Source organism: Lontra canadensis, unplaced genomic scaffold (genome assembly GCF_010015895.1).
Source record: "Lontra canadensis isolate GAN:19392208 unplaced genomic scaffold, GSC_riverotter_1.0 scaffold42, whole genome shotgun sequence".
Classification (NCBI taxonomy): domain Eukaryota; kingdom Metazoa; phylum Chordata; class Mammalia; order Carnivora; family Mustelidae; genus Lontra; species Lontra canadensis.
This window is the reverse complement of record NW_022631036.1, coordinates 178329-322507: the sequence shown is the minus strand read 5'-3', so window position 1 is coordinate 322507 and position 144179 is coordinate 178329. Positions and strand designations below refer to the sequence as shown.

Below are 144179 nucleotides of genomic sequence, written 5' to 3'. Positions count from 1 at the left end.
AATACAACTTAACAAATTGTTAGAAGACAAAATATAAAATCTGAATAGCCCTTAATTTTCTTAAGGAAATCTAAGTTGTTATCAGAAATTTCCCTCAAAGAAAACTCTAGGGCTAGATGGTTTCACTGGTTAATTTTATCAAATATTTAAAAAAATAATAATAGCAATATTAAACAAATTCTTTTGAAAATAGAGAAGGAAGGAACATTTTCCAACGTACATAATGAGGACAGCATTACTGATACCAAAACTTGACAAAGATTTACAAAACAAATAAAAATTACAAACTAGTGTCCCTTATACTTAAAGAAGCAGAATCTAAGCAACATATAAAAAGAATAATAAATCATGACCAAGTAGAATTTATCACAGGAATGCAACATTGGTTTAACATTTAAAAACCAATCAGTTTAATTCACTACATTAAGAAAACAAAGAGAAAAAAAATAATAAATTGAATAGATGTAGAAAAAGCATTTGACAAAATTTAGCACCCTCCATGATAAAAAAAAAAAAACAGAATAAAGAATATAAAGAATACTAGGAATACTCCTCAATCTGATAAAATACCTTCTATAAATACCTACAATCAATATCATACTTAAAGTATTATTTTGTCCCTAGAATTGGAAACAAAGCAAGGATGCCCATTCTCACCATTTCTATTCAATATTCCAAGAAAACAAACAAAAATAAAGAAACAAAAGTTATAAAATTGGAAATAAAAAAGTAAAAATGTCTCTAAGTGCAGACAACAGAATTGTTTATATAAAACATCTTTTAAAATTTAATATTTAAATAACTAGATAACTACTAGAACTTTGAATGTATCAAGTTCTCAGGATACAAGGTCAAAATACAAAATTATATTGTATTTATATATATATCAAGAGCAGACAGTTAGAAGATGAAATTCAAAAAACTAACCCCATTTATATTAGCATCAAAAAACCCAAAATACTTAGAACAAATTTTCCAAAAAACAATACCTCTATACTGAAAACTACAAAATACTGCTGACAGAAACTAAAGAAGACTTAAATCAGTGGAGACCATTGTTCGTGGATTGGAAGATGCAGTATGGTTAAGATGGCAATTCCTCCCAAAATGATCTACAGATTCAAACCAATCCTAATCATAATTCTACCATGAGGTTCTTAAAAACAGAAATTGGCAATTTTATTTTTAAATGTATGTGAAAATGAAAAAGACCTAAAAATACTTTTAAGGTAGTGCTTCCTAGTAGAACTTTGTGTGATGATGAAAATATTTTATATCTGCCTTATTCAGTATTGTAACAAGCCATATGTAACTACTGTGCACTTGAAATGTTGCTATTGTGAAAGAGGATTTGATAATTTAATTTTTAAATTTTTTAGTTAAATTCAATTAATTAACATATAATATATTACTAACTTTTAGAGGTAGAGTTCAGTGATTCATCAAATGCATATAACACTCAGTGCTCATTATATCACACGCCTTCCTTGATGTCCATCATGCAGTTACCCCATCTCCCCCACCCACCTCCCCTCCAGTCACTCACAGTATGTTCCCTATAGTTAAGAGTCCCTTACAGGAAGTGCCTGGGTGGCTCAGTCAGTTAAGTATCTGCCTTTGGCTCAGTTCTGATCTCAAGATCCTGATGAGATCAGAACCTGATCAAGCTCCATGTTAGGCTTCCTGCTTGGTGGGCTCTCTGGTTCTCCCACTGCTCCCTCTGCCCCTTCTTGCCCCTCATGTGTGTGTGCGTGTTCTCTCTCTCAAGTAAATAAATAATATAATTTAATTTAAATGTAAATACTCACATGAAGCTAATGGCTATTATATTAAACAATGCAGAAAGAAACCCTGAAAAAGCAGGGACTTACACTACATGGCTTTGAAATTTAGTATAAAGCTACAATAATTAAGACTGTGTGACTAGCATAAAAGAGGCAAACAGAGCAATGGAACAGAATAGAAAGCTAGAAATCAATTCACACTTATAAGGTCTTTTGATTTATGACAAAGGTGCTAAAGCAATCTGAAGGGAAAATGGGAGCTTTTCAACAAATGAGGCTGTAAAAACTGAGTATCTAAATGAAATAAAATGAACCCCTAACTTCATTTCATACTATACTCATACAAGAAAATTTTTAAATGGATCATAGACCTAAATATAAATGAAAAAACTCCAAAGCTTTTAGAAGTAAACACAGAAAAACTTCTTTATAACTTGGGAATAAGCAAAGATCTCTTAGGTCATAGAAAGTATTCAGAAGGAATAAATTGATAAATTAAGCTTAATTAAAAGTTTGAATTTCTCATCCAAAGAAAAGACTAAGAAAATGCAAATGCAAAGCACAGACTTCAAGATAATATTTGCAATACATATTTCTGACAAGGAACTCATTTCCAGCATATATAGAGATCTTCTACAACTCAAAAAAAAAAAAAAAGATAACCCAATTTAGAAGTGGTCAAAGATATGACTAGATTTTTCACAAAGAAGATATACAAATGGCCAATAAGTTGTTGGGGAAATGCAAATTAAAACCAAAATGAGATACAACTATACATCTACCAGCATGGCTAAAATTAGAGAGCTTGAAAACCCCTATTGTTCTCTAGGATGTGGAGCAACTGGAACTCTCGTACTTTGTTGGAAGTGTAAAAGTGTACCTCCATCTTGGAAAAAGATCTGGCAGTTTGTTATACAGCTGAACTTATACCTACCATATGACCCAGTAATTCCATTTTTAGGTATTTACCACAAAGAAGTGAAAGGACATGTCCACAAAACTACTTGTATAAGAATGTTTGTAGAAACTGTGCATCAACAGATGAAACTCTCATATAAACAATTTCATCTAATTAGTAGAATTAGTGTGGTCAACTGTCCTGGTTTCTCTGGGGCTGAGAAGTTTTCTGGGATGTGGAACTTTCAGTGCTAAAACTAGGAAACTCTTGAGCAAACCAGGAGGAGTTGGTCATTCTAATCAACCACCTGAGCAATACAAAGACCAAACTACTGAAACATCCAACAACATGCATGAAGCAGAAAACATTACGCTGACTGAATGAAACCTACAAAAGAGTTCATATTCAATGGTCCCATTTATTTGAAGTTCAGAACTAAGTTATAAAAACAGAAGCAGGAGAGTATATGCCTTTGAGGGTTTGGCTGATGGGGAAGAGGTATGAGGAACTTTCTGGAGTGATGGCAATGTTCTCTATTTTGGTAGAAATTTGGGTTGTATTGGCGTATACACATTTGTCAAACAAAACTCAGTGAATGATAAGTTGAAATTTCTGCATACCTGCATTTAAAAATACCTGTAAACAAAATTGAACTATAGTCAATGATATACATACCAATATATTAATAATAGGCATCCTGGAGTGAGGTGTAACTCTTCTTTCCTTGTCTGGTGTGGAATTTCCGAAAAAGTGCAGGGATACAGGAAGGGAAAATAAGATCTTGAGGACTGCTCCTGAGTGGAATTGTATGTTACGACTCTATCCATTTTAGGAAGATTTTCTTTAGCTTTTGACAACAGCTTCCATGTTGCAGAATCCTTTTTTGCTTTGTTTTGTTTTGTAATTCTGTGTTTTGCAGGAAGAATCTTCTTTTGTTTTCTAAATTAGTGGGCTTCTTTCATTGTTATATGTATGTAATTTGTCTGTAATCTTGTTTTATTAATTACCTCAGTGTTATTGATTCTTTGCTCTTTTCTAGTAATCTTTTTTTTTTTTTTTTTTTTTTTTTTTTTAGTTTTTATAGTACTCATAAGTATGAGCAGAATCTCTCTCTATATTATGTCTGGGATCAAGCCCATTTAGTGGTCATTTTATTCCTCTGTAAAGTTACTTATGATTATTTTAAAGAATGGTAATGCTTACAGCATTTTAAGTTTTTGTTACTCAATGTTTCTTTAATAATACAGTACTTCTAAAATTGGATCTGGATTGATTTTAGATTAGCTTTTTTATTAACAGTTTTTGGGGGGATTCACAAAAATAAAAATGCACACCATAGAAAATTTTAGACTTGACTTTAGAGAATTTTAATCTTGCTAGGGTTTTATTTATTTTCACACACACTTTTTGTTATATTAGTGACTAAGTTTAAAAAGGTACTCTCTCAACATCTTTCAAGGTATCTTTTATCTTTTAGTTCTCCTTCTTCTCATATGCCCCTAAAATGTGTTGTTCTTATATATAAAGAAGTAAGTTACAATAATGGTTCTCAATCCTATCAAACCCAGCACAACCCTCTGATAAGTATTTTTAATAAACTCTTTCTATCCTGCAATTAACAATTTATTAATCTGCCTACACACATAACTTCAAAAATTCAACATAATTGCCCTGGGTATAAATAGGAAATAAAAGGAAAGCAATTGACCAATATTTCAATATGTAAATTTGGGGGCATGATGTACTAGTCAGATGCTTGTTATTTGTACACAGAAACTGAATGGGACAGCTACAAACACAGACTGTTACAGGGTATTGTGTTGGTGCCTTACACACCACACACAGTATTGCTGTCTGTATCACAATTTCCCAAATTTTGGCCATTCTTGATAAAGTTCTGAACAAAACGAATTACAAATTTCCCTCAGTTTACATGTTATATGTATGTCTGGAAATGTTGGCATCTATTCAAACTATACAAACATAAACATTGTTTATATATAAAACAATTGGGTTTTAGCCCAGATCATTACAAACAGGTTTTTCATCTTCATGAATTTCTAAGAGGACCCTGGAAAGTTAGAGAAGTTTAGAGAGGAATTTTCTCATGTGGAGAACTCTCCTGTGAATTGCGGATCATCTAGCCTCCCCTGCCCTTGTGTGCTAAATGCCATCATGTGACAACCAGAACACAAACTTCCAAAACACCACACTGGGTGTTTTTTGCAGTACGTCTCTTTGGCAATTGTGTCACTTCTCAGAATAATGTTTTTAATGCATAAGATAAATAGGATTACAAAGGAAACCAATTATATTGAAATATCGACCCCAGATTAATAATCCTTGTAAAAAGGTGATACTGCACCTTTTTCCAGAATACACAGTCAAGTTGAGTGTGACTATGAAATTGTGACTAAGTAATAAATTATAAGGTTTTCTATTTGGGGAAACAACAGAAGTCTTGCTATTAAAATATTGTGGATTTGAAAGTGCATTTGAGTGCCAACATCATTTTGTTGTCAACATAATGACTTCAATAAGGGACTAACATCAACTCTTTAATAGAATGAAGCAAATAACATAGGAGCTGTATTTCTATTCTAATTTTGTATCTCATTAGAAATTAAGTGTATGAAATGGAATTTCCTCTATTTCTATTTCTTTTTCTTCTATTTCCCATTCTTTTCTCATTACGATTAAACTACTTCTCTTAATTAATATCGATTTCACCAATTTATTTATTCACATATTACTTAAGGGAGTAAGGTAATCATGGCAGGACAAAATCTTCCTCCAGCTACCATTGGCCAAGTTGGCAAATAACTTATTTGAATTAATAGGGTAGTTTAAACACAAGTGGTTCTAAGGATAGGAATTGCAAAGGAGGATAACCAAGAGTTTATTCCACCAAGTGCTCACTCAGCGAGCTCACCACTGCAAGTGGTGACTCTGTTGAATGTGGATGAACAGCTTGTGACAAACGTGTGGAGTGCCATGATGACGAGTTTTATCTCTTCTAGGGTATGTCTCTGTGCCAGACCGTTGTCGTAGGCTCTGTAGTCATTCTTCTCTACTCTTCAAGAGCTTGTTATAATTTGGTGGTGATCACCATATCTCAGGATACATTAGAAAGTCCATTTAATTATGGCTGGGATAATCTTTCAGATAAGGTAAGTAGCTACCATGTATTGCTAATCTAATAATATAATAATGAAATTAGCATTAACTAAGAGAATATTTTAAGTGTTTGACTTCCAAACATTTACCTCTGGCTATAACAATAACCATACTTAAAGTTTATGCTTAATTGGGGCGCCTGGGTGGCTCAGTGGGTTAAAGCCTCTGCCTTTGGCTCAGGTCATGATCCTAGGGTCCTAGGATCAAGCCCCACATCGGGCTCTCTGCTCAGCGGGGAGCCTGCTTCCTCCTCTCTCTGCCTGCCTCTCTGCTGACTTGTGATCTCTCTCTGTCAAATAAATAAATAAAAATCTTAAAAAAAAAAGTTTATGCTTAAAAGTCCTCATTTACATGTGTCACTTAAAATCATTCTTCAGAGAAAACTTCTCCCAAAGGAGTATTTTCTTTTCTTTTTGTGGATAACACTAATAGGGCCATAAACCTATTTATTGGTCATAACCCTATATTTTACTGTTTTTTTTTCAAGGATAGTGTTGAACTATCTCTAGCTAAATTGACTGCCTGTCATTAGCTAGTGAATATGGGTATATTTTTAACCTGTTAGGATGAAATTTATTCTCTCAAACCAAAGACCTACATATAACCTAAATATTTGGTTTGGTTTTAGATACTTAAATAAGGATCTTTTCTGAAAATCTGGTATTATCAGTCACGATCATGGGAGAGCATTCATAGTTTCTGGGTGTCCAGATGCTTGTTCTAGTAATTCCTGGTGCTCTAGCTATCACATTTAATCCCAGCTTTCTCTGTCCCCCTCCTAAAAGTTCAGTTTGACATAGCTTCATGTCATGTCTTTACATTAATATAACTTTGTGCTGAATTTAAGACATTCTGGAATATCATTTTATCAGAATTTCAGTTACCTTTCTAAAGAAAATGAATTCTCTTAGTTTTTTTTTTTTTTCCTTCCTCAGTAAGGGAATTTTCACCTGTAGTTCCAGCTGGCAGATTCTCTTCACTCCTTTTGCCTCTTCTCTCACCCAACATCTAGCAGAATAAAAGCAAATTGAATATGAAGTTTAGGCCCCAAAGCATTCTTTCTTTTTTTGCCCCAAAGCATATTTTTAAATAGTAGTGGGGCTGAGCTACTTAACATGTGACATTTCTCTACAGGTGTAACTCAGTAGGTGCTATTAGGTTTGCTATGTAGTAGCTAGAACCAGTCCTCTCTTTTATAACTCTCTTCAGACTTTGGAGTCTAGAAATGAGATAATTTCAACTTACCCATATATTAAAAATATTTTCACAACCAAAAAGTTAATAGCTTTTTCTTTTACTTAACATCAAAGCATTTTTATGTCCTTTAAAGGACATAAAACCACAAACTATGGAAAATGAATTTAGAAATTTATGTGCCTATAGTTGGTGTGTTTTAACTTACCCTACCTGAAGCAAATTGTGACTGCTTATACAAAAAAACAGGTTTAAAAATGGCCCTGTCATACTCTGTTTACAGGCTCATCTAGAAGACATAAGTGGAGAAGAGTATATAGTATTTGGAATGGTCCTCTTTCTGTGGGAACATGTGCCAGCATGGTCAGTGGTACTCTTTTTCCGGGCGCAGAGATTAAACCAGAATTTGGTATGATATCATAATATTCCCCAATGCCTGTTCCCCTTATTTTTATAAAAATAATGGAAAGTTTATATCAATTTTCTGGGGGTTTGGGGGGCAAAGCTTAAAACTAAAAAGCATTCTAGATCTCAGCCTCCTTTCTTAGTTGAAAAGAAACATTCATTATGCTATTTAATACTTTGTTCACAGGCACCTGCTGGCATGATAAATAGTCACAATTACAGTTCCAGAGCTTACTTTTTCGACAATCCAAGACGATACGATAGTGATGATGACTTGCCAAGACTGGGAAGTTCAAGAGAAGGAAGGTAAATGTACTGAATTAGTACTGAATAGATTGACAAGAACAAACCTAAGCTTTAACCCAAATATGAGAAAGGTAGATTGGGTGCCATATGTCGGTAAATAAGATCATTTAACCTGGATCTTAGAGCATTAGGCATTACACACATAGAGGGACCTATACTATAAAGAACTGTCATCGGACTCTAAGTCCATATATTACCTTTATTTGGGAAATGCCTCTGTGTGTAAAATGGGACCATCTCATTTCAGGTTCCGTGTTGGTTCAAAGCTGGCAGGGGTTGATGAACAGGGAAGGAATACAATTAGAGTGATTATGTTTCCTTATTTATAGTGCTATTCAAAACCCACCAAGAAACCCTGGATGAAACTCTCAGGAAGCTTAGTGGCCATAGAAAATCGTGTGTCCTTCTTATTCTAAAACCATTGCAGCTCTGTACCATTAGCTGTGTATCAGGGCAAAGTGAAAGGCTAAATGCATACCTCCATAATGCTTTGAGCTTGGTAATAGCATTTTCTGCAATTTTCACTTCAGTGGACAAGTTCCTTAACCCTTATTTTTTAGTCTGCTCTTCATCTGTAAAATAGTGGCAATAGAGTTTATCTAATGAGATTGTTGTGAAGATTAAATAGGGTATGTGCATGTATATACATTATTATGTATATACACACACAAACATGTCCTAAAATAGAGCCTCGTCCTTAATAAGCACTATATTATTATCTGATAATCAAGTTCTAATTCTGATGTATTTATTCTTTTGTAATATGTGTTATAAAATCAAGGATATTAGATAAAAGTCATTACATTTTATAGAAAGCTACTATGTTATTTGGCAAAAAACATATTTCAACATATTTGATACTTTTTAGATTATAAGTCATCGAATGCTAAAAATGCCAACGTGCCCTATATTCTGATCACCATCCTATGGCCTTTTTGCCTTTTTTTGTTGTTGCAGTTTATCGAATTCGCAAGGTTTGGGCTGGTATGGCACCATGACTGGGTGTGGCAGCAACAGTTACACAGTTTCTCCCCACCTGAATGGACCTGTGACAGACACTGCTCCATTGCTGTTTACTTGTAGCAACTTAGATATGAGCAATCACCATAGCTTGTATGTAACACCACAAAACTGAGAGCATTTCAGAGATGTGATTCCACCATTGTCTTACATGAACGTGTATATTCGATGTGTTTAAATTCCACCTACATAAACATTCCATTATCTGTCGCAACTGAAAACAAAGCCTGGAAATGTGGCTGTGTTCAGCAGAGGACACACCTGTTACTTTTGACTTCATACAAAGTAAAGTAAAATGGGAAGTGTGGAGTGGGAGAAAAGAGGGATTCGATTTTAAGGCACTTGATGGTTGCAAACACCCTGACTCTGGAACATCACATGCATATTTGCATATTTGCACTTTTATCTTTGTCCTGAAAGAATACACCGCAGTCCCCAAAGTCACACTCCAGTGTTCACACTGGGATATTACACTGTACACCTAATTAGGAGGCAATTTTCCTATGAAAAATCAAAGCCTGTATATTCAGTGGTGTATTCTATGCAGAATTTTTACCCAATAAAAATTTTACAGTGTGAACAGTGCACAGGATTAAGGTGTAACAATGTATCATTCTTTTTTAAAATCTAAAATATATGTAATCATTGAAGATAGTTCTTTTAAGCATGATTGTAAAATACCAACTGAAATTATTCAATCATTTTTTTTTAAACGACCATAGTAATCCTTTTCAGTGATGACTGGCAGTGTTCTTTGGAAGGCCACAGGCATTTCTTCAAGAAGAAAGTATACCGGTGAAAATTATGTGGCTATTTTGAGTAGAATTGGTCAAGTGATTATTTTGTATGATTAAGATATCTGTAGTAGTTTAAGCATGATTCTTCAAGAAAGCAATAGTGATTTTTGCATAGGGATATTTTGGTAGAAACTTCTTGGGACTAAACAAGTTTACAGATGCATTTAAGAATTATTCATAAAATGTACGATTCTAAGTTAAAACATGAGTACATTTTCAAAGCATTGGATTTAGCTGAACAAGATATAGCTGATTGTACCTATTGAATCAGAATTGTCCTCAGGTAAATTAAATCATGATACATTATTGCAGTAAACTCAAGTGCAATACTTCGTAAGACATATAATTCCTCCTTTAGTTTTCCCGTTTTTATATCTTGTAAATGAGCAAAGCCAGATCAAATTTAATTCAAATTAATTCCAGCACTGAATAAGCAAACTGACGCAAAGGTACTAACTAGGTAAGTATAAAACCACTGTTTAACAATATTGAAATACTACTAGAATTATATTAAAACTGTCTTGAATGTCCTATCCCAAATCTAAAAAAATATATATATGGTAGGCTAAGGTAATAAAGGATTTTAAAATGCACTTTCTACCAGTATCTATACGGAAAGAAGTAGATGCTGAATACCTCAAGATGCCAAGGGAACAGGCAACATTGGGAAGTTGTCACAACATGCTTAAAGACGACCAGCTACGTAAAATTGTCTGCTGATCTGTTTCTTCAGAACTGAACTAATACAACTGTCCTTTTCTGTCTTCTACTTTGGTTAGAAAGTTATGTTTTATTTGTACTCTTAAAATACCTTTCGATGGAAAAAAACACCATTCAATGTTTTAATAATTGCTTATTTAGTAACTTCACAAAAGTTTAACAGGAACAAAAGAAATTTTTAATACTTTCGCTCTTTTGAAAGGCTGGTACATAGCCAAAGAAATTCCTTCTTTTTATCATACAAAATGATTTTGAACTCAATCAGAAGCATAAACCTAGCTATGTTACTTTGGCTTTGTTTATAAGTTCTCTTGTTGTGACCAAATTCTTTAAAAATGTATAGTACAGAAGTTAACCTTAGTATTTACATGACAACGTAACATGCACTTAACTGAGTATATTTTGAGGACAACTTCAGTTGCTAAATTTCTTTTCAGAATGCCAACTATTTATTTTCCTAATAATGTTGGGTATCTACCTAGAACTATCTGAAAAGATATCTCTGTGAATCCTTGGGGTTCAAAGTAAATAAGGTACATTTTTTCTAAGGCCTCCCTAGGTAGTTTTCCTATTTGACCAGATAAGCAAAGGTTACTTTAAAAAAAAAAAAAAATTCCAGGTAAAATATCTTGGTTCTTTCAGCTACATTTGTGGATTCTTCCAAATTTCAGATTTGTATATTTCTTCTTATCCCTAACTAGGGTACCTGAATTCTTACATTTGTCTCCTTACACGCATCTCCCATAATACATCACCAAAGACAAAGAAAGATAAGCTTCTGGCCCAATTATTTGCTTAAAAATTCCAAAGCACTAGGAGCACTTTAAGTTTGGTCTCGAAAGAAGGAGTTGATGAAATCAAAGGGCTACCGATTCCCTGCTCATCCTGCACTGAAGCACATGATGACAATTTCAGACCTTCTTTTTCGGTTAATTAGAATGGTGAATTTCATTGCTTAAGTGTGTAATTCTACAGTGATTAGCAGTACTTGTTTTTATTGTTTCATTTGGGTGGTCATTAATTTTGAGACTCTTACCACTCATTATAGCTGGTTGTAGTTTTATGAAAGATGTAATTTATAGTTAAAGTGGCTTTTTTATGCATAGCTGCCTTTTTTATTGTTTAACAGTGTTTCTCAGCTATACAGTCAGTTTCAAACTGGTCATAAAAGTATAGCTGTGGCCAATGAATGTATTTATTTGTTGTTTCACTAAATGGTAACAAAACACTACTGTTAAAAATAAAAGTGTTTGTGCTTTTATTTGGTGCTCTGGTTTGCTTAAAACGTTTCCATTGACAACCCTAAGTTTCTAGCATACCCAGGGAAGAACCCTAGTGCTACCAAAGAAAAGACAAAAATATCAGGAATTACAAATGACAGTTTGTTGTTAGTGAGCTTATATTTACATCTGGACATTATGTCCCTTAATGTTATACAGATTTTATGTGAATTTGCACCTTAGTTTAAAATATCAGTATGATTTCGATAGTACATTTATTCCAACATTAAGCTAAGAAAAAATCTTTGTAATGAAATGACTTAGAACACCGCTCTCCTTCTCCTTCAATTTTAAGCAGGAATAAATTTAGCTAGGCCATAATGTTGGGCAGTTATTCTTTGATGATTCAAGAAATTCTTCAGTGATGTTGTTGCCTTTTCCCCTCAAAGAATAGTTCTTACCATTTTTTCCATAATAGACTCGCTTCATAACTTGCCAAAACCACACCAAATTTTGAGCTTTACTGACCTTCCCCCAATGTCATAAATCCTTGGGAATCTATTGACTCTTGTCGTAAAAAATATTCGGAGTGAAGGTCTGACCTCTAGTACAATAAAATTGTCATCTGAAAAGCAATTTATTCAACAAACATTTATTAAGTGTTCATATGCCAAAAAATATGCTATGGAGATGCAAAAGTGGGTAAAGTTCCTTTTCCTGCCCTTAAGGAGCTCACATTCTAGTAAAGGAGGCTTAAAAGAAAATACAGTACAATAAGTGACACAATAGAGGTAGGTTGTAATTACAGTGGTGATATTAGAGAGGCAATTAGAAGATACTCCTTGAGTGGAGCAAGAGCGATTTCACAGAGGCAGGAGTTACAGTGGTCTGCAATGAGAAATGGGCATTTTCCAGGTAGGGAAGGATGGCTAGAGCACATGATGCAAAGAGAACAGCATGCACCAAGGTGACCCGGCACATTTGAAGCACTATGTGTTTTATCAAAGCATAGTGGCTGGGGACAGGACTGGGAGACATGTCAGAGGACCTTGTTTGAGTGCTTCTAGAAAGCCTACTGTGACAGTATTGTGGGGTGTATGGGAGGAGATAGTCTGGGAACAGGGAAGCAGGCCAGTGTAGTGCTCTAGATAAGAGCAAAGAAAAGGGAAAGTAATGCATCAGACATGTGGAGATCAACTCCACAGTGCTAACACACTGACCAGATAGGGAAAGATGCAGAGGAATGAGCCTGGAGAATTTAGATGATGATGGCTCTGAAATTAACCAGAGTAAGGATCACAGGCATAAGAATAGATTTGGGGGGAAAATGGTTATTTTAAGACCCACAGATATCTGTGGGACAACAGTAAAGACATGTTATAAACAGATGGATTGAGAAGTCTGGACTAATGGTAAGAACTTGGACATCATTGAGTCATAACTACCCAAGAGTGAGAAGTAAGTGGTGGTGAAAGTCTGAGGAATAACATTTAAGGCATAAATGAAAAAAGCCTTAAAAAAGGACACATCCAGAAGCCCACGAATGAAATATAAGGAACCTGAGGGAGGGATATAGGGGCTTATCTTTAAAGAAGGGGCTGCCCAACAGTATCAAATGCAGGAAAAAAAAAAAAAAAAAGTCAAGAAATGGCTTCTGAACTGAGTTATGAATTTAGAACTGAAATTTTTGACTTCAAAAGAAGAAATGGTTAGGGACTACAGAGTCAAAAGCAAGATTTTTGGTTAAGGAGCAAGTGGGAGGTGACAAAGTGATGACAGAAATATTCTTTCAAAAAGACTGACTTAAAAAAGGGTGAGGGCATGACGTAAGAGTCAGAAGAGCATACAGAAAAAATTGCCATTTAAACCCTTCCACCACAGGTTCAGAGTAGTACAAATGTCCTTTAAACTTTTACACATGGTGCTCACGGCATAGTCTGAGTCTCCAAGAATATTGACTTAATAAGTAGGTTAATGTCATTCTTTTCCTGCCTTATTCAATTGGGGGTGGGAGAGAGAAAAATATGACACATATTGTTAAACTCAGCTCTGTGGTTTTTCATTTAAGATGTACCAAATACATATTCATACAGTCATTCAACAAATATTTATTGGATACCCACCATGTGCTTACTATGTACTTGGCAATATACCAGGCTTCAGGGACACAGAAAAGAAGTATACAGCAGTATAAAATGGTATTTCTAAACCATCATATAAATAAACCCTGCTTTATTAATAATGTGACAACTCAACATGGTATAACTTCCTAGTATAAAGAGGGGACACATCATTTTGAGGTACAGTTTCTTTTATAATTTCTTTCACAATTACCATGTGATCAAAATTCTTAAACCCCTTCAAATATTTTTATCATTAAAGAACTGCCACTAATGAAAATCTCCCAAAATTAATTTTTAGGGATAAAAAGGAAATGAACCTCAGGTACAAAGAACAAAAATTATATGCCCTATGACTATATAGATCAAGCATCAAAAGGACAACAAACTCAAAAAGAACTTTATTTACACCGGCACTCAAAATGATTCCTTATTCTAAGGCTTACAGTATTATAGTTCCACTTTTTTTTTCCTCAGAAAAAATCATTTAAAAAAATTATCCAGTATTACACACTGAAGTATTTAAGGTTCAAAGGGCATGATGCCTGGAACTGACTTCCAAATGACTTGGGAAAAAGTAGTATACATGTGTATAGACAGCATGAAAGATACAGCACGAGTGAACAATTACTTAATCTGGGTAAAGAGTTCTTTTGTACTACCTTGGAAACTTTTCTGTAAATTTGAAATTATATAAAAATAAAAAGTTTCTCCCAAATTTTATTCAGCATTAGGTAAAGTATTATGAGAATAAATATATAAATCTATTCAACTTTTCACAATGTGTAGAAATACCCTAAGTCTTTGAGTTGTCATTGTATCTTTCTACACACTAAAAAAAGCCAATCTAAATAGCAATATAATTCTCATACTTTTTTACTTCATACTTCGTATCAATGTACTTCTGGGTTGCCAGATAAAACACAGGGCTCCCAGTTAAATTTGAATTTTAAATAAGAAATAACTTTTGGCATAAGTATGTCTTAAACATTGCATGCAACATACTTATATAAAAAAATTATTGTTTATCTGAAATTCAAATTTAACTGGGCATTCCGTATTTTTATTTACTAAATCTGGTAACCGTAAATGTACTGAAAGCTCTTAAGTTGTTAATTATGGATGATTCATGAGCCTCCTTAGCATTTTCCTATTAAACGCTCATAACACACTGACCCCAGTTTTATTTATATTACATCTTCTCACACAAAATTGAGAGACTTATAACATTTACTTAGTTTTAACATATATGAATTTGAAAATCCTGATTTTATTCAATATTAAACTTTAAAATTTGTACCACATCATCAAAGTGTTACTTTTACTCACAATACTATTATACATAAACTTAACACAATTAAAAAAAAATTGTTTACTCAAAACAATATAATTATCCTTTTACAAAAGCAGCTTTATATAAAATGTTTGGCTTAAGAATGTCATTACTCTTATGCCTTTGAATGAAATTCCACTCTTTGGCCTTCATAGTCCAGAAACAGGCAGGTTTCAACTTGTTTTCTGTTTTCTTTAATGAATATTTTGTAACAAATTCCTGAAGTTTTCTAATTCTTTCACACTTGTGGAAATTCTGTAACCAAAAAAAAATTTCACTCAGAAGGTATTTTAGATACTTCTTCTCTGTTATTCAACACTGCATTTTTAGAGCACAGAAAAATTTTCAAGTAATTTATTTCAATAAATTTAAAGATGCATAAACCATTTAGTCAATTTTGATGTACCTGAGTTCTTTTTTTTTTAAAGATTTTTATTTATTTATTTGACAGATAGAGATCACAAGTAGGCAGAGAGGCAGGCAGAGAGAGAGGAGGAAGCAGGCTCCCTGCTGAGCAGAGAGCCCGACGCGGGGCTCGATCCCAGGACCCTGGGATCATGACCCGAGCCAAAGGCAGACACTTAACGACTGAGCCACCCAGGCACCCCGATGTACCTGAGTTCTTAATCTGACATGGTAAAACCAAGATAATATTGCCTTGAAGTTAGTTATTTTTAAGTGTTCAAAACTTAGTATTAAAAGTTTTAAAATACACAATTAGAAAGTATATAAATATTAAAATACTTGGGCAATTTTTATTCTTTTTTTCTTTTTTTTAGTAGGTTCCACACCCAGTGTGGAGCCCAATATGGGGCTTGAGCTCATGAACCTAGGATCAGGGTCTGAGCTGAAATCAAGAGTCGGACGCTTAACCAACCGAGCCACCCAGGTGCCCCAAAATACTTAGGTATTTAAAGTATTCCTAAGTATATTCACACGTGTAGTATTTAAAGTGCATAAATATAAATTACATAAGCATTAAAATATGTATTTTAAATATGCATAAGTTGGAGTGCATGGGTGGCTCAGTCAGTTAAGCATCTGACTCTTGATTTCAGCTCAGGTCCTGATGTCAGGGACGTGAGACCGAGCCCTGCATAGGGTTCCCGCTCAGCATGGAGTCTTCTTGAGATTCTGTCTCCCTCTTCTTCTGCCTCTCCCCCCTGTACACACATGCTCTCTCACTCTAAAATATACAAATAAATAAAATCTTTAAATATGTGTAAGTATACAAATACTGAAAACTAATCAATGTTCCACAGTTAGTAAATATACAAAGAATCAAAGCTTTTGGACTATAAAAAGTGAAAACAGGGGGCACCTGGGTGGCTCAGTGGGTTAAAGTCTCCGCCTTCAGCTCAGGACATGATCCCAGGGGCCTGAGATCGAGCCCCACATCAGGCTCTCTGCTCGGCGGGGAGCCTGCTTCCTCCTCTCTCTCTCTGCCTGCCTCTCTGCCTACTTGTGATCTCTGTCTGTCAAATAAATAAATAAAATCTTAAACAACAACAAAAAAAAGTGAGAACAGTAAATGTGTAACCAAACTGTTTTCACTACTTACTATAAAAAGTTTGTTCACTATTCTAAGTGTATTTTAGTTCTGAATTCTCAGTGAACCATATCTATTAAGTTTTTGTGTACTAGAGAATAATTCTGAAGGTCAATTGTTTCAAACCCAAAATAGTAAATCATAATTTTTTTAAAGTAAAGAAATGTAGTCTTTAGAAAATATCAGTTGGTATAAATCTCTGCATTCTTTACATATGATGGGCCAAAAAGAAAGGCATCTATACCTACATTTCGTAATGCTAAGTTCCTTATTTCAAGCTTATCTTCCAATCGTTTTCATGAAAATTATTTTTAAAGCATTATTAACCTTTTTACATGATAATGAATTTGCAGATCAATTTTATACGTATGCATATATTAAACAACATGATTTCTCCAGGACCTTCAAAAAATATTTGGGCAGCACAAAAACTACTTTTTAATAATTACAAAAAAATGTACAAATTCAGTAAGATGAATATTGAAGTCCAATCAGTAATTAATCATAATTATAAAAATCAATAGAGGAAAGGAAAGAATATCACCTGATGATTGTGTGTATATACTTAAGGTATTTCATAAGATTACAGAATTCGGTAGTGAAATAATTTCACTAAAAAGGATATTACTTATCCAGTTTTAGACTTACTTGGCTAACAGAAACAATTTCACTACTTTCAAACTCACCTTCCAAATGCATTAAATAATGATACTATTTCTTGTCGGGTTAGATGGAATTCATAGCTGGGCCCACTTTCTGGCATATTTGCTATCAGCTTCTCAGAAAACAAAATCTTCAGAGCAGTACCCAAACCCTGAATCTGTAAAAGAGAAATAGTAAAGAAAGAAAAGTCAGAAACTTCTTTGTGCAGAGAATAAATGAAAAATAAGACTGAACCAGATTTGCTTACCTGAAGCTTTCCCCATAGTCGACATTTAAAACAACCAACACAATCCATGATTCTTGAAATATTTCTAAAATGCAGTCGAAAGTCCTCCTAAAAACAATTTAACAAGATTTTTATTAAGATGTAGCATCTAGTCAAACACTAGGTATTTTCTGAGTGCCTTCTATGTGCCTAGCACTGTGCCAGGGGTCCCCGCGGGCACCAAAGAAAATGAAGAGAATTAAAATCCACGTTCACTGAGCACCTTCTGCATGCCAGAATCTACATATGCAACTTCATCTTCACTGCAAATCCAAAAGTAATTTATTATAATCTATACCTAATGAATTAAAAACACAAGGCTCAGAGAGTTTAGGCTGCCCAAATTCCCACATGGAGTAAACAGCAAACTTAGACCCCAGGCCTGCCTGACTCAGAAACTAAACTATCTGTAAATACACACCATCTGAGCTGAAGTGTTCTGTTTTTTTCTGATTGTTTTTGTTGCCACTGTTGTTGTTTTATGTGATTATTAATTACATGTGAATATCAGAGGAAGGGGGACAGGGGTAGAGTGGCATCATTTACCAAAAAAGGAAAAAAAGAAAAAAGAGAAAGAAGGAAAGAGAGGGTGCAAGAGAGAGAGGGAGGAATTTCAAAATATGGCCTCCTATTACGTCCTGCTTTAATCCCAGTATTAATTAGGTAAAACAATCAGATATTTTACTATTATTAATACTATTTTATTATATCTTTTATTTTAAAATATAATTAATGTTATCATACATAAATATACAGAATATAGTGAACATCCATGTACATTTTACCAATCTTGAGAAAGAAACCGTTACAAGTACCACGAAGCCCTCTATGTACCCCTCGAAAGTCCTATACCCTACCCTCTATAATTATTCTGAATTTGGTGTTTATCGTTCCTTTTTTTTATACTTTTAATACATATGTATATATCTATGTACACTAAGGTACTATGTTGTTTGTAATTGGACAAAATGAATCCAATTCATCCAAAAGTAGTATATGTCCTTAAGGGATAAGTAAAAAAGAAGGGACAACAAGGACACACCCTTCTTTTACCAGTGGAAATTAACTGATCCACCAAGTGACTCCCTCTGTCCTTGACTTGCATTGGCATCTCAGACTTACAGTATTTTAAGCATACATTCATTCACTTGAGAGAGAGCACACTAGCAGGGGTGGGGGAAGGAACGGGGTCGGGGGGAGAAACTTAAGCAGACTGTGCTGAGAGTAGAGCCCCAAACAGGGCTCCAACCCATGACCCTGAGATCATGACCTGAGTCAAAACCAACAGTCAAAAGTCCTACATCTGAATGAATCACCCAGGTGCCCCTTGACATATATTTCTGATTGAAAATCCACTGTATCAATCAGCCTACAATTTGAGGATCATGTAGTGTTTCTCTCTCTCTCTCTTTTTTAGTAATAAACCACATACCAGGCTCAACCAGAACAGAGCAGGACCAAAGATCTAAAAATAGGAATAAATCAGCAAAGATTGGTACCCACTATTCAAAGTAGACCTCAATTCATTTTGGGGACAGTTCTTTCCCAGATGCTTTATTCAGCTTGAGACTCTGAAACAGCCGTATTATATAAAAGATTTTTAATGGATCCCAGATCTTGCATCTTTATTCATACAAATATTGTATTAATTTAATACAATGCTCATATTATTAATATTAATTATTACCACATGTTAACAATATTCTACATCTTGTGTTTCTGTGCTTTTGGACGGAGTTCAGTAGGAGGTCATTTGAATTTTTTTTCAAAGATTTTTTAATTTTTATTTATTTATTTGACAGAGAGAGATCACAAGTACGCAGAGAGGCAGGCAGAGAGAGAGGGGGAAGCAGGCTCCCTGCTGAGCAGACAGCCTGATACAGGGCTCGATCCTAGGAGGCTGGGACCATGACCTGAGCTGAAGGCAGAGGCTTAACCCACTGAGCCATCCAGGTGCCCCGGTAATTTGAACTTTAAACCAACTTTTAAAAAACATTTACCCCGTGATACTACTAAAATTTTGGTAATTTAAGGCTTCCTTTAAACTTGTGTTTCGACTTAAAAAAAAACAAAATACACTTTTAACAATAATAACAGCATAGTAAAATTACTCTAAAGTCAATGTTCCCATCCTATGAGTTGCTGACCTCTGGAGGACTTAATAGTTATTATACAGACCTGAACAATTCATATGTAGACAAGCACTGCATGCAGACAGAATAAATAAGTCACAGGTATGCACTATAAATTTCCAAATGAATATAAATATTATGATCAATAAAACACAGCTTTTATTTAAAAAGTGTTACTAAGGGGCGCCTGGGTGGCTCAGTCAGGTAAGCATCTGCCTTCAGCTGAGGTCATGATCCCAGGGTCCTGGGATCAAGTCTCACAACAGGCTCCCTGTTCACCCCGGGGCCTACTTCCCCCCTCTCTCTGCCTGCTGCTTCCCCAGCTTGTGAGCACTCTCTCTCTCTCAAATAAATAAAATCTTTTGAAAAAAGGTTTCTAAATGTATAGCGGCCTTTTGGCAATTACATCTATTGATTAATAGATACTAAAAATACTGCTACCATGAGGAGAGGCTTTGAAAGTTTTTGACTTTAGAGACTCTCACACTTGTAAAAGTTGAAAGCTTCTGTTCTACAAGACCATGCTTGTTTTTGTAGACATTGTCTAAATTCGGTATGTGGTTATGTTTGTTAATTCAAACACTTGAACACGGCACCTCTTGAGTAAATCTCTGTCCGGCGCACACAGAGAGTAAGCATGGCTGCTTATGATCGCCAAAATAACACTGCAAGATTAAAACCAAGTACAAATGCATAAGTTAACTTAATACGCAACACCCAATTAATAAGCTGGAAGTTTATTATGGCACCCCATACCATCTTCAATTTCTAACCATCCATGGATAGAGTATAATGCAGACAAGATGAGATTTTTAGGGGCGCCTGGGTGGCTCAGTGGGTTAAAGCCTCTGCCTTTGGCTCAGGTCGTGATCCCAGGGTCTTGGGATCAAGCCCTGCATCGAGCTCTCTGCTCAGAGCCTGCTTCCCTTCCTCTCTCTCTGCCTGCCTCTCTGCCTAATTGTGATCTCTGTCTGTCAAATAAATAAATAAAATTTTAAAAAAAAGATGATATTTTTAAATGAACTTATAATATACCTGAAACTAATATAACAATCTATGCTAATTATAAAAAAATAAAACTCGGGGCACCTGGCTGGCTCAGTCAGAAGAGCATGTGACTCTTGATCTCAGGGTAATGAGTTTGAGCCCCACCTTGGGTGCAGTGATTACTTAAAATAAATAAAAATAAAATTTAAAAATATTTAAAAATAAATAAATAAATAAAACTCATGTTACTGTTCAAATCCATGATGTTCACCATAAAACTACTTTTTCTTAGGAAAGTAAATCTCTGATATTAACAAGTTTTACTTCTTTATTATAAAAGAATTCAGAAAAATTATCTGTTAAAATTATATGTTAAACATCAAATCTGAGTGTTTTTGAGTTTTGATAAAATTAAAACATCATGAGCAATATTTCTAATCGGCACAATATAAAAAGAGTTGATGCCAAAACACTTTCCAATAAACCAGCAAGTGTACTAAAAATAAGGAAGAAAGTGAAACTAGTAGACAAAAAAAGTCTTATTACAGTATCTTCCCCCTCACTTCCAAGTTCCTGGAAGCTGCCTGGCAGGTTATATAAGCATGAAGTATGTATTTCTAGCAAGAATGCTTTCTGTAGGAGGTAGATGGGAGATCAAAAATAACTATTATTTAACAGCAAAAGAATCAGTGCAAGAAGTATTGTTTGCAAACTGCATAAAATCAGGTTCTTTCCTTACAGAAGGAAACAAAGAATACAAAACAGAGGCATATTGTCATACTCTGAAGAAATCAGTTCAAGCCCAGTGCTCCTGAGAGCGACCTGCCTTTACTTACTTTAGCTTTGTAACAGAGAATGGTAATACAATTTTACTTGAGTCTCCAAACAGAGTAGAAATCCACTGAGGTTAGGAGCTGTCCCTTCCTTTAATGACAGGAATCATATTTTGCACATAGTGAGTGTTTAATAAGTCTTCCTAGCAATATTTTATATTTGTAGGATTTTGATGCCAATATACACCAAGATGGTCTTGTATGAGCTTATACCTCTAGGTAAGAGATTAATCTCTCTATTTTGTAGGGCATCATGTCTTCTCTTCTTCTGGCCTCCCTAAATACCTTTCATTCCCGATAAATAAGATGAGTAACAAATCCTGGGCCCTTGTCCCCCCCTAAATGGCTTTACTCTATCCAAAGCCATTTTCAGAATTCTCCTCAGCAAAAGACAAATACTGCCATTCAGGCTCTGGATCCCTTTCCTTTAATTTATAACTTTTATTTGTGATGAGACCATTGATATGAAAGCCATCTGTAAAGTGTGCAGTGACACACTTTGTTACTTTGAACACAACACAAACTAGATCTTAAGTTGGCCTGCCTTAGGACTTCCTTTTTTAGAGGAAAAGAATGATTATGACTCTGGCTTTTCTTATCATTTCCTAATACAGAATAAGATTTATTGTTAACTACAAAAACATGGGGTTTATATTCAAATCTGCATACGAGTTTGAATCTAAAACTTAAGTTAAAATATGAAATAATTGGGGTGCCTGGGTGGCTCAGTGGGTTAAAGCCTCTGCCTTCAGCTCAGGTCATGATCTCAGGGTTCTGGGATCGAGCCTCGCATCAGGCTCTCTGCTCAGTAGGGAGCCTGCTTCCTCCTCTCTCTCCCTGGCTCTCTGCCTACTTGTGATCTCTGACTGTCAAATAAATAAATAAAATCTTTTTTAAAAAAAGACAATGTGAAATAATTACCTTCAGTTTGTTTGCTTCTTTTTTATCCCCAGCAAAAAAGGAATTCTCATCAAAATGCAAAGGAAATGACCTACAGGTTAAAACAGAGAAGATTCATTTTCAGGTATTGTAAAATATTAAAAATACCTCTAAGATAACATTTTGCTGGTTGGCGATGAATACTATAATAAAAAAGAGTAGAAAATCAAGTAAAATCAACACTCTGTTGCCCCAAAACAAAGTCTTAAACAACCACATAAAATAGTAGTACGTTCAACCACATATGAAAAGAATGCAGGGGGGCACCTGGGTGGCTCAGTCAGTTAAGTATCTGCCTTTGGCTCAGGTCATGATCCCAAGTTTCTGGGATTGAGTCCGGCATCAGCTCCTAATTCAGCAGAAAGCCTTCTTCTCCCTCTCCCTTTGCCCCTCCCCCTGCTTGCTCTCTCTCACATGCTCTCTCTCTCAATAAATAAACAAAATATTTTTTAAAAAGAAAGAAAGAAAGAAAAGAAAAGAATGCAGGTATCAAATACTACAAAATGATTCTCAAAACTAAAAATTTGTGCCACTTAGTACCTAAGTCAAAACAAAAACAAAACTCAATTCTAAAAGACCTATAGGCAAAATTAGCTTTTAATTATTTTTTTTTAATAATTTTCCTTTCTTGGGATGCCTGTGTGGCTCAGTTGGTTAAGCATCTGACTTCAGCCGAGGCCATGATTTCACGGTCAGGGGATCAAGTCCCATGTAGGGCTTTGTGTTCAGCCAGGAGTCTGCTTCTCCCTCTCCCTCTGCCCCTTCCTCCTGCTCATGCTCTCTCTCTCTCTCATATAAATAAATAAAATCTTTAAAAAAATTTTTTCCTTTCTCTAAACTGAATATTTAAGACCTGAACTTTGATACCACTTGTCACTCTTCTATTAATAAGTTGTACGAATCAAAATATGTAATTTACTTGACTTCATGAAGTATTTCCAGAAGTAGCATTTTGTTTTCTGCATCGTGGATTTTATTTCCAGTGAAGAGCTGAAAATCTGGGCGCTCAAAGAACGGTACCACTTTAGATAAAGCCCTTAATTCTATTAAGTAGAGAAAATACAAGTTCTTAAGCCTTCTTGGACCCTCTCCTTCAGTCAAAATTCCATCAAATCGCTGCTGAAATTCTGTAACGTTGTGTCCCCATTTCTTTTCCAACCAAGTTTCTGAGAAGAAAGAAGAATTAAATATTAAAATCTGAATTTTAAAATTAAGTTTCGGTTTACTTACATTGAGTTATTTTTTCTAGAGAAGTTAGTTTCATTATATATTTGAAAATACAGAACAATGAAAGCTGCTTTTCATAATATAGATTTTTATGGTTCTACATTAATATTTTATCTTCTAGAACCCATCCTTAGAAGGAAAATAAATTCACTGTTTTACTGAGAAGTATGATCTCACAGAAATCAAATTTCTGAATATAAACATATTTATAAAACCAAAATACACAATTTAAAAATGACTGCCTGACATTATTGATAAGTCTGAAGTCCTTTAAAATTCCAGAAGAAACAGGTTACTGATGAAACTCAACCATGGCCTTGTTTTGCCAAAGCATTTTTAAAGCACAAAGAACAGCAGAGAATACTTTTTAACCCGTTAAACTCCAGGCCTTACGTTGGCACACAAATAGAACGGTTTTAATACAATGAAAGTATCTACTGAATAACATACCGTGCCATTAGGAGCTGTTTTAACTCTCACAAACAAAACAAAAGAATATTTCCAAAGCGATGTGCTTTGAGCTGCTTCTTAAAAAAGGTAAACAGGGGTGCCTGGGTGGCTCAGTGGGTTAAAGCCTCTGCCTTTGGCTCAGATCATGATCCAGGGTCCTAGGATCGAGCCCCACGTCAGGCTCTCTGCTCAGCAGGGAGCCTGCTTCCTCCTCTCTCTCTCTGCCTGCCTCTCAGCCTACTTGTGATCTCTGTCTGTCAAATAAATAAAATCTTTAAAAAAAAAAAAAAGAAGGTAAACAGAAGTGAGATCATACTAAATATGTCCTTAAAATATCTATAGTTCCTACATTCCTGATTACTACCACTGAAGAATGATTAGTTACTGCCTAATATTCAATCATGTCAATTTTGTCTTGCTAAGGTAAATACCAAAACATTTTAAGAATATCTAAACATAAGTATGGTAAAATAAATAAACATGAATGTCACATACCTTGTAGAAGATATCGTGCACTCAAATGCACATTAATACTTGCATGCAGGCCAGATATAAGTCTGTAGAATGCTCTTTTTTCTACGCAGAGGCCTAAAAATAGTAATTTGGTAACAGAAATCTTATATGTGGAACTCATACCATTTTAAAACTAATTTCATATGTCTTTAACGATGAAAAAAATGTTTAACATTTAAATTTGTTTAAAAGTTTCCAATTACCTTCTAGCCAACTGTAAAAAGTGTTCTCTGAAATTAAAAGAAAAAGAAGTCACAAAGTTGTAAAAATGCCAAAGTGTACGTTTTTCAATATATAACAGCAATTTGTGCCAAATAGTGATTTAAAAATGAACGAAAGTTCCAAATTTTATTTGCTATTTATCCAAAGGAAGGAGAAAAGTTCTTGGTGTGGATTCAATTTAGTACCATTCTCTTGGTCCGTCTCTAGAAGGCTTCAGCATTGCCTTAGGTAGCCCTAAATCTCGTAATTTTCCAGATAAAATGTTTCATAGGATGTCAGAACACACAATTTAAATAATAAATCAATGCAAGAAAACTACTTAGCCTTGAAAACAGGTGATGCTATGAAAATTAAGAACTCATTGTATGCTTTTCTAAATTTTTTAAAAAATTATTTATTATTTATTTATTCATTTGACAGAGAGAAAGCGTGCACAAGCAGGGGGAGTGGGGAAGTAGCAGGCAGAGGGAGAGGGAGAGGCAGGCTCCCCGTCAAGCAGAGAGCCTGACATGGGGCTCATTCCGAAGACCTTGAGATCACAACCTGAGCCAAAGTCAACTGCTTAACCGACTGAGCCAGCCAGGTGCCCCAAAAGGATAATATTCTACATAAAAAACTCATAAACTGAATAAAAATGCTCAAATGCTCAGTTAAGGTGGGCAAATAATAGAGAATTCACAAAAGCCACAAATGGTAAGAATATAAAAAGTACTCCCCCTCACTAGTAATAAAAAATGCAAATTACAATCTTAGAGATAGCACTTTTAACAGTAAAGATGAAAATATGACAATACTTAATGCTGACAAGGGTCAGGTAAAATGAGCGGCACACTGATTGGAAAGGTTACAAATTCGCACATTCTCTCAATGACAAAATGCAGTCAGGAGCCTAAAATGTCCATAACCTTTGATGCAGTAAACCCATTTCTAGAAATCTAAACTGTTCCAGATAAAATTCACGTGTTGAAGATCTAAGCCCCAAGGGGATGGTATTTGGAGGTGATTAGGTTTAGATGAGGTCAGGAGGGTAGGGTCCCCATGATGGGATTAGTGTCTTCATAGATCTCTGAAAGGACCAGAGCTCCTTCTCCGCCAGTGAGGACACCGTGAAAGGCTGGCTATCTGCAAGCCAGAAAGAGAGGCCTTAGGAAGAATCAAATCCACTGGCTGGTGCTTTGATTTACACTTCCCAGCCTCCAGAACTGTGAGAAAATAAACTCATTTAAGCCACCCAGTCTATGGTATTTTGTTTGAGCAGCCTGACCCAAGACATAGGCTAAGGAAGCAAGCAGGCATGGGGATAACAATATACACAACTACAAATATATCTAGTATAAACATACATGCACGTAAATAATCATAATTATTAAAATGTTGGGATGTCTGAGTGGCTGTTGGTTAAGCATCTGCCTTCGGCTCAGATCACGATCCTAGAGTCCTGGGATTGAGTCCCACATCGCGCCTGCTTCTCCCTCTGCCTGCACACACACTCTCTCTGACAAATAAGATTTTTTTTTTTTAAATTATCACAATGTTAACGGAGAAGCAGTATGAGATAGTGACTGAGAACAGACCTTGGAGCCAAACTGACTAATTTCAATTCCAACTGTGCTACTTACAAGTCATACATGATTTAGCTGAGTTGCTAAACCTCTTTGGCACTTATTTTCCTTGTCTACAAAATGGAAATAAAAGTAATACCTCCTGAGAATGTTGGAAGGATTAAATGAAATCATACTTGTAAACTGCTTGGAAAAGTACTGGCATGTAGTCTTAGCCATTACCATTATCAATTCTCTTGGTGTTATGGGATTCCAAGTGATTTGTCTCCTTATTAAAACCTTCAAAGTTGGGGCACCTGGGTGATGGTTGGTTAAGCCTTTGACTCTTGGTCTTATTGCAGGTCTGATCTCAGAGTCATGAGACTGAACAGTGTCAGGCTCCACACTCAGTGGGAAGTCTCCTCTTTAAGACACTTTCTCCCTATCCCTCTCCCCTTCCCCAGGCACACACAAACTCTCTCTCTCAAATAAATAAATAAATCTTAAAAACAAAAACAAAAACAAAAACAAAAGAACAACCTTTAGAGTTTTTTCTTGTTTTTTTCAAGTTTGGGACCATGAATCAGGGGGAAAAGGAATCTAGTCACCTGATATGAAAACTGTCAGGGATAACTCTTTCAAATTTGACTAAAATGAAAAATTATAAATATACTCATAAACAAGATGATTTCTCTAAAGATAGACTCCACAAGTTAACAATCTTTTCTCTGACAATAAGAGACAGGATGAGATCTTTAAATAATATTGAAAAACTGAAACAATATCCTCTAACATAGCTAGGAATACCCAAGGTATTCTAACCAAGGTAGAATAAAATCTCTCAAAACTAAAAATTATAAGGAAGGAGGGGGGAACCTCTGAAAATTATAGGATCATTACTAACAGTAATAAAATATAAGGCATCTTTGGAAGAATAATCTTATACTAAAGAATTTCTGTTCCAACTAGTATAGTTCTGATCCAGTATTTTACTAAGCTGTTATTGTTTCTATAACATAAAGTATAATTTTAAGAAATCCAATATTATCAGACACTGGTATTCTGTTATTTAGACAGAATACAAAAGCAATTTGTTTTTTTTAAGATTTTATTTATTTATTTGACAGAGATCACAAGTAGGCAGAGGCAGCCAGAGCGAGAGGAGGAAGCAGGCTCCCTGCTGAGCAGAGATGTGGGCTCCATCCCAGGGTCCTGGGATCATGACCTGAGCCGAAGGCAGAGACTTTAACCCACTGAGCCACCCAGGCGTCCCACAAAAGCAATTTGTAAACTAATGTTCAGAAGAAACTAATGTTCCTCTCCAAAGAGGAAAGGGATACTTCACATTTTAGCAATTTCATCTGGCTGGATTAAAGCTAAGTACTGCTTTGTCTTTTCATATGGTTAAACACATGGCCTTAAGAATAAGAAAAATCACTTCAGGGCACCCGGATGGCTCAGTCAGTGGAGCGTCTGCCTTCAGCTCAGGTCATGATCTCAGGGTCCTGGGATCATGTCGGGCTCAGCGGGGAGCTGCTTCTGCTTTCCTTCTGCCTCTCCTCCTGCCTCTCCTCCCCCACTTGTGCACTCTCTCTCTCTCTCTCTCAAATAAATAAAGAAAAATCTTTTTAAAAAATCATTTCAATTTCACTCAGAAAGCAAAAAGATTCTCACAAAGACAAAGTAAACCTAAGATACATTAAAAATTTTAGCATTACAACTCAGAGTTGGTAATAACTACCCCCAAGAGCGAACACAAGCCTTGGAAGCCACAGAGCAACACTGTGACGATCGATGCCTAAAGCTTCCTATAAGGACCCAGCAGATCCTAGAGATCTGCTCCAGAAGTAAAGGCCTGATCCCAGGCGCAGTCATTTTCCCTGTGCTTTCACCTCCTGAATTTTAGATAAACAGGAGTTCTTAGAAGTAGGAAGAACAGTCTCCCAAATAAACATCTGAATGTATCAGCAAATTCATATATATATGATAAAGAAATTATACTTACCTTCACTTTTCCCTGAAAAACAAAACAAAAGGTTGATTATTATAAAGTCCTTCCAGATGTCACTTTAAAATGCTATACTTCCATAAAAAATAAGACTTTAAATAACAGTTAGTTTTAGTCCATCAGTTCACGCACATAAGCAAAATCTGAGGCAGTCACTCGTGACACAACCCTATCTAGTGGCAAATAGGAATTATGCCTGATTCACTTCAAGGGCATCATCTCCAAGAGCCTGGGGAAGGAGTGGCTTCAGCTCACACAAGATTTAATACAGGCTGAAGGGAGAGAAAAATCTAACCTATCATCTGAGAGTACTCTCAAATACCTTAAGGACTTAACAGTTATTTGGTTGGCAGAGCCTTTTTTCACGTTTATTTATTCTAAATCTATAATATGGTTTCTGCTAAAAAATTATTCTTGCTTTGAAACCTCTAGACTGACACTGTAAAATTTTACCTAATTCAGGAATATTTCAAAAGACAATTTGTGAAGATTCAAATTATGCACCATTCAGCAGTTTGTAAGCAGCTGTTCATTTACTCTTAAAAAACTGTCTTCATTTTGCCCATGCTTATTTAATGCCATCATTGTTTGATTATTAAAATACATATGCTAACTGCAAATACATGTTTAAAAAAAAAGAAGACACAGAGGAAATAAAAAATGTCATCTGAACTCCCTCTGCCCTAGATAATACCATTTATGCTTTGGTAAATGTCCTTTTTCTTCGCATATAGACATTTAGATATTATGTTTTTACAAAACATAAGTATGTTTTTACAAAAATATACGTACGATTTGATGCCTGTTTCTTTTCTTCAACGTGCTATTGGTCATTACTGACCTAAATGAACACAAATTTTCAGCAATATTTCTAGTGGTGTATTTTACTCCATGAACATACGGTGAATCATTTAACCAGCTCCTTAATGATAAATATTTAAATTGTTCCCATTTATCTTCATGATAAGTGAGGGTAGTTAATTAATCAGATCATAATGTGAGTTCATACTGAGGATCACCCCTTACCTAGGAATTTGCACTCATCTGATATTAAATCAATAGCTTCCAAAGGGTTACCATATGTGACTCAGATAAACCCAAACTCTTCTTTAAAGATGTTCTTTCATTTCTAATCTAAGAAAGCCTAGGCTGCCAACATTTAGGGAATGATGCAATCTCATTGCTTTCCAGGAGGAAATTTATGTTTATTGACTATATGAGATCAGCAGCTTTTCAAATAAATTTTAAAAATGAAAAACTCACACATTTGCTAAAAGCACACCAAAGATTTCATCAGTAAGCACATATTATGAGAACAGGGATATATATTTCCTAAGCAAAAAGTCTGAAATCATAGCACTGAAATGGTTTATTCAACAAACCATTCTGCCTATTACAGACTGAGCAGGGTTTCTGAGTTGCAATTTCACACCCCCTCTGCCTCTGCACAGTGCCTAGTGCACAGTAAATGGAGGATAATCATTTGCTGAAGGAACAGTGATCTTCCTAACTGCAGACAAGACCATTAAATGAGGAGAGCAGTTTTCATCAATCATTCACTTAACAAACAACTCCATCTGTTAGGTGTCAGGCTCTCTATTAAGAGATGAAACCAATAAATACTCCCCAAATACCCAGAGTGCTAGGGTAGATCAATAGATGCATAATAATAAAATAATGCCAGTGGAAAGGTGGTAAGAGACACAAAACATGACGTAATATCACTTTATGAGGAGAAAGGGGTTACTTCCAGTTAGGAGAGTCAGGGAAGATAGAAAAGGCAGCATTTGGGCAAGACCTTAAATGAAAAATCTTAATGAAATATAAAGACGTGTGAATTTGAAATCAGACTCCCAATATGTATAATCATTTTTTTTGGATATTCATTTAACTAGAAAATGAATAAAAATAGTAAAAACTAAACACACACATTTTGTAAAAATGCACAAAAGAATAAACATTTAACCTACTCTCCACCCTATGATAATCTAATACCATGAACTTCATTACACAAATACTCCTTACTGAGGTATAAATATTTTAAACACCAACTTGTCTGTAAGGGTGAGGTATAACTTCTATGGAAACGGGAATATATGACCTCAAATGCTCTTGCCAAAACCCTTATCTGGCCTTCCTCTTCCTTCTAACCAAAGTTCACTGGCTGATAAATAATATAACAGTGCAAATAAATAACTCACCTTGACCAGAAGCCAAAGGATTTAAAGGTCTTTTAATCGTCTGTGGCCTAGAAACGAAAGAATTAAACTGTAAAATATAATTATGTTACCTATCTTGTTATAATTATCTAGGTAAAAGTGAAATTATCTCAGAGAGATAATTGCTTAATGACTACATCCAAAATCAAACTGTTTTATTGAGCTTATAAAACATTTAGTGTTCTCAAATTGCTTTAAGGGAGGGTAGTTGTTATTTGTCTTAGCAATAGTTTCTGATCTTTTCCCATTGTAGCAGCCAAAAAGCCATTTCTTAATCACTTCCTCAAAGGAAGACTACACCGAGTCAAGCTCTTCTCCCAGAGTCACTAATGTTTTTAAATATGTTACAATACATATATCCGTGTACACATACGTGTGTTTGCATGTGGCACAAAGTGCACTCCTGACTGAAAGACAAACAAGAAATATAAATACCCAAACGAAGCACGAAAATAAAAAGGGAAAAAACACTCTGGGTAGATTATTTTCCACTTTGTAAATCTTAGATATGTCAACTGATCCTGTGGCCACCAACAAGTCTGTTAGGATTTCAGTAAAAGGCATTTTTTTAATATGAAAAAAGGAGTTAAAATGTCACTAAAGTTAAAAAAAAAATTTTTTTAATGTCACTGAAGTGCCTTTAAATCTCAAACTAAGTATTTGTTAGTAACACTACTAAAGTGTAGGGACTGCTTTGTCTGCAGTTTAAATTTTACGAACTTGCACAACTTGAGACACTTTGAGAACAGAACATGTAAGCTGTATTATATCATACTCAGTTTTGTGCCTCATATATTGTTTATATTTTAGAAATATTTATACTGGGAATCATGATATAAATTAGTTAAGAAATAACTATAATACAAATGTAAAATCCAACAAATGCTTCTGTTGAGTCTATTTTAGTTCACATTAAAAAAAAAAACAGACCCTTTAGGGGCACCTAGCAGGCTCAGTCAGTAGAGCATACAACTCTGTATCTTGGGGTTGTAAGTTACAGCCCCAAGTTGGGTCTAGAGATTACTTAAACATAAAATCTAAAGCAAAGCAAAAGAAAAAAAAAACCTTAAAGTAAGTCAATTAAGGGGTGCCTGGGTGGCTCAGTTGTTAAGTGCCTGCTCTCGGCTCAGGTCATGATCCCAGGGTCCTGGGGTTGAGCCCCGTGTCTGGCTTCCTGCTCAGCAGGGAGACTGCTTCTCCCTCTCTCCCACTCCCTGTTTGTGTTCTCTCTCTAGCTGTCTCTCTCTCTCTCTCTGTGTCAAATAAGTAAATAAAATCTTAAAAAAAAAAAAGCCAATTAAGTCAAACATTCTTAATAATAAACCAGGGAATTTAAATGAAACACATGGCAGAAATGAGTAAATAATGAAAATTATCCACTTTAAAACTGGAGAAGTTCTTCAAGTCAAAAAAAAGAAACACATTTTTCTGGTATAAGCATAACTGCTTATCCCTTATATTTGACTTAACGCAAAGTGAAATGTATTACTACCTTATCTATGAACTCCATTTTCCCAGAACTCGCCCCATCTCTGAGACAGTATAATGCAAATGCACACACAAATTCCTTCCAAAAACCAATAAGCACATTGGTTAGAGGCCAGAGGCTTCCAAGAGGCATGTAAACTTGAAGCATGTCCCAGTCACACAGTGATCAAATTGACTATTTCCATGGTAGCAGTAAAGAATACAAAATGGGTTCTTCCACTTACTAGACTGACACAGGAAAAATCATTTAACCCTTCCAAGTCTCATGTTTCTCCATCTGTAAACAGTGACAACTACAACAGTGGCAAGGGCTATTGCAGGGACTAAAAGAGAAAATGTAGGTCTGGCACACCGTGAGTGTTCAAGTGTTACCTATTATAATTATTCTCTGAAATTAATCTAACTTAAACTTGAAAGCAGGTAAAATAACCAGAACCTCAAAAAGATGAATACAGAGCACCAAAAAAAGATTTAGGAGTCACTTATTCTCTACTACTAAGTTTAGGATCCTGGAAAATGAAGTAAACCTGGCTGGCTCCTGGTTATTTCATCTGTAAAATGAGATTATATAATCCACTGAAGGAACATCTGTGAAATGTCTACAAGACTCCCATAAAAGTCCTATACTAGTCACTGTCTTTTATTTTTTTCTATGTCTTTTACTTTATTTTTTTAAAGAGTTTTTTATTTATTTTTCTACGTCTGTGTCTTTTGAAGAAGAAAAAAATATTTGTTGAAACTCATGTCCACATGTTTTCCCAGAGGAGAACTGGATTAATGAGTAAGAATGTTTCTATGTCCAAATACATCCTTTAACAAAGTCAATGTGATTTGCAATTTAGAGTCATTATGATTTGTTGATTTGTTGATATATAAATAAAAATCACTCTGTCAGGATTTTCTAAATGAAAGTGACACATACTTAAAACAGTTTTCTTCATAGATGACATTCCAAATCTTCCAAGCATCTGGTCCCTTGTAACCCGTGTAGCGCTCGGGATTAAGGAGCAAATCTACATATTCAGCATCAGGAGACTGTATGTCTGTAAAATGAAATGTTTCATTCAACCTTTTTCTTCACTTACTTAAAAAAATTGTATAACAGACTATATCCCACTGATTCTAAGGCACCACAAATTTAACAAGTGCATCCAGACTTTAAATACAACCTTTTACAAGAAAGATGAGAGAAGGGGCGCCTGGGTGGCTCAGTGGGTTAAAGCCTCTGCCTTCGGCTCAGGTCATGATCCCAGAGTCCTGGGATCCAGCCCCGCTTCAGGCTCTCTGCTCAACAGAGAGCCTGCTTCCACCCCCACCCTCCCCGCCTGCCTCTCTGCGTACTTGTGATCTGTCAAATAAATAAATAAAATCTTTAAAAAAAAAAAAAGAAAGAAAGATGAGAGAAGAAGAAGGCACAGCCACATTAAAATGTACTCACTGGTTGCAAACTTTTAAAAATGGTAAATAGGAATGCGTGAATTTTAGAATCAAAGAAACACGGTAATTTGATTCTCATAAGCTGTCCAGATGAAAAATATACTACTCATTTCCCTTTCCCTCCACCTTAACCGCAAGCAGTTCATCAGCAACCGGGGTAGATGAAGATGTATTACTACCACACACCATTACCAAAAACTTCCTTCTTACAAGACCACCGTCAAGATCCACCACAAAGCTGTCCCAAAGGTACAATCCTAAACATGCAAAAAGTTATAAGCAGGAATATACTTGCATCAGCATTATTTATAAAAGGGAAAATAAGAAGCAACCTCTATGTCCAACAGACCAGCACATGGGGCTCTGTAGCCAGACTGCCTGGGTGAGAATCCAGGCCCTACTTCTTATTTCATGTGGAACATGGGGCAACTTACGTATGTTCTCAATGCACTGGTGCCATCATTTATAAAGTGGAGCTAATACTCAGCATTACCATGAGACTTAGGTAAGTTTATATGTGTAGAGTCCTTGGAACCACGGTAAGAGTTCAATACATATTAGCTAGTGGTATTATGATATATCTTACATTTTATAATCAACAAAACTCTTAAGTACAAAGGCTGTCTAATAAAATGAAAAGGTAAGTATTCTAGAAAAGTCCACTACAAATACCAATGAAAACCATACAAAAATTGGTGAGATGCTGGTTACTCATATGTCCTATAAATTTTGTATAACGTATTTTATCTTTGAAACAAAAAAATGGCCCCTTGTTTTCCAGTAGCTTCGGGAAATTATTTAATATACAGTAATATCTTACTCATTTGTAAAGCTTAACAACATGAACCAACAAAAAATGAAGTGCGTGGGGCACCTGGATGGCTCAGTGGGTTAAGCCTCTGCCTTCGGCTCAGGTCATGATCTCAGGGTTCTGGGATCGAGCCCCGCATCAGGCTCTCTACTCGGCGGGGAGCCTGCTTCCCCACTCTCTCTCTGCTTGCCTCTCTGCACGCTTGTGATCACTCTCTCTGTGTCAAATAAATAAATAAAATCTTTATTAAAAAAATGAAGTAGGCAAAAATGGCCTCAAAGCAACTAAAGCAGATGACAAAAATCTGAGCACACAGGTGCTTTTAAGAAAGTCCATTAGGCTCTCAAAAGTACCTATTTCTTATTAAAAACACAATGACAAAAACAAAAATAAAACTAAGCATGGTTATTTTTATCCCAATTGACAATACACTAGAGACATAAATTAGGGGAAATTTGGCTTCTAGAAGTAGCACAGTGATAGCATCTAGAAATAACTGAGAGTCCATGCGGAAGTGACAAAGTAACTAGAGAAAGCAGAAACAAAACTTCAAAACAGGGGCACCTGGCTAGTTCAGTCAGTAAAGCATGTGACTCTTGATCTTCAGGTTGTTAATTTAAGCCCCAAGTTGGGTATAGAGATTACTTAAAAAAAAAAAAAAATAGTAGAACAAATTTGTATGGGATCCTCTGGTTCAGGAACAGATATTTCTGTTCAACTCAAGTATCGCCACAGTATAGCAAATTATAATAAATTCATAAAAAATAGCCCTCACTTTTAAAACATATAAATAATGCTAGCATCTAGTACTTTAAGACAGAAAAATTACAAAGAAATAATTAAATTTTTAATATTCTGCCTAATTAGATATAAGTATTAGTTGACTCATAATTTTACTTATAACAAATACTTCATCTTGCCTCAACTTTTTAATAAAAAATAATTGTTACTGGGGCAACTGGCTGGCTCAGTTAGTTAAGCAACTGCCTTTGGCTCTGGTCATGATTCCAGACTGGGATGAAGCCTCACATCAGGCTCCCTGCTCAGTGAGGAGTCTGCTTCTCCCTTTCCCTCTGCCCCTTCTCACCATTCGTGCTCTCTCACTTGCTCTAAGTAAATAAATAAAAAGTTTTAAAAATTGTTACTATATGGGACGTCTGGGTGGCTCAGTTGGTTAAGCAGCTGCCTTCGGCTCAGGTCATGATCCCAGCGTCCTGGGATCGAGTCCCACATCGGGCTCCTTGCTCGTCAGGGAACCTGCTTCTCCCTCTGCCTCTGCCTGCCATTCTGTCTGCCTGTGCTCGCTCTCTCTCCCTTTCTCTCTCTGACAAATAAATAAATAAAATATTAAAAAAAAAATCGTTACTATAGGGGCGCCTGGGTGGCTCAGTGGGTTAAGCCTCTGCCTTCGGCTCAGGTCATGATCCCAGGGTCCTGGGATCAAGCCCTGCATAGGGCTCTCTGCTTGGCAGGGAGCCTGCTTCCCTCTCTCTCTCTGCCTGCCTCTCTGCCTACTTGTGATCTCTGTCTGTCAAAAATAAACAAAATCTTTAAAAAAAAAAAATTGTTACTATAGCCATATTTCGCCAGATGACAAAAGCTCAAATTTCTAATTAAAACTCACAACATATCTTCTGTCTTCTACCTACCATTTACATACATAATTTCTTCCTTATAAAGCTATCCTTTTTAAAAATATTCACCGTAACAGAAGAAACAAGTATGAATGGACAAGTGATTCATGGAACAGATTCTCAGTCCTTGCTACACAAATCTAAGCAGGTAGTCTCAAAAGTACACTTTGGTAAATGAAATTAAAGTATTACTGTTCTTTCTCTAACACTGCAGGTCTGAAAAAAATGTGCTGCATGTTAAGAGTTTAATTTTATCTCATAGTAATATTCAGGCCAAAGAATCCTTGTGGAAAAGAGACTGTAAAGTTAAAGGCTGGGAGAGCATTTCTTTTTTAAAGATTTTATTTATTTAACAGACACAGAGAGAGAGAGTGAGAGAGGGGACACAAGCAAGGGGAGTGGGAGAGGGAGAAGCAGGCTTCCTGCTACGCAGGGAGCCGAATGCGGGGCTCAATCCTAGGACCCTGGGATCATGACCTCAGCCAAAGGCAGACAACTAAGGACTGAGCCACCCAGGCACCTCTTGGCGCATTTTATCCCCCTTCTTTTCTAGTCTAAAACTTGGTGTAAGTCCAAAACTCCCTATCCAACATTGCTGGGGCCTATGTTTCGGGAATTCAGAACTTTTCAGATTTTAGAAAAGTATTATAGTGTATGCAACATATACTGAATAATTATTGTGAATATTCACACTAAATGAGTCTGTGCTAAACTCAGGGGGGAATATTCATTTTTCAGAGTTTTCAGATTTTGGAATTAGGAATAGAGGATTATAAATATTATTTGCCAAGGCATAATCCTGTTACGTTAAGGAAAACATGTGTTTCTCTTTTTTTTTTCCCAAAATGAAACCACAAAGTTAAAAATAAGTACTTTCTCTCTGTCTTCCTCTTTTTGGAGAATTGCAGGATCTGTCTCTCACTTGCAATTAAAATTATCTGTATCATTCTTTTTGCTAATTTTATTTTTTAAAGATCATTAATCTGCTTCAAAAGAGCCATGAAGGATACCAAAACTCAGGTGGATTTGATTTGTTTAGCCAACTAAAAGGCTAACAATTCAACTTGGAAAAAGGAAGAATAGGAGAATCCATAAATCTGATTAAAGGGTTCTAATGCATCCTAGGGATCCTAGATTTGAACAGTCCCAGAACTCTGGCCCAGCATCCCATTGTCTCAGATTTAACTCATGGTTCTTTCTTCTCTTTTCCAAAAGTAACGCACACCATCATCAAGGAAAATATGCAATAACCCAAGGCCAGTACAACAGAAGCAAGGTTTTGCAATCTCAATCTCTACATTTGAGCTATTTATGCAAAATGCCTATATATATTACAAAATCATATATATATATATAATAAGTAAGTAACACACACACACATATATCTGAGATACACAAAACAGTAATACTCAAACTCAGGAGGTAAATTTTTTCCAGAAACTGGCAGTTTGTTTTTCTTTAACTGCAGTAAAATGTATGTAATGTAAAACTTACCATATTAACCATGTTTACAAGTAGAATCCAGTGACATTAATTATATTCACAACATTGTGCAACCGTCACCACTAACTGTTTCCAAACTTTTCTATGACCTCAAACAGAAACTCTAACCATTAAATATTAACGCCCCATTCTCCCCTTCTCCTAACCTCTGGTTACTCTGTCTCTATCACCTTACCTATTCTAGATATTTTATGTAAATGGAATCACACAATAGTTGCCTTTTTGTGTCTGGCTTATTTCATTTAGCATAGTATTTTCAAGGTTTATCCATGTTGCAGCACATACCAAAACTTTGTTTATGGCTAAATAATATTCCATTGTATGTATTTATTATACTCTGCTTTTCTATTCATTTGTTGATGGATATTTGGGTCATTTCTACCTTTTGGCCATTGTGAAAAATGCTGCCACAAATACGGGCATACAAGTATGTGTTACCCTGTCTTCAGGTTTTTTTGGTACATATTTAGGAGCTGAATTGTTAGGTCATACTGTAATTGTCTTTAGCTTTTTGACGAACTGCCTAACCTTAGAAACTGAGTTCTAAAAGCCATTTTAAACAACAAATTTAAAATTAAACCCAATTTTAAACAAAATGCACACTATGAAAACTGTTATACCATCAGCTTCGCAGAAGTTGTCTGAGGAATCATCATGCTTGGTCCACTGAAGAACAGCCTTCTGTGTTTCCTCACTTCAAATAAAGAAAACAGGTACTGTTACCCTTTTCTTAAAGTTACCATTTCACAAGGAAAAAAAAAAAAATACTACTGCAACAAAAGAAAAAAAATCAAACCTCAGAGATTCATCCACCGCTCCAAGTCGTTCAGCTTGTTCACATTCTTCAATGAAGTTATTGGCTACCTCAGAATACTAAAAGGAAAAGGAGAATAAACAGATGACCACTTACTGCATTTTAAGAACTTTTTAAAAGAATATCAAAATTATCTGAAGTTCTTTCATACCTAGCACAATTTCCTTGGCTTCAAAACTTAAAAAAAAAAAAAAAAATTAAGCCCTCACATCTCCCCTTAAGGTTAAAAAACAAACAAACAAACAAACAAAAAACAAAAAGGCTTTGCCCCTTGTTTTTGTTGGTGAACACATTTACTATATGGTCACAAAATAGAGAATGTAGTTCTGATAACTCATTACCAAGCTGCTCGCTAAGAAAATCTCTGAGGTTTTAGGAACATTAGGCAAGGGATCATGAGGTAATGCCCCACTTTTTTTTTTTTTTCTTTTTTCCTTTAAGTAGGCTCCATGCCCAGTGTGGAGCCCAACACAGGCTCTGAACTCATGATCCTGAGATCAAGGCCTGAGCTGAGATCAAGAGTCTGACACTAAACCGACTGAGCCATCCAGGCACCCTGGTGTCCCACTTTTTTAATGGCCTAATTGTAAGCATCAGTTTTCTCTTCCATAGATAAGTGGCTGGACCAGATGCTGTGTGTCTAGGTCAATCTCATCTCCAAATGCCATGATTCTAAATATGCCCTGGGGCACACCAAGTCTTACAAAAAGTATTCTGACATCTTTAGGTGTTTAAAATATATTCTTTAGGGGCACCTGGGTGGCTCAGTGGGTTAAGCCTCTGCTTTGGGCTCAGGTTGTGATCTCAGGGTCCTGGGATTGAGCCCCGCAGCTGGCTCTCTGCTTGGCGGGGAGCCTGCTGCTCCTTCTTCCTCTGCCTGCCTCTTTGCCTACTTGTGATGTCTCTCTCTCTCTCTCTCTGTCAAATAAATAAATAAAATCTTTTAAAAAATAAAATAAAAAAATAAAATATATTCTTTAACAACCACATTTCTTCTCAACATCTAAGCCACACACACACACACACACACACACACACACACACACACACACATTATTCTGATAGGCATGTATTTGGCACAGAGGAAGTGAATGTAGATCATACGATTTCACAACACACTGGTCATCACCACCACAGAGCTGAAAGAGAACAATGGAAACAGAAGGCACCGACTCAATCACTCAACAAATATTTACTGAGTGTCCTTATTGTTAGAGTGACCATACTAATAATGACTGCCTAGCCTATGACACTTCTGAGGATAAAAGGGAACACTAAGATAACCGAAATGATACAATTTTTTGAAATATTTATTTACTGAATAACAGCTTTGTTTCATTACAATGGTTAACCTATAAGACAGCTCAATTCCAACACTATTTTTAAAACTAAAATTCTCGGGGTGCCTGGGTGGCTCAGTGGGTTAAAGCCTCTGCCTTCGGCTCAGGTCCCAGGGCCCTGGGATAGAGCCCCACGACATTGGGCTCTCTGCTCAGCAGGGGGCCTGCTTCCCTTTCTCTCTCTCTGCCTGCCTCTCTGCCTACTTGTGATTTCTGTCTGTCAAATAAATAAATAAAATCTTAAAAAAAAAAAAGCAACTAAAATTCTTTCTACATAATTAAGTATTAAAGGGATATGGTACACTCAACCTACTCTCAAATGGTCTGAAAATAAGAATATGTATATACAAAATAAGAATATGTATACATACATATAGAATATGTACATAGAAAAATGAGGCAAAATATTAAAAATTAGTGAATCTGTAGAGTACACACAATGTCTTTATACTAACTTTGCAACTTTTCTATAAACAATTAGCTTAAACGAAAAAGTCAAAAATACATATCAAAAAATGAACAGAATTTGTTCAAAAAATGACATACCTACGTACATTAAAACAAAAAAATTTAAAAACCTTATCATTATGATTATCTGGATATTAAAACATACGTTAAACAAAACATTCTTCAGGTTCTTTTTCTATTCTTTGTTTCTATTTAAAAATTTAATTGACTTTGTTAAGTCACATATTGGTCTTAATTTTTTATCATTGGCATTTTTTTGAAGAAAAATTTTTTTCAATTTGTCATTTTTAATTTTTCATAAAACTGCCCATAATCTCCTTCAAAGTTAATTTTTATGCCTAGTCAATTTGAAATCATCACTACCTTCAATTACCTCTTCCCTGCATTTATACTTTTTTGTTTGTTTGTTTGTTTGTTTTTTTAAGATTTTTATTTATTTATTTATTAGACACACAGAGAGAGAAATCACAAGTAGGCAGAGAGGCAGGCAGAGAGAAAGGGGGAAGCAGGCTCTCCGCCGAGCAGAAAGCCCGATGCGGGACTCGATCCCAGGACCCTGAGATCATGACCTGAGCCGAAGGCAGAGGCTTAACCCACTGAGCCACCCAGGCGCCCGCATTTATACTTTTTAATTGAGAAAAATATCCTCTCTACAGGTAAATATGTGAAAATATTTTAAACCAAATTATTTCTACAAGGTCTATTCTTTCGCCTTCAAAGTATGTTTCTTCACTAAATATTTTAAGACAAAACTCATCAAATAATTTTTTTATTATTTTAAATATTTTGCCAAATATAGATGCTACAAAATTGTAATCCTTCTTATTTCATTTCATTTTAGATGAGAATACAAACTTATCCAATTAAAAACAAGAGTTTCATCAAGAAGAGACTCTTCCCACAAGAGGAGATACTCCAAAACACAATTATAAAATTTCAGAATTAAACCCTAGAGCACCAACTTTCCCCACGTTATTATGTTTAATCCCTCCTAGCTTTTGTAGAAATAAATTTCGACAAGCTTTGTTATAATAACTGCAATTTGCTAAACCTTCAAAACCTAAGAATTTTTCCTTTAAGCATTCCATTCATTGATACTTTGAACAATAATTGTCCACTGATTTTAAACATATAGCTATCGACATTTAGTGATCTCATTTATTAAAAACTGGTTAATACCACTGAAGGACTCTTGGGTTGTTTTACAAAATAGTCTTCAAAGGCTCAAACATTTATTTTTTATTGTTTATTGTTTTTTAAAGATTCTATTTATTTATTTATTTGAAAGACAGAGATCACAAGTAGGCAGAGAGGTAGGCAGAGAGGCAGGCAGAGAGAGAGTCAGGGAAACAGGCTCCCCACCGAGCAGAGAGCCCAATGTGGGGCTCGATCCCAGGACCCTGAGATCATGACCCAAGCTGAAGGCAGAGGCTCAACCCACTGAGCCACCCAGGCTCCGCAAAGGCTCAAACATTGATAAAATCTGATTGATGATGGACAGCAAAGAAAGTACCCCTGTCCATGCCAAAGTCATATTTTCTTCTGTATTAGCTTTACCTCAAAAATTTTATGGTCATTAAGTATATATATAAATACAAAAACCTATACATTTTGACAATTACCACTTCAATCTTAATTGGTAAAATATCACAGCATATTTGGACACAATTATGAATTATGCGTGTATCCTTTTTTTTAAGGTTTTATTTTAGGTCATCTCTACACCCAATGTGGGGCTTGAACTCACAACCCTGAGATCAAGAGTCATATGTTCTAGGGGCACCTGGGTAACAGTGGGTTAAGCCTCTACCTTCGGCTCAGGTCATGATCACAGGGTCCTGGGATCGAGCCCCACACTGGGCTCTCTACTTGGCAGGGAGCCTACTTCCCCGCTCTCTCTCTGCCTGCCTCTCTGCCTACTTGTGATCTGTCTGTTAAATAAATAAATAAAATCCTAAAAAAAAAAAAAAGTCATATGCTCTATTGACTGAGCCAGTCAGGCACCCCTGAATTATGTGTATATCTTAATCAACTACAAATTCATTTCTGCTCCACAGATTTCTTGATTTAGTCAGAATTGTTTTTATCAGAATTTGTATATTACCACCACAAAACAAATATTTTGTCTTCAGTTTTTAGCTTAAAATGAATTTATACTGGCATTCACAATAGGAACAAATGTTTTCCCTCAACAGCATAAACTTTCAAAAGTTTTGATGATGCTGGCATCATTTAACTATGCTCAAAGTTCTGCTACTAGAGCCAACACATTTATAGCTATGACTTTACTCTTTGTACGTGAACAACAAAACATGGAACCAAAAAGGAGCAAAATTACTTTAGAATCTATGGTGGAAAAAGTGAACAGTGGTTGCCCCTGGGAGAAAAAGTAAAAATTGGGACAGGGTATCAAGCGACTTTCTAGGGTAATAGTAATGTTCCCTATTGTAATCGAAGCATAGATTACACAGGTACCTGCGTTTAGCACAGGCACACCTAAGATTTGTGCATCTCACTGTGTGTTAACTTTATAAAAAATACGTAGAAGCAAATATTGGACTCTGGTTAATGATATACTTCTAGTTGTGTATATATATATGTATATACATATATATATATAGTTGATGACACATTTAGGGCAATGCGTACTGATGCTTGCAATCTACTTTGAACTATATCCAGAAAATAACATTTTTTAATGGATAACTAGAAAGATGGACAAATACATATGAGATAATGTAAGTTTACAAAATGTTAATGGTAGAATCCATTACTGGGATCATCTTAAAAGGCCATAGTCACTAACTTGAAGGAGCTCCCAGTAGCTAAAGACAGAACAACTCAAACATCAAAAGGAATCATAAGAAATGAGTACAATAGAATCCAACACATAAATTATGTCAAAAATCTTAAGTTCAAAATAACACCTAAAAATAAAAACTTTATTGGGCATCTTCAGAGGTGTTAGGGGACCAGACTCATAATTATTCTGAAAACTGGTAAAGAGAGGAAAAGAATGAAGCACTGATCCTGTCTGTCCTGTATAAACTGTATTTCAGGGCATCCAAATAGTTGACAAGAAAAGATCTTTATAGAATGATAACAGATAATAAGTATAGAAAGAACGATATAATTAGGGTATCAGCATTTTCAAAACCCTAATGAAAGAATGCAACTAGGTAATAATCATCAAAGCTACCAAAACTTTCACAGAAAAAGCTACTAGGGAACTTTATATCAGATGTATAATGAACCTAATGATCAATCTTATCATAGAAAAAAAGAAAACCAGACATGATGTGTCTTCTGATATGATGTAATAAGAAGTATACAGCAACACTTAGAATACATATCAGGAAATGAATCTGAAAAGCCATAAAACATAACTGCCAGTTTATAGAAAATAATGTGTTGAATGATGTAATAGGGATACAATCAACTAAAACACAATATGAAAAATTCTTTTTTTTTTTTTTTAAAGATTTTATTTATTTATTTGACAGAGCGAGAGAACACAAGCAGGGGGAGCAGCAGAGGGAGAGGGAGGCACAGGCTCCCCACTGAGCAGGAGCTCGATGTGGGGCTCGATCCCAGAACCCTGGGATCATGACCTGAGCTGAAGGCAGACATTTAATAACTGAGCCACCCAGGCACCCAGAATGTGGAAAATTCTATAGGATAAGGATTCATTTCCTCAACATATAAGTTTGCAAAGAAGAAAAAAGAAAAGGGAATGGACATGGGTTAAAAGAGACTGAAGAGACAGAAATATACCAGTAGTGCCAGAAACTAAGAAAGTGTTGAAGAAAGAGAAAAACCACAATGATGAGAGTAGATCAAAGGGACACAGGAACAACTGAAACAGCTCCCAGTGGCCAAATTAGAATGATCTGAACAGTAAAATGAAGTCACACTAAATTATAATTCTAAGTAGAAAATAAATATCCATAAAGACTTGAGAATGGCTTTAAAATAATTGGGAAAGTGGAGCACAAGGTACAGACGAAACAAAATTGACCACAGACTAATAATTGCTGAAGCTGGGTGATGGGTTTTTTTCTTATATTAGTAAGTACTTATACATACCTTATAGCTTGCAGATTTAATTCCATCAGGAACTTCATCCTGGAAAAAAAAAAATGCTTTTATCAGAAATTTATTCTACCTTCTGAAAAAAAATTTAAGTTTCTATAATTTATGAGATTATTTTTATTTTTTTAAAGTTTATTTTATTAAGTAATCTCTACCCCCGTCATGGTGCTCGAACTCATGATCCCAAGATCAAGAGTCACATGCTCTTCCAAATGAGTCAATCAGGCAACCTTATGAGATTATTTTTATTTTTTATTTTTTGAGATTATCTTTAAACTGAGAATAGTTAAGCAGTTTTTATATCACTCTCCTTTTTTTAAGATTTTATTTATTTATTTGACAGAGAGATAGCACAAGTAGGCAGAGCAGCAGGCCGAGGAAGAGGGAGAAGCAGGCTTCCTGCCAAGCAAGGAGCCCAATGTGGGGCTCAAACCCAGGACTCTGGGATCATGACCCAAGCTGAAAGCAGTCGCTTAACAACTCAGCCACCCCGGTGTCCCTTTATATCACCTCTTTTTTTTTGGCAGACAGATCACAAGTAGGCAGAGAGGCAGGTGGGTTGGGGGATAAGAAGGGTCCCTGCTGAGCAGAGAGCTGGATATGGGGGTCAATCCCAGGTCCCTGGAGATCATGCCTGAGCCGAAGGCAGAGGCTTAATGCACTGAGCCACCCAGGCGCCCCCCCTTTATATCACTTCTTAAAAGTACACAAAAACCCAACAAATTATTGTACAGGCTGCTGATCATGTATTTTACTACTTACATAACAGCATGGAAATGTAAAAATAGCCACTCCTTTTGACACCCAAATTGTCCCACACTGGCAACCAGGGGACCCACAAAGTGCTGACTTGATATCTGTATCCCTATTGATATGACCCTACTAATCTTTTAGCACCACCCTTTGTTTTCTGTTATGACAAGATACTCCAGGCTCACCTTGTATATTTCTTTTTTTTTTTTTTAAGATTTTATTTATTTATTTATTTGAGAGACAGCATGAGTTGCAGGGAGGGGCAAAGGGAGAAGCAGACTCCCCACTGAGCAGGGCAGGGAGCCAGAAGTGGGGCTCAATCCCAGGCCTGGGATCATGATCTGACCTGAATGAAGATGCTTAACCGACTGAGCCACCCAGGTGGCCCACCATGTATATTTCTTGCTCCAATCTTGGAATCAAGAATTTTTTAAGAAGCCCTAGTTCTTTTCAAAGGAGATTGACACTGGTCTTTAGTCAAGTGTTGGCCACTTACCAACTATAGGACATGTCTGTCTATCCTCAAAGTGATGCTGTGAATAGACATAATGATGCATGTACTCTGAAACCGCAGGGCCCTATTCCAGTGCTAAGTATATTTATGAAATAGAATATACCTGCCAAAAGGGAAGGACCCACACAGAGACAATCACTTTATTATGTAACTTTCCAGATTTTGAACTAGCTCAATGTACAATTCTTTTTCTTAAGACCAGATATTTAGATGGTCTCTAATTTTTTCATATCTTGCCAAATTCATAAACTAATTGTAGCAGAATTAACACCTTTACAGTATTTATTACTGCTTTATGGTCATCTTTGAACATCTGTCCAATTATTTTAGTAAGTCAAAATCTTGGTGGAATTGTTATACCAAAAGACATGTACCTTTTTTATTTTGTTGATACATTTGCTGAACTGATCTCCAAAAAGATTTAACCAGCAGAGTGCTCATTTCTTATTCACAGACTAACACTAGATTTTGTTATTCATTTTCACATTGGTCATTTAAGAATGGAGGGGAAAGAATGTTGCTTTGACCCATTGTAAAGATAATAAATAATTGGACTGTCAGTTTATAGAGAGATTCCAGGTTGCAAGTTCAAGCCCCACATTGGGTGTAGAGATTACTTAAAAGAAAACGTTTAGGGATGCCTGAATTTCTCAGTCAGTTAAGCACATGACTCATCTCAGCTCAGGTCTTGATCTCAGGGTCATGAATTCAAGCCCCCGAAAAAAAAAAATTTTTTTTAAATTGCTTAAAAAAAAAAAAAAAGATGAGGGGTGCCTGGGTGGCTCACTCAGTTAAGCATCTGCCTCCGGCTCAGGTCATGATCTCAGGGTTCTGGGATCAAGCCCTGCATCATGCTCCCTGCTCAGCTCAGCAGAGAGTCTGCTTCTCCTTCTCCCTCTTCCCCTACACCCTGCTTGTGCACACTCTCTCTCTCTCTTGCTTGCTCTCTCTCTCTCAAATAAATAAAATCTTAAAAGAAAAGAAACATTTTTTTAAAAAAAGATGAGATCCAAATTTTCAATACCTGTAAAACCACTTGCCTGTTTTTTTTTTTTAAGATTTTATTTATTTATTTGACAGACAGAGATCACAAGTAGGCAGAGAAGCAGGCAGAGAGAAAGGAGGAAGCAGGCTCCTTGCCAAGCAGAGCCCGACATGGGGCTCAATCCCAGGACCCTGAGATCATGACCCTAGCCGAAGGCAGAGGCTTCAACCCACTGAGCCACCCAGGACGCCCCCACCTGCCTGTTTTGACCAATGTCAATAATGGCCCATTTAATGCATAAGTGCAATTAAATGCCTTTATTAAGTATGTACCATATTTTCAGCATTTTTTTTTTAAGATTTTATTCATTCACTTGACAGAGAGAGACACAGTAAGAGAGAAAACACAAATCAGGAGAGTTAGAGAGGGAGAAGCAGGCTCCCTGCTAAGCAGGGAACCTGATGCAGGGCTTGATCCCCAGACTCTGGGATCATGACCTGAACCAAAGACAGATGCTCAACGTCTGAGCTACCCAGCCACTCCTATTTTCATCATATTTAATAAGTCATACATAAGTTATTGGTAAACTTGAATTTCCCCAACTAATGTTTCTGATTACTAAATATAAATGCCAGAACTTAGGAAATAAAATGAAACATTTAAACTGATGACATCACTTTAATGATATTTTCATAATAGAGGTTGTTTCACAAGCTAATTCTTGAATTTTCAAAAAGTTTGTCTGTGAAGATGAGTATAACTAAAGACCTGATTCTCAGGTATCTAATGACAATATGCCCATAAATAAAATTTTTATATTTTCTTTAATTCCATATGCTAGATAGGTCTATATAGCAATATTTACACATATAAAAATAAACCACTCAATGGTGAGTGCTGTGAAGTGTGTAAGCCTGACAATTCACAGACCTGTACCCCTGGGGCAAATAATACATTTTATGTTAATACATAATACATTTTATGTTAATAAAAAAAATTAAATAAAAAAAAGAAATACAGCAACAAAACATTAAAAAATAAAATAAACCACTCAAAATTATAGCATACCCTTTAGGATGGCTATTATCCAGAAAACAGAAAAGAGTGAGTGTTGGTGAGGATACAGAGAATTTGGAAACATTGTACACTGCTGGTGGGAATGTAAAATGGTGCAGCTACTGTGAAGACAGTATGATGTTCCCCCCAAAAATTAAAGCGAGAACTACCGTATGATCCAGTAATTCTAATTCTAGGTGTATACCCCAAAGAATGGAAATTAGGGACGCAAGCATATACTTCTGCACCCATATCCAGGGCAGCATTATGCACAATGGCCAAAAGATGGGAATAACCCAAAAGCCAAGCAATGGGAGAATGGATAAATGAAAAGCAGATACACATACAATGCAGTATTCCTCAGCCTTAAAGAGGAATAAAATTCAAATACATGTTACTATGGATAAACCTTGAAATCACGTTAAGTGAAACAAGCCAGACACAAAAGGACAAATTTTGTAATAATCCCCCTTATATGAGGTACCTAGAATAATCAAATTCATAGAGACAGAAAGCAGAATAGTGGTTGCCAAGGGTGAGAGGGAGGGTGGAATAGGGAGTTACTGTTTAATCAATGTGCAGTTTCAGTTTGTGATCAGGAAGAAGTTCTCTAACTGGATGGTGGTAATCATTGCACAACAACATGACTGTACTTAATGCCAATAAACTGTACACTTAAAAATGGTTAAAATGGTAAATTTTCTGTTATGCATATTTTATCACAATAAAGAAGAAAAATAGAAATATATGCTTTTAAAGGGAAAAAAGGTTTTGTTGAAAGTGTAAAATTGTTTTCAGAGTAAAATGCTTTAAATTTTAATGTTCTGAGAATTTTTTTTTTTTTTTTTTGTCAGAGAGAGAGAGAGAGAGCACAATCAGGAGGAGCAGTGGACAGGAGAAGTGATAGGTAGAAGGAGAAGCAGGCTCCCTGCTGAGCAAGGAGCCCAATATGGGACTCGATCCCAGGACCCCAGATCATGATCCAAGCCAAAGGCAGACACCTAATCAACTGAGCCACTCAGGCCTCCCTGCTCTGAGAATTCTTAAGCAAAACCAGGTGTTCTGTCCAACCCCTCCTCACCCAAAGAAAACAATACACCCATGAAAAAAGGGATTTTGTTTATACTTCAATTAATTTCATTTCATTATACTATAAACACAACTTTGGGTAAGACATAAGAAAAACAAACATTAAGCCAAAAGAACTACTAATCTCACTAGTAAATCAAAGGATTATATTTATCACAAAATTTAGTTCTATTATTATGAAAGCAAAATAATTCAAAATAGGATATATCATTAGTAAGTTTAGGTTTTGCTTTTGTGTTTTTCTGTTTTTTAAGATTTTATTTATTAGAGAGAGAGCAAAGCAAATGCATGGGGAGCAGCAGACAGAGGGAGAGAGAGAAGCAGGCTCCCTGCTGAGCAAGGAGGCCCAATATGAGACTCGATCCTAGGACCCCGGGATCATGACCTGAGCCAAAGGCAGATGTTTAACCCACTGAGCCACCCAGGTGCCCTTTGGTTTTTGTTTTTTCTTTTTTAAGATTGATGTATTTATTTGATGGGGGAGGGAGTTAAGGTAGAAGTAGAGAGAAAATCTCCAGTAGACCCCCTGCTGAGCATGAACCCTGACATAGGGCTGATCCCAGGATCCTGAGATCATGACTGAGCAAAAAACCAAGAGTTTTGATGCTTAACCGACTGAGCCACTCAGGCACCCAAGTTTAGGTTTTTAATCCATAAATATTAAACAACATTATATTTAACCTAAGGACTGAAATGTTATTTTAGTCGCATTGTGCCCTTTTTCAAAATTGCAATTATTTGAAAAATGATGTAACAGGTTTTAAATGTATGTGTGGTTCTTACTGATTGACAAGGCTTGACAGCACAGTCTCTTCGCCCACACTGGTTGATATCATTCCAGAAAGGACATGGCCTCTTCAGGTTTACCTAAGGATAAGAAAAAAGGTTATAAAAGTAAGAACCATGAGATTATTATTGACAAGCGTTGAATTAAGATGCTAGAACCTGGTCATGCTATTAGCTTCCGTTTTTCTTTTTCTTCTAGGTCCCTGTTGCCAAGTTCAGCAATTATATCAATGTGTAACTTGCGTAAGCAAATTGGTAGATTTGATTAGAAAGATAGACCACTACTACACAAACCCTGAACAGACGGTGACTAGGAGCCGAAGTAGCTCATACCATCACCATTCAAGTGATACTCTTTTTTAAGCAAGTACCAGGCCTTTGTGAACTCAGATGAGGACTACATACTCCAATGATCAGATTTTCTAAACTCTTTCTGTAGATATCTCAAGTGACTAGTTAAAATAATACAGGTCAGAATAAAATCATGCTTCTCAAAAAAATCTAATGATTTTAATTAAGTGGAGTCAATACAGTATTTTAGAAAAGTACGCATTAGCAATTTTGGTAACAGTGTAATAGTTTCTGTTCTGACTTCAATTTAACCAATAAGTTTCTAACTCCAGAGCGCAAAATTGAGTTGTTGAAATTAAAAGCATCCAATGGACAGTTTCAGAACCACATTGTTCACTCTTGTGAACTGAATTTTAAATAATGGCCACAATTTTGAAGTTCAGAAATTCCTAAGAAAATATAGCTGTATATTTAAACTCTAAGTATTCTTTTACAAAAAAAATTAAAAATAAAAATACCTTGTAATATCTAAAGTAGTCACTTTCAAGAAGTTTTTGTAGTCTCGGGAAAAGCCTGTAGTTATTAAATCTATCGATGGTTTCAACATCACAGGTACAATCATCCAAGTAACCACTAACCTGTTACAAAGAAAATGAAATAATACATAAAAATACTTTATGTATAACAGGGCTCTTTTTCCTCACAGGCTATGATTCAGACAACTCTTCTCATCCCTCCTCCTCCTAATTTTCAGAGATGGGGTATGACAGTAATTTAATGATGCTATTGCTCTTACAAAACAATAATGCAAATTTTTACCTGAGTGAATACATTTGGGTGATGACAGATAATACGTCGGAGGATGACAGCAATATCTGAGAGCTAAGATTTTATACCAATTTACCTAGTCTCATTTGTTTTGGACTTGTTTTAGACTAATTTGGGTACTAGAAATCTCATCTACATATTTTGTTACTGCAATAACTACTTTCATTTCATATGCAAATTTGTCCTTGTTTCCTGCTAAAAATTCTCTGAATATACAATAATCTTCAGTTCCTAATTTGGGGTAGTAATAAAACAAAAGTGCTTCTAACCTAGATGATTTGACTTTTCACACCTCTTTCTTTCAAGCATTAAAAGCAAAACTTCTAAGGACATAAAATAGCTACTGTTTTCCCCTTGGATACAAATTATTACACAAAGAAATAACAGGTAGTAAGACTGCAAAGGCCAAAGTGACACATGCCAAGTAGAGACATTAGGTCACAAAAAGAAACAAGCACAAACACACACACACACACACACACACACACACGAACAAGAGAAAGGGTTTGAAACTTATTTTTCCCTTTAATTCAGTTCTTTTAAATGTGTTCACCTTTTCTTTATTAAAGATTTTATTTATTTATTTATTTATTTATTTATTTATTTGAGAGAGAGAACACAGAGGGCGAGGGAAAAGCAGACTCCCCACTGAGCAGAGAGCCCGATGCAGGACTCCATCCCACTACCCTAAGATCATGACATGAGCCGAAGGCAGACACTTAAACGACAGAGCCACCCAGGTGCCCCTTAAATAATTCATTTTTAAGGTAGAATTCTATCCTTGAAATTCAAGTTCAAGCTATCCCCAGGGTACCACTCAATCCCTATTGGCTTAACTGTCCCTCCTATGTGTATCCAGGACACTTCACATACTCGCTATATACAAATTATCTCGCTATATTGGACTTACCTATTTCACTTCCTCCCTATAGAGTTTAAACTCCTTGAGAGCAAAATCATGTTTTGTATTCCCAGTCCTTAGCACTGTACTTCTAGAAAGCATACAGGGGATGCTCAATATTATTTGTGGAGTGGATGTATGAATGAATGTTTTGGTGAATATTGTCCACTCTCACTCTCATTCACTGGACACCAGCCCCACAATCTAATTAGGACTATGTACTATCATGTCACCTACAGTAGCTCAGTGCTACCTACGGTATTCAGTGCTCCAGACCACACAAGCCCGAGTGGCAGCAATGAGCTCAGAACAAGGAAGGCAAGCAGCAGAGGTAAATAACCTACTGCAAGCAACATTTTATCAATCTATACCTTAACCACAAAGGAAGCTAGCAGAAGCCCCAAACCATAAAGGAATGCAAGATGCACTCAGAGCAGAAATGGCTTATAGCCCAAAGACCTCAAAGAGAGAAGACAGGACAATGGTAGATTTAAAAGTCCTCTGACCTTTACCTTAGAAATTGAGTAGGAGGTATTTCCAACTACTACAAAAGGTAGCAGGGCAGCTAAGGAGGTAGAGCAAAGGTGGGGAAGTTTCCATAGATGGAGAGGCCCCAGCAAGAGAGACAGGAAGATACTCAGAAATCCAAGCCACGTGACTATTCAGATAAGCCTCCCAACAGGCAAAACCCAATCCCTGGAAAGTCTGGCAGGTATGATGCCAGGCCCAGTTCTACAAACCAGAGAACCAGGCATGTTACCAGAATAGAGTCTCTGGGAAAGACAAAGGAAGAAATCCAGTGAACAGAAGCTTGGAAACAAAGCAATGTCCTAGGACCTAAACTAAGACCCAAAGTTGGGTGCTGATTTGGAACAAGGACGACCTGACATTGATGCAGCTCTGGGATGTGCGAAGGCTACTTAAATAATGGCCACACTATCTCCTAAACTCCAAGGGAATTCTGACCTGACCCTACCATAGGAACCTGAATGTGTTTAATGCCCCCTCCCCAACTCCCTGCCTCACACACAGACGAAGTGACTGATGCATGCTAAAATTTGAGATTTGCTGCTCTAGGCCTCAGGTGGCAATCAGCTTTGGGTAGGGAGCCAAATTAACAGGTGGCAAGTAGAAGGCCCTTGCTGAGGTATGGCAGATATAAGGACCAGGGTAGACCTGACATAACAATCACCCAGTTTAAAGTCCAAGCCTCTAAAGAGCTGAAAAGCCTTTGAGGGCCTTTGACGGCAACCTCCCAAGCACACAGCAATGCCCTCCTACACACTCTCAAGGAGGTAGTATGTGACAATGGATAGCACGAAGGCCGAGGGGTCAGGCCTTCTTGGGGTTGAATCCCATCTCTGCTACTTATTAGTTACTGATCTTACCCAAGTTTTTTTTTTAACCTCTCTAAGCCTCAGTTTGCTCTCTCAACACAAAATGGCAATACTAATAGTTCCCATCTATAAGAGTTAATATCAAGATGAAATTACAGAATAAATGGCCAGTAAGTGTTAGTATTATCACCTACTGCTGCCTAAGTGCTTCTAGGGAAAGGGATGTTACTATTCCCCAAAGCAACCCACAATTTTTTTTTTTTTTTTTTGAAAGAGAGAGAGAGAGAGAACACGCATGCATTCTAACACGAGTCCAGGGTGGTGGGCTGGCGGGGGTCAGGGGGGGCGGCATAGAGGGAGAGAGAATCTTAAGCAGGCTCTAAGCCTGGTGCAGAGCCTGATGTGGGGCTTGATCCCATGACCCTGAGATCATGACATAAGCTGAAATCAAGAGTCAGACACCTAACCAACTAAGCCACCCAGGCACCCTTACATTTTTTTTTTTTTAGTAAGAAAAAAAAAAGGCCCAGTTTGTAGCTAAAATTTTCCCAAAATTTTACATCTGTAGACCCAATGGAACATAGAACTGGAGAGCCAACAGTTAGCTGCAGAGGTAGTCTCAAACAGTTTCTTCACAGACTGACTGGTTTGGACCAAATACCAAATACAAAAGGCAAGCGAAAAGAAAACAACATGGGCCTGCTTATTCACTATTTTCTTTGTTCACAATGAATTTACAATGAAAGGCAAAACAAAAAAACACTTTCTAAATAGTTTCCTTATGAGCAAACAACTTCTAGTCCTAACACAGACTATGATTTTTTTCCAAAGCACTGTGAAAATATATTCTTCATACTTGTACAAAATATGAAATACCTTTTAAAAGTGTTCAAAGTGGGGACACCTGGGTGGCTCAGTTGGTTAAGCACCCAACTCTTGATTTCAGTTCAGGTCATGATCTCAGGGTCCTGAGATCGAGCCCTACATCAGGCTCTGCACTCAGCTGGGAGTCTGCTTGAGGATTCTCTCTCTCCCTCTCTCTTCTGCCCCTCCCCTGCCTGCACATGTGCAAGTTCTCTCTCTCTGTCAAATAAATAAATCGTTTTTAAGAAAAAAGTGTTCAAAGTGTTCTTTTTTTTTGCAGAAACTTTTAGTTATATTTAATTTTATAGTGGTTTGTGACCATCAAAAAGAACATGAAAACTATTTATTGAAAGATTTGACTGAGACACCTCTGTTAATGAAAGCATGGAAACACCAAACATTCTATACTCAGTAGTTGGCACCATTCTAAGGACATGGAAAGCTACAAGCTATTTCTGCCTTGAAGCCTTAGTCTTTAGAACTTTAAATTGTTGTGACCCAAAGTGAAGCAACCAATGTGAAACATGCTTTCCTCCACATTCTTTGTTCAAATAGTAAGTACTCACAGTCAGTGGACATCTCTGCAGGATAACCTGTTTCAAAGAGTCCTCTAAGTTTTAATCCAGGTGTATTTCTACCTACCAGGCAACATATTTTGGAGTGTCTCTTCCATGGCCCAGCCACTCTAACAAATAAAAACTGTTTTTTAAATAGACCTAAACAGGGCGGGTGTCTCAGAGCCTGCGTGGCTCTGTTGGTTAAATGCCTGATTCTTGATTTCGGCTCAGGTCATTATCTCACAGTCTCGGGATTGAGCCTTACGTTGGGCTCTGCACTCAGTGAGGAATCTGCTTAAGATTCTCTCTCTTCCTCTTCTTCCCCTCCTGCCCATTCCCTCCTTCTCACTTGTGCTCGCTCTTGCTCTCTCTCTCAAATAAATCAATAAAATATTAAATAAATAAGTAAATAAATAAAATCGATCTAAACAAGCCACTGGACAGGTAAATCTGCCAAAATACATGTATGAAGAGTGCATCTACAATGCACTCCAAACAAAAATGATCGATTTTTAATTATCTGACCTACTTCCCTTTCATTAGCCTGATATTTACTGCACTGAAGTAAGTGGATCTGAGTGTTATCAGCACTAGCCATATTAAGATTAATAAAACATTTTGACTACATGAGAGTTTACAGACTCATTTCTAATTAATTTAAATGAAAAACCTGGCCATACTGCCTGCATATCTAGGCTTCAATATTTCTCCTGGGGTTATTTCTTTAAAATGCATCCTGGGATTCCAAGAACTGGGACTAAAGTTCTGTTACGTTGCTTCTCTCTAATGTTATATAATGGGGAAAAGGAAATTTGAAACCCTGTCAAAAGCAAAACAAAAAACAAAAAAACTAAAAAAGAAAACAAGAAAGTCTGAAGAGTCTCCATTTACTTCAAGCCCATACTATTATAACAAATAATATGATTATTATTGTGGTTGAAAGAAAGGGCGGGTCATGATCATAGGGTTCTTTACACAAACCACATAGACCTGCACACCAAGTGTACATTTTTAAAAATTTTTAAGTAGAATGATTTAAAAAATGGGGCACTATATTTAAGGATGTCTTATAAGTCCCAGGCAATTTATCACTTATTTGCAGCAACTAACACTGAAGCATCGTTACCGAAATAATTGACAACATACAGTGGAAATGGTTTTAGTAGGACTTGATGTCAACAGACATATGCAGTAACTGACTAACTTTAAAGATGCATTTGGAGCCATCCACCCACCTGAAAGATCAATTCCAGAAAAACATGCAAATGGCTCGCTAAGCAGAATAACTGAAAGAATATACTCCTGCTAGCACAGTGCTCACATCCTGTTTTGTAACTTCCCTAATATTCGCTGAGTACCAACTATGTACCAGGCTCAGTACCCTGGAGTATCAAGAAATGGGACTAAATTTTAAAATTTTTTGTTTAGGGGCACCTGGGTGGTTCAGTGGGTTAAAGCCTCTGCCCTTGGCTCAGGTCGTGATCCCAGGGTCCTGAGATCGAGCCCCACATCGGGCTCTCTGCTCAGCAGAGCCTGCTTCCCTTCCTCTCTCTCTGCCTGTCTCTTTGCCTACTTGTGATCTCTGTCTGTCAAATAAATAAATAAAATCTTAAAAAAAAAGTTTTCTTCTTACTGGAAAAAAAAAGATGCCCGCATCGGGCTCCCTGCATGGCGGGGAGCCTGCCTCCCCCCACCTCTCTCTCTCTGCCGGCCTCTCTGCCTACCTGTGATCTCTATCAAATAAATAAATAAAATCTTTAAAAAAAATAAAATTTTTAGTTTATTTCTTGATTTCTCAAAACTTATTCACAATTGGCCTCAATAAAATGCTTACTGAATTTAATGTGTTTATTTGTAGAGCTTTGTACATTTTATTTCAATCACTTTCTAAGGCCAAATAATTACATGCTACTTTGGCTCCATTTAAAGTGGTATTCTGTTAACCGAACCCCTATTACCAGGCACCCATGTGATGAGGGGATGATGATGTGGTAATTCAAGGCAGAAGCCTGTAAGAGAGAGATTGCCAGTAGGAAGGGAGATGACTATTAACAAAGCAGACTCCACAGAACTTTGCTAATTTGGTATTGCAAAGAGAATAAGAGATTTTAACTTTTATTTCTAAACTATAGGTCGAAAGTTAGCCTTTAATTTAGTGGCTAGCATTATTTACTAACTTTTTAAAAAGATCTTCTTTTTTAAGTAATCTCTACACCCAACATAGGGTTCGAACTTACATCCCCAAGATCAAGAGTATCATCCCCTACTGCCTGAGCCAACCAGGTGTCCCTACTCACTTGTTTTTTAAGATGCTTAAGATCTGGGCATCCCGGGGTCCTGGGGTGGACCCCCAAATTGCAGGAAGCCTGCTTCTCCCTTTCCCTCTGGCACTCCCCCTCCTTGTGCTCTTACTCTGTCCAAAAAATAAATAAAATCTTTAAAATAAAGTGCTTAGGATCTCTGCCTCTGCCTCTACCCAAGCTCTAAAGGACTTTATTCACTAAATTCTAAGTTCTTAAGGGCAAGGATCACACCATAGTTATTTCGGTATTCCAAACACTCAGGTCAATGTACACAGTGTTTATAAATGTTTATTGAATGAATAATTTCCACCATTCATCTCCTCTAATCTTTTCTTCCACCATTCTTTTATGTGTGTCTCTCTCGTTTCTGTACATGTCTATATCTATATGCTTATCTCCAATTTTCTCTTCATGTCTATTCATCATTTGTCCCTTCTCCTCCTTACCCTCATCTCTTCTGTTACTGACCATAACAGAACTAAAATGTATTTTTGTTTCAATCTATTGAATCAAAACTGATGGTCTCTGTTCTTAAACTGATTAAATAGACCATTTTAAATTTTTCTTTAAAGTGTTTTTTAGGGGACCTGGGTGGCTCAGTTGGTTAAGCAACTTCCTTTGGCTCAGGTCATGATCCCGGAGTCCAGGGATCAAGTCCCACATCGGGCTCCCAACTCCACGGGGAGTCTGTTTCTCCCTCTGACTTTCTCCCTTCTCATGCTCTCTCTCTCAAATAAATAAAATCTTAAAAAAAAAAAAACAAAACAACTTTTTTACCACGTAACCCTCGATTTATTATTTGTAAAAGTTGATTCTGAAAAGAAAAACAGCCAGCCACTCTTGTTCTAAAACAAAAAGAAAGGGATCTAATGGACGTCTGTGTTGGGGGAATATTCAAATCTTGAAAATAATTGTAAGGGTGGGGGAGCTTAAATACTAATTAGAAGAAAAAATATTAAAAAATTAAAAATTCCCTAATTTTAATCAGGTATCTAAAAAGGTTATGGGGGGGTAGTGAAAGTTGAAAAGCTCAACATGTACTATTATTTCATTATCTAAAAATCTAAAATGTAGTTGAAAATGTTATATTGCACATCTTGTTTCAACACTAACTTATTTTATTTTTTAAAGATTTTATTTATTTATTTGAGAAAGAGAGAGTGAGAGAGATCATGAGAATGGAGAAGGTCAGAGGGAGAAGCAGACTCCCCATGGAGCTGGGATCATGATCTGAGCCAAAGGAAGTTGCTTAACCAACTGAGCCACCCAGGTTCCCTAAAAAACACTTTTAAGAAAAATTCCGGGATCATGACCTGAGCCGAAGGCAGTCGTTTAACCAACTGAGCCACCCAGGTGCCCCAACACTAACTTATTTTAAAATATTTTACCTCAATATTACTTATTTGTAAAAGTTGACACTTTGTGTTATGTTGTATTTGTAATCTGAATAAAAATGACCCTTCTTCCTTTTAAGTACTTGATTGTGTGCAGTTTGCAACCCCTGAAGTAAAGGAGCTTTTCAGTCTTAGTAGTAAAGGAGCAATTTCCTTTCAACTTGTCCTACTCATGCTGGGATAACACCTCAACTCCCAAATCACTCCACAAATTGACAAAATGCAAGAATATAAAGCAGTGAAAAAGACAGTTCTTCTCCCCATAATACTGATTTATTTATTTTTTTCCTTCCATAAGATTTAAGATTGTTTCTTTACTCTGTGAAATAGTAGAATTGTCCTTACACACATAAAATGTCATTTCTGATAATAGTACAATCCACTTAAAAGGAAAAATGTGGATGCCTACCCTCAATTTTCTATAAAATGTAATTTTTATCAACATAAACCAACCAAAACGTGACTTTAAGAGTAATGATATTAAAACACAGAATACTGTAGATCCAAAAACCTCTAAATTTCTTTGAAAATTTTTCTCAAGGAACCCACATCTCTTACTAAAAAGGGAAAATGATCATAATAAGCATGTAATTAAACTTGTGCACTGAGGAGTAAGGCTCATCCTCCCAGTTCAGACCAGCCAAATGGGCGTCACGTTAAGAAAATCTCATCACATTTGGGAAAAAGAAAGGACACACAGTGCGAGGAGCCACAGGGCAAGCCGCAGCCCCAAAGACACAAGGCAGTGAGGCTTAGACACAGAAAAGCCACACCAAGTCCTTCTGCCTGACAACGCGATCTGAGAGTAGCCGCCCTACAAAACCGTGTCCTGCCCAGGAAGCAGACCGAAGGCACCCAGCACAGGCACAACGTACACAGTTCCAGGTCAAGTTAGAAGTTAGGAAGACCCAGGTTTCTGCTAAAATAACAAAGAGTGAGTATGCGTGCACAGTGTCCACGCCCTTCCCGGGAAGGGAAGACCAACAAAGATGCATAAACCAACTCGGTAAAAACACAACAGCGTGCACCCACACCTCTCACCCAACACCGGATCCGAAGGGCGGCTGCGTTGGGACACCGCTCCACACCAAGCCAGACGAGCTGCAGAGGACTCAGCCCCGCAAGAGGGGATTCGTCCGGGAGGGTAGAAACTCAGGGGTCCTCCTAGCCCCTCACCTGCTGGGCTGCGCGGGACGAAGCGCAGGGGAGAGGCGGGAAGCACGGGAGCGGCCGCACGGCCGCGCACAGCCCTCACCTGGCAGAAGCACCTCTGCGCCGCCGTCTCAGGGGCCTGCTGCCCACCGTGACCCGAGCCGAGCAGCCACACGGCCCCCAGGAGGCCGATCAGGAAGGCCCAGCGGCACCCCATAGCCGCTCTGGCCGATTGTCGCCCGGCGCCTCGCGGTCCCAGCACTGGGGCGCAGGCCGCGCGTCCGCAGATGAAGCCCGCGCGGGCCGGCCCCCAGTAGCGCCCCACCTCCGGGCCGCCTCCCAGGCCCGCCCTCGACTCTCCCGCCTCTCAGCGGCAACCACCTCTCCGCAGAGCCTGCGGACGTGCCTAGGCGCCCGCAGCGGGCCGCCCAGGGCCTCAGGTCTGCTTCCTTCCCCGCGCGTGAGGCTGACGCACGAACCCGCTTCCCGGTGCGGCCCCGCCCGGCGCGCCGCGCCCGGCCCCGGCCCCCCTACGCCCTGCGCCTGGTGCCTCGCTCGCCGGCGGCCGCCCCAACCCCCGCACTGGAGTCGGGGGTCTTTCCCGCTGTGAGAGCGAGAGCAAAACCGAAGGGGTCTGGGTCTCCCCGCAGGGCCCCGCCCCACCCCACCCCCCACCCCGCGCACTCCCGGCCAATCCTTTGGTATCTCAAAGCGTGGAAAGCAAACCGTATCAATTACGCGTCCACAGTGTCCCTGGCAGTCTTAAAGCTGAAAGGGACATGAGTGGTCATCAAGACCAGGGCTGCAAAGGTAACTTAGAGTTTCTAGTAGTTAATCGAAAGAGCAAAAAGAAACAGGTGAAATTAATTTTAATAATTTGTTTTATTTAGCCCAATATGTGTGAAACATTTCAAAATATACTCAATAGTAAATGATTCATTAAATATTTTACATGTTGTTTTTAAGTCTAATCTGGTGTGCATTTTATGCAAACTAGCCATATTTCATAGTCAAATGTAGCGAGAGAGTGGCTACGATTGTATCCGGCAGCGCAGGTGGAAACTACCTTCGCATTTCATCTCCCCACTCTAGGAAGATGACGTGAAGAAGAGGCAACTGGTCCTTTGATTCCGAGCCATGGGTCTATTCTAAAAGCTTTTTTTTTCCCCCCCAAGGAGAAATTTTCAAGGTGAAACTGGAAAGCTTCCCAACATCTTACACATTAACATTTCAAGTATTTCAAATTATCTTTTTTTTTTTTTTTTTTGGTATGCCATTTTTTAAAGAACCGTCATTTAATGAAGTAGCTTAGGATATGGTACGCCCCAAATAGGTATTACTTCTGTTTTCCCGCTGAGAAAAATAAGCATAGAAAGTTTATATACCTTATTCAAAGTCACATGATATGCTAGAGGTGAAACTCAAACTCAGATATTACTTCAATGCCCATAAACCATGCTCTCCCCATCACCTGCCAAGTGGACTGACACATAAAATGTCATCAGCCATGATGTCACATGATATGCTAAAGGTGAGACCCAAACTCAGATATTACTCAGATATTACTTCAGATATTACTTCAATGCGCATAACCTATGCTCTCCCCATCACTCGCCAAGTGGACTGTAAAATGTAAATGTAAAATGTCATCAACCATCTGAGATCCTTGTCATCAACCATCTGAGATCCTGGTGGGCCTGAGAAGCTCAGATTCTAATATCTACAACAGGCTACATTTACATATTAATCCAATCTCCCTCTTTGCCTAGGAAGTTCTTTTTCATCATGCCTGTGTACTGATCCTACTTCTCTCTCCAAGGCCAGACTCAGCTCATTCCTTCTCTCTTCTACATGGTCTTTCTGGTTTCCGCTTCACCCATTTCCAGTCTCTAAATGAATTTCAAGTCAATAAACTTACTCTATACCAGACTGAGCTTGATACTAGAGATAAAAAGACATAAAGTCCCTGCATGTAGAGCGACACCTCACAAAACTTCGCATGTGATCCTTTATGACAATTCTACTTCATGTTTCTACCACTGAATTGTAATCTCTTTCAACTGTTTAAGTGGGAATTATGCCTCAAACATACCTGTGACTCGCAGTATCTTAACAAGTCTTCTTTTTGCCTGTGTTTGTAAAATGAGTATTTGTTCGTATACAGTATTAATACCTAAAGAATACACTATCAAAATTGAGAGATACGAAAATGAAGAAACTAAATGAATAAAGCCTAAAGGTGCAGAAGGAAGCAATCTGAATGTGAATCAGCTCTGGATTTCACCCTGATGCAATAAACCTGTAATTTGGGGGAGTTTGAAAGTATGAATGTTCCCAGGACAAAAGCTCCATTCCTCAGATTTGAATTCTTGCCCACAACAAATTTCTAGCAAACCTGTAATCAGAAACCATCACCATATAAGACAATTTAGTTTTTACTTTACTGCTTTATCAGCATTGTCAAAGTTTAATCAACTACTAAAACTGTAAGATATTTAAAGTGTATGTCATGATGATCTGATACACAGATGCATTGTCAAAGGACCCCCCCCCCACCACTGAGTTCATTAACACATCTGTCATCTCACATATTTACCCTTTCTTCCTCTTCGGTGAGAACATTTAAATTCAACTCTCAGCAAATTTCAATTATACAAATAGTTACCAACTACAGTCACCATATTAGACATTAGATCCTAAGAGCTTATTCATCTTATGTTTGAAGGTTTGTACCCTTTTACCAGTTTCTCCCTATTCCTCCCCCAACCCCAGCCCCTGCCAACCACTATTCTACCCTCTTTGTTTCTATAAGTTTGACTTTTTTTTTTAATTTCACATATAAATGATACCATGCAGTATTTGTTTTTCTCTGTCTGGCTTATTTCACTAGGCATGATGCCCTCAAGGCCTATCCATGTTGTAGCAAACAGCAGGATTTCCTTCTTTCTCATAACTGAATAGTAGTCCATTGTATATGTATACCATATCCCCTTTATCCATCTATCCACTGAAGTACACTTAGGTTGTTTCCATACTTTGGCAATTGGGAATATGCTGCAATGAACATGGGAGTGCAGATATCTCTTTGAGACAGTGGTTTCATATGCACCCAGAAGTGGGATTGCTGGATCTTACTTTATTGTCTTGAGAATTATAATTTTTCCTTTCAGCTTTGTAAGGTATTTCAGAATGTGTAAAATACAGTTTTATAACACATGGCGCAATACCACTGACATTTATTTCCCTGAGAATCCTTCAAGTCGGTCCTTTTTGTGGGAGTTTACTTTTCCCACCTGCCTGCTCTGGCAATCATCTCACCTGTGTTAGGGCTTATGAAATACCTGATTAGTCATTCAGTAACTATTAAGGAGCACCCACAGGGCACATAGTTCAATCTTTGCTCTCCAAAAGTCCAGCCTCCCTTCTATTATACCTTAGCTAAACAACATTGAATTTTTTAGAGATGAACAAGGTCACAACCTTGTTATTCTAATACTAGTGATTATAACAATAACATAACTTAGATTTAGTGTACACAGCATTTCTTGATGGAATTCTGATTACCTGTGCAAACAACAGCTATTATTATTTTTTTTAATGACCAAAGCAGGAAATGGCCTGTGCCCAATTTCCCAAAATGAGACATGGAGATTTCTGTAGGAAGCTTCTCAGTACCTAAACACTTTCTGGCACTGAATAGGTTGGAAGGAGATAATTTAAAGGGAAAAATCTGCTCAAGGAAAAGGAATTATTATGACACTCAAGAGGAAGAAAGGCTAAGTAAAAATCTAAAGGTTTGGTAGTTGATTAGATCTATTTATCTAATTAGTATTTATTAAATATAAATATGCATGTAATACATTGCTAGAATTTTCTCTCAAGACACTTGAGGTTATTTGAGAAAGGGAAGAAATGCCACCTAAGTGTTATCTTCACCTCCTTTCCCTCACATTCCTAGAAGAACAAGCTTCTTATAGTAGCAACTGACATATTAACTTCCCCTTAATCCCACTGTGCAGTCGGGGATACAACTCTACCGTCCTACTCCTCTATACCTGGCCATCTTTTGGTCAAATCTAATTACCACTTTCATGAGATTATGAAATCTCTTCTGCATTTTGAAAATGCTTATTCCATCCTCCTTTAATTCAGTTTCCTGTGCACCAAACACTCCAGATTCTCCTTACACTTCTCTAATATTATTTAACTGTCTCCTTCATGGCCTTTCCCCCAGCCTACCTCTATGATGTGGCTGTTCCCCAGGATTCTATCCTCTGTCCAGTGCTCTTCTTCTATATTTGCCCATGTAGAAAGTTGCCCAGTCTCATGATTTTAAGTACCTCCTCCCTGCCAATGACTCCTAAATCTATTTTTCTAGTTCAAATCTCTCCTTCGACCTTCAAAATCCAACTGCCTATCAGACACATCCATCTGCTTTCTTTAGAACTGTTTGATCACACCACTATCCATATCTAAACACCCAGAAAGCAGGAATCCACCCTCAGTTTCTCCCTCTTTTCCTCCAATCTATAGATTGGTTAATCTATTAGTTAACCAAGTCCCACCAGTTCTTTCTTCAATTTACTCCCTTCTCTCCATCTTTATGACCTAGGACTTAATTTCAGCACTTATTGTCACTCTTCTGATTTATTGTCACATTTTCTTTTTTTTTTAAGATTTTATTTATTTACTTGACAGACAGAGATCACAAGTAGGCAGAGAGGCAGGCAGAGAGAGAGAGAGGAGGAAGCAGGCTCTCCGTGGAGCAGAGAGCCCCATGTGGGGCTCGATTCCAGGACTCTGACATCATGACCTGAGCCGAAGGCAGAGGCTTTAACCCACTGAGCCACCCAGGTGCCCCTTGTCACATTTTCTTAAATGATCACCCAGCGTCTAGGCTTGTACCCATCAAAAAACAGCCTCCATGCTACCCTGATTTCTCAAAAATATAAATCTGACCACATCACACCTCTGTTTAAAATCTCCAATGGTCACCACTATCTGAGGAATCAAATTCAAGATTCTCAGCATGACATTCAAGGTCCGCATGATCTGGCCCCACCTATTTTTCCAGTTATGTCTCTAATACCTCTCTGCCTTATAGTCACTGAACTATTAACAATTCCCCATATTGACCTTGTTTCCTCCCTCCATGTCTTTACAAAGTTTTCACTCCTGAAATGTTTTCTGCCCTGTGCCACATGGGCCGTCCTCGATTCATCTGGCTAACTCCTTTGAGATTAAGCTCAAGCAACTGCTACCTCCATGAAGTCTTCCCTAACTCCTATGTGGTTGGATTAGGTTTCTCCTTTTTCATTCCATAAGCTCATATAATTGTGCTTAGTACATGGAATCAAATATGAATTTATGTATTCTCTTCATTCAACAGAGGGGTAGGGAACTCACGTTAGTAGTCTCAGCTTCCTCAGCACTTAGTATGTGAGTTTCACAAGATGACTTTTAAGTGAATTAATGAACGTACACATAAATTAAATAATGAACTTGAAATGATAACAGCCTGAGATGTCACGGGGCAACATGTGATTATGTTTCAAACAAAAATTATAAGCTTAAAGGCAAAGCAACCATTTTAGGCAGAAGTAAATTTGGATGGGGCAGAGGACAGAAGAGAATTGGAATTGACAAGAGAAAATTCACAAAAGATATGGGTGTGGGAAAACTGATGATAAAGTAAGGGCTCAACTACCAGTTGATGGATTAGAAAAAAATAAAAGAAACTTACCTAAATTCATTTAGAACACATTTCCAGATCAAATTGTCCAGTCAAGAAAGAAAAGTGGCTACAAACTCAGAGACTCTAGACACGGCACATTTGGACAGAGAGGGAAGACATTTCCAAAATGAAAAAAAAAAAAAAAAAGTGGATTACGTGAAGCCCCTCCCCGCCCTGATTGCCGGCAGACCACCTGTAATACTCAGTTCCAAAACTGAAGACTTTATGCATACCTGCTTTCCAGTCACCACCTCATGCCTGATCCCTTCCTCTCCCATTCTATAAGGAGAGTAGAGAATTATTCCAGGAATAAACAAAAGCATCAAAAAATAAAATACCCCCAGGTTAACAAGTTTGTTAAGGAAAGCCTCCAACATGAAACAGACCAAAACAAACAAGAAAATAGAACTTTGAGGAAACAAAGAGGGAAGAAAGGAAGACAAACAAACAGCTATAATCAATATCATCAAACACATAAGAACAGGAATCTATAAAAAGGAAAAACTAGAGAACAAGAAAGAGATCTTGGAAACTAAACATACGATACCCAAAATAAAAAGTTTTAACCGAAATATTAGAGGAAACATTGAGGAAATCTCCTAGATAGTGATATAAAAAAACAAAGAGGTAGAAACAAATGAGAGGAAATGGAAAAAATAGAGGGTTAATTCAAGTACAGAGTCTGGTACCAGGAAGGAGAACATGAAAATAGAGAGGAAATCATCTTAGAGGTTATTCAAGAAAATGGCCAAAACTGAAGGATAGCTACTTAAATTGATAGGGAACATTGAGTGCCCAGTCTACTGGATGAAAAATGTCCCTAACAGAGGTAACTTTTTCAGAAAGAAAAACAAAATACCTGGTACTCTACAAAGAATTAAGAATCAGAAGGGTACTACAGAAGCACTGGAAGCCCTAGGATAATGGAGGAAGGCCCTCAAAATTCCGAGAATTCTTTAGCCAGCCAAGCTATTAATCAAGTCTGAGAATAGAATTAAGGTTTTTTTATATATGAAGAATAATGTACATCTTTAAATTCTTTCTCAGACAATTTATGGGAGGATATGATCCAACAAAAGGAGTAAACCAGAAATGAGGAGCCATGGGTATTCAGAAAGAAAAGATAGCACCAAGAGAGGAGTTAGAGAAGTTCTGAGAAGACAGGCATGCAACATCCCTATGGCCCAGATTACCGACAGCAGGGAGGCCTAAGGAGGAGTATCACTAGATGAACTGGAGGGATATCTGATGCGAATGACTTTATGGAAAACACTATTCAGGGGAACTTAACAATTTTATTGTAAAGTTGGGGGGAAGTCATTTAAAAGAAAACAACACCAAAGAACATTTTAAAAATGAGTCAGCTTTTAATTCTAGGAAGTTCAAACATTTTTACAATCAAATGTACCTGTTGTAGTGTTGCATGGGTGGTTCATTTGGTTAAGCGACTGCCTTCAGCACAGGTCATGATCCTGGGGTCCCGGGATTGAGCCCTGCTCTCCCTCCGCTGCTTCCACTGCTTGTGCTCTCTTGCTTTCTCTCCATAAAAAAAAAAAAAAAAAAAAAAAAAAAAAGAATTGAGGAATGGGGCCCAGGGGCAGAATAGGGTAGAGACTCCTCTTTTTCAATCTAAGTGTTGTGGTACTTTTAAAAAGAAGTCTTTATGTATTACTTTATTAAAGAAGAGTATTTCCCAGAAGCATAGGATTCTTTTTTTTTTTTTGAAGCATAGGATTCTAACTTCTATTCCTATCTCAATATCTTACTGCTTAGCCATGAATACATTCAATTACATGCATTTTGGTAGACATTTGGGGTAGATATTTGGGATGACAAATTTCCAAAATCTTGAGCATTGCGGATGATGCAGGAGCAAAAATAGTTGCTACTTGCCTATCTGGTAGTTTCCCAAATTCTCTCTAGAAAAATATCAGCTCCTGTCCTATTAGCTATCTATCACTGTGTAACAGATTACCATAAAACTTAATGGTTTAAAACAGTGAACCCTGATCCTTTCACAGTTTGTGTGGATCAGCAATTCTGGAGCAGTTGAACTGGGTGTGTGACTCAGTCTCTCACTGTGCTGCAATCAAGACTAGGGCTTCAGTCATCTAAAGGCTTCCCTAGGGCTGGAGGCTCTCCTTCCAAGATGGCTCACTCACACTGGCAGGAAGCCTTTCAGTCTCTGATAGAGAGGAGTGCAGTCTTATGGGTGTGTGTAAAAAGGACACAGGGGGCTCCTGGGTGTGGGTGGCTCAGGAAGTTAAGCGTCCAACTCTTGGTCTTCAGCTCAGGTCATGATCTCATGTGTCATAGGATCCAGCCCAGAGTTGGGCTCTGCACTCAGTGCGGAGTCTGCTTGAAAGTTCTCTAGCTCTGTCCCTTCCCCCACCTGTCTGTGCGGGCTCTCTCTCAAATAAATAAATGAATCTTAAAAAAAAGAAAAAGAAAATGAAAAAGAAACAGCGCTGTTCTGGAGCAGCCATGTGAAAGATAGGAAGGTCATCTGAAGTTGGACTTTTACCAGATGGGTGACAGAAAAATAACAAGGGTCAAGGGAGTTTAAAATTTTGGTGTGTTATGTGGAAACAACACACCAGTATGTGCTCATAAATATTTATTAAAATGAACCAAACCAAGCTGTCCTTTTTCCCTGCCTCATCCTCTCTACTTCTTAATGTCAGAGGTGATATATTTTGGTATCGTTGGACTAGTTTGGCCAGAATAGTTACAGCCAAGGAGAAGGGACTGTCCCTGCTCAGTCCATCTTCCTTGTTTATTAGCTACTACAATTTTCAATTATACTTAGAGAAACATATTTTTTCTTAGAAAAACAGAATATGATAGTCATGCAATACCCATAAGATTTTTTCTGAAGAAATCTGAAGACCTCTCTTTTTTTTTTTTTTAAGATTTTATTTATTTATTTGACAGACAGAGATTACAAGTAGGCAGAGAGGCAGTCAGAGAGAGGAGGAAGCAGGCTCCCTGCTGAGCAGAGAGCCTGATGCGGGGATCAGGACTCTGGGATCATGACCTGAGCCGAAGGCAGAGGCTTTAACCCGCTGAGCCACTCAGGCGCCCCTGAAGACCTCTTTTATGTGACTTTTGGGAACTTAATTCACATAAATTTGCACTTTATCTGTATATGTAGAAATACCTATTTAAACTCAATTATCCAGGGCCACTGTATAAGATCAGATCAAATGGAGTCTGTTTGGGGCCTTTGACTTAGTCTATTGGAACAACAATAAACTATACCCAGGAACAATGCTGGTAAGAGGTACAGCAATGGGAATCTGTTCTGCAAAAATCGAGGTTATTACTACCCTTAAAATAAATAATTTAAAATCAATATTTAAAACACTCTTGAGTGCTTACTATGTGCTAGACATTGTGTTAATAGCTATAGGCACATATCGTATTTAATACTATGATGTCCCTATCAGATAGGTACAATTATTATGCATTTTACAGAGATTTTGAGAGATTAAATAATTTGTCTGAAGCACAGAAATCTAAGTTCTGTCAGACTTCAAGTTCCTGACTCAACCTACCTGATCGCCTTTATCTTGTACCCCATATCTCTAGAACCCACCCTCTTCCAGTCTCATTGGCCTCCTTCTGTTCCTAGAAATGAGCCAAGCTCTTTTTCACCTCAACATCTTCGCACTTGCTGTTTCCTCTGTCTGGAAGGTTTTTCTTCACTTTGTTGCTTGGCTGGCTCCTATGTCAGCTGCCCTTCTAAATTAGTTCTCCTTACCTTACTCTATAACATTACCATGTGTTATTTCCATTACAGTATTACACTCTGAAATTATTTTTTAATCTCCCCACCAGATCATAACCTCAGTACCTCTTTCACTGAATGAGTAAGTGAATAAAATAGCCTACTCCCGTTCCTGAAGGTCCTTGATAACGCTGTTATACCAATAGGCTGTCTTATCCCGATAGTTCACTGGAACTATTTAGAGAGATTGCGCATTGCCTACTTCACTGCCATTTCAGTTTATCACAAAGTCAGCCGAGGTTTCTTGGGAGAGCGGTGATTTAACAATATCGAGACCTCTCTGGGGACGGCCCGGACAACAGCCCTCTGCTCTACCAAGTACGACCTGCAGGGGACGGTGTAGTTGGAGGCCTCCTTCGGTGCACTACTGCGCCGTAGATGAAAGGAGACACAGAGGGGGAGGAGTGCAGTACAGAGGCGGAGCCAACCGGAAGGGGCGGGGCCTTCCACGAATCCGAGCCCCTTGGGAGGCTTTCCTCCCTCGCCCCGCCCCTTCCCCCGCCCGGGCGGCCATGGCCATTCCCGGCATCCCCTATGAGCGACGGCTTCTCATCATGGCGGACCCTAGAGATAAGGCGCTTCAGGACTACCGCAAGAAGCTACTGGAGCACAAGGAGATCGACGGCCGTCTCAAGGAGTGTGAGTGCACCTTTCTTTCCACACAGTCCTATGCCTGGACATGCTTCTGTCTCTAACAAAGCAGAGGCCCTTGGCCGAGCCCGGCAACCGAGCCCCAGGGATAGGGAGGCCTCGGTCCAGGGACAAGGCGCTTTGTCATCCGGCCCTGAGCTTGGGAAACACAGCCTCTTCGGGCGTAGAAATGGCCCAGTCTGGTCCAGGTGACAGAGAGAACATCCCCAGATCCGAGATGGAAGTGGAAGAGGACTGGAGGAGGAGTGAGGAAGAAGTGGGCCAGGGATGTTTGCCAGACTGGGGTGCAAGGAGGGCGGCATAGTGAGTCCCGGGACCCAAAGAGGAGAGGAGACTTGGGTCAAGGAAGCTCCAGCAAGAGATGAGACTCGAGGTGCTGGCTTGTTATTGCGGTGGAGAGCCAGAGCGGAGCTTGAGAGAGGAGTCCCTCGGTGGATCATAATAACCTTCGTGGTCTTCCTATTTTGAGTTGTACTCCACCAGGCATACAAGTTTCTCTCACCTCCTGAACTAAAAAGGCGCTTACATTTTTTCCTAGTGCACCTTCACTGAAAAGCCTGAGTGGTTTGATTAAATGGAGAAAGAACCACCTAATTCTGTAGATCACTGCTCTTGTTGACCTTATTTAGGGTGAAAAGCCATAGAGTAATAATACATGCGGGTAGCTGAAGAGGTGAGGAAGGGTCTCTTTTATCATTCGGATTTGTAGTCTCAAAGAGTGTCACTATCTGTTATGAATGTGCTTGAACAAGTATTGCCAATCAAGAAAATAAGAATTAGGTGCTTTTCCTGTAACATTTCATTTTTAAGCATGTCCCCTACAAGCGGATTATTTCTTCTTTGTGGTTTCATACAGTGGATATAAAATATATGTAAAGTAAAAGAGACTGGAATAAACTTAAGTAAAGTGATACTTAGTGACTTAAACTCACTAAGATTATTGTTTAATTAAAAATGTTCAAATTATATTATTTCAGTAAGGGAACAATTAAAAGAACTTACCAAGCAGTATGAAAAATCTGAAAATGATCTGAAGGCCTTACAAAGTGTTGGGCAGGTAGGTAATGGAGTTTGGGGTATAGGGAGTAATGGCAATTTGGTTTTTACTTATTGGCAAAAAATAATGCTTTTTTTTTTTTCATTTCCCAGATTGTGGGTGAAGTACTTAAGCAACTAACTGAGGAAAAATGTAAGTGGATGGACTGTTAACTAGTAAAGGAAAAAAAGAGTGGATTCCCCTTCCTCCCACCATGAACTTTTGAAATGCTTATTAGTATAATGATAATAATGAAGGTAGATGATATTCTTGCATAGACGGAGTTTTCTTTCAATTATTATCTTCTTGGAGGACAGAAATAAACCATCAATGTGGATATATATATTTTTCACTTTCTATGTTTCAATTTGTCCTTTCATTTTCTTCCTCTAGTCATTGTTAAAGCTACAAATGGACCAAGATATGTTGTGGGTTGTCGTCGACAGGTAACACTCTACCTCTGTACAGTGCTTTATAATTGGTAAAAGTGCTTTCGTATATGTTATTTCATTCTTGAGGTAAGCAGGTCAAGCATTATACTCATAACTCCTAAAGGTGATTTGTTCAGATATAACACAAAACTTGAACTCAGACCATGGGCATTGACCTGGTATTCTCTATTTTCTGTACTCTTATCACATTGCTTCAGTAAGCTCTACATATTTAGAAATCTAAGATTTTAGAACTGGAAAATATCTCAGATCATTTTATTTTATTGTCTTTTTTTAAAGATTTTATTTATTTATTTATTTGACAGATCACAAGTAGACAGAGAGGCAGGCAGAGAGAGAGGAGGAAGCAGGCTCTCTGCTGAGCAGAGAGCCTGATGTGGGGCTCGATCCCAGTACCCTGGGATCATGACCTGAGCCGAAGGCAGAGGCTTTAACCCACTGAGCCACCCAGGCGCCCCTTATTGTCTTTTTTGAAGAGACTTAGACCTTATCAATTACTTATGTTTTATATTTAAACATTCAGAAATGTTACTCAAAGACTTTTCTGTAGCCTAAGTTGATTTTGTATGAGTTCATTTAGATTAGGATAGGCAAATTGAAATAACTGCCGATTTCATTTTGCTGTCATAAAAAATGTCAACAATGGCTTTAAGTAATTTTAGGAGGCTCAGAAGTCAGTTCATGTACTATCCTATTCTTCAGGAAGTATCCTTAGAACTTTCTTATAGATTCATTGGAAGAACTTTTTCTGAGTGTTTGTCATATCACGGGTTCATGTTTGAAAACATTGATACAACATGGCCGTAGAGTGGAATTTAACCCAGGGACTAAATCTTATCCTAGTATTTTGCCTAGCATATAAGTGGAAAGACATTTTCTAAATCAAAATATTAAATGTCTAGCCTGACAAAGGAGTTCTGTGTCCTTTACAGGGCCTTCTGGATTCCAAAAGTTGGTATTTCTAAGATACTTCATAATTGTATGAGGGCAAGAGAGTATTTGAAAAATGGAAAAGATAAGAAAAGCTAGGGTATATATTTTCTATACATAAAAATGTTGAAATAGCTTTACATTGATTTTTGTGTAGCTCTTTTCAAGTACTTCATTTATTAGCAACTTTTTAAAGTTTAATCTGTTATATTAAAGCTAGTATTTTTGCTTATCTCCACTTCATTTTCATTGGCACTAAATCCTAAATTTAGAGTTCTTTATAAAATCCTGTGAAAACTAGTAATTTGTATGATTCTGAAATTGTATTGGCAAGTAGTTTTTTAAACTCTCAAAAATAACTTAATTTTAGAAAAGTAACATCCTGAGTATGAGGTGAATCTGTTGGTTAGATTCTTACTCTATCCAAGTAAGTTACCCTGCCTAAATTTGCCAGTAAGTTGTTCAGTATGATTCAGTCTAATATATAATGTATTTAGCATAATATCTGACACGTAGCAAAAAGCATGAATGATGATTGCTGGTTTTTTTTTTTAGTTTTGGTTTTAGTATTTTATTTTATATTTTATTATTTTAGGATTTTATTTATTTATTTGACAAAGAGAGAGATCACAAGTAGGCAGAGAGGCAGGCAGAGAGAGAGAGGGGGAAGCAGGCTGTCTGCTGAGCAGAGAGCCCGATGCGGGGCTCCATCCCAGGACCCTGAGATGATGACCTGAGCTGAAGGCAGAGGCTTAACCACTGAGCCACCCAGGCGCCCCGGTTTTAGCATTTTAATAAAAACCTCTAAGGGGATACAGAATGAGTGCATTTCTCCCTTATTTCCTGTAGTCAAGTAACATGTTCTTCCCCAAAGCTATAGTTTTTAAAGTAAATCTAAAGGGCATATTACCAAAGTAACACTGTACACCTTAAACTTAACATGATGTTATGTGCCAAATTTATTTAATAAAAAATAAAAAGACTTTAAATGAAAAATAAATGAAAGGCATACCTTTAAAATGCTTCCCTTTCCTTCCCCCAAAATGTTAACTTAGAGATTTCTGTATAAATACTTTGGTACTAATTGCCAGTCATTATATTATAGTGCCTAAATCAAAATAATGAGCAAAACTGTATCAGATAGTGAGACTTTGAAACTAAAATACTAATACTCATTTCTTTCTTTAAAAATAGGGCCTTTTCAGGGCACCTGGGTGGTAAGTGGGTTAACGCCTCTGCCTTCGGCTCAGGTCATGATTCCAGGGTCCTGGGATCGAGCCCCACATCGGGCTCTCTGCTCAGCAGGGAGCCTGTTTCCTCCTCTCTCTCTGCCTGCCTCTCTGCCTACTTGTGATCTCTGTCTGTCAAATAAATAAATAAAATCTTTAAAAAAAAATAAGGCCTTTTCCACCACAAACTTTATATATTGGTGATTTTATATTTCACACTGAGTTGCATAGTGGGCATTCTTTTAAGGGAAATAACTTTGAATTAATTACCTTTATAAGCCCTTCTGTTGGCATGTGTTTATAATCTGATATTAGTGTTCTCTCTGAAGAATGAAAATGATTATTTGGCTTCTAAATATTATGCTCTTGTTAAAGTATTTCCCCTTTTAAGTGTTATGTAACACTTTGTTTTGTAAAATTAGCTTGACAAAAGTAAGCTGAAGCCAGGAACAAGAGTTGCTTTGGATATGACTACACTAACAATCATGAGGTAGGTTTCTTATTCTATTTATTTTACTTTTATTTTCATAGAGGGAAGATTTTAGCCAAAATACATGCTTCTTGGGGGGTTAGGGGGATGGGGTAACTGAGTGATGGGTATTGAGGACATGTGTGGTCATGAGCACTGGGTGGTATATGCAACGAATGATTTGTTGAACACCTCATCAAAAACTAATGATGTACTGTATGCTGGCTAATTAAACATAATAATTTAAAAAAAAAACAAAATATATGCTGCCTTTTAAAAAGATTTTATTTATTTGAGAGAGAGGGAATGGAGGGGATGGTGAGGGCCCAGGGAGAGGGAGAAGCAGACTCCCTGCTGAGCAGGGAGCCCGAAGTAGGGCTTGATCTCAGGACTCTGAGATGTGACCTGAGCCAAATGCAGGTGCTTAACTGACTGAGGCACTCGGGTGCCCCCCACCAAATATATGCTTCTTGAAATCAATGAGTATCTTGCCACTTTTTCCCTTTTACTAATTTCTAATTAATGTAAATACATTTTTATGAGATCATCTACAGATGCTTACATAAGCAAGTCATTTATACTCTGTCTATAGGCTGAGAGAAAATATATCTTATAAAAGAAAAATACATATCTTGTCATTATAGATATTTGCCAAGAGAGGTGGATCCATTGGTCTACAACATGTCCCATGAGGACCCTGGGAATGTTTCTTATTCTGAAATTGGAGGACTATCAGAACAGATTCGGGAATTAAGAGAGGTTGGTAGTATATGCTTTGTTCTCTGAACTTAATAATAAATAGTACTGGTTTTAAGATACCCAAAGGGAGAAAGAGAATGAAAGATTACTTTGTCCAAATAGTGGTTACTAAATATTATACATTTAATATTCTCGCTGAGCGATTAATAGCACTGAATTTTTAGCTATGAAAATTGTAGGTATTGTTAATTTGGAGATAATTTGGTGTTGGAAAAGCCCTGCTCTTTTTGTGACAAAAAAAAGAAAAGAAAAAGCTAATAATTGATAAAAATCTAATGCCCATGCCATTTGTGGTTTTGGTTATCATAGGTTACTGGGGTCAGAGCTCTTTTGGGTCACGTGTAATACAGTTTTTCCCATAACCTTATTAATGTTAGCTTCCCGTCCTTAAAGTAAGTCACCTGTACCTTAAAATTTTTTTTAAGATTTAAAAAAAAATTTTTTTTAAAGTAATCTCCACATTCAGTGTGGGGCTCAAATTCACAACCCCAAGACTAAGAGTCGCATGCTCCATGGACTGAGCCAGCCAGGTGCCCCTGGACCTTAAATATTTTATTTGATAAATAAAATAATATTTGCTGCCATTTAAGAAAAATATTGGCTTTAGGATAGCTTAAACCTTTTAAACTCTTAGGTGAAGAATCAAATGAGGATTTCTTTGCTTTCCTTGGTTCATAACACAGATGGCTTTTTAACAATGTTTTTTTTTTAGGTTTATTTATTTATTTTTAATTCATTTGAGAGAGAGAGAGAGAGCACAAGCAGAGGGGAGAGGCAGAGAGAGAGGGAGAAGCCCCACTGAGGAGGGAACCTGATGGCGGGCTCAATCCCAGGAGCTGGAGATTATAACTTGAGCCAGAGGCAGACAGTTAACCATCTGAGCCACCCAGACGTCCCAACCATTCTCTTTAAAGCAGATTTAAAGCATTTTCCTATTGGTTTCATCCTAATATAGGATGGAAATATTTAGGAATGGATGAGAACAGTTATTATGGCTTATATCATCTGATTTAAGCACCAAGCCAGTAATTTTCAGACCTTAGCATATTAAGTTTTCCAGAACTCTTATTAAAGATACAGATTCCGAGGCCCTCTGCATGATTTTGATGCCGTAGATTGGGGATCACGACATAGAAGTTAGCATTTAAACAAGCATTCCAGGTGATTATGGAGCCAAATTATGTTTTGTTTTGTTTTGTTTTGTTTTGTTTTTTTAAGATTTTATTTATTTATTTAACAGACAGAGACCACAAGTAGGCAGAGGGGCAGGCGGAGAGAGAAGGAGAAGCAGGCTCTCTGCTGAGCAGAGAGCCTGATGTGGGGCTCGATCCCAGGACCCCAAGATGATGACCCAAGCCGAAGGCAGAGGCCCAACCCACTGAGCCATCCAGGCGCCCCCAAATTGTTTTTGACCATAGTTAAGGAAGCACTAGCATCATTACAAATAAAAGTCTATTCTTACTTTGTAGTTAATGAAAGGGCAGCAGAAGAACAACGAGTGCTTCATGAAACTGTGAGATCTTGTCTACAGTGATTTGCTGTATCAGCCATAGAAGCAGAAAGTCTCTGTCTCTCTTATCTTACACACACACACCCCCCTACACAACCCACAAAACATGCACATGCAATACTCCTTTCTATCTGCAGACACTAAGAATATTGATTTCTTATACTTTTTGTTTATTTTAATCACACCTTATATTTTTTTGTTTTATTTTATTTTAATGATACAACTATTCAATAGAAGCTTGTTTTTCAAAGTTACTGGTACTATAAAGAGTTAAATTTGGGTAGTCAAACCCTCAGTTTTTCTATTCTCCAGCTTTCTTTGCTTGAATCAATCTTAGTAGGAGATTGAGAGCAGAATATATGTTTTTTTTTTTTTTTTTAAGTTTATTTTTCTTTCATAATCTACTGTGGACTTGAACTCACAACTCCAAGATTAAGCGTCACCTGCTGTACCAACTGAGCCAGCCAGGTGCCCTGAAATATGATTCTTTTAAGGCTGCTCCAACAAAATGACAATATGAAAATTTTATTTGCCTTTTCTCCTAATGGCAGTTCTAACTTATTCAGTTCTCCCATTTTATAATTATTTTGTGTTGTAGTCCCAAATGCAAAATAATATAGACCATTTTTGTTTTTTCTTTTTTGCTTGTAGTGTGATTTTTCATTGAGGCATAATTTACATTCAGTAAAATGCACAGATAATAAATGTACAATTCACATGTCTTGACAAATTATATGCTTATGTAACCATCACTTCATTCAAGTGTATAGTTAGTTAAAATAGCTACAGACTTTAAATTAGTTTTTACCTAATTAAAAAAAATCTTAAATCTACCTGAAGAATAACCTCTAATATAAATGGCTTTATATTATATACATTATATATATAGCATGGAATTCTAGATCTATTATGAATTATAACGTGTATATCTAACTATACTGATATTACACTTAAAGTATTTTAAAGCTTATCAAAATCTTTACCGACTTTTTAAGAAACAGTCAACTTCTTTTCTAGGTGATAGAATTGCCTCTTACAAATCCAGAATTATTCCAGCGTGTAGGAATAATACCTCCAAAAGGCTGTTTGTTATATGGACCACCAGGTTAGTGTTGAATTATGTCTGACCTACTAATAAATGAATGAAGGAATGAAAAAGTAAGGTGAAAATTTAATGTGGGCTATTCCAGCCTCCACTCTCTTCAGAGTAAGAAAGGAATACATGATGTCTGTCTGCTATTCTCTCAGATATGCTTAGTCCTCTTTGCTTCATAGGATGTGCATCTTAACATGCTGTATGATTCTGGTGCATTGGTCCTGTGTAGTTCACAGACCTCTGGCTGTTCCTGAGACACTTTCAGGGAGTCTGCAAGGTCAGACCTTACTTTGATAATATTTAGGACGTTAGTTACCATGTTCACTCTGTTGACTTTTGTGCTGATGGTGCAAAAGCAGTGTGGGTAAAACTGCTCATGCCATAGCATGGGTCTGTTACGTCAGTGGCATGAAATGGTACAAGTAGTCATCGTGTTATTGACTGTTCATACTTGCAGTATTTAAAAAAAAAATGTGAGTTTCACTTTTAGATATTCTTGTTGAAGCCGTAAAAATTATTTTTATTAAGTCCTGATTTTTGAATAACATTTTATATTCTATGTGATGAGATGGGAAATACATGTAAAGTACTTCTCTTTCATCCTGAATAGGATAGTTATCTCTAGGAGAAGCACTTGTGCCTTGAGTTGTCAGCTGAAATAAGCTGCTTTTCATAGGATATCATTTTTACTTGAAAACATAATTTATAGACATTCTGTCATTGTCAGACTGGTTTTTGATTATTCAGATTGATTATTGCTTATCCGGCAAACATTTTTTCAAAAATGAATGTAGTTAGCCTGTTATGTTAAAAACATCTGACACCATTTGTAGCCAGTGATAAAATTTGAGCTTTCAGGTGAAAATTAGATTTTCAAAACTTATATCTGACAGCTTTTAAAGATTTTTTTAGAGAGAAAGTGCGCATGTATAGTGAGTGGGAGGAAGGGCAGAAGGGAGGGAGAAAGAGAATCTTAAGCAGGCTCCACACTCAGCAAGGAACCTGACACTGGGCTCTAGCTCACAACCCTTAGATCATGACCTGAGCTGAAATCAAGAGTTGGACCTTAACCAACTGAGCCAGGCACCCCCATCTGAGAACTTTCTGATGTTAATACTTTAAAGATGAGATGAGATTGGTAATATTAATAAATGTGGCTCTTAAATATTATATAATGAAAAATGCCAACATTTGGAAGATTTTCATAACTCACTGAACCAGTAGTTTTCCAAATAACCAATAGTTGATGTTATAATATCATGCATAGGTAAAAGATGCATTCATTACACAGGAGAGACCAGTGGATGTAACAGACTAATAATGTAACAGACTTCTGTAGCGTCTGTAAATTGGGTTTGATAATTTTTGAAGGTACGTATTCAGCATGTTTAGAATTACAAGGGATATTTTGAATAAAATTTAAAATTTTAATATTGAAAGTTGAAATGCTTTAGAATTTTAAATGGGAAAAAAAGAATTTTAAATGGAAATTCTCTTTAGGATTTAGCTTTCATTTTATAAAATTTACTGGCTGGAGGATAACATAAAAGGCTTTTGAAAATTTGTTTTGCTTTCCATCTAATTAGGACTTCTTCTGTCATTTTAGGCACAGGAAAAACACTCTTGGCACGAGCTGTTGCTAGCCAGCTGGACTGCAATTTCTTAAAGGTAAAGGAAAGGTTCTTTTTGTAGCTGTTGAAATTAAATTTTATTCGAATTATCTTATGTTTACCTTAATGTTTTTCCTTTAATCAGGTTGTATCTAGTTCTATTGTAGACAAGTACATTGGTGAAAGTGCTCGTTTGATCAGAGAAATGTTTAATTATGCCAGGGATCATCAACCATGCATTATTTTTATGGATGAAATAGATGCCATTGGTAAGAATAACACCTTTTAAAGTTTATTTTGAACTTCTTTTGAAAGTGTTAAGAAATTTCTTAAAGATCTAAAGGAAACCCCCTTCATCTATAACTGCAAATTGTGTGAAATAGCAAAATGAATTAAAGGTTACTTTAAAAAAAATTCTTAAGAAAGTTTAACCAGTTTTAATTTGACATCGACAAAATGAGAAATGTCATATCAAAATCAACTCTAACTTCATCAGTATAATTCTTACTATTTAATTTTTATTTTAATGTTTTTAACTCCAGATACTGTTATTCTGTTATCTTAAAAGATGGTTATAGAGGAAAAGAGTAACGCATTTGAGTTTCCATATCATTATTTTAGGTGGTCGTCGGTTTTCTGAGGGTACTTCAGCTGATAGAGAGATTCAGAGAACTTTGATGGAGGTAATATTTGGTAAAGATGGTTTAAAAAGAAACCACTGTGTATTAAATGAAAACACTGGATATTTGAAGGTCAAAATGTGGACAGTGGTTTACATGAAGAACACTTAAGGGGTGCTGTGTGGCTCAGTTGGGTGAGTATCCCAACTCTTGATTTCAGCTCAGGTCATGATCTCAGGATTATGGGATCAAGGCATAAGTTGGGCTCTGTGCTCAGCAGGGAGTCTGCTTGAGATTCTTTCCCTCTGCCCTTCCCCGTGCTTACATGCTTTCTCTCAAATAAATGAATAAGTCTTAAAAAAAACAAACAAGAACACACTTAAGTATAAAGTTTGAAAATATTGTCAGGAATAAACACATTTCTGTACCACAATCTCTAGTAAGAAAATGTCTGTTGCAAAGTAATAGGAGTAGTTACAAAATTCTATATGATACATAGGTACACTACTCCATGTATTTTGAGCACACAAACCATTCAGATATTTAAATTGTATGTTCTTCTGATGTTCACATTCTGTGAACATGGTCTTGCACTTGTTTCATTAAGACATTTTATAAGTAATCGACATACTAAAACTAGTGGCAATAAGTGAGTTATAATTATGAATGAGGCTGCTCTAAAAATCGCTAACTTTTCCTGAGAATAAGAAGAAACTAAATTAGTTTTGATAATTGAAGAAGATGGATGTTGTAATATTAGAATGTACATAAAGTGTTTCCCCACTCCAAATTCTATGAAAGTGATGGCAAGATCCCAAACGTATTTTTCAGCTTCTACGAAGCTAGGTAGCGTAAGTAATAGTGTCAAATTCCATCTCAGTAGGGGTAGTTGAAAAGGACTTTTCATAAAATATAGTGATCTGCTGAGAGTATATATAGCATTTTCAAATCCTATACTCCTGGAAACCTTTAATTGAGGTATTTTGAAACAACACGGATGCTAGTTTTGTTGTTGTGTTGTTGTTGTTTTTAAAGATTTTATTGTTTATTTGTCAGAAAAAGAGAGTACAAGCAGGGGGAGAAGTAGGCTCCCCACTGAGCAAGGAGTCCAATGTGGGACTTGATCCCAGGACCCTGGGATCATTGACCTGAGCCAAAGGCCCATGCTTAACCGGCTGAGCCACCCAGACAGCCCACGTTGATGATAGTTTTATACAAGTAACTGATATGTTGTCAGCTCTCAGATATTTTGGAAAAGAGATAGACATATTGTTAAGCTAGATATGTTTTAAAGAGTTTGTTGAATGCAATTAGGTTTTTAAATATTCAAGAAAACTTTAGTAATTGAAGGAAATATGCTTAGTGTCTCAGTATTTCTGTATGTAGTGGAATTATTTGAAAAGATATGTAATAGATTTATTACCAGATTTGTGGAAATGTCATTGTATCTGGTTTTCTGAATGTAAATTTTATGTTTGGCATACCATAGTACTGTATATATTAGATTTTATTAGTAATGTTTTTAAAAGTAGCTATGAAAAAAATTTGAACATTGGAAATCAGATCAAAATAGTTTAATTTTATAATACTTGACTAGATGGAAACCTTCCAATTTATTAAAACTTTTTGATAGCTATAACAAGGTACATAGTTCAGTAATGTATCTTGGAACTTCCAAGGCTGGAAAACCTCTACCTTTATATTAGAAAGGAAGAGAGAGTCCATCAAATGGTCATTCTGGAGATGGCATGCTCTCTGTAGACAATGTATTTCATAGTATTAGAAATATAGAAGTTGTGTACTCTCTATTTTTCAATGGGATGTTTTGTAAAAATCTGTCAATGATTTTTATTTATAAATATATTAGTTACTGAATCAAATGGATGGATTTGATACTCTACATAGAGTTAAAATGATCATGGCTACAAACAGACCAGATACACTGGATCCTGCTTTGCTTCGTCCTGGAAGATTAGACAGAAAAATACGTGAGTTAAAGTTCTTCACCTGCTGTGTGTTCTCTTAGTCTGTGTCCACTTCTCTTTCCGTATCTCTTCCTCACCCCCTACTTTGTTTAAACCTGGGCACCTGGGTGGCTCAGTGGGTTAAAGCCTCTGCCTTTGGCTCAGGTCATGATCCCAGGGTCCTGGGATGGAGCCCCGCATCGGGCTCTCTGCTCAGCAGGGAGCCTGCCTCCCCCCCTCTCTCTCTGCCTGCCTCTCTGTCTACTTGTGATCTCTGTCTGTCAAATAAATAAAGTCTTTAAAAACAAAACAAAATAAAACCAAAACCTGACTGCAAAAGAATTTCTTAAAATTTTATTTTCAGATATTGACTTACCAAACGAACAAGCAAGATTAGACATATTGAAAATCCATGCAGGTCCCATTACAAAGCATGGTGAAATAGGTAAGGAAATAACCATTTTATGTATATTTACATTTCGTAAATGAAGCAGAATGCTAATAGATATCACTGATAGCCTACCAAATCTGGTTTCAAATTCAGCAAACATGGAGATCTTAAATTTAGCTAATATTTGTTGAGCATCTTTTGTAGGTTAGGAATTGTTTCAAGTGCTGGGGATATAGCAATGAACAAAACAGACAAATGCCTGCCTTACAGAACTTACATTCTTGTCAGAAAAGACAGACAAGGTCAGTAAAATGTTTAGTATATTAGATGGTGATATGTGCTATGGAAAAAAATGAAGCAAGAAAAGAGAAATAGATAATGCCAGGAGCCAGAATGAATGGATACATTTTTAAATGGAGGTGAGGCGCAGGGAGCAGAAGGAAGACTTACCAAGAAGATGATTTTTAAGCAATGACCTAAAAAGGTGAAGAAACTAGGTGTAGATAATTTGGGGGAAAATGATACAGAGGGTATAGCAAGAGAAAGACTTTGAAGTAGGTGTATGGCTGGAACATTCCAGGAGTAGCAAAGATGCCAAGGTATCTATGGCAGAGTAAATGGGACAGTGGTAGCAAGAGAAATCATAGAAGTGATGGGAATCAGATTGTATATAGCCATATTGAGGTCATTATGTAGGAACTTCTGCTTTTATTTTTTTATTTTTGTCATTGAAGGATTGTGAGCAGAGCAATGATAAAGTCTTACCTTTTGTTATTTTTAACTTTGTAGTGTCGAAAATTAGAAATGCATACAAATTGAGATAACAAACTTCTAACCCTAGGTTACTCATCCCCTACCCAGCTTTAATAATTATTAACTCTTGGCCAGTCTTGTTTCATCTGTAATTTCTTTCACCTCTTATCTTCCTGGATTTCTAAAAAGCAAGTCCCAGGCATTGTATTGTTTCATCTATAAATATTTTGAAACAGATGTTAAATAAGATCATTCTGGTTGCATCTAGAGGGGCGAGGATAGAAACAAGAGGATTAGTTAGGAGGATATTTTAATAATCCAGACAAAAGATGGTGGTGTGGTCCAAGGTAGTACCAGAGTCTTAAAATAATGAGATTCTGGACATATTTTGAAAATAGAGGTGATAGGGCTTGCTAATGAATCAGATGTGGGGTGTGAGCTAAAGTGAAGAACCATGGAAGACTTAGATTTTTGACTCATGCTAATGGAAAGATGGGGTTGTCATCGATTATAATGGGGGAAGACTGGAAAGATTTGGTTTTACAGGGAGAATAAGGAATTTGATTCTGAATATATTGAAGCTAAGATGTCAACTCAATACCAAGTAAAGATGTTGATTAGTAAATCTATATGCATCAATAGTTTATTGGGGGGGTCTATGCTGGTGATGTAATTATGGATAATAATAGCATAAAATTTTTTTTAAAGTCTTAAGATTAGGGTTGCCTGGGTGGCTCAGCTGGTTAAGCGGCTGCCTTCAGCTCAGGTCTTGATTCCATGGTCGTGGGATGGAGTCCCGCATCAGGCTCCCTGCTCATTGGGGAGCCTGCTTCTCCTTTCTCTGCTAGCTGTTCCCCCTGCTTGTGAGCATGCTCTCTCTGTCAAATAAATAAAATCGTTTAAAAAAAAATAAAGTCTTGAGATTAGATGAGATTTCCGAGGAAGTAAATACGGATAGAGAAGAGGTTCAACAAGTGAGCTGGGATAATTCCAATATTAAGAAGTTAGGATGAACCATCAAAGGAGACTGAGAAGGTATAGTCACACAGTGGGGAATTAAACCAGGAGCTGGTGATGTCCTAGAAGGTAAATGAAGGAATTATTACAAAAAGGGGGTAATTCCCTGTTAGATGCTGACAGTGGGTCAGATAAAAAGACTTCTGAGAATGAACCTTTGAATTTGCTGTGTGGAGATTATTGGTAACCTTATCAAAGCATTTACTTCGTAGCAGTAAGAGTAAGAGCCTACTTCAGATGGGTTTCAAGAAGATTGTAGGGAGAGGCTTTGAGTGCAGACATTTTTTTCAAGGAGTTCGCTGCAAAGGGAGAAGAGAAAAAACTAGCTATAGTGGAAATGGAGATAAAGATTTGGAGGAGCTTTCTTTAAGGTGGAAGAATTTACAACATTTTTTTAATGCTAATGTGAGTGATCTAGAAGAGAGAGAGAAATTGGTGATGCACTTTCCTTGAAGAAAGGTTGGCCCTGTATATGAGCATGGACTTTGCACTTATGAGAATAGGAGGAAAGGCAGAGTAAATAGTTGCTAATGATGACAGTATCTCATATATGTCAAAAACTTATAGAATTTTTCTTCTGAATACGTTTATTTTCTCAGTGAAGTAGGAAGCAAGTTCAGAGTGAGGATGGGGAATTATTGTTAGACATTTGAGGACAGGGGAGAAATGATAAAATCGTTATCGCCAGAAGTGAGAGTGCAGTCTAGGATAGAGGTCAGCAAACGATTGCTGTGGGCCAAGTTCTATCTGCTTTCTCTTTTTGTAAGTAATGTTTTATTTTAACAGCTACTGCAATTTGTTTATATATTGTCTGACTGGTTTCCCACTACAATAGCAGAAATTAATAGTTTTGACAGAGACCACATGGCTTGCCTAAAATATTTACTGTTTAGCCCATTACAGAAAATTTGCTGACTCTTTGACTAGGGGTCATTATACTGTTCTAGTATAATTGCCAGGCAGCTTTACCCTTAGAAGCTAATGGTCCAAAAATGATTAAAATTGTTGGTTATTGCCTCTCACTAATTTCCTCATTGCTTATATGAAAATAGTTGTGAGCTGGAAAGAATAGGCTAAGCTAGGGATGCCAATTTGTAGATTTTTTTCCAATACTGAGTTCTTGCTAGATACCAAATACTGTGCTAACCTTGGGAATCCCTGCTGTCAGGATGCTTACATGAACTTGAATGAAAATTAATGAATGAGTATCTAATTTCAAATACAGATTGACATACTGCAGATGGCTTGACAAAGGTGTCTCATCAGAATTGTACTGTAGTAGCCCATGCTGTCTCTTATTTCTCTCCTTATTCTATATCGAGTCCATAACTGCTATTCCAAACCAATAGCTCTTTATTTCAGGTCTGTCATGTGGATAAAAAAGTCATATAACCATTACTGTTAACATAGATCTGGTACCTCACCACTTGGAGCTTGCATAGGAACCAGAAAAGCTAGCCATTTAAAATAGTTGTTTACATAAACAATGAATCTTGAAACACTAAAAAAATAAAATTATATTAAGAAAAATAGTTGCTTAAAATATATGATTAAAATATGATGAGGGGCGCCTGGGTGGCTCAGTGGGTTAAAGCCTTTGCCTTCGGCTTAGGTCATGATCCGAGAGTTCTGGGATTGAGCCCCACATTGGGCTCTTTGCTCGGCGGGGAGCCTGCTTCCCTTTCTCTCTCTCTGCCTGTTTCTCTGCCTATTTGTGATCTCTGTCTGTCAAATAAATAAATAAAAATTAAAAAAATATATGAAAAATATTTCTGATGATCAGTTTTGGTGTATTTTATATTAATGCACTAAATTTCATTTTGGTTAATAGCTGGTTCTGAATATTCTAGGTTTATTCAAATCAAAGATTTGGTTACAGTTTTTATGAGTCATGGCTTCACAGATAACTCAAGTTCACATATCCATAACTGTTTCAATGCATAGAAACAGGTTAAGATACTTTCAGGTATTGATGGTATTTCTTGGTTTTAAAGTTTCAGAAGTTAAATATTTCTGTTTAGTACTGGCTTAACAAAAGCATAGGTTTGGTTGTTAATGTTGTGGAGAACTTGCTAAATATTATGGAGGAATGTTAACAGATAGATGCCTAGCTGATCAAATTCAGAGCAAGCTCTGCAGCTAAGTTTTCCATATGGGCATAAATCAAGAAAATGTCTATTTGTTTATTTATTTATTTGTTTTGTTTATTACTAATTTCCAGTATTTTTTCCTAAACAGATTATGAAGCAATTGTGAAGCTTTCAGATGGCTTTAATGGAGCAGACCTGAGAAATGTTTGTACTGAAGCAGGTATGAGTTTAAAGTTCAGTGATTTTGATTTGTTTAATTGGCTAAAATGTGTTTGGGTTTATTCAATAGCAGAGCCTGGGCTTTGCAAGGGTATGGGTGCTTGGATTTTTGAGAATTGATTCCAAGAAGCAGGAGAGAACAGGCAAGTGAGTAGGAAAGAAGCAAAGCTATAATAAGGGTGCACTACTGAGGTAGATGCTGTAGACGGGGGGATTTGATTTGGTGAGACCTCAGAGAAACATACTGAATGCTTTCCAGGATTACTTGGCTGAAGTATGGAGACTGGAGCATTTATTTACCAGCTCTCATCCCCCATGAGAATTTGCCCTTGGGGATGTTAACTCCTTTATACTTACGGATGCCTTAGGGCAGAATGTGGAAAGACCTGCATGTGATAGCATGCTGGCCCCCTGAAGTAAGTCTGGGACTGTACAGAACACTCTGCCACACCTCTGGCTGAAATCAGACTGGGCCAGCACCAGAAGTAATCTGCAAAATGGATAACATGTTTTCTCATACTAGTCCATTAATAATAAGCTTTGTAAGATTGATTTATGAATTTTCTGACCATGTAACTTGTATAAAATGTAATTTTTTTTTTTTAAGATTTTATTTACTTATTTGAAAAAGAGAGAGAGAGAGAGAGAGAGAACAGGCAGGGGAAGGGCAGAGGGAGAGGCAGTCTGAGAAAGGAGACTGACCTGGGGTTTGATCCCAAGACCCTGGGATCATGACCTGAGCCGAAGACAGACATGTAACCTATTAAGCCACCCAGGCACCTCAGATGTTACTGTTTTTTAATATATTTTCTCTGTGGATTGTGTGATTCTATTTTTATTTTATTTCTGGTACCAGGTGGCTTTAAAACCATAGATTCCTTTAGTCTTTGTCTTCCATACAGAATCTTAAAATTAAAAAAATTAGGGGTGCCTGCATGGTTCATTTGGTTAAGTGACTGACTCTTGAGCTTAGCTCAGGTCCTGATCTCAAGGTTGTGAATTTATTATAGTAATAATTAAAAAATAATTTTTGCAGTATTTATAGTTACTAACTGTCATACGTTGTGGGTGAATAGTTTTTAAGTATACAGATGTGATTTCCTCTTGTTTTTATATCACCTATAGCCTTATTTTAACATTTCTTATTAGTGTTTATTTTATTTTTTTCAGTGTTCCAAGATTCATTGTTTATGCACCACACGCAGTGCTCCATGTAATACATGCCCTCCTTAATACCCACCACCAGGTTTACCCATCCTCCCACCCCCCTCCCCTCTAATAGATTAGTGTTTAAAGGTGTTGCTCAGACATGGCTTCTTCATAAGAGTATCTTCATGGGTATACTGTGACTGAGTATCTGGATCAAAAATCTGCAGGTCTCCATACACATCAGAGTAAATCAGAATCACAAAGACTAGTATAGGGGCACCTGGGTGGCTTAGTGGGTTAAAGCCTCTGCCTTCAGCTCAGGTGATGATCCCAGAGTCCTGGGATCAAGTTCCGCATAGAGCTCTCTGCTCAGCAAGGAGCCTGCTTCCTCCTCTCTCTCTGCCTGCCTCTCTGCCTACTTGTGATCTCTGTCAAATAAATAAATAAATAAAATCTTTGAACAAATGTTCAAATGTTGTGTGGTAAACTTGCATGTGGTTGTAACCATTTGGAATAACTTAGGACATTCTCTTTCCAAAATCTATACTGGACCAAATTATTATTAGAGTACTGTTTTGGTAAAATTGGAATCCAAACAGAAGCAATGTCATAATCCTAAAGGTTGATATCATCAGATTATAATACTTGCTTTTTTCACTTTTTTTTCAGTTTTATTTATTTATTTTTATTATTTTTTAAAGATTTCATTCATTTGAGAGAGCGAGCGAGAGGGAGAGAGACAGAGAGAGCACAAGGAAAGGGAGGGAGCAAAGGCAGATGGAGAAAGAGAAGCCCATTCCCTACTGAGCTGGGAGCCCAACATGGGGCTTGATTCCCAGGACCTGAAGATGTGACCTGATCCTAAGGCAGATGCTTAACCATCTGAACCAGATGCCCTTTTTTCAGTTTTATTGAGAAGTAATTAACATATATGACCACATAAGTCTGTGTACAGCATGATGCTTTGATTTACATATATTGTGTAATGATTACCACAAGAGCTCAGCTAACATTTATCTTCTCATAGAGATACAATTAGAAAAAAGGAAAAATAGTTTCTCTTTATAATAAGAACTCTTAAGATTTACTGTTTTTCCTATATATCATATAGCAATATTAGCAGTAGTCATGTTGTACATTACATCCCTGGTACTTATTTATAACTAGAAGTTTATATCTCACATATTTTTTATTTTTTATTTTATTTTTATTTTATTTATTTATTTATTTATTTATTTTAAAGATTTTCCATTTATTTGACAGACAGATCACAAGCAGGCAGAGAGAGAGAGAGAGGAGGAGGCAGGCTCCCTGCTGAGCAGAGAGCCTGACGTGAGGCTCGATCCCAGAACTCCGGGACCATGACCTGAGCGGAAGGCAGAGGCTTTAACCACTGAGCCACCCAGGCACCCTCACATATTTTTTAAAAAGTTATTTTTATGGGGTGCCTGGCTGGCTCAGTAGGTAGAGCATGGCAACTTTTTGTCTCTAAATTGTGAGTTTAAGTCCCATGTTGCATGTTGAGCTTACACTTAAAAAAAAAAACCCAAAATATATATATATATATCGATTATATATAATTATATATAATAAGTATATATAATAAATATATATAAATAAATAAAAGAATGTGGTATTTCCAGTAAAGAGCTATAACTTCTGTGTGGATTATAATTTTAGCTTTCTAAGTGGCCCGGGACGTTCATATTTGTAGACACTGAAATTCTTTGGTTTTCTTTTTATTAGACTTTATTAGACTTCAAGCCGTTTTTGCTGACATATCTTTCTGTAATTGAAAATAAACTTGATTAAATTATAGTTGTCTTTTCCATTCAAATCCTAACATTATTGTCCTTTTTGGATTAGAATGTATCTCAGATTCATTCATTCATTAAACAATGATTTGGAAATAGTCATATGCACAGAGTTTGGAAAAATAACTTTCCTATTTTAGTTGTAGCCTTCAAAACAGGTTTTGTAACTTCACTATTAAAAGACTAGAAATTTCCACTTACCTGATTTCTGAGTACAACATGGAGTGACTATTTCAAAGACTATATAGAAATCTTAAGAGGAAAGATAGAAAGTAACCTTTGAAATTTTCTATTCCACTGATGGTAAGTGAAAGTCAATATAAGCAGATCTTCAATGAAAATATTAGTAGGATTCATTTAATTAGCAGATAATGAAAACTTACTAGCTTTAGCTTATCATGAAATTAGGATTGTCACAAAATCTTGAGCCCATATCCATGATATACCTAATGTTTCAAAACACACACACACACACACACACAACTTTCAGTCCTTTGTCAAGTAGTAGTTGACAAATAACTTGTCAATAACTTGAGTTTTCCAAGTTGTGATATTTGAATATCAAAGTCATATAAAAATTTGTACATTAGTCATATAAGAATATCAGTTTGTAGATAAATAAGGTAAATTTTAATATGTGAATAGTGGCATTGGTTTTTGATACAAAGCCCAGTGTTGACTTTCTTTAATTTCTATAATTCCTATTCTCTAAGCTTTTGATTTTTAACAAGGAAAGACCATCAAAATTACTGGAGGTGTTTTGTGTTTTTCCAAACCATACTTGTGTTCCCTCCTTCCAGGCAGTTGTTGCCTGTTAAGAAGGTACGGCTTAAAAATGTGTTTTGTTGATAGTTTTACTTTTGCTTTTTCAGAATGTCATTGGATACAGGGACTGTATGAGCTAGATTTTTAATATCCAGATAGTTGTCTCGTTGATGTCTAGCTTTAGGTTTGGAAAACAATGCTTGCTGTCGTTAAGGAAATTAATTGAACAATGATGGTTGTTTTTAACAAATTAGAGCTACTGGCTCAGAGTAGGTTTCTTCACATTTACTTCGTGGAATTACTTAGTTTTCATAAAAAACTTTTTTTTTGAGATATAATTGAACAAATAGCATTATGTTAATTTCAGGTGTACAGCATTATTTGATATTTGTTTTTATTGTGAAATGACCACTACAATAAATCTAGTTAACATCCATCACCACATGTAGTTAAGAAGATATTTTTTTCTGGTACCGAGAACTTTTAAGATCAACTTCCAGCAATTTTCAAATACACAGTACAGTTTTTTTTTTTTATGATTTTATTTACTTATTTGTCAGAGAGGGCACAAGCAGGGGGGAGCAGCAGGCAGAGGGAGAAGCAGGTTCCTTGTTCAAGTCCCAGAACCAAATGTAGACCAAATCCCCAGGACTTTAGGATCATGACCTGAGCTGAAGGCAGATGCTTAACTGATGAGCCACCCAGGCATCCCTACAATACAATATTATTAAATTTAGGTATCATGCTATATATTGCATCTCTAGGACTTATGTTATAATTGGAAGTTTGTGCCTTTTGACTGCCTTCACCCATTTTGCCCACCCCCCTTAGTTTTCTCTTGAAATCATTCACATATTATATATAGCAGTCATGTTGTTTTATTCTCCACAGGTATGTTTGCAATTCGTGCTGATCATGATTTTGTAGTACAGGAAGACTTCATGAAAGCAGTCAGAAAAGTGGCTGATTCTAAGAAGCTAGAGTCTAAATTGGACTACAAACCTGTGTAATTTACTGGAAGGTTTTTGATGACTGCATGACAGATACTGGCTTAATGTAAAAATAAAGTTAAGGAAAATAATGTATGTATTGGCAATGATCTAATTAAAAACATGAATAAAAGTAACTATGAATAACATTGTAAAAATTAGTAATTCAGTAACTCTACTTTTAAGATTGATACAGAAGAAATTTGTATGTTTGTTAATGTTGCATTTATTGCAGCAAAAGTTATAAGACTATGTTAAAGCTTTTCGTATTTGCTGTGTGAGCATTTTGTAAAACATTGAAAGTAGTTTGAAATAGTACGAGAGCATTTCTTATGACTTATTTTATATCATTTGTTTTCCTCATCCTGAAAAGTTGAATAAAATCTGTTTGATTCAGTTCTCCTACACAAATTTTTGTCTTTTTTAAAAGTACATTTATTGTAGTTCTTTAGGTTCTTTAGTAAATAAACTATTTAATAACCAAAATGAATTTTATTTAGATGATAAGTTTTGAATTTTAAAACTGTACCCACATTCAGTTTTCCTAAGAACATGTTATACAAAGCATAGACATGTATGTTATATCAATAATGGAAGGTTTTGTTTACTTTTTACTTACTATGATTAGGCTCTGTTATAGTTAATTGGAAAAGTACATGCACATCCATAACCTTTTTTTAGATTATGATTAAAAGTAATTGCTAACAAATGTGACTTGGTTTTCTTGATTTATGTGAGATGATTGTTCCCTTTTTAGAATGTTAAGGTCTGGACCCTCTTCCAAGAAAAAGTCACACAAAAATACACACAATTTTGCATATACTAAAATTAAAGGAGATTTATTATTTCCCAAGTTCACCCATTGACTCTGTAGGTATCTATGGATACCAAGCTAAGAGTGTCTGATGTAGGGGATGTTGATGTCAGAAATGTTCAAAGCAAAAGTTCTGTTACCTACACACAATTCTTTCTGTATCATGTGGAATTAAAGCCTTAACAGATTAAAATAGGAAATCATCATTGGGCATCAACTGAGATCTTATTAGAGGTGCTATTTAAAAAAAACCCAACTTGACCTCAGTTTAATAAACACTAAAGAATGTGTGTTAATATGACATCGATAATTACACATTCTTCAAATTAAAAACTTGACTAGCAGAGTATTGTGTGTCTTTTTATAACTTTAAAAGATAGAGAACAGTTTACATAGTGGTAGAGAAAATGGAGCACTCAAGCTAACCATCTAATACTCAAATTATTGAATAGTTCTTTTTCTATGTATGTTGGCAGTGTGTTTCATAAAAATGACAATATAAAAATAGTAGGATGTTTGTCAAGTGGGTCTTGGTCAAATATCCATGTGATTCAACTTTATTCATTGTAATTAACAATTTAGTTAATGACTTTCTCACCTTTCAACTTTTTTTTTTTTTTTTAAAGGATCGGTTTGGTGTACAAATTTTGAAAGTGTGGATTCTTCTGCTTCTACGTTTGGTTTTACTCATTTGTTTAAAAAAGGATAACAGTATCTCCCTCAGCCCAGAGAAAGTATCCTGTACCGCCACCCCCATTTACAATATAGTATTAACAAACTCAACTCGTTTTTAAAAGATACTGAAAGCCATGTAGTTTACTAATATATATAATTATATATAATACTAACATTTCAACATAAACATAAAGGGAGAGACCTTCCTTCAGTATGATGTATATTTTACTGAGTGAACTATCAGTTTCTTTTTCTTAGGATTTTCTACTTGCCATTGTTTCTTGAGATTTTCTAGTCAGGTTCCCAAGTATTCTTAAAAGTCCACCGTTTCAGTTTACTTAAAGGTGATGGGTGTTTCATTTTTTGCGTAGCATAACAGTTTTAAGATGACCTCTTCATTTATTACTTTTTTGGTTATAACCTCACCACAGATTGCGTAGGATTCTGAGGGCAGAAACTACAGTTTCCCTTTTGGATGCCAGTTTCTGGTGGCTAGATGTTTTGCCCGTTCGTGTACTACAGAAGGGATTTACGTCCCTTCTGGAAAGGGCAGAGCTGGTCTGATTTGTCCCACTGCCTTTCCCAGGACCTTCAGTCGTTCCCTCCCTTCTGCCGCAGCCCCACCTTCTACACACCGGGTGAGCTTAGGCCGTTGCTCCTCCGAGGCCCCGCCCCCCCCGCGTCTGCGCTCTGGCGAAGGGGCGGGGCGGTGGCGCGCTGACACCTGGCGGCCGCGGGGGGCGGGCCGAAGGCAAGCGTGGGCTGGGATTGGTTGGGGCAGTGCGGGGAGGGGAGACGGTTGTAGGGCTCTCGGTTGTGCCCGAGCCTGTGCGGCCTGAGGGGCGCGGAGACTCGGGGAGGGAGACGGCAGCAGCATGGCGGCCGGGTATGAGCCGCCGAACCCTCCTCTTCCCCGCTGTCGCCGCCGTCGCCGCCGGAATCGCTGGGACCCTTTAGTCTGCGTGTGTTAGTTTTAAGCCCGCTGCCCGCCCGTCAGTCCCCCGGTCCACCCGCCCTTCTTCCTTTTTCTGCTACTGGCAGCCTGAGGGTCGGGCGGGCCGGATAACTCCCACTCCCACTCCCACCCCACCCACGAGCCCCAGGCCGGGGCCATGGAGGACGTGAAGCTGGAGTTCCCCTCGCTCCCGCAGTGCAAAGAAGACGCCGAGGTGAGTTTGTCCGGTGACTGCCACGCACAGGCCTCCCCGTGTGGCTCCTCGGCCGCGGGGCGACCCCAGGCCCCAACCGTCGAAGTCTCCGGTTCTCCCGGAGCCCTGTTGCTTCCTGAGACCGTCCTGGGACCTCAGGGAGGAGCCTCCCGCCCAGGGGCGGTGTGCTTTGACCCTCACTTACTGAGTACCTTTTCCTCTCCTGAGACCCTGGCGGAGGGGCAGCTGGGTCTGGTCTACTTAATTAAATGGGAAGGGCAAAAGCAGTCTTTTCTCCCCGAGACTGGGCGTCCAGGACTTACTTTGAGTAAGGTTCCCCTTTTTATTGCCAAGGCAATACGAGGGTAATGTTTTAAATCTCAATTTGAGGGATTTTTTGGTGTCATCGATTCACTTGTGGTACACATGTCCCCATATGTGAAATGAATCTGGGGCCTGAACTTTCGAAGTGTGCCTTAAAAGTTTTCCAAAGTAGTTGTTTTGTTTGTTTGAGGCGAAACCTTGACCTGCAGAATAAAATGTCACAAAGCTAGCACATTTGAATCTAAAAACTTCAGCCACGAAACTTTCCCTTTGGAGGGCAGTTGATACTGAGAATGAATTTCCTTGAACCTGTTCCCCTGATATCTAATTCGGGATTCTTTGTACTCCACCTTATTTTTTCCTTGCCTAAAGTTTGTATTGAGTCGTCCCCCCACACTGCTAGTTTAAAATAAAATGGTGTTACACTCTATTAAATTAGAGTTTTCTGAAGACTAAATTAGTAACAAGACAAGGATACTCAGTTATGCTCTAGTAGGATCAAGAAAGAGTAAAATTTTCTAGTTCTAAATATCTTAATAATTGGAAAATAAGGCTATATTTTTAAGAAACCATTCGTTTATACCAAATATTCTTTTGAATATCTTTTGGGGGGGTCTTATTTTTTTATTTGGAGGGATCCTTTGCTTGTGGTAGTAGTCTTTCACAATTTCGTATGTTAAGATTGGACTCTTAAATAGGAAAAAGAGTTGAATTTAAATTATTTTAAAAATAAATTTACACTTTTTTCTTTGTTTAATACGGAATAATGTGAATGAGGAATATGCTTTTTGTCCTTAACATGATTCAGTGATTTCAGTCTGGAAGCAACCTTAAAAAGTAGTGTAGAGCATTCTCTCTTTTGAGGTGAAGACATTGTAGCTTACGGAGAATAAGTGATATGCCAAAGTAACAGTGGTGTAAGACACAGTTGAGGGCCTTGGTCTCTTGATTTCTAGTTCAAAATGTTTATAGACTTGGATTTAATCTTTTATTGTGTATATGTCTTATTTCTTTAAAATTATTATAAAATAATTTTATAAATATTTTATAAAATATTTTATATAGCTTTCCTCTGCGAGGACAGAAGTAATGCTTAAAGCATAGAGATAATGAAGCAAATATTATTTACTGAAAGCAACTTCATTCCTTTTTTCATAGCATTGGATGTTAGTTTTCTTTTGGTTCCAAGTGACAAAAACCAACTCAGAATAGCTTAAGCAAAAGGGGAAGAAGTAATTAAATCCAGAAAGGTAGTGGTGCAGTTGGTCTCGGAGACTTGACTAGACTGTATCATAAAGCATCAGAACTGCCTCTGCCTCTTGTCAATGCTTGTCCTATTTTCTCTTAGGGTTTCTGCTTTTACTCTGGCTTCTCCACAGATATGGAGATTGACTGTCAGCTCCTTCAAGATCACACCCTTACAGAGCTTACACATTGAGGAATAATATCTCTTTGAGCTTCAATATTTAAAATCTGGAGGATTGGCTTAACCTAGGTCATGTGCCATCCTTTGGATCAATCCTTATAGCCATAAAGGGGGAATACAATGAGGAGCCCAGTCTAGGTTATATACTTACTTCTGTGGCCAGGGGTGTGAAGTTCATCATTGGTAGCCCTCCCACCAAAACCATAAGAGCATTTCCACAGGGGATGGAGGGTGCTTTCTAGGCAGACAGAACTATAAATAACCATTAAATAGGGCATATAGTTACTCATGATAAACTAATAAAACAGAACCTTAATTTTCTAATACCCATGAGATAGGTAAAGTGTCAAATGGTCTTACGTAGTTGTGGTGACTAGCCGGTAATAGTGTTCTTCCACCTAGGAAGCATTTCATGCAAACCTAAATTACAATCCAAGTCTTGTTTTAGCAAAAATAGAATTCAAGTAGAGAAACTTTAATGCATGCTCTTAATGATTGATATGATCAGTCTGTGACAGCTTGATGAACCTGTCACCTCTATAAGAGTATTACTTCCACATTTCTTGAAATACTAGTGGGGACATTCTTTTAGGATAGTCCCAGCAAAAATTTAGCTGTGTTCAGATCAGTTTGCAAAAAGATTGTCACTCCTTTGTTTAAAACTTTGCTGTGATTTCCCACTGTTTTAAGGATGAAGTTCAAACCCTTAACATTATCTGCAGGGTGGTGTGTGGTCTGGCTTCTGCGTGCCTTTCTGACCTTATTATGAGCTACTACTCTTCCTCTTCTCTGTTTTCCCTAACCATGTTCATCTTCTCTCAGTTCCTGGAATGTTTTGGTTCCCTCCACTCTCCCATCTCCAACCGGAACCTTTGTGTTTGCCATTTTCCCCTCTGTGGCTGCCAGCACTATGCTTGCCTTCCCCTAATTAACTATTTGCTCTTGGGTTAGATCTAACTTTAGGTAATCATTTCTTGAGAAAGGAGTTCCCTGATTTTGCTAACTCCTCCTGTTCCCTCTCCCACTCTCACTCCACAGAATAGTTTAATCCTCCAGGTTTATAAGTCTCTGTAGCACTTGGTACTTTATACCTAACTTGTAATAGACATCATACTGATGGTTTTGGCCAATGTCTCTTTTCCATGATAGACTGAAATTTTCATAAGTGAGTTTATTCACCAATGTGTTCCTATCTTATTCTCACTGTTTCTTGCACTTGACACACTGTCTGGTATATACCCTAAGCTTAACAAATGTTTGTTGCATTAATGGAAGAATCTTGATTGGTTTTAGTAGTGGAGTCTGGTGACAAGATTATAGTACTTTCTTTTTAGAAATGAAGAGCAGCTTACACTGTCAAATTTTAAATAAATTAGTTGCATAGTTAGGGCTATTGATTTTATACTTCAGAAATTAATGTTTTTAGATAGGGAAATATAATTTATTTCAGTTGCAATTTGGCAATTTAAATGTCACTTTATTTTCTCTTGATTCCCATAAGACAGAATAAAAAATGGGAATTGCTTAATATTTTTGATTGAGAATCCCTTAAATTTAGAATGGTGCTTTTTAAACCTGACTGTAGAGTAGAATCACCCAGGGGGCTTCTTAAAAAGTAACCATTCCTGGACCCTACCAGCACCTATTCTGATTTAACTGGTCTGTGATGGAGTCAGATAATTCTAGTGGCAGCCAGATTTATGAGTAACTGACTTAAAAGGATCTTACTTGAATGCCCTTCTGTCTCTTGTTTTTAGAGTGAAAAACTCCTTTGTGTTTTGGTTGAAGCAAAATAGGGATGAGAATTAAAGGAAAGGGCTTACTATGAAGAGGGCTAAATTTTTTTGGAGAAGAGAAACCCCAGTACTAATTTTTCTGTTTTGTGAAATGTCCCGGCTCTAGTATAGTATTGTGATGATTTTTTTTTCCCTCTGGACTGTTCCCTCCCATCAACTAAAATTCATAATCTGTCTTGGTGTTTCTAAAGGTTGTTATGTTTCATCCAGCCTGATCCATCTGAAAATAAGAATTAAGTTTTTATTTTATCTAATGGTTACAGCCTATATTCTTTGCTATGTTTATTTACTTATTTACTGATCTTTGAACATTTTTCTGTCCCCTAAGTGCAATTTGATAGCTCATGTAATTACATTTGTCTGAGAAGGAGGAGAGAACATGGAAGATGTTTTAATATGCCATACCTTTTAGCACATATTGATGATTGAATGATACTTATGAATTAATTTTCATCAGAAGCAGAGTGTGTTTCACAATTAGGGTTATGTTGGTTAGGTAGCTTGCTTTGGTTTGAAAAATATAGTGGGGACTGTTTGGCTAGTCATTGGGAGTTTGGGAAACTGATTCTACTAATTAAGTACAGTAGTAATTCTCAATAGATCATTGGGAATCTGCCCCATTACCACTACCATCTCTAAAGTGATGGATTTTAGCAGCAGTGTGGGCAGGCTGAGATTAAGATTGTGATACAGGCAAGACGTGGTTGTTAGAGATATGTTCAGATAGATGGACATCTGGTAGAGCAAGACAGTGAGCATGAATGACTTAACATCTTGATCTACTATGCTAAAGGCATTACCAGAACTGATAGACAAGACAGGATTAAGATTTGTAGGGTAGGTATCAGGGCTAGGTAAACAAAGAGGGTAGAAGCTTGAGATCAAAATTTAATTCTAGCACTAGGAATAGTTTAATGAAATTTTCTGTGAGAGAAAGCCTTTGAGATTTCAGAGGATCCATGCCTATTACAGCAAGTCTGATGCTCACAAAAGTAGGCTATGTGCTTTTTTGTCCGGTGAATAGGAGTAATTTTCCGTTCTCTCCTGCAATACAACTTGCTTTTTACTCCTATAATATCTTCCTTATAGAAATACAGCATACATGTTCTACTGTATACAGTCTTTTGGGAGCTCAAAATTTCTTTGAAGCCTCTTACTTCACTTAAAACTTCAAGTAAGCTTTGCATTCTATCCATTTGGTCATGTTTGTTTTAAAAGGAATAAAAATAAAGATTAGTGGCCAGCCAGTGAAAACACTTTTTCTTTCTTTTCTTTTCTTTTCTTTTCTTTAAAAGATTTTATTTATTTATGTGACAGAGCAGGAACACGAGGTGGGGGGTTTGGGGGGCAGCCTTACTGCTGTGCAGGGAGCCTGATGAGGGGCTATATCCCAGGACTCTGGGATCATGACCCGAGCCGAAGGCAGATACTTAACAACTGACCCACCCAGGTGCCCCTAAAACACTTTTTCTCCAAAAAAAAAAAAAAAATCTTTTGGTAAAATTGATATTCCAGAAGGAAGCACATTTATTCTGTGTCTTTGAGTGCCTTCTAGCATATACAGGTCCAGATATTCCCTGGAATATATGTACATCATTTCACTATATGTGTCCTCCTATTTTTGTTTTTGTTTTTTCTTTTTCTTTTTTTTTTTTTTTTAAGATTTTATTTATTTATTTGGGAGAGTGAGAGAGAGCATGAGAGGGGAGGGTCAGGAGGAGAAGCAGACTCCCTGCCCAGCAGGGAGCCTGATGTGGGACTCGATCCTGGGACTGCGGGATCATGACCTGAGCGAAGGCAGTCGCTTAACCAACTGAGCCACGCAGGTGCCCCATGTTTTTGTTTTTTCATGCACAGTTTAGAAATTTTATTTTAGATAAACTCAAAAGTAGACATTTCTTTTTATTTATTTATTTATTTTTTTATTTTTAAAAGATTTTATTTATTTATTTGACAGATGGAGATCACAAGTAGACAGGCAGGCAGGCAGAGAGAGTGGAGGAAGCAGGCTCCTGCTGAGCAGAGAGCCTGACTCGGGGCTCGATCCCAGGACCCTGGGATCATGACCCGAGCCGAAGGCAGAGGCTTTAACCCACTGAGCCACCCAGGTGCCCCAAAAGTCACATTTCTTTAATTGCTTTTCTTCTTTCTTGCAACTCTCATAAGTTTCTTCAGGAAGATAAGACTATTAGACTAATCAGGAATCTTTAAAAAAAAAAAAGGGGGGGGGGAAGCACCGTATATATCCATAATGTACATCTATCATGTGCTTATTCTGTAGCAGACACTATGCTCAATGTTAGGGGTACCATGATGAAAATGACAGAATTTTTGGCTTAAGTTCTTTAAAACTTTTTAGTGTAAAACGGTTATAACATATTGGTAAATCAAATGCGCATTCATTCATTTTGTACAAATTGATTACAGGGGCGCTTGGGTGGCTCAATGGGTTAAAGCCTCTGCCTTCAGCTCAGGTTGTGATTGCAGGGTCCTGGGATGGAGCCCCGCATCAGGCTCTCTGCTCAGCAGGGAGCCTGCTTCCTCCCTCTCTGCCTGCCTCTCTGCCTACTTGTGAGATCGCGCGCGCTCTCTCTCTCTCTCTCTCTCTCTCTGTCAAATAAATAAATAAATAAATAAATAAATAAATAAATAATCTTTTTAAAAAATTGATTACATTTTCCCCTGTACTGGCTTGGAAACTATATACTTTATTTCTGTTAATCCCTATAGGCTAATCATCATTGTATGCAGTCAGTATTTGTTTATTTTTATTTATTTATTTTTTGGTTTTGGGGGTTTTTTTGATGGGCAGCAGAGCAAGGTTTATTGAGTGATAGCCAAAGTGATAGTACAAAGCTCCCAAGGAGGGAGCGGACGGAAGGGGTTGCCCCAGTCAATATTTGTTTAGTACAACTCTGTCTGCTACATAGTTCCTTCTTACATTGAGAGGCTTTATAGTGTCAGTGTTTCTGGAGTCAGCTGTTTAGACTCAAAGTTAAGTTATTAGGCTCTCTGTACCTAAAGTAGAAATGCAAAATAGAGAAAACAGTACCTTTTCTTTGGGGGGAAGCAGAGAAAGAGGGACAGTATTAAGCAGGCTCCAAATAGGCAATGAGTATTATGATTTCTGTAACTGCAGTTTAGTTTTATCTCTTCTTGAACTTCATATAAATGGGACATGTAAAATGGACTCTTTTGTTTATGACTTTTTGTGTGTGTGTGTGTGTGTGTGTGTGTGTGTGAATGGGGGAGGGGCAGAGGGAGAAAATCTACAAGCCGACTTCCCGCTGAGTATGTCACCCAGGGCATTGGCTCAGGGTGCGATCTTACTACTGGTGAGACTGCAACTTGAGCTGAAACCAAGAGTCAGATACTTAACGTCTCGGCTGAACCACCAAGGTGCTCTTGTTTATGGCTTTTTTCATGGAACAGAATATTAAGTCACCTATATTGTGCTTAGGAGTAGTAGTATTCTTTCTTGTTACTGAACACTATTTCATTGTGTGATAATTGTCATGATCTCAGGATCCTGAGATGGAGCCCCTTGTGGGTAACCTTGTAGGGTTACTCGCGCAGCAGGAAGTGTGTGTGCTTGGGGATTCTCTCCCTCTCTCCCGCTAACCTTTCCCCTGCTTATGTGCTTGCATGCTGTCTCTCCCTTAAATAAATTTTTTTTAAAGATTTTATTTATTTGAGAGGGAGAGAGAGAAAGGGAGAGAGTGAGAGCACAAGAACAGGGGGAGGGAGAAACAGACTCCCTGCTGGGATCATGACTGAAGTGGAAGGTCATGCTTAACCCACTGAGCTACCCAGGTGGCCCTTAATAATTTTTTTTTTAAAGATTTTTATTTATTTATTTGACAGAGATCACAAGTAGGCAGAGAGGCAGGCAGAGAGAGAGAGGAAAGCAGGCTCCCTGCTGAGCAGAGAGCCCGATGCGGGGTTCGATCCCAGGACCCTGGGATCATGACCTGAGCCGGAGGCAGAGGCTCTAACCCACTGAGCCACCCAGGCACCCCACTAATTTTTTTTTTTTCTAAGATTTTATTTATTTGACAGATAGAGATCACAGTAGGCAGAGAGGGAGGCAGAGAGAGAGGAGGAAGCAGGCTCCACGCTGAGCAGAGCGCCTGACATGGGACTCTGTCCCAGGACCCTGGGATCATGACCTGAGCTGAAGACAGAGGCTTTAACCCACTGAACCACCCAGGCGCCCCAATAATTTTTTTTAATTAAAAAAATCTCTTGTGCCCTTTTAAAGATATCTTTGCTTTTTCCAAGGTTGTAAATGTATTCTTTGTTTTCTTCTAGAAGTTTTGTCATTTTTGCATTTGTGTTTATACATACACACTTTTTTTTCCCATTTATTCATCAAGTATGTATTGAATACCTATTATGTGCCAGGCACCTGTCATCAAGTGTTGGAAATAGATGAAACAGTGAAGACAGGCAAGATGTTTATGTGTGCGGAGGGTTTGGGATGGGAGTGGTGAGAGAAGTCAGGATCAGAATTCATTTTATTTACTAGACAAATATTTTCTAGATAAATATCTACTTGTTCCAGCACCGGTTGTTGAAAGACTTTTTCCCCCTCAATTGAATTGCCTTGTTGTCTTTCGGGAAATTAATTGGCTGCATATGTGAAGGTCTTTCAGACTCTTCTTTTCCATTCCTGTGTTTGCTTTTAGTCTGGAAAAAGAAATTCTGCTTTGTGTTTGGTATACTGCTATTTACCTGTGTATTTCTTTACCCTTATCTTGCTTGGGATTTAGTGGGTTGCTTATTTCCGAAGTGTGGTGTCTTTAGCCAGTTTTGGAAAATTTTCAGTAATATATCTATTTTCTCTATCCTCCTTCTGGAACTTAGATTTTATGAATGTTGGACTTTTAAATTCTATCTTATATGTGTATTAAGTGATCATATTTTCCAACTCTGAATTTAGGTCATTTCTTCAGTTCTGTTTTCCAGTTCACAAATTGTCTTTATTTTTTAAGATTTTATTTATTTATTTGACAGAGATCACAAGCAGGCAGAAAGGCTTGGGGCGGGAGGGGGGGGGAAGCGGGCTCCCTGCTGAGCCATGAGCCTGCTGCATGGGCTTGATCCCAGGACCCTGAGATCATGAGTTGAACCAAAGGCAGAGGCCCAACCCACTGAGCCACTCAGCTGCCCCACAAATTCTCTCTTTAACTACAACCTTTCTTCTATTTAGCCTGTCCCACCAATTTTTAATTTCATTTGTGTTTTTTCATTTCTTCATATACCCTTTGGTTCTCTTAAAAAATAAATTTCTTAATCCTTGCTCATACTTTTGATGCTCGCATACCTTTGATACTCTAAATGTATTGTATTTTTCATTGTCCTAATATCTGCAGCCTTTGTGAATGTGATTCAGTTGTATCTATTTTTTATGGTGGTCATTTCCTCTTTTTTTTTTTAATTGTGAGCTCGTTTAAACTTATCTCTGTGAATTATTTCTGATCTAGGTTTAGGGCATGCTTCTCCAGAAAGAAAATGCATTTGCTTCTCCCAAAAACCAATGGACACTATCTACCTAGGACCACCTGACATTGAATTTTCACTTGGCCTCACAAAAATAATTGAATTTTAATGCCAAAGTTGAGCAAAGGCCAGATTGTGGTTAGGAAGATCCCAACCCACTGTTACCACCGCATTTTGCTCAGACTCAAAGCTAAGAAAGGCAAGAGTACTCATTTCTATGGGGATGAGGTAAATTCTCCTCCCTCCCTAATCTCCCCAGTTTATCATTCAATGAGAATGTTGCCTTTTGGGAACTCAGCTTTTTGGTGTTGATCTTACTTCCCTCTTTGATCAGGTCCTGTGCTTTGTCTTAGGTCTTACATATACAGTATCATTTTAAATAAGGCCAACGTAAGGATGTGGAACAGCTAGAACTCCCTTACATGGCTGATGGGAATGTAAATTGGTTTTGGAAAACTTTTGGCAGTGTCTAATAAAGCCAAATATAGGCCTACTCGGTGACTTAGGAATTCCATTGATATTTTAAAAATTAATATGTAATATTTTATAGGGGCACCTGGGTGGCTCAGTCGGCTGAGCCTCTGTCTTCAGTTCTGGTTGTGATCTCAGGATCAAGACCCGTATCTGGCTGCTTCTCCTTCTCTCTGATCCTCCTCCCCGCTTATGTGTTCTCTCTCTCTGTGTCTCAAATTTAAAAAAACCCAGCAACATATAATGTATTATTTGTTTCAGGGGTGCAGGTCTGTAATTCATCAGTCTTATATAATACCCAGTGCTCATTACAACACATACCCTCCACAGTGTCCATGACCCTGTTACTCCTCCTCACCCCCCTTCCTTTTTTTTAAGATTTTATTTTCTTGAGTAATCTCTATACCCATTGTGGAGTCCAAACTCACAACCCCAAGATCAAGAGTCACATGCTCTTCCAACTGAGCCAGCCATGTGACAGACAACATGGATGAATGTCACAGACATTGGGTTGAGTGAAAGAAGCCAAACAAAATAGTACTGTTGTGATTCCATTTATACTAAGTTCAAGAATAGGCAAAACTAATCTATAGTGACAGCAGTCAGTGGTCACCTCTGAAGAGAGGATATTGACGGAGAAGAGGAGGGAATTTTCTGAGATGACGAAAAAATTTTTTTTAAGATTTTATTTTTATTTATTTGACAGAGACACAGTGAGAGAGGGAACACAAGCTGGGGGAGTGGGAGAGTGAGAAGCAGGCTCCCCACTGAGCAAGGAGCCTGATGTGGGGCTTGATCCCAGGACCCTGAGATCATGACCGGAGCTGAAGGCAGACGCTTAACAACTGAGCCACCCAGGCACCCCTGAGATGACGAAAATCTTGATCTGGGTTGTGATTACATGGTTGTATTGCCTCTGAAAGTTTATTGAGCTCTACATTCAGATTTGGGCATTTTAACACTTCATTGTGTGTTCTTTTATACGTCCATTTTAAAAGAACAGATATACAAGGCCATGAAAGATCAGCAGGTCCTCTCCTGATATAACTTATTGGGGCTTATAGCCTACTAATATCACATTGCCAGGATCTGTTAAAGACAAAAAAGTACTTTGTTTCTCTTCTTTATTAAAAAGAAAAATTGCTGACTATATTGCAGGAGTACTATTCTGTCTTTTCTGTAGCCAAATTCAAGAGGTTTGCTGCTCAAGGTGCATTATATTGAACATAACCCAAGGAAGCAAAGAGTTTTGGGGCACCTGGGTGGCACAGTTACTGAAGTGTCTGACTCTTGATTTCGGCTTAGGTGGTGATCTCAGGGTTTTGGAGCCTGCTTAAGATTTTTTCTCTCTCCCTCTCCCTCTGCTCTCTCCTCTCTCTAAAAAAAGAAAAGAAAAGAAAGCAAAGAGTTTTTATTACTTGTCACAAGGAGACAGGGAAATGGCTCTCAAAATACTGTCTGTCTCCTCTTGGGATTCATCCATGAAACATTTATTCTGTGTGCTAGGGAGCAGGGCCAGGGAGCTTGATACATTAAGGAACTTACACATTTTGTTAGCTAGGCACTTGGTTTCAACTGCTCATGCTTAGTATGTCACCATGCTAGTGTGTACATTGTATGTTCAAAAAATGGTTGGGGGGCAACTGGGTGGCTCAGTGGGTTAAAGCCTCTGCCTTCGGCTCAGGTCATGGTCCCGGGGTCCTGGGATCGAGCCCCGCATCAGGCTCTCTGCTCAGCAGGGAGCCTGCTTCCTCCTCTCTCTCTCTCTCTCTCTCTGCCTGCCTCTCTGCCTACTTGTGATCTCTGTCTGTCAAATAAATAAAATCTTAAAAAAAAAAAAATGGTTGGAAAATCTCACCCTTGGGAGGAGATATTAGTATTCTAATGAGCCAGAGGTAACTTTAGGGCAACTCAGGGGGGGCTTCTTTGCAGGATGTCACCTCCAAACTGGCTCAGACTGGCTCACAGAAGAGGGTATCTGGTGGAACACCTAACCACAGCTTCTTGTTCTACAAAACAGACACTTTCTTTCCCCCCTTTTCTGCGTTTCCCCCTTTCCCCTCCTCCCTTCTGATAGCTTGCAGCCCTCTGATATGAATAATTCCCCATTGCATCCTAGCTTAGATTTCTGTTACAGAGGTATAACATTTCTACCTTATGTGTTAAAAATACTTTTCTGACTTGGAAAATCTAGGTGAAGGGTAAAGGGAATTCCTTGTACTATTTTTAACTTTTCTGTAATCCTAAAATTAAAAGTGAAAAGGCGTTTGTTTGATTTTTTTTTTTTTTTTTTTTTGGATAGGTAGAAGGGGCAGAGGGAGAGGGAGAAAAGCAGACTCCACTGAGCGCAGAACCTGATACAGGGCTTGATCTTACGACGCCAAGATCATGATCTGAGACAAACAAGAGTTTGACACTTAACTGACTGAGGCAAGCACCCCTTCATTATTTGTTAATTTTACTTAAATTCAGTTTAGATTAGAAGAATAGATATGCAGATGTACTTTTTTTTTTTTTTAAAGATTTTATTTATTTGAGAGGGAGAGAGTGAGTGAGTGAGAGAGCAAGTGCACCTGAGGAGGGGGAGGGAGAAGCAGACTCCCTGCTGAGAAGGGATCCTGGGACCCTGGAATCATGATCTGAGCTGAAGGCAGACCCTTAATCAGCTGAGCCACCCAGGTGCCCCCACAAATGTACTTCTAAGCATGTCACTATATATAGTTGTAGAAATTGTCTGCATCCAGCATTCACTGGAAATTGGCTTAACAAGGCACATATTTTCTGTGAATTATTTCAGTCACAAAGCATTTAAAATAACATTTTGAGTTAAAATAAATTTAGTTAATGTATAGTATGTTACTGGTTTCAGGGGTAGAATTTAGTTGATTCATCAGTTGCATATAACACCCAGTGTGCAGTACATCAAGTGCCTCCTTCACGCCCGTCATCCAGTTACCCTATTCCTCCACCCATCAATCCGCAGTTCGTTCCATGTAGTTAAGAGTCTGTTAGGGTTTGCCTCCCTCTCTGTTTTTCTTATTCTATTTTTCCTTCCCTTTCCCTATGTTCCTCTGTTTTGTTTCTTAAATTCCACATCTGAGTGAAGTCATTTGGTAGTTGTCTTTCTTTGACTGACTTATTTTGCTTAGCACAATACTTTCTAGTTCCATTCACATCACTGCAAATAGTAAGATTTCATTCTTTTTGATGGCTGAGTAATATTCCCTTATGTATACATGCCATTTCTTTATCCATTCATCTGTCGATGGACGTCTGGGCTCTTTCCATATTTTGGCTATTGTGGACATTTCTGCTATAAACATTGGGGTGCATGTGCCCTTCCAATCTCTATTTTTGTATCCTTTGGATAAATACATAGTAGTGTAATTGCTGGGTTGTAGGGTAGTTCTAATTGACATATAATGTTATATTAGTTTCAGGTATATTACATAGTGATTGGACAGTTCTGTACATTGCCCATTGCTCACCATAAGTGTAGTTAACTTCTGTCACCATACAAAGTTATTCCAAATTATTGGGTATATTCCTGATGTTATACTTTTCATCCACATGACTTATTTTATTTTTATTTTTTAAAGATTGTATTTATTTATTTGAGAGAAAGACAGTGAGAGAGAGCATGAGAGGGGAGAAGATCAGAAGGAGAAGCAGACGCTCCACAGAGCTGGGAGCCCAATGTGGGACTCAATCCTGGGACTCCAGGACCATGACCCGAGCCGAAGGCAGTTCCCCAACTAACTGAGCCACCCAGGCACCCCATGTGACTTATTTTATAACTGGAAGTTTGTATCCCTTAATTCCTTTCCCCTGAAAATAAAGGATTTTTTAAAAAGCTTTTCCAGTTTTAACTTTAGAAACCTCATTTCTGTTTAAATTCTAAGTTGTAAGCAACCAAGTTAGAAACTTTTGGGATGCAGTCTGTTTACGAATGAGGACTATCTGTACTATATTTGATTCTTCTTATCAATTCATTGTAACTGCTTTTTTCTTTTCCAAGTTTTTCTTTATTTTTTAGAAAAGATTTATTTATTTATTTTGGGGAGGTAGGGGCAAAAGGAGAGGAGGAGAATCTCCAGCAGACTCGCTACCTCTCAAGGAGCCTAATGTAGGGCTTGATCCCAGGACCCTGAGACCATGACCTGGGCCAAAATAAGCCAAAATCAAGAGTGAGGTGCTCAACCGACTGAGCCACCAAGGTGCTCCTCTTTTCCCATTTTTTTTTTTTAAGATTTTATTGGTTTATTTGACAGAAATCACAAGTAGGCAGAGAGGCAGGCAGAGAGAGAGAGAGAGGAGGAAGCAGGCTCCCTGAGGAGCAGAGAGCCCGACATGGGGCTCGATCCCAGGACCCTGAGATCATGACCTGAGCCGAAGGCAGAGGCCTAACCCACTGAGCCGCACAGGCGCCCTTCCCATTTTTTTTTTTTTTAACATTTATTAATGTTAGAGAGAGGAGAGCAAGAGAGAGGGTATACACACACACAAGTGGGACGGGCAGAGGGAGAGGGAGAGAAAATTTCAAGCAGATTTCTGCTGAGTGCAGAGGTGCTGGGGCTGAAACCAAGAATCAGGTGCTTAACTGATTGTGTCATCTAGGCGCCCCTTTACCTTTTAAATGTTTTCTGTCCTTTGCATTGACATGTGCTTTATTTTCCAACTTGTTTACTTTGGTCTGCATTCCAAAGAGAGAATAAATGCTATACTTTCAAAAAGTGTATCTTTAAAGGGAATCAGACTGCTAAAAGACAGATCAAGCCCAAGTGAGATATGAAAAAGGCTGTTTGATAACCATTTAGTGGTTTAGATCAGGGATGGCAAATACCTATGATTTAACATTCTTTCATCCATTACATAAACTGCTCATTGATCACAGTACTCTTCTTAAGTCTTTCCTCACACAGTGTTTTAGCTATCTGCTGCCAGTTGGTTAAAGTTGACATGAATCACAAGAAGGCTCTTTGGCATTTCTGATTTGGAGGATCAGTTTTGGGGAGAAATTTCTTTAATAGCTATCCCATCCACTGTACGAAGTAACATAATCGTAATTTTGGAAGCATAGTTACTTAAAGAATACCTTAATCATTGCTTTTTTTTTCCCCCCCAAGATTTTATTTATTTCAGAGAAAGAGAGAGTACACAAACCAGGGGAGAGAGGCCGAGGGAGAAGGAAAAGCAGACTCCCCACTGAGCAGGGAGCATGAGGTGGAGCTCTATCTCAGGATCCTGAGATCATGACCTGAGCTGAAGGCAGATGCTTAACCGACTGAGCCACCCAGGCTGCCCCTTAATCATTGTTTCTTTTAACTTAAATTTTGAAGTGTTTGCAAAGCTAACAATCTATAGAATATTCTTTTTTTTTTAAAGACTTTTTTTTTTTAATATTTTATTTATTTATTTGACAGACAGAGATCACAAGTAGGCAGAGAGGCAGGCAGAGAGAGAGGAGGAAGCAGGCTCCCTGCTGAGCAGAGAGCCTGATACGGGGCTCGATCCCAGTACCCTGGGATCATGACCCGAGCCGAAGGCAAAGGCTTTAACCCACTGAGCCACCCAGGCACCCCTCTATAGAATATTCTTAAAGTACAATGTATTTTTTCAAAAAATCCATACACTTGTATGTCACATCTTTAACTTTTAATTGGGTAACTTTTTTTTGTCATTCACTTTTATTCTTGTGTTTTCTTTCCATTGTTAAGGAATGGACCTACCCTATGAGACGAGAGATGCAGGTAAGATAATATTCAAACCACATGTATTACTATTATCATTATTAAATAATCTAATTTCACAAAGGATTTGAGACCTGTTGGCTCATGGTCTGTAGGTTCATCATTAAGTATTTTTAAAAATCAAGGTTATTTAAGGTTAATCATGGTTCTTAAAAAGATGGGAAATGAATTGTTGCCTTTCTTCCTTAGATTAGAATCATGGACATAGTAATATGTGTATATGCTTAAAGAATCACTTTGTTTTTCCTTATCTGAAAAATTGGGTACAATATTTTATTCCTTTTGAAAACTGTTTTCTTTGAATGTCTAGTTTAGATAAGTCCAAAAGAATTGACTATAAAGCAGATCACTCTTGAATAATTGTTCCTTTTTATGTCTGATTTCCAGTCAACTTCCATAATGAAGTCCTCCAGAAGCCTGAGTGGAATATTCCCCAAATGGAATGATAAAATGATAGTTAACCCTCATAGCAGTTTGTTTTTCTTTTGCATTTCTTACCATTTACAGTCACTCTGCCAACCCCAGAATCAATCAGTGTCTCCTGTTCCCAGGAGTACCTTGAATTATAAAAATCTATTTCTTTTCTCTATTAGTGAAAATTCTCTTTTTAAAAGTATCTGAGTACTTATGAGGCATTTTACTTAGTGCTGTGGGGAATGCAAAGATGATTAAATGTAATTTCTGCCCACAAGAAGCTGGTAGGAGAAATCAGACCTCTACACAAATAGTAACAATTTTCATAGAACTGAACTGAAAAATTACACTGTATTAATATCTAGGATATGATATAGCCCAACTAAAATCTTTCTATACTGAATTTACATAGAATAAATTTTAATCCAGTGTTTGGAAGGTATTTATTTAAAATTGTTGAAACTCTTGTCAGTAGGCAAACATTTGATACTGGTCTTTTTTAAACTTTGCAATAATACTTTTATTAACAATAAGTAACAACAGTTCTAATCTTGTGTCTTGTCCTACTTTTGATTTGGCTGAATAAGGTTTTGTGTAATTCCAAAGGGGTAATTTTCTTTATGCCTATTTTATTTCTAAACTATCGTAGAGACTATAAGTAAAATTAGAGATTTTTATTAATATGAAGGACAGTCATATAGGGGCACCTATATGGCTCAGTCAGTTAAGCACTGGGACTCTTGATTTTGGGTCAGGTCAGATTCTCAGCGTCATGAGACTGAGCCTCTCCTAAGGCTCTGTGCTGGCCAGGGAACCTGCTTAAGATTCTCTCTCCTTCCCACCTCTGTCTCTCTACCCTCCCCTTTCTCAAAAAAAAGAGTCACATAATATGATAATTTTACCCAAACTGCTTCTATAAAAAGCACTGTAGAAGTTCAGATATCTGACTTTTTTTTTTTTTAAGATTTTATTTATTTATTTGGCAGAGAGAGAGATCACAAGTAGGCAGAGAGGCAGGGAGAGAGAGAGAGAGGAGGAAGCAAGCTCCCTGCCGAGCAGAGAGCCCAATGCAGAGAGCCCGATGCGGGGCTCCATCCCAGGACCCTAAGATCATGACCTGAGCCGAAGGCAGAGACTTAAGCCACTGAGCCATCCAGGCGCCCCCAGATATCTGACTTTTCAGAACTATATTTAAATTTTAAATGTCTCATTTGATATATAAAACACATATCCATTTCTCTTCCCAGTCATTTGCTCTGTGTGGCTAGGAAATGTTCCCTAAATTACAAGCTTTTAAAGCAAATTACTCAGTGCCTGGCTAGCTCAGTCTGTAGAGCATGAGACTCTTAAAGCAAATTACTATAACAATTATGAAAATACTCCACAAATCCACTTATATGGTACATAGTTTGTATAGATTTAAGTTGTTAATGGTAAATATCTCAACTTTTTTTTTTTCCCCTAGGAAATTTTACCTGGATTGTTTTTAGGTCCGTATTCTTCTGCTATGAAAAGCAAGGTATGAACTTCGGGTTTGGTTCATCAGGAGACTATTAACCAGCTTTTTTGGAATAAATTTTTTTTAGTAGTAAAGAGTTTTGAGGGAAGGTCTATAAATATTGCATGTTACTCTGGAGTACCTACCTTTTTTTAAATCTTACTGGACCAGGGATTGTCAAGTGTGTCATCACAAATCACAAATAAGTATATTTGACATTTTAGTTACTCTTTCTTTATCAAAGGTAAATGTGTGTGTGTGTGCATGTGTATGCACTTTTTTGTTTTGTTTTTAAAGATTTTATTTATTTGACAGAGATCACAAGTAGGCAGAGAGGCAGGGCGGGGGTGGGGGGGGAAGGGAGCAGGCTCCCTGCTGAGTGGAGAGCCCGATTCGGGGCTCGATCTCAGGACCCTGGGATCACGACCTGAGCTGAAAGCAGAGGTTTTAACCCACTGAGCCACCCAGGTGCCCCTGCACGTTTATTTTAATTGGTAAAATCCTGGGTGCTCCAGGCTGTAAAGTGTTATACTATGTATATCTGTCTCCTATGTAGTCAAACTGAAACAGATTTCTTTAGTTAACACAGTTAACAGGGTAAATCTCATTTTAATATATGAAGGAATTCTGTTGCCACTTCCTAGAGGATTCAGTCCTGTGAATTAGGACAGTGCTACTAATTGGTTTTGAATTATAATGTGAAACATACCACATGCTTTCCCCAATACCCTATTTAGAAGTCAATATTCTTGTGTATGATATCTACCTACAGTAAGTTTTGTTAAAAAAAAAAAAACTGTAGAATTTTTAACTTTAATGATTTAATGTATTTATGAGTTTTCGATGAATAGGGAGTTTTTTTTTTTAATTAATTTCTTTGAAACTGGAAGCCCTTTTGACTGTTGAGGCATATATAAGAGTAAACCTAGTTTTGATGGCCTACAGCTAGGTTGGAAAGGGGGTGTTGGTGAAAATAAAAAGTACTAAGGAAAATATAGAGAACTGTTGACTTAACTGTAACTTACTTAAGATAAACAAAAATCAAATAATGTAGTATTCACAAAATACTGGCCTTCAAGATGGTTTTAGATTATTTGCTTTTTGTATTCCTATAGCATTTTAGAAATATACCTATTATAGTATTTGTCACATTAAACTACAAGTATTTGTTTACAGATCTCCTCAAAACCTCTTCCCCCTTGGGGTACCTGGGTGGCTCAGTGAGTTAAGCCTCTGCCTTCGACTCAGGTCATGATCTCAGGGTCCTGGGATAGAGCCTGGCATTGGGCTCTCTGCTCAGCAGGGAGCCTGCTTCCCCCCCCCCCCCCCGCCCCGCCTCGCCTGCCTCTCTGCCTACTTGTGATCTCTCTTTGTCAGATAAATAAATAAAATCTTTAAAAAAAGAAACAAAACTCTTCCCCCTCAATTTTACTAAGGTCTAATAATTAGACTGAGGAGAAGTTTCTATGGCAAAATTTGATTATTTCCCACTCTGAATTACCATAGTACAGCTCATATTCCTTTTCATACCATCATCTAAAATTTATATAACAATAACAAATAATAATAAAGATAAACCTTAGGGAATAAACTCGTTTTCTAATACTCATTTAGTTAAGTCTACCTTTTATTGCATTCAAATGCATTTGAACTGTTACTTTGTGTGCAGTTTTTCTGTAGTTTGTAGGTATGAGATTAGGTCATAATTTGGTTTATGTAAATGAAAGCCCATTAAAAGTTAAAGGTATTGTGTGCTATTCCTTTTGAGTCCTATTTTGTTAAGGTTTGTTTTTTTACTCAGTCTAATATGCCTTTAAAGCTTGTTAAAGCAGGTTTTTATCCATAGTTACATATATCTTCTGTGGTTTCTCACACTAATAAAGTAGATATGAAAACTTTATGTATCACAGATCAAGTATAAACAAGAATAGATGTTAAATACATTTTGGAGGTTTAATAAATGTGAATATGGGACGTTGATTAAATATTAATCCTACCAAATGCTTACCTCCCTTCTTCTAACTCAGGATGCTCTCAGGAAATAAGATAATTAAACTCTATCTAATCTCTGCCAGACATAGGAAAAGTTGCTGCAAAAATTAACATTTAAAACTTGAAATTCACATTTTTAGCTCAGGCTGCTATAATAAAACACCATAGACCAGTGGTTTCAACAGCTTTATTTCTCACAGTTGTACAGGCTGGGAAATCTGAGATCAGGGTGCAGCTTGGTTAGATTTTGGTGAGGTCCCTCTTCCTGGCTTAGAGATGGCTGTGTTCCTGTTGCATCTTCCCATGGCAGAAGGATGAAGCTCTGATATTTCTTCCTTTTATCAGGGCACTAATTCCATCATGGGGCTTCGCCTTCACGACTTCATCTAAATCTGTCTAATTAACTCCTAAAGGCCCCATCTCCTACTACCTCCATCACCTTGGGGGTTAGGGCTTCAACATACAAATTTTAGAGAAGCACAAATATTCAGTCCATAACAAATATAAATTACTCTTTGATTTCTCTTACAAATTATTAGTATTATTGTTATGGACTATTTAATGCAGAAAGTGGGAATTAAATATATAGGAGTATAAGCTGAAAGTATCCTAGAAAACCCAAGATTATGAATTCTGATTCCTCTTGACAGGATGATTTTGTTCTTTGATTTATTGAACAGATAATTATTGAACAGTTAATATATTCAAGGTACTGTTACACATATGTATATGAATCAGTGAACAAAGTCCTTGTTCTCATGCAATTTACATTCTAGCTATTAAATTAGTATGTCATGTTATATATATATGTCATATGTTGTATATGTATATAACATGCTGTGTACATTATCAAGCATATTATATTCACTGAAACCTGTAATCACTTGCAAATAAAAACTTGATCTATCTAAGATTGTCATATTAAATTGCTTTAAATGTAGAGCCAAAAAAGCCTCACAGAGTATAATATCATTTGGAGTTTCCAGTTTTAACTTAAAAGAAGAATTTTTAAACTGAAATGTTATTAGTCTGTGAACTGTATAAATTAATTCTGGCTTGTAGTAGAAAAAGTATATTGGGAGAGGCATGGTGTAGTGTAGAGATTTGGGCCATGGTACTAATAGCTTTTAACTGTGTCAGTGATGTTCAATAATTGCTTATGCCTTATAGTAGTCCCTTCTAAAAAATAAAGATTGTCAATTTACATACAGTAACTGCCACTTACTGAACACTTGCCACGTGCTCCAGGCATTGCGCCATACACCTGACATACATAATTTGTCACACCACTCAATGAAGAGGTTAGTATTTTCCCCGTTTTCACATGGTAAAACTGAGCCACAGAGCTCACATCATTAGCAGAGCTGGAATATAGAGCTTGGACTCTCATGACTCCAAAGCTCATGCCTTTAAACCACTATCTAGTATTGTTTCCGAAATAAATTATCTTTAAGGTCTCAGCAAGCTCTAAAATTACATTAAATAATCCTATTAGCCTTTTGAGGTTATGTAGTATATATTAATCTTGAATCACTGAAATACCTTGCTGATCATTTCAGGGATATTATTATAAAATTAGCTTTAATTACCTGTACTTAAAGTTCAGATATGGTTATACTAATTCTAATGTTCAGTCCTTATATATTTTCAAACATCTGTGTTACAATAAGATGATGTTTTGTATTTTAAACTATTTCTCTCCCTGTCTCATTTTTTATAGCTACCTATACTACAGAAATATGGAATAACCCATATAATATGCATAAGACAAAATATTGAAGCAAACTTTGTTAAACCAAACTTTCAACAATTATTTAGGTAAGAATTATTGCTGTGATTAATTAAAATGTTATGGGCAGCAAACGTAATGTAGTTTTTATTTTGATTGATTTTATTATAGCAGACTTCTGTACATAATCTGTTTTTGTGTGTGGGTGTTTGTGGTTTTTGTTTTTGTTTTGCAGTGGGGTGCAAAGCAAAGTTTATGTGATAAGTAAAGTGATAGTACAAAACTCCTGAAGAGGGAGAGACCCAAGAAGTTTGCCCTTAATATCTGTTTTATAAGGATGGTCATATAGTATATTATCTAACAAATAAGTTTCCTTTAAATTGCAAATTAGTAATGCATATAATGCAAAATTTTAAAGATTCAAAAGCATATACAGTATAACTGAAGACTTTCCCTATTTCTGTGCCTTAGACGCTCAGTTCCCCTCTCTAGAGGCATCTATTCTTTTTGAGTATCCTCTTTGGGTTATGTTATATATATAAGCATATTCCTATAGATAAACTTTTATTTTTTACAGTGGCTTTAAAATTGTTAATATATTTTAAAGATTGTTTCATATCATTACTTAGGTGCATTGGTTTTTTAAACTTGTATAGTAATCCATTGTATGGCTATACTAAAATTTATTCAACCTGTCACCTATTGGACTTTTAGATTGTTTCATCTTTTGCTAATATAGTTGCTGTTCCTATATATATTGTTTAATCCGTGTGTGAATATATCAGTCAGATAAATTTGTACAAGTGGAATTGTTGGATCAAAGAACGTGAGCATTTAAAATTTTAATGGATGTTGCAGATCGCCCTCTATTGAGTTGTATTATTTTATATTCCTACTCTGAAGTGAATGAGACTCTTTCTTCTTATCTCTCCAAGACAGAATTATAAAACGTTTTTAATTTTTCCCAATTTCCTAGAGTAAAAATGATGTCTTGCATAGTTCTAATTTGCCTTATAATGAGTGTGGTTGAGCATTTAATGGTTTTTAATGTTATTTTAACTTTATTTTAAAAATAAAGAATATGTATTACACATGGTACAAGAAAAGAATAAAAGAAAAACTATATAAATAAAGTAAGTCTCTTTCTTCTTCTAAACCCAGCCATCTAGCTTCTCTCCTGGGAGGCAGCTACTATTAACCCTTACATATAATTCTAGAGATATTCTGTATGTATATAAATGCATGTAGTTAAAACTATTTTAATGCACTGCCTTATTGTTTGTAAAAATGAAAGCAGCCTGAGTGTCCATCAGTATAAGACACTCTAAAGTATATTGTGTAAATGTATAATAGAATACTGTAACCATGAAAAAGAATGAAATATTTCTAAGTGGGTTGATTTGGAATAATCACTAAGATTTATTAAATTATAAAAGCAAGGTAAATAGCCAAGTGTATACTCTCATTTGTGTTTAAAAATATATACAGTATATTAGGCATATATTCTTGTACATGCATAGAAAGTTTTCTAGGCTAAAAGACCAGAAATCTGACTGTGGTTGCTTCTGAAATGGGAAATTCAGGGTCTGGAATGCTAGTGGGACCTATTTTTTTATTGCAGGTATTTTTATACTGTTTGAATTTTTTACCATGTGTACATATTTTTCAGTTAATAAAAACTTGTTTTAAAAAAGGAGTGTCTTGGGGCGCCTGGTTGGCTCAGTGGGTTAGAGCCTCTGCCTTCGGCTCGGGTCATGGTCCCAGAGTCCTGGGATCGAGCCCCGCATCGGGCTCTCTGCTCCGTGAAGAGCCTGCTTCCTCCTCTCTGTCTGCCTGCCTCTCTGCCTACTTGTGATCTCTCTCTGTCAAATAAATAAAATTTTAAAATGTTTAAAAAAAAAAAAAAGGAATGTCTGTATTCTAAAATGAAATAGATTGAATGTTTTTCTTTTTTTTTTTTTTTTAAGATTTTATTTATTTATTTGTCAGAGAGATAGAGAGAGTACAGGCAGGCAGAGTGGCAGGCAGAGGCAGAGGGAGAAGCAGGCTCCCCGCTAAGCAAGGAGCCCGATGTGGGACTCAATCCCAGGACGCTGGGATCATAACCTGAGCTGAAGGCAGCCGTGTAACCGACTGAGCCACCCAGGCATCCCAGATTGAATGTTTTTCTAATTAGAAAAGAAATCATTGGTCTTGGGGTGCCTGGCTCAGTCAGTTAAGCATCTGTCTTGGGTTCATGTCATGATTCCAGGGTCCCATGATCAAGCCCCGCATTGGGTTCTCTGCTCAGCAGGGAGTCTGCTTCTCCCTCTCCCTCTTCCTTTCCCCACTGCTGCTTCTCTCTTTCTCTCTCTCTTTCTCAAATAAATAAAATCTTGGAAAAAAAATCCTTGTTCTTTATAGATACTTTGGAAAATACAGAATAATGCCAAGAAGAATATAAAATCATCCATAATACCACAACCCAGAGGAAACACTTTAGTTAACATTTTGGCATATTCCTTCTAAATCTTTATTATATGTATGTGTATTATGTCTACACACAAATAGACTTCCCTATATTAAAGAAAATGCCACGATATTTTAAAATGCCATATTATACATTTCTAATTTTTTTTTTCAAGGAGCATGTCCAGTTTTATTATACAATTGAATTATACAATTCAATCTATAATTGCAAAGTGTCTGAGGTCATTTCTTAAACCACTGCACAATACATGCACATATATTTAGAAAACTTAAAAAAAGTCCTTTAAAAATTTGTGCTTCAATAGGATTTATTCTATTTTACTGGCCAAGCATAAAAAATATACTCCAAATATACATTTCTAATTTGTCTAGAGATTTTGTTTTTTGTACCAAACTGTCCTGGGTACAGCTTCTTTATCCTAATGGAATAATCCTTTCTCCTTAGATTTGGAATATTGGCTTATAGATTGATAGTTCTGCTAATAGATTTAGTTTTGGTTTTGTTTTTTAAAGATTTTATTTTTAAGTAATCTCTATACCCAGTGTGGGGCTCAGACTCAGAACCCTGAGATCAAGAGCTGCGGCTCTGTGGATTGAGCCAACCAGGTGCCCCTATGCTAATAGTTTTTGTTTTTTGGGGGTGGGGGTTCCTTTTTGTTTTGTTTTGTTTTTAAAAGTACACTCCACACCCAGCATGGAGCCCAATTCAGGGCTCGAACTCAACCTGAGATCAAGATCTGAGCTAAGATCAAGAGTCATGTGCTAAACCAACTGAGCCACTCAGGCACCCTGACTGCTAATAGTTTTTAACATTCAAAATGACATGCAGTATAATATTTTAGATTAACTCTGAATTACCTTTTTTTTTTTTCCCCTGAAGCAGTGTTTTATGTAATAGTTCAGTCTACACAATCACTTTTGGATACAGTCATTGTCTGATTCCTTTTGGTTTTTACATTGGATTATCCTTGGATACTGATTCAGCTTCTCTGTGATAAACTCTGAATTCATTGAAGTTGTTACCACCTAAATGATCACTTTACTACTTTAAGTGATCACTAAAGAACTGTATTTTTAAGGCAATATTGACTTTTAAAAAAATTTGTGACGTAATTACTATAGTTGTATTAATAGGTGGTCTAGGATCGGTTAGAAAGGGAAGGTTTTCACAAAATAAAATAAGCCTGGCATATTAATAATGTCTTATCTGTGTTTTCCAGAGTGTAAAATTGTATAGGACAGGTGGTCTCTTGGTTGATTTTCCTCTACTGAAGGTTAGTTCAGGCAATGAATGTTTGACTCATTGCTCCATTAAACTTCTATTTTGATTACCTTCTTCTCTTTCAGACTTTGGGCTTCCTCTGAAATGTCCTCTGTAGCATTGTGAGGAGGGGTCAGAGGGCCACTCAAAGAAGAATCTTCTAGTCCATGGGGAAGTTAGTAGAAAGAGAATAACAATAAAGAATACAGATACTTTTTCTCCATATTCTAGGTCCATTATGATTTAGAGGAAAGTATTCTTCGTTCATGTGATTTTTTTCAGTTTTAATGAGATAGATTTTTTTTATACAAAAATATCAGAAATATTAATTTATTATTTAAGGCTTTAAATGCTGTGTATTTAAACAATATAAAATCTGTGACCCAGTTCTTGGGAATATGATACTTTGAAAGTTGTTTTCCATTATTTTCATAGTTGTCGAGAAATTTTGAAGTTTTTTATACAGAGTTTTATGTGCAGGTGTGCTTATCACAAAATATTCTATTTTCAGGTATTTAGTCCTGGATATTGCAGATAATCCAGTTGAAAATATAATACGTTATTTTCCCATGGTAAGTAGTATCAAATGCTTTAATATCACTTAAATTTTATGATTTGACTTAATTATGGTTCTAAAACTAAATAATGAAACGAATTCCTTCTTATGCTACTTTTACTTTGTTATGACTGAAAATTGTGGGATTATATATTAAAGAATATTTATTTATTTATTTATTTATTAAAGATTTTATTTATTTGACAGAGAGAGGGATGACAAGTAGGCAGAAAAGGAGGCAAAGAGAGAGGAGGCAGCAGGCTCCCTGCTGAGCAGAGAGTCCGATGCGGGGCTCCATCCCAGGAGCCTGGGATCATGACCTGGCCAAAGGCAGAAGCTTTAACCTGCTGAGCCACCCAGGCGCCCCTATTATTATTATTATTATTTTTTTTAATTTTATTTATTTGTCAGAAAGAGAGAGGGAGAGAGAACGAGCACAGGCAGACAGAATGGCAGGCAGAGGCAGAGGGAGAAGCAGGCTTCCCCGCCGAGCAAGGAGCCCGATGCGGGACTCGATCCCAGGATGATCATGACCTGAGCCGAAGGCAGCCGCTTAACCAACTGAGCCACCCAGGCGTCCCTATTATTATTTGTTTTAATGCAAGACACTGAATGTTTTTACTGAGCCTTTTAGTTTATAACATGAGGTAAAAGGAAAGCCATTTCTCCTTAACATATTTTACATAGCTGTAGTAAAATATTTCAAACTTTAGGGAATTATAATGGATTATCTACATTAAAAGTTGGGGATTGGGTAAACAATATCTGAGTTCTTGGGTTTTCCATTTGACTCTTCCCTTATAATCGTAACCAGCTCTAATTAGTTACCTAAGTTTCTTCAAGGCTGTGTTTTATTGTTGCTGATGTCTTCATATCTGAAGCATTGCTATTTCAGTCAATATCTACTAATTCTGCTTCAAAAATTAGTTTTGCATTTGGTGGAATTTTGGCATCAGGCTGTCCTTTTTTCCATAAGCCCATTCTGGCTCAATCTCTAGTCGAGACTTTTCTCCTTTACTCATAGATAAGAGTGCTTCATCCTATCGTCTGATAACTTTGCCTATTCTAACCTTAACACTTTTAAAGTCTTGGCATTTTTCTTTTTCTTTAACTTGTTTGAAGATTAGTATCAAAAACAGTCCCATCCTGTAGTGTTCCCTTATGCCAGCAGTGAACAACATCTCCCTTTTTGGGAAAGGGTTTTATCTCCTTTTTAAAGGAGTTAGATCTCTTTTTTAAACCCATTTTAAAGTGGGTTTTATCTCCTTTTTTAAGAACAGATTTTATATATTTTGGTGGACCCTCATCCAGAGTCTCTTCAGACTTGGTTTCTTTGGGTTTATCTTCATTAAGCTTCACATTTTTTACCTGCTCAGACACTTATACTTTCGGTACCCTTGAAATACTTACTTTCAAGCCTACCTCTCTGCCTGCTTGTGATCTCTGTCTGCCAAATAAATAAATAAAATCTTAAAAAAAAAAAAATACACACACACACACACACACACACACACACACACACACACCAAGAAACGTTTTCAGTATATTTTGTTTTACCATCTGTATATTGTGTATCTGATTTATGCTTGTATTAGTCCACATGTTTTATTAAAACACACTGTCTTTTGCCTTCAGACTAAAGAATTTATTGATGGAAGCTTACAGACTGGAGGTAAATATTTTCTTACTCAGTATTTATTTTTAGGGGATTATGTGTTACAGTTAATGTTTTAGATAACATTTGTCCTAAATGCAGGATATGAAAGTTGCAATTGCATATAATAGACTATTCCCAAATTTATATTTTCCCAACTTCTTGTTTCATTTGGATAGGCTTTCTTAAATTTCCCTATATAACTTATTTTTAAGTCAGCTTTAAAGTCTAATAAATATCCAGGTGTGGTATGTGTAAAAAATAAAATGTTTAAGAGAAGATTTATTTTACTATGGTATAGTATATGGTTTCAATATATTTTAGTTGCTGAATTAGATGTTTTTTTTTTTTGTCAGAATAACTATTTCTTGTTTTTCAGGAAAAGTTCTTGTCCATGGAAATGCAGGGATCTCCAGGAGGTATGAAGTTAGAGATTATCTTTCTTTCTTTAGCATTTAATTAATGAGCTGTGTTTTCTATTTTTTTTTCTAAAATTTTTTCCCCCTCTTCAGTGCTGCCTTTGTTATTGCATACATTATGGAAACATTTGGAATGAAGTACAGGTAAGAAAGTACTCTGAAACCTAGCCACAGTTTAAATTCTCAGTAAAATGAAGCTTAATGGAAACAGTTTGGGAGTTTGAAGTTGATATCCTGATTTTGTCATCTATTCATGTTGATTAGGCAGGCTCTTATATTCCATGATTAGTCTCTTAACCTTTATAGCTCATCTACCTTGAACAGATCTACTTAGGCTAATATTTTGTGGTTTTACAGAGGTAGTGCTAAATGTTATTAAGAAGCCAAGGGAGTTATAGTTGGGAATAATTATGGAAAACTAATTATTTACTGCTAGAGAATTGTTTAACCCAAGTTTAAAAACTCTTAAGACATAGATGTTATTGCTTCCCTTGCTTAAAAGGCTAATTTATTATATTTTCCTTTAACAGTAGTTGGATCAAAAATTACCTAGAAATTGTTTCAGCTTCTATTCACAATTCATTGTAGTCTTTCTTAACCAGAGTCAGCTTTTCCAAGCATACTGCCTAGATAAAAAAGAGCCCCAAAACAAAAACCTGGCCAATGTACAGTGTTTCCTTTTTTAGTGTATCTTGTACAAGTTAGAAGTCTTGTAATCATTGACAGCTCCTTGTCTTTCACGCTCTTCTCCCAAACTTACCCATTACCAAATCCTGTCTCCTTTATGTCTTCAAATATACCTTGAATCTCTCTCTTTCTCTTCATCATCATTTAATCCCACCTCCAGTCATGTCTCTGTTGGACTCTAACAGTGGTTAGTGGTTTCAGGTACTCTTTCCTTTTCCAGTCTGTTTTTTTTCCCCACACTACTTTTAGAATGATCTTTTCAAAAGATAAATCTGATTAAATAATTACCTTACCCCAAAAAGCTCTTAAAAGTTCCTGATCCTTAATAATTCTTATCAAGGCCATGAAACTTTGCATGATATGCCTGTGTCAACCTGTCCATCATTATACCATGTTCCCTGTTAACTCTCTTCATTTGAGCTGCATTCAGCATTGGATCCATATTCTTGACACAGACTAGACCTTCAGATGCTTTTTTAGTTTGTTTGGTATCCTTTAAGTTTAAATTTTGATGGAAATTTTGCTTTAAAATATCAGTTGTTAGTATTATTTGAATACAAATGCTTTGCTTATTTAATGCTTGGTAGACTGTTTTATATATTCTCTTTATTATTTGGTGTCTCGACAGTAATAATAGTGAAAATAGCTTCCATATATTGGGTCTTTGCTATGTGCTAGGCTTTATTCTTTATTCTTTTATTCTTTGCTATGTGCTTTGCTATATTCCAGGCTCTTTATCTCATTTAAGCCTCACAACAACACAAGAAAGTAGATACACTTCTTGCTTAAACAATGATAAAATTTTGAGCACGTACTATGCAATAGATGCTATACAAGGTGTTTTATACTTAAAATCACCCATCTTCATAATAGCCCTCCAAAATAGGAATTATTATAAACCCCAGTTTATGGACAAGAAAAATAAAGCTTAGAAAGTTGAGCAGTTCCCTTAGAACACAAGCTGTTAAATAGAGGGATGGTGATCTTTCATCTGCCCATCCTGTTGATTTTTCCACTACAGCTTGTTACCTCTCTGTAGCACAAGTTTTATGATTATGATTTCCTATTTAGGTAAATTTTTGGATAAGTTCCTATTTTAGGTAAATACTAAAAAAATTGAGATTAATTCATGAAATAATACCGTCACCTTACTTTTCTTTTTTTGTTTTCAGAGATGCATTTGCTTATGTTCAAGAAAGAAGATTTTGCATTAATCCTAATGCTGGATTTGTCCATCAACTTCAGGTAACTTCTTTGTTCCTCCTCTTTAAAGTAGTCAGAAAGGAGGATAATTAAAATCTTTTGTCTACATAATTTAATTAGAATTAATTTAAAATTAAATTAATTTAATTAATAGAACTTAATTAAAATTAATTAAAATTAAATTAATTAATAGAATTTAATTTTTAAAAATTTATTTATTTTTTTAAAAGATTTTATTTATTTGAGAGAGAGAGATAGCAAGAAAAAGCATGAGTGGGGGATGGGGAGAGGGAGAGAAGCAGGCTCCCTGCTCACCCCATCCTGATCACAGGCTTGATCCCAGAACCCTGAAATCATGACCTGAGCTGAGGGCAGATGCTTAACTGAGTAAGCCACCCAGGCACCCATAGAATTTACCTTAAATACTTAAAAATTTCCATAATCTAATTTTATTTATTTCATTATTACTATTATTTTTTAAGTTTGCTTATTTTAAGTAATCTCTATACCCGACATGGGGCTCAAATTCATAATCCTGAGATCAAGAGTCTTGCATGATCCTCCAACTGAGCCAACTAAAGCACCTCCTAATAGGATTTTTTTATTCAAGTTTACATTTCTAGTTAAAGGTATTTTCTTTTTTGTTTTTAAGTATTTTCTTAAAAGCTGCCATTACTGTGAAAAAGGGGTTAAAGGCACATTGTTAAATGTAAGATAAAATAATTTGATGTTAGAGGAGTCCAGGATGGCGGAAGAGTAGGAGACCCTAGTTTCATTTAGCTAAATAGCTATCAAATCATTCTGAACACCTGCAAACTCAACAGGAGATCTAAGAAAAGAAAAGCTACAACTCTATAAATAGAAAAGCGACCACTTTCTGCAAGGTAGGAGGTGTGGAGAAGTGAATCTGAGAGGATATGTGGGAAAGTAAACCTCAGGGTGGGCAGAGTCAGGGAGAGTGAGCCACAAACCATGGCTCAGTTAGGTGAGTGCTTTTTGAGCAGGGGCCCAGCAAGCTGCAGAACCGGCAAGACATCCCTTCCTCTCCTGGGAGCAGAGGCACGATAGCCCACCACAGAAGTCTGCAGGGTTTGGATGCTGGAAACAGGTCATGGTCTGAGATAGAAACACTCAGTCACATGCTGGGTGAACACAGAATACAGATGGAGACCAGGGAGACAGGAATGATTTATGCTTTTCTCTGAGGGCTCATTGAGTGGGGCCCCGAGCTTTTGGCTCTGGGGCCAGAGGTTGGAAGGAACCCAAAAAACTCCACCGCAAAGTTGCTAGAACTCATATAGTAATTCACCAACATGGCAGGATATAAAATCAGTGCACTGAAATCAGCTACATTTCTATACACTAACAATGAGACAGAAAAAAGAAATTAAGGATTGAGTCCAGTCCTGCTTGCAATTGCACCCAAAACTATGAGATACCTAGGAATAAATCTAACCTAAGATGCAAAAGAATCTATACTCAAAACTGTAGAATACTCATGAAAAAACTTGAGGAAGACACAAAGAAATGGAAAAATGTTCCATGCTCATGGATTGGAAGAACAAATACTGTTAAAATGTCTATGCTACCTAGAGCAATCTGCACATTCAGTGCAATCCCTATCAAAATACCATCAACTTTTTTCACAGATCTAGAACATATAATCCTGAAATTTCTTTGGAACCAGAAAAGACCCCAAATAGCCAAAAGAATGTTGAAAAAGAAAACCAAATGTTGTGACATCACAATTCCATCCACAATTCAACCTCTGTTACAAAGCTGTAGTCATCAAGACAGTATGGTACTGGAACAAAAACAGACACCTAGATCAGTGGAACAGTATAGAGAATCCAGAAATAGCCCCTCAGGTCCGTGGTCAACTAATCTTCAACAAAGCAGGAAAGAATATCCAATGGAAAAAAAGTCTGTTCAACAAAATGGTGTTGGGAAAATTGGACAGCCATATGCTGAAGAATGAAACTGGACCATTTCTTACACCACACACAAAAATAGACTCAAAATGGATGAAAGACCTCAATGTGAGACAGGAATTCATCAAGAGTCCTAGAGGAGAACACAGAGAGCAACCTCTGACCTTGGCCACAGCAACTTATTACTAGACACTCTCCAAAGGCAAGGGAAACAAAAGCAAAAATGAACTATTGGGACTTGAAGATGAAAAGCTTTTGCACGGCAAAGGAAACAATTGACAAAACCAAAGACAGCTGACAGAATGGGAGAAGATATTTGCAAATAACATATCAGATAAAGGGCTAGTATCCAAAATGTGTAAAGAACTTATCAAACTTGGGCACCTGGGTGGCTCAGCTGTTAAGCTCGGCCGTTGAGCATCTGCCTTCAGCTAGGGTTGTGATCCCCAGGGTCCTGGGATTGAGGCCCACATCAGGCTCCCTTCTCAGTGGGAAGCCTGCTTCTCCCTCTCCCACTCCCCCATGCTTGTGTCCTTCTCTCTCTGTGTCTCTCTCTGTCAAATAAATAAATAATATATATATTTTTAAAGAACTCAGACTCAAATAATAACCCAAAGAACAAATAATCCAATTAAGAAATGGGCAGAAGACATGAACAGACATTTCTCCAAAGAAGACATCCAAATGGCCAACAGACATGAAAAAATGCTGAATATCACTCAGCAGCAGGGAAGTACAAACCAAAACTACAATGAGATATTACCACACACCAGTCAGAATGGCTAAAATCACCGAGTCAGGAAATGACAGATGTTGGTGAGGATATGGAGAAAGGGGAACCCTCCTACACTGTTGGTGGGAATGTAAGCTGGTGAAACCTCTCTGGAAAACAGTCTGGAGGTTCCTCAAAAGTTGATCCAGCAATTGCACTACTGGGTATTTACCCTAAAGATACAAATATAGGGATCCAAAGGGGCGCCTGTACCCCAGTGTTTATAGCAGCAGTGTGCACAGTAGACTATGGAAAGAGCCCAGATGCACATCAACAGATGAATGGATAAAGAAGATGTGTATACATGTACACACACACACACACACACACACACACACACACACAAATGGAATATTATGCAGCCATCAAAATTGAAATCTTGCCATTTACAACAATGTGGTTGGAACTAGATGGTATGCTAAGTGAAGTAAGTCATCAGAGAAAGACAATTATCTTGATCTCAGGGATATGTGGAATTTAAGAAACAAAACAGGATCATAGGGGAAGAAGGGGGAAAAATAAAACAAGATGAAATCAGAGGGAGACAAACCATAAGAGACTCTTAATCGTAGGAAACAAATTGAGGTTTGCAGGGGTTGGGGTGGAGGCAATGGGGTAAATGGGTGGTGGACATTAAGGAGGGCATGTGATGTAATGAGCACTGGGTATTTTATAGAAGATTGATGAATCACTAACCTCTACCTCTTAAACCAGTAATACATTATATATTAATTAAAAATGAAAAAATAAATGATAGAAATTTCTTCAATTTTTTCTTTTTTGATTACACACATATAATCATATGCTATTTTATATGTTTTATATTTACTGTTTCAGATTTTAAGATTTTTATTTATTTGGGAGAGAGCAAGAGTGAGAGAGAGCACAAGCAGTGGGGAGGGGTAGTGGGAGAAGCAGACTCCCTGCTGAGCAGGGAGCCTAATTCAGGACTCAATCCCAGGACTCCAAGATTATGACCTGAACCAAAAGCAGATGCTTAACCAACTGAACCATCTAGACACCCCATCCATCCATCCATGTATCAACTTTTGTGGTGCAGAAGATATACTCAAAAGACAGTAAGATAAACCTGTGAAATATCTGATTAAACTAGTTTATTTTTTCCCAAGAAGGAAAATCAAAAATTGAAGAATGTCCTTTATGTCGTGGATTGTCTCAGGGGCCTCTGGGTGCCAGTTGGTTAAGTGTCTGCCTTCTGGCTCAACTGTAAAAACATTGTCTTTTTACATTTATTTTTGTATTTGAAAAAGTAATAAAAAATACATGTTAAAAAATTCAGCAATATATATACAAGTCTAACTGCATAATCTTTTCATATGCATATGTACAAATATGTATACATTACAACTTCATATGATTCCATATATATAAATCTTTTAGGTTATTTCTAGCCTTTGATTATAAATAATATTGGGAGACGTATACATCTTTGTTTATATCTGCAAATGTACCTGTATGATTATATGTATAATGTGGAATTGCCAGGTCAGAGGCATTTGAAATTTAATGTTACCAAACAGTCTTTAAAAAGGCTGAAATAGGGGTGCCTGGGTGGCTCAGTTGATTAAGTGTCTATCTTCGACTCAGGTCATGATCCCAGAGTCCTGGGATCAAGCTCCACATCAGGCTCCCTGCTAAGTGCTCCCTGCTTCTCTCTCTCTTTGTCAAATAAATAAATAAAATCTTTTAAAAAAGGCTGAAATAAGTAAACCACCAGGAAACAAGGGGTACGTGTTTCCTAATAGTTCCTGTTCAGTATCAATAGCCAAAAGCGGGGCGCCTGGGTGGCTCAGTGGGTTAAGGCCTCTGCCTTCAGCTCAGGTCGTGATCCCAGGGTCCTGGGATTGAGCCCCACATCGGGCTCTCTGCTCTGCAGGGAGCCTGCTTCCTCCTCTCTCTCTCTCTCTGCCTACTTGTGATCTTTGTCTGTCAAATAAATAAATAAAATCTTAAAAAAAAAAAAAATAGCCAAAAGCATTTTACCAGATTTTCTGATCATTGCCATCATGGTGATAAAAGTGGCGACTCCTGTGGTTTGCCCATTCTTCTATCAGATTGTTGGTCTTATTTCTCTTTGTTTTATAAGAGCTTTTTGTATATTAAGTAATCTATCTTTAGCCAACTGATTTAAAATGCCGTGTTTATTATATACCAAATTCTGATCTATAGTTGGGTCTGTTTCTGGACTTTATATTCTGTTACATTGCTCTGCTTAATACTATAACTGTATCAAACAATTTTAAATGCTGTGTTGTTATATAAATAATTTGTGGCATAACTCAAGATTCCCTCATTAATATTCTTGCTAGAATTTTCCTGGCAAGTTCTTAACATTTACTTTTAGGTGTGAACTTTGCTGGAAAGAGCCCTATAGTTTTTAAGTTCTTATTATGTTCACAGTTCAAAATAATTGACACCTTTACATTTTTAGTCTTCCTAAGAATATATTCCATTTATTCAAATCAGTTTGTGTTTTAAAGTCTGTATTTCTTAGGAAATTTACAGTATCCTGTATTCAACACAGTATACTCAGCACCATAGGCAGAATCTTATTACAAGGAGTTACTCCTCCTCCACTTAAAAGCCAGAGGCCTTATTTATAATGGCTTATAAATCTCTACATAAAGTAGTTCTTTACCTCTCAGTTCTAATCTACTATCCCATTTGCTTACTATGTATGTTCTAGTCACACTGACCTTCTCATAATTCATTGAAAATATTTGCATGTTCTCATGTCATGGCACTTGCTCATATTTCCCCACACCTAGAATGCTTTTCCCCAAATATCTGCATGACCTGTTTCCTTAATTTTCTTTTGACTTACATTATTGCAGTTGCTTTCTAACAGGAAACTTGCTTCTGCCCTTAACCCCAAATCTCTACAAGTCAAAATGTTAGTTTGGACCAAAATGGTAGAAGGGGAAGAGGTGAGAAAAGATCACATTTTGGATTTATTTGACTGTATAGCTGACAGGATTTGCTGATGGATTGGATGTGAAGAGAGGAAATTAGGATGGATTTAAGCCTTTCTGGAAGATATAGAAGAAACTGCATGAAAAGGTTTGAAGGGAGTAAAATTGAGTTCAGTTTTGGTCATCTTAAGGTTGAGAGGGCGTTGGAGAGTAGGCAGGTATGTAAGTCCAGAGTTCATGGAAAAGAACCATGTATCTAAGGAGTATCAGCATATAGATGCTGTCAAAAGCCCTGAGACTAGGTAAGATCACTAGGGGAGTACAGGTAGAGATTTTCAAAACAGATCCTAATGCACTCCAACATGTAGAGGGTGGGGAGATGAGAAATTAGTAGACGAGATTGAAAAGAATGGCCAGTGAGATAGGAAAACAAATATCAGGGTGGCTTGTTTGGGAAGTCAAGTGAAGAAAGTGTTTGAAGAAGGAGGGAATGGGGACACCTGGGTGGCTCATTTGGTTAAACACCTGGCTTTTGATTTTGGCTCAGATCATGATCTCATGGGTCATAAGGTCGAGCCCTATGTCAGGCTCTGCATTCAGTGGGGAGCCTGCTTGAGTTTCTCTCCCCCTACTTCCTTCCCCCCACTCTCTTTCAAAATAAATATATAAATCTTAAAAAAGAATGGGGAGTGATTCACTATATCAAAAGCTGATAATAGGTTAAAGAAGATAAGGGCTGAGAATTGACATTAGGTTAGGAACATGAGGTCATTGGTGTCCTTGACAAACATTTTATGGAAGGGGGAGGATAAAATAATTGCTCAGAGTTCAAGAGAAAATGGGAAGAGAGGAATGTAAACAGCAAGAATAGATAATCCTAGGAATTACACTTGGAAGGGGGAAACAGAAGTGACCACAGCTAGAGAGGAAACTAGGGTTATTAAGGAGGATTTTTGTTTGTTTTCTAAAATGATAGGAAGTATAGCATACTTGCAGTTTGGACCTTTTCAAGGAGAAAAGGGAAAATTGATATTATTCCAGGATTGGGTAGTTGGTCTATTCTCTTGATTCTGTTATATTTATTCATTATTTCTGTGCTTTTATTTTTTTTCTCTCCCATTGAGCTGATAGTTGGTATGTCATCTCTTTCATTGTTAGGTTACATTTCTTCCATGAGTCCTTTTTATTTCTTTCAACTCATTTCAGAAATGCCATGCTCATTGGGCACCTGGGTGGTACAGTCAGTTAAATAATCTGCCTTTGGCTCAGGTCATGATCCCAGGGTCCTAGGATTGAGTCCTACATGGGGCTCCCAGCTCAGCGGGGAGTCAGCTTCTCCCACTACCCCTCCCCCCTGCTCCTGCATGCTCACTCTCCTTCTCTCTCTCTCTTACTCTCAATAAATAAGATCTTTAAAAAAAAAAAAAAAGAAAGAAATGCCCTGTTCATTATTTCATGGAGAATTAATCATTTTCATCTGCTTCTTGGTGCAGTTTTGACACTGTTCTTAATATGACTTTTGATTGTAAAGTTGCTTTTTTCCCCTTGTGACATCTTTACGCTAAAACCTACAATGGTTCCTTTTTGATTATTGGTCATCTTGGACCTGGAAGTATTCTTTTTAGAACAGCTATTTGCCCAACAATAGAATGGTGGGAGACAACCTGGACAGTGGTTGGGGAAGGCAGATAGCTTTAATTTTCTACTTGTTTTGGAAGTCTTTCTCACCAACACTTTTCTCTGGTGGTTTAACTCAATGAGTAAGAAGCAGAGCCTCTTAGGTCACACATTTTTCTTGTTGGTATTGATAAACAGCATGCACATTAAAACTGCCCAGGGGACAGGACGCCTGGGTGGCTCCGTTGGTTAAGCAACTGTCTTCAGCTCAGGTCATGATCCTGGAGTTCTGGGCTCCAGTCGAGCCTGCTTCTCCCTCTAACCCTCCCACTTCTCATGCTCATTCTCTCTCTCACACTCTCTCTCTCAAATAAATAAATGAAGTCTTTAAAAGAAAAAAAAAAAAACTGCCCAGGGGAACCTAACCTAAGCCAATTAAATGACAATCACTAGGGGTGGGACTTGAACGCATATGTGTATTTTAAAATTCCTCAGGCGAGGGACGCCTGGGTGGCTCAGTAGGTTAATTGGGCTCAGCAGGGGGAGCCTGCTTCTCTCTCCCCTCTGCCTGCTTGCGCTCTCTCTCTCTCTGACAAATAAATAGGTGAAATCTTAAAAAAAAAAAAATCCCTCAGGCAATCCTCAGGTATGGCCAGGTTTGAGAATTACTGGTTTAGTTTTTATTTTTAGCTAAGATCAGATACTTGGCTACATACAACCCAGTTTCTCATCCATCTTACTATACATACACCCGGCTAGTAAAAGTGGCATGTGTGGGCATTCACATTTCCCTTAATACGCCCTTGCTCATCCCCACACTGCCCACTTGTAGTTCCTATAATACTGTGCAAGGGCTTGTTAGTTTTATCTTAGATCCACCATCTTATTTTGGAGCACTTTGAAGTGTACCCATTTTGCCTAATTTCTGCAGTCAGGCATCTTGTGTGCCTACCTTGGTCTGGTTCCATTTAAAGATAATTTTTTTTATTGTGAAATATAATACACATATAGAAAATTCATGAAATGTAAATAAACATTCATGTAACCACCACCAGTCAGGTCAAGAAATTGAACATATGCCAGGGTCCCAAAAGCCCTTGTGTTACCCCTTCCTAACCACCAACACTTTTTCTCCTTTTGTAAAGGTAATCACTATTCTGACCAATTTGTAATCACTAATTTTCATTCTTCTCATATTCAGGGTAATGGATATTTCCTTCTTTCATCAGATAAGGAGTTCTCTATTTTTTTTCTCAGAAAGGGGAGAGGGACAGAAATCCCTTTATTCTTCCATCTTTGGAAGTAGAGGACTATTAATTTTAAAGAATTAGAACACCAAATATATATTTAAATCCATTAGATGCTTTATAGTACTCTCATTTTAAAAATATTTTACAACTATATAAAATCTTTACTGAATTTTATTTCATTTTATTTTTACAATTATTTTAAGAGATGCCTGTTTGGGTTGTTGGATGGAGTGTGTGTGTTTTAACAGAGAAATTAGAGATCATATAGCTAACACCCCAGTGGCAGAGAACAGATACTGCCTGACTAGCAGTTTAGTATATGATACCCTAGTTCAAGCTGATAACCTGATTTGATTTATAGTTTCTTCAGTACATGTGAAAGTATGAGATAGGAATTTTATTTTTTTAAGAGCTAGGAATTTTAAACTTCAATTTTTTCTTTATAAAATTTTGAGAGGAATGGGAAGAGTGGCAGAGGGGGAAGGAGAGGGACAAGCAGACTGTACTGATTTGGGGCTCTATCCCACAAACCTGAGATCATGACCTGAGGCAAAACCAAGAGTCCACTGCTTAATGGAACGAGCCACCCAAGTACCCCTAAACTTGCATCTCTTAACAACAGTATGGCACCAGATATTTCAGTATAAACTAATACCAATAATGTACACATTAATCACTCTTTTGGGTACCCCAGAATTTAAATGTACATTCAAGTTAACTAAATCTTTTTCAGGAATATGAAGCCATCTACCTAGCAAAATTAACAATACAGATGATGTCACCACTCCAGATAGAAAGGTCATTATCTGTTCATTCTGGACCCACAGGTAAGGATATTTATCATTTTGGAGAAGGTTGGACAGAAATGATGATGATATGAAGTAGAAAGCACCTTTTGCTCTTTACAAGTTATACTGAACAGTTTAAATTATTTAGAAAACTTTGGGTAGATTATTGAATTTCACACAAGATAACTGCAAATTAATTTTATAAAGAATATGAGTATATTATATTGAGCTTCTGCTGTGTGTACAGCACTGTAGCTGGCTAATAGAATATGTTAGCTGGAAGATCAAACTTCTACTTGGTTGAGTTTAAGTCTTTAGTATAACTGCTGTAAAGATTAAAATAATAGGGATCTGGAGAAGGGCCTCTAAATACACTCAGGTGATCTTAATAAAAATAAAAGTGGTTTAATAAATAAAAGTGTGTTTCAGGTTAAGTTGTGTGACTAATGTGAACTACCCATTTTTCTCCTTGTATTTGAATCCCTTCTCCCTTTCTTCCTTATGTCAGAGAACTCCCTTCCCCTTCCCCCAAAAAGAATATTTTCAAAGTTAATGATCCAGGCATGGTCTCAAAATCTTCTATCTTCCTTTTCTAAGACCTTGCTACACTTGTCTCTTTTCTTTTTTACGGAATCTCATTCTATTTCAGGTCCGTATTGACCTCCTATCCATACTTTTCCTTGGTCTATTCTATACATTGTAGCCAGATTTATTTTCATAAAAGATAGTTCTGATGTATTTTTCCTGTACAGAATCCTTCATTGGTTTAATTCCTACAGAAGAAAACACAGAGCATCATAGTGTATGTAAGGTGTTTCTGATCTTGGTATCTCTCAGTGTTCCTCTTTATAAAGGCACTCCAGAAAACTGAACTAATGGTTTCATTTGTGTCTTTTCTCTAAGAATGCATAGCATTCAGTGTATCTACCCTTAAAAACTTATTTTACATGTTATGCCTTCAACAGAAATGATGATTAACAGTCTTCCTCCAATCCCTAGTTATTTGAAACTCCTAGAGAATTTTACTTTTACCTCCTCACTTTCTGCTTTGCATTAGTTATTTATGTCTCATACCTCTTTTAGATTGTAAGTACAGCATTTCATCTGAAATTCAGCATAATAGCTGTATTTAGCTTTATGGCTAGCTTATTTTCTGCTTTATTCCATTGTCTTGATACCATATTCCCCCCCTTTTTAAAATTAATCTAACAGTTTAATGTTAGTTTCATATTAGAATCCACTCTCTGAATTAACATTATTACCGTGATTTAGCACAACCTTTCGGGCATAACTTTAAGGCTGTGCCATTGTTAGGCAGATAATATGGCAGATCTTTTGCCAGTTTAGTTGTTCCCTCGTTTTCCTCCATTGAGACTCAAATTTTTTTGTTGTAACTATTGGTCATATAGTGATACCTTTGATTCTATGTGAGAAATTTCTGTACTAGCAGACTGTGATGTAACGAGTAGATAAAATCTCTTCTTTATCTGCTGCATGCCATCTTTTCTCCCAGCTCTAGACTTCTTGGTCATAAAACCACAGCTTCAGTGGAGAAATATTTTCAGCAGTGTCTATGAAAGCAAAAAGATAATTATATCTACAAAATAAAATTTTACAAATACAAAATTAATCTCTTAAATTTTGTCATAGGTTTATGGTAGCTAAAAAACTTGGTAAGCAAACATATGGGTACAATTCTCTCTCTTAACAATTCTGTTTTCAAACTGTTTTAAGAATGATTGTTATTTATAATACCTAAGACATAGTTAATTCTCAAGAGGGGAAATATATCCCATAATGAAGATAAAAGCTGTTTAGTAATTTGTAACAAAAGATTTATTAATATTTTACTAAAAATTCCGTCATGGAATTCTCATAGTGCATATACATAGTAACGCTTTATGAAAATGAAGTTTTACTAGCTATAATGTTCTAACAAATGAGTTTAAGTTCCCATTATATGTTATATTTGTGCAATAATTTTTAGGCAGTTTGAAGAGAACACATGAAGAAGAAGATGATTTTGGAACCATGCAAGTGGCGACTGCACAGAATGGCTGACTCGAGCAACATTAGAGAGGATGTGAATTTCTGTTTGGGAAGGAGGAAATACTAGAGACAATAATAATGTAAAATGGTAAAAACACAAGTCTTTTTTTTTTTTTTTTTTTAATTGTATGTTGCTTCCAGGCGTGTTTCTCTGCAACTTGTTGAGCAACATTTTAAGAAGATGTTGGACTTCTGCAATAGATGGCACTGATGGTTTTACTCCTTTCTTCTTTTTCTTTTTTTCTTTTCTTTTCTTTTTTTTTTTTTTTTACACTTTACAGTTTTATTATAAACCAAGAATTTTGGACTTGCAAAGAGGTATTATTGCAATAATGCACTTTTCATACTTGAAATTTATTTGTAGGATATAAAGTTATTACTTTAAACAAAATGCAAGTTAGGGGGGATTTGTTTATAAAATCTGGGTAATTTATAACGAGAATTTCCTAAAGTTTGCTAATTCATTTTGTGTTCTATATATTACATTTTAAAAATAATTTTACAGTTCACTTTTATGATGGAACCTCTTACGGAAACATTAACAAATGCAGGAATCTGCCACATTTCTGTTTTAGTGTAATTTAGTAGCTTCATTACCCTTTTATTATTTTTAAACTAAATACCTTATTAATAATCTTTGAATCATGACATTAGCTAACTCTTACTTTAACATGATCCAAGTATTGCTTCCATTCCTCTTCCTAATTTGTTTATTCTATAGAAAAAAAAAGTTTAATGAACAAAGGAAGACGTTTTGCTTGGTAATACTAAAAAACTAGGAGTTTTAGACTTTTGAGTCACTTTCCTTTTTTCTTTAAAAGCCAAATGTTGTTTGTTCTTTTTAGAGTTGTTTAGCCCATTTTTTCTTTGTCCAAAATAGTTCTGAGTAACCAATGTAGCATTCTTTGTTTCTAAATGAAGCCCAAAAAAGAAAAGTGCCTTGCATCAATAAAAAAATAAATCTACACCTTTAAATTAGTATGTAGAACAGTACAACATTTTTAACATTTTTCTGTAATTTCTTTTTCTTATTAACTCTAAGTTAAAACAGAGGTTTAAGGAAACCTCAGTAAATTATTAAAAATATGGAACATTTACTTCATTTTATGTTGTCTTAATGAGTCTGTGAGGTTGTTCTGGCTCAGCAGCTTTTCTTTGAAGATGCATTTATTGGGGAAAGTGGTTTGTGGTAAACTTCACTGTATTTAAAATTAGTGTTTTAATTCTTCACGTTGAGTTAATCCAAATTTCCCCCATAATTTGCATTAGCGAAGTCATTTTATGGATCCTTAATGCTCCATATTTTTATTTATACATATAAAGATTGTTCTAAGAAAAACATTTTTGCTATTTTAAGTATGCCACGAGGAAGGAGAGGAGTGTTTTTAACTTTTTATAGTTGATTTAGGGTAGCACAAACAAAACTCGTTTATATCTCACTTTTCTCAGTCCTCTCTTGAGGTGCTTTACTGATGGGAATGGTTTCCATACGTTCCCTTGGTACCAATAGGTACTATGCAAGGTAACCCATTACACGAAGTTACTTCTTTGCTTTTTTCCCTGCAATGTAATATAATACAGTTAAGAACTTTTTTTTTTAACCCAGTGTAACAGGAGATTGGAAATTAAAATTGCTTTATTGAGTTAATTCCTGTTGACCCAGATGGTATTCCTCTTCTGATTCCCTTCCCCTATTTTACTGCCCTGAAAACAGCCTATTATTAATCCCATTGTAGTCTTGTATTCTGTTGTGTAATTAGGTCATTTGGTGTGGTAGTCTAGTAGAGTCAAGATTTGCATTGTGTTCAGAAAATCCACTTGGCAAAGTGCCAGATGCAATCTAGTATCTATGATGCTTCTTCATTTGGTGGAAACTCGGCTTAGGAGAATCTTTGTTATAGTACATTTAGGTTTTAAAATGAGGGAGTTAAGATTTTTAAGATTAGTTTCTCAAATACACATATCCTCTCTAGTAGTTGGGCCAAAAATACAGATTTGGTCATTTATTAATTTAAAGCTGGTAATCTTCCACTTTTTCTAACCACTGTAATTTTTATGTTGTCACTGAAGTGCCTGCCCAGCACTGTATATTAAAGACTGTCTCTTGAACACTAGGAAAAGGGACTATCATCTTCTTGAGTACAGTACTAATGGGGACGAAGCATGAAGTTTATTCTTTTTTCATGTAAGAACACCCCAAGTTTGTTTTACCTTGGATCCATTCTTCCACCTAATATTCAGCCAGTTCTGGTAGCTCTTCTAATCTTTCTTCTTATTTGGTTCCATTTCTGAAATCCTTTTATTTCTACGAATGTTTTTTTGATAGTTACATATAATACATTTAACCAATCATGATTTATTTTCTAAAACATTTAAATAATGTATGAGTGATATAGCACCCAATTTTAAATATGTAATCTGGGCAAGAATTTAAGCTGAAATTGCAGCAAAACAGGAAAACTTCTTTACTGTCCCACTTTAAAAGTATGAAACAAATATTGAAAATATTCAAACTAGAATGACAGAATTCTTACTTTCTAATTTTAGTTAATTGATGTTAATTTCTTATCCATTGGGTGTTTATATAGCAGTTACCTTTATTTGTCTCTGTGGTGGAAATGTTAAACTGGGATAGCTTCTGCTACCAATTCTCAAGTGTTTAACTTTTAAAGCAGAATATTTGTTTTGGGGGGGGCAGAGTTTGTGCTTCATCTGAGTTTAGAAGTAATGTCAGAAAATGTTAAGCATGTCCTTTTAAAGAAAATATAAGGTTTCTAATTGTCTTATTACCATGGTAATTCAAGTGAATTAGAAGTATTTAACTGCAATCTTGAATTATAAAGTTGGGATGCATATATATGTGTGTGTGTGTGTATATATATATATATATATATATATATATCTTGATATATATAGAGAGAGAGATATATATATATATATATTTCTCGATATATATACATATATCAGGATCTCAACTTGATGTAAAGTAAATGAGCAGTTACCTGGCGGACTTTTTTTTTAAACAACTGGTTTAACCCATATTTCCATAACAAACTTAGCTTCACTTCAGTTTTTACTTTATCTTTGTCCATTCAACAATGCTCCAATATGGAAATGATAGGAAATAGCTGAGAATTACTAAAAGATTTAATTTTATTTTTATTGATTAGAAAGTTTCTAGAATCTTTGAATGCTGGATTTTTTTGTCTTACCCATCCATGGCAGCTAAAAAAAAAAAAATCAAAATATTCAGGTTTACATGTTAGCTCTCTCATAGGGAGTTGCCATACCTCACAGTTCAAAGTGTATTCTATAGATCAGTAACATTATACTGACATGTAATTGCAATTTACTATGCAGCAAAAATGATTCAAGAAAAATAACCTATAGTGTCTATTTACTTTTGTATAGGCAATTGCTTAAGTTACCCTGCTTTTAACATTTGTACTTGGATAAAATGCTTATGTATGTATAGGAATGTCACAGTGCAAGATGCTGCTAGCCCGGGCACAAAGTATTAAAATTATTTTGTGAAGACTGGTGGTTGTATTAAAACTGTTGTGCCATTATACCTCAAAAAGATTGAAATGCTCATTTATACTGCTTATGCCTCAGAATTTCTTTAGATTGTTGTCTTTTTAAGTATAAGTAACCCAGTTTTACTACCTCAGATAAAGAAGGATGAATGAACATGGGACTTGGGGAAGCACTTATTGGATGATAAGGGTATCTTCCAATATGTTGTGGTCACACACACACACGTAATGGTCAGTAGTCCAGGCAAGGTCTGCATTTTAGCTCAAGAATATTTCTAAGGATTAGCTGAACAGATCTGGAGTTGGAAGTGAGGGAATTCATGTCTGAAGCAAAGGGAATATAGGTCATCCACAGAGCAGCTTCTAGCCCATTAAAAAAAAATACTTCTTGCTTTTACAGTACTGTCTTCCTTGTCAGCCTACCTACATACTACTTTTCATCAAATCCAAGATGCTATCACTACACTGTTATTTTACATACCACTAAAAGGCAAAATATTGTTGAATAAACTGGCGAGCCATTGATCATAAAATGCATCCTGATTTCTAAAATGTTAGTGTAAAATGTGCATCTTAAGAGTCAGGGAAATATAAATATACAAAATATGTGAAGCATGATAAAAATCACAACTGTCACTTCATTCAACCTTTTCAAAAGCAAATAATGCTTTAAAATGAGAATATATAGTTTATGTATTATGAAATGTTTTTATGCTTTTTTTCTGTACTCAAGTTTACTCAGTGTGGTTTAGAAAATTTTAAACATACTCTGGCTAATAACTAAAGCTAAATATAGATCACCATTTTGCTCAATGACACAACTTTTATTACTATACTTTATGACTATTTCCTATAGGAAAGATTTAAGAGAAGACCTTAAGGGCACTGAAGGGATTTATTTAAATAACAACCTTGTTTTTACTTCAAATTGTTCAGAAATAAGAAAGATAAAGCATTTAATTTTGCCTTCTATTAGGCTTATTTTTTTTAACATGGGTTTTAATTACCAGAATATACCTAATAAAGCTACTATCATGCTAAGGTTTTAGGACTCCTGCAAAGGCAAAACTGGCTGAAAAGCAGGTTTGTTGCTTTCACTAGGGAAAGATCACTTCATATGCATAGGTCCTAAGCAGGGAGGTCGTGCACTCTCTACTGGTGAAGGGTTTTTGTTATTTTAGAAAGCCTACTTTAGCTTACTCCTAGGAGAGAAATCCTAAATCCAATTGAGGTGGGTGTCAATCAGAGGGATAAAAAGTGGTTGGTCTTTACCTTCCCAGTTAATTTTACAAAGAGTACACAAAACTGAAATCTTACGAACCAGGATGTGACCTAATAGTTCAACAGAAGACTGAAGAAAAAGACATTAAAATTCTAACAAAAAACTTCATTGTATGAACAGATTTAATGTAACATGGAATGCAAAAGATTAGAACCATTAACAAAATATTGAATTCTTCAACTTAAAAAAATAATTAAAATAAATAAAATCAAAACAAGATAGTGACCAGAATAGTACCATGACAATCACAGTAAATAGAAAAGCTTCCATCAGCATTTTAAGGATGTAACAATTGCTGTATGATACATATTTAAATATTCCACTCAGTTTTGTCATTTATTTTTCATAAAAATGTTACTCAGAAGAAAGGCTTCAGACATCGATGAAAAGATGAGAAATCACGTTCCAAATACTTAATACACCAAGATTTGTTAATTTACTGTTAAAAAGTACCTTATATTTGCTCTTAGGTATTTTAAACAAATTAATAATTACTTCACATATGACAGGTGGTACCTTATCTGCATAAGAATTATATAAACTTTTAGATGTGCACAGTTTACTTTGAATCGTCACATTTTATAATTTTCATTTCTACTTTAAAAGGCTGACCAAGTTGTTTACCAGTATAGTAATAGGATTAACAATTGTTGGACTGCACTACATTTAGTTATATCTTATCCAATTTCACATGATATATGGGAAAAAAGTATTCATTCTATGAGTGTGATAACAGCCTTATTCATGGTATGCTTTTTTTTTTTTTTATGAGCAGTACAGATAGCAGATACATAACTCCTTACTACCTATACTCTAACTACAAAGAAAGGAAGCCAAACTTTAGAAAAATACAATGCAAGAAAAGATTCAAGTTAAAAATATATTCCTTTGGTTAAAAATCATCCCCTTTATAATATTCATTTGTAATCTAAACTCACAGTATATCCCACCAGCCCAAAGTAATCTTCTAAATGTCATTATATTTGTTGTATTACCATGTTTTTTTTTTTTTTTTTTTTCCCCCAATCCAGAATTTATGGAGGTCACTGGGTTGCAGCAACAAAGTATTTTAACTCTAGGAAGAGTATTGCCTTGTTCCATTAGCTCCTTTGACAAATGTCTTTCTTACTTTACAAATGTCTTTTTTACTTGAGAAACCTCCGACACATGTAGTTTTCTTCAGATACTGTATATCCGAACTTTTTATAGAAACCAACATTTTGTGGTAGACATTCAAGGGTAATCTTATAACAGTTCAGTTTCTTGCTTAGCAAAGTAAGGGTTGATAATAACCTGAAATTCAAAAGGTGGGTGGAAGCATAGAGCATTTGTTAATAAAAATGCATTTGAGTATCTCAATATGAACGAATAAAATTATATAAATAAAACAAGTTTATGTTAGAAACAAGTTTAGAACATGACCTTTCTCACTATATTCATTTAAATATTCAAAACTGTAAGGGGAAAAGCATTTAATTCACCCAAAGCATTTTACTGTTTAAAATATACTTTATCTAGTAATCTCTAGCCCATTAATAAATAGGACAATATACTAAAGTCACCCTAAACCATCTTTAAAAATAGGTTTAAGATTAATGTTAACACTGAAGACTGTCAATCTTTTAAAAAATATGGCCAGGGACGCCTGGGTGGCTCAGTTGGTTAAGCAGCTGCCTTCGGCTCAGGTCATGATCCTGGCGTCCTGGGATCGAGTCCCACATCGAGCTCCTTGCTCGTCAGGGAGCCTGCTTCTCCCTCTGCCTCTGCCTGCCATTCTGTCTGCCTGTGCTTGCTCTCTCTCCCTCTCTCTCTCTGACAAATAAATAAAATCTTTAAAAAAATTTAAAAAAAAATAAAAAAAATAAAAAATATGGCCAAAATTTAAAATTTTTTTCCTAAATCTGTTCAAAATACTTAGGAACAGTCAAAATTCCCACATGTAATGAGTAAATAGCATTGTTCTTTATCATTTTAAAGCTAGTATTTGTGAAAGAATTGTCACATAAATTAGTATGAAATAGAAACAAAGCAAAAAGATACATTTTTCAAATCCTTAAAAAATCCAAACCCAGTATAAGAATGTGATTCTAGGGACACCTGGATGGCTCAGTGTGATAACCATCTGTCTTAGCACAGGTTATCATCTCAGGGTCTTGGGATAGAGCCCTACTTTGGGTTCCCTGCTCAGCGGGGAGTCTTCTCCTCCCTCCCACCGCCTGCTTTCTCCCTCTTTCTCTCTCTCAAATAAATTAAATCTTAAAAAAAAAAAATATATATATATATGTGTACATATATATATATATATATGTGTACATATATATATATATATATATATGTGTACATATATATATATATATATATATATATATGATTTTAACTGCCTTAGGAAAAAAAACTAGAAAAGAGCTACGAAGTTTGGTTGGAGAGTTCTCTCATGTTTGCATACACTGAAAAGTAGTATCATTTTGAAGAAAGCACATCTTGGCTGAAGTTATGAAATTATAAAAGATATGACAAGTGGACTTCTAGAAGCTGGTCTGTTTTGTTCACTGATATATCCCAAATACCTTGAATAATATCTGGCACATAGCAGGACTTAATATTTATTGAGTGAGTTCTTTAAAACTCAGAAATGGTATTAAGAAGCAAGTTCTAGCTTATAAAATAGGCAATAAACCTATGAAACAAATTTAAGGGATTTAGATAAATGCATAAGGATTATACAGGAAAGGCATATATGTTTTAGTATATGTTTCTAAAACTTACAAGACTGAGAACACTTCCTGTTTCTAAATATGACTGGGAAACTGGGATGAATCACTTGACTTAGCCAAAAGTTTGTTTCCTACTAGTAGGAGAATGGGTATTATGCTTAGCGAAATAAGTCAATCAGAGAAAGACAATTATCGTATGACCTCTCTGATATGAGGAATTTGAGAGGCAGGGCAGGGGTTCTTGGGACGGTAGGGAGGGAAAAAAAGAAACAAGATGGGACTGGGGAGGGAGACCATAAGAGACTGTTAATCTCAGGAAACAAATGGAGGGTTGCTGGGTGGTGGGGAGGGAAGGATAGGGTGGCTGGGTTATGGACACTGGGGAGGGTATGTGCTATGGTGAGTGCTATGAATTGCCTAAGACTGATGATTCACAGACCTGTACCCCTGAAGCAAATAATACATTATATGTTTAAAAAAAAAAAGTTAATAAAAATGTTAGTCAATAAAACGGTATACTTCCAATTTCTAAAATTCATGATAAAACGTAAAAATATTTTCTTTATTAAATTTACTTTAAGCTACAGAATGAGCCTAATTAATGACACCTAAAAAGGACTTCAAATAGGAGAACATTTTTTAACAAATACCTGAGCAAGACACTATTAAAGGAAACAGAAAAAGGATCTAACCAGGGATACCTTGTTTCTGCCTACTTACAGTTTGCCAAGCTGCTTTCCTCTGCATTCATCACTAACAACAACATCTTCTACTCTTCCTCTCTGAAAATATAATGTTTTAAAGGACTAGGCATTTTTAGCTAATTCAGCAAGTGACATAATTCACTGATGTTTTGTAAATAAACTCCAAAAACCAAAATGCAAGCCTTTTTTACTTACTATAGAGGAAATACAATGAATCAATTTATGGCCTAATCTTGTTTTGTCTATATTCTAAATCTTCCCACCCCACTGTTTTAAAGCAGATTTCAGAATCCAGAACGTAATCTTGTCATGTTCATACTACATCACCTTATTCCTTGAATAATAGCAGTTTCTTTCAAACATCCAAATACAATTTATTAATTTCTAGTTAAAAAAAAAAACCCACCAAAATTCATATTTCACAGAAGTATTTTGTCTTATAACATTTTCTTTTCTCTAGCTTTATTATAAAAATACCATATATAATATACATAACATACAAAATACATGTTAATCAACTGTTTATGTTGTTGGTAACGCTTCCAGTTAACAGGCTATTAATAGTTTTGGGAGTCAAGTTACATGCAGATTTTTGACTTCAAGAAGTGGGGGAGGTGTCAGCGTCCTTAACTCCCATGTTGTTCAAGGGTCAATTATATAATATTCTGAACCCTTTAACTGCTGGGAGACTGCTAAAATTTGTATTAATCTATATACAAAGTATTGTTATTCTTTTTTAAATAACATAGGTATTCTAATCATTACTGACAAATTTTATGATGCTGACTTGGTTTCTCTAAGACTATACCATCTGACACTTTGGAGAACAATTTTTTGCAAACAATTCAGATTATTAATAACATTTTCTTCCTCTTCAGAACACAATGGGAAAATGTTACTAAGTGATTTCTAGTAAGTAGAGCTTTTTTCAGGGCAATACAGCTCTCATTTTACAATGAAATGCAGTGAGAAAATAAGACTGATTTAATGGAAACTCAAAGTTGGTTTTGCTAGAAAACACCTGTTCATTTTATTCATAAGTGTTAAGGTGAACACATACCTTAGCACAGGAATGGATGAATTTATGTTCTATTATCAAAGTTGCTGTAGCAACAATTTGTCCTAAAGTCACATCTTCCACAACTGTAACATAATAATCTCCAGATTTCTTCATGTGCTCAAAAGATTCTGTGGAAATTGGAAAAGTGTTATGTGGTAGACATTAAACTTAAGTAGGTACCATAAAAATACTATGATTAGCTTATTTCATTATTGAATATTTGAAGGTATTTCATCATGGTGATTTATACTTTGTTTCTAAAGAAAGTATTATTAGAAATGACCAAGTGGTTGAAACCTCAGTAAATCATCAATGGGAATATGGTCTATACATTTTAAAAATCTGCCAGCAAAGTACAACTATTAACAGCTATTTCAGATGAACAGTACTTATAATACAAATAAATTGTAGATGTTGCCACTTCTGTGACTAATGAAGACTTTTAATATCTTCATAACTTACTTTAAGTCAATTTCTTTAACCTTTACACTCGATAATTGAATAGAACAAAACTGCAAATTTTAGTAAGAATGTTTACATGGCTCCATTCTGTAATTTTTCAGTTTCTACCTTCAAAATATTTTGATTAAGTAGTTTTCAGCTTTCTCTTTGTGTCCTGAAGTGTTTAATGACTACGTGACTTGCTTTTTTAGAAACAGTTCTGTTTTGCTTGTTTTGAAAGCACCTGTGAATTAGGTGAAAAATGTCTCCATTTCTAAGTAATCTTCTCAAAGTCACATGGTAAATAGGAGCAAAGACAGAATGCTTTCCTCTCAAATTGATTTTTAGTACTCATATTGCCAAAATAATGGGTTTCTCATCTAATCTGATATGCATTCAAAGAGGAATTCAGGAATAAAAACAGCCTAATATTCTCACATACTGTTTATTTCTATAGTCTTGTTCTAGATAGGATTCTGGAGGGGGAAAGAAGATATAAATTCAATGAAGGAAAACAGTGAGAATCAGAAAATGGTGATTTTCATCTTGGGAGGGTCAGATACAGTACAAAACAAAATTACCTAGTGAAGAAAATGAAATTATAGAAAACAGGAGGATAGTGTTAGAGCAATGGATAGAATCAGGAAGGTTCTAATCTTTTCCTTACCAATTACTACCTGTGATCTTAAGTCATTTGACCTCTCTGGATTTCCATTTTCTCATGTATAAAAAAAGGGGGCTGAACTATAAATTTGAAGATACCTGTTGATCTTAAAATTCAATATAGACAAATTTAGAACGTAATTTCTTACCCTTTTTTATTTGGTGATGAAATTTCCATGAATAACCTAACCACATAAAAAAATACTACAATATAAAACAATCTCTAGAGCTGCCACCTAGCTACAGAAATTATCTGAAAGTCAGGTATTTTGGGGGCGCCTGGGTGGCTCAGTGAGTTAAGCCTCTGCCTTCAGCTCGGGTCATGGTCTCAGGGTCCTGGGATCGAGCCCTGCATCAGGCTGTCTGCTCAGCAGGGGGCCTGCTTCCTCCTCTCTCTCTCTCTGCCTGCCTCTCTGCCCACTCATGATCTCTCTCTCTGTCAACTAAATAAATAAAACCTTTGGGAAAAAAAAAAGGTATTTTGTAAAACAGGATAATTACTACAATTGGATTCTAGAACAAGTTAGTCGCATTAAACATTTAAATAATAGCTAATTGTTACAGGAGTAATTTCCAGCTATTTGAACAAAAAACACAAGCAGACACTTTGGAGCATAGCTCCAAATGAAAAATGTTTCCCTTTATTTTTCATTCAGGAAAAGAGGGTGTAGTACTTACTCATAAATTGTTCAGCG

The 144179-nt window shown here is 36.7% G+C and overlaps 5 protein-coding genes and 1 pseudogene across 12 annotated transcripts in view; 3 read left to right on the top strand and 3 right to left on the bottom strand.

The window, feature by feature from the left end:
- The window catches only part of GPR137C (G protein-coupled receptor 137C), a 65365-nt gene extending 53803 nt beyond the window's left edge, over window positions 1-11562 (top strand). The window contains exons 4-7 of the mRNA XM_032871101.1: window positions 5703-5852; window positions 7337-7462; window positions 7646-7764; window positions 8722-11562. Coding sequence (XP_032726992.1) covers window positions 5703-5852; window positions 7337-7462; window positions 7646-7764; window positions 8722-8899 — 573 coding nt within the window. The 3' untranslated portion in view covers window positions 8900-11562. The remainder of the gene's footprint in view (window positions 1-5702; window positions 5853-7336; window positions 7463-7645; window positions 7765-8721) is intronic.
- Window positions 11563-13558: 1996 nt separating this feature from the next.
- Window positions 13559-59284, bottom strand: ERO1A (endoplasmic reticulum oxidoreductase 1 alpha). Its single transcript, XM_032871099.1, has 16 exons — window positions 59023-59284; window positions 50102-50221; window positions 49290-49373; window positions 44104-44142; window positions 38192-38268; window positions 38016-38089; window positions 32933-33053; window positions 30505-30551; window positions 28301-28312; window positions 24736-24762; window positions 24515-24607; window positions 23262-23508; window positions 22325-22394; window positions 17434-17520; window positions 17210-17343; window positions 13559-15229 (listed from the first exon to the last, which is right to left on the bottom strand). The coding sequence occupies exons 1-16, from the start codon at window positions 59134-59136 to the stop codon at window positions 15169-15171; spliced, it is 1407 nt and encodes a 468-aa protein (XP_032726990.1). The 5' UTR covers window positions 59137-59284; the 3' UTR covers window positions 13559-15168.
- A 9665-nt stretch (window positions 59285-68949) lies between these two features.
- PSMC6 (proteasome 26S subunit, ATPase 6) lies at window positions 68950-90367 on the top strand. Of its 2 annotated transcripts, XM_032871092.1 has the most exons (14): window positions 68950-69082; window positions 70072-70151; window positions 70244-70283; window positions 70524-70576; window positions 73164-73231; window positions 73855-73969; window positions 76497-76584; window positions 78182-78243; window positions 78331-78454; window positions 78807-78868; window positions 80673-80793; window positions 81134-81214; window positions 85169-85240; window positions 89859-90367. In XM_032871092.1, the coding sequence occupies exons 1-14, from the start codon at window positions 68956-68958 to the stop codon at window positions 89975-89977; spliced, it is 1212 nt and encodes a 403-aa protein (XP_032726983.1). In that variant the 5' UTR covers window positions 68950-68955; the 3' UTR covers window positions 89978-90367. The 2 variants fall into 2 exon arrangements, with proteins under 2 accessions (XP_032726983.1, XP_032726984.1); XM_032871093.1 differs by lacking the exon at window positions 70072-70151 and having other exon boundaries at window positions 68955-69082.
- Window positions 90368-92178: 1811 nt separating this feature from the next.
- On the top strand, window positions 92179-133203 carry STYX (serine/threonine/tyrosine interacting protein). 3 transcript variants are annotated; one of them, XM_032871089.1, is made up of 11 exons: window positions 92184-92614; window positions 107830-107862; window positions 109742-109795; window positions 113487-113584; window positions 117737-117797; window positions 119417-119453; window positions 119815-119854; window positions 119948-119998; window positions 121714-121786; window positions 130981-131074; window positions 133023-133203. In XM_032871089.1, exons 1-11 carry the CDS (start codon window positions 92558-92560, stop codon window positions 133094-133096), a joined length of 672 nt encoding a protein of 223 aa, XP_032726980.1. In that variant the 5' UTR covers window positions 92184-92557; the 3' UTR covers window positions 133097-133203. The 3 variants fall into 3 exon arrangements, with proteins under 3 accessions (XP_032726981.1, XP_032726982.1, XP_032726980.1); XM_032871090.1 differs by lacking the exon at window positions 119948-119998 and having other exon boundaries at window positions 92179-92614; XM_032871091.1 differs by lacking the exon at window positions 109742-109795 and having other exon boundaries at window positions 92183-92614.
- On the bottom strand, window positions 118658-119198 carry LOC116875687 (annotated as a pseudogene).
- A 5722-nt stretch (window positions 133204-138925) lies between the features above and the next one.
- The window catches only part of GNPNAT1 (glucosamine-phosphate N-acetyltransferase 1), a 12948-nt gene continuing 7694 nt past the window's right edge, over window positions 138926-144179 (bottom strand). For all 5 annotated transcript variants that reach the window (XM_032871084.1, XM_032871085.1, XM_032871086.1 and 2 more), the window contains exons 3-6: window positions 144163-144179; window positions 142381-142508; window positions 141337-141398; window positions 138926-139195 (exon numbers count right to left, since the gene is read on the bottom strand). The exon at window positions 144163-144179 is cut by the window's right edge and continues 46 nt beyond it. In XM_032871084.1, coding sequence (XP_032726975.1) covers window positions 139048-139195; window positions 141337-141398; window positions 142381-142508; window positions 144163-144179 — 355 coding nt within the window. In that variant the 3' untranslated portion in view covers window positions 138926-139047. The remainder of the gene's footprint in view (window positions 139196-141336; window positions 141399-142380; window positions 142509-144162) is intronic.

What these genes read in the sequence shown, in the direction of transcription:
- STYX (XM_032871089.1), top strand. Translation starts at nt 92,558, where the DNA reads ATGGAGGACGTGAAGCTGGAGTTCCCCTCGCTCCCGCAGTGCAAAGAA. An exon ending in AATGCAGGGATCTCCAGGAG is followed by an intron (nt 119,855 to 119,947) that starts GTATGAAGTTAG and finishes CCCCCTCTTCAG; the next exon opens with TGCTGCCTTTGTTATTGCAT. An exon ending in ACATTTGGAATGAAGTACAG is followed by an intron (nt 119,999 to 121,713) that starts GTAAGAAAGTAC and finishes TTTTGTTTTCAG; the next exon opens with AGATGCATTTGCTTATGTTC.
- PSMC6 (XM_032871092.1), top strand. Translation starts at nt 68,956, where the DNA reads ATGGCCATTCCCGGCATCCCCTATGAGCGACGGCTTCTCATCATGGCG. An exon ending in TACAAAGCATGGTGAAATAG is followed by an intron (nt 81,215 to 85,168) that starts GTAAGGAAATAA and finishes TTTCCTAAACAG; the next exon opens with ATTATGAAGCAATTGTGAAG. An exon ending in AAATGTTTGTACTGAAGCAG is followed by an intron (nt 85,241 to 89,858) that starts GTATGAGTTTAA and finishes TATTCTCCACAG; the next exon opens with GTATGTTTGCAATTCGTGCT.
- ERO1A (XM_032871099.1), bottom strand. Translation starts at nt 59,136, where the DNA reads ATGGGGTGCCGCTGGGCCTTCCTGATCGGCCTCCTGGGGGCCGTGTGG. An exon ending in ACTACTTTAGATATTACAAG is followed by an intron (nt 49,374 to 50,101) that starts GTATTTTTATTT and finishes TCTTATCCTTAG; the next exon opens with GTAAACCTGAAGAGGCCATG. An exon ending in TATGAAGAAAACTGTTTTAA is followed by an intron (nt 30,552 to 32,932) that starts GTATGTGTCACT and finishes TTTCGTTTCTAG; the next exon opens with GCCACAGACGATTAAAAGAC.